The following is a 144,179-nucleotide window of genomic DNA, read 5'->3' as shown; positions in this document are numbered from 1 at the left end:
GAATTCATGACTAGCATTTCAACTACTGTGAGAACTGTGTTCGCTCAATTACAACAATCAAAAATAAACCAAAAATAAACAATTATATATAACATATACAAATCTGGCAACTAGTATGTCATAAAAGATTTTTTTCCAATTCGTAAAATGGGACATGTTGTTATAAAAATAATGACCACAATAATATGTTGTTATAGAAAGAATCTACAAAATATTCTCAAAGATTCTATACAAAATTTGAATGATCTAAAACGACAAACAAAAACAGAAATACTCACCTGGTATCTATAATATAAGGATGCATCATCTTCAGAGCATGTAAATCATTGGATATCGATTGACCAATCAATATAGCATCAGGCGGTAACAAGTTCTTCAAATCGTTCTGGACATCTTTCAACTTCTTCGTAACATTTTTCATCATTTTTTGATTAATACCTGACCACCTAGTTAAGTAATCGACGATCTGGTTGTCTGGTTTCACAAGAGTATCGTAGAAAACTTGTAAATTTTCATTGACTGCTGATATTCTTGTTAGTTCTAGGTCGCCTGGAAATCGAAATAAAAGAACGTTCTCAACTGGACAGTTACCCATCTCAAGTTCTTACCTGTGGAGGTCCTACACATCTCACAATCTATTGCAATAATTGGACTAAATGGTGTTATGTGTTTGTACTTGTCCTTGGTTAAAACATATCCTGCATACTTTCTTTCCATCAAACCTTTTATTGGGAGCGGTAGATTTTCTTCTATCATCTGCCATCCGGAGAGTAGCAGCTGTGTTCTAGGAAACTTATCACTAGAAGGTAGTTTACCGTTATTCGACGGGCTGGAAGATTCTTCAGGTTCTTCGATTGGAAAAAAGTTTCTGACGGTGTCAAACAGTTCTTCACTTTTAGTGACAGCAGATTCTAATGTTCCGAAATTAGTTTGGAATTTTTTCATTTGGGTACCTGTTGAAATGATTTAATATAAACGGAATGCATATTAGAGAACTACTGAATATTAAACACTGAGATGTAATAAAGCAGAACACTTTAAATAAACATTAAACGAACATTTCACCAGAAATAACTCTCAACTACAGCAACCTTATAGTAGATTGACAGTATCACAGAATCACTCCATGTGCATTGGTGTTAAGCTATATAATAAGCTTAGTGAGGACATTAAATCCTCGAATATCAATATCTTAGGCGACTCAAGATTTTTCTATTGCAAAAAGCATACTACTCTGTGGATGAGTTTCTCCTTGAATCTTAATTTGATTGTAGCTTATTAACTTTTTTTATGTATGTTTTATATTGACTTTTTTATCTTTTTTATGTTTGTTTGACTTGTTGAATCAGCCAGTATTTTATGATATGTTTTTTTTTGTCTAATGTGATTGTGAAGGAAAACTGATTCAATAAATATTTGATTGATTGATTGAAACCTTTTTTCTTTTTTTTTTCAGAAGCTTCCGTAAATAATCATTTTTTTGGTATGGTTCATTTCAGATAACACTCTGTAGATTTTCACGCAAAACAAACTAACTTCTCGGGGAATATAATGATTTTAAGAGTGATTATGTTGCAATGGATTTCTCTAATTTCATTATTTTCATGAAATATCTTCGGTCTTCTATATTCATTAGTTTTTGAAAAAAACCAACTAAAGATGAATGACAAAACCTAACTGTTTTGCTTTTACTGTAACAATAAATAGACAAAACTACATTTCCCCTACTATTTTTCACACTTATGTACTATTACTATCAGCTAGATGTGAGTTAAAAGTATATAAATAAGAAAGGCAAATATAAGCTAATCAACCACAATCTTTTCAGTCTTCTTAAATTAACCCAAAGAAGAATTGAAAAGTTGTAAATCCACATTGTGAGTGTTAACAAAATTCTACCTATAGACTCATTCTGGCCATAGTTAGTATGATGAAAAGGTACTTTGAAAATTTCTGTATTTCTTTTTCTCTTTGCATTCACATTCAAAGTTATAAGTTCAACAAGTTCCGGGGAATTCATGTTACCATTTTACTTCTGTAAAGGTCATACATATTGAATGTGTGATATATCAATATATTTTCAAATAAAATTTAACCCCACATCAGTGAAGTAATTGGGGATGTACAAAAGCTTCAACACATCACAAATGCACATGAACTCCTAACTTATAGATATTTTAGGAAAAAGTTTGTAGAGTATTGTTCTATCCCTTTCCGACTTGTTCTTATGTTTCATCTTTTCTCGGATGTGTTTTCATATTTGTATTCCTAAATGATGACATCACACGTTGATCCTTTACTCTTCGCTCGCTTCTCAAAAGTTACAACTGTTTTGACTCCACTCATTTTTTTCTGTTTTTTTTTATTCCAATGAATGTACTGCTCATTTACTTCAACATTAAAAATTTTTCTTTGACTTACAAGAATTGACATATTGAACATCCATACAATATTCAAGGTAGTTTGCTAACCCGTTGTGTGCAGACTAAGGATTTAGGTGTGTTTTGACAATTTCGTATCACACGAAATTGTCAAAACTTCACAAACATAAACGCCTTGAAGATATTATATTTCTTATATGTCAGATCCAAGCTTGAATACTGCTCAATTAGTTGGAGCCCCTACTACTTCTGTCATGATTACTCAATTGAAAAAGTTCAAAGAAAATTTTTGAAATTCTTGTACTTCAAAAACACTGGAATTTATCCAGCTAGGGGTTCTGACCACTATAGTTTTCTCAATTACTTCCAATTAATTTCTTTAGAAAAAAGGAGAAGATGTGCTTCAATAACCTTTTTGCATGAACTACTGCTCAGCCAAGTAGACTGCCATTTGCTCCTGTCAGAACTGAACTTTAGGGTGCCAAGAGCTCAGTCACGGCTGAATCTCACATTTTACTGCTCTGCAGCACGAACAAACATAATATTGCATTCTCCAATCAAATATATGTGTGAAAACTACAACTCAATATGCAACTTTTACGATATTAATACTTGCTCGGTGAATCATATAAAAAAAAGTTGCAATGGAAATTTTAAAGTGATATCAAAACGGTTTTTTTCTTTTTTTGTGTTGTGAGAGAGTCAATTATTATAACCACTCTTACCAAGTAGCGCAATGAATAGTTATACTATCAGTTTTTTTCTTTTGTTTTAGTTTTCTTTCTTTTGTTTTCTATTAGTTATATTATATTAGTTCTATTAGTTATATATCTGTGTTATGTTATATTCATACAGCATATCTATTATCAGTACTGATGTATTTAATTGTCCTTTAATTGGGTGTTACCCAATTAACATAACTAAGTACGAACAGAGCACACAAAAAAAAAGATCTGTTTAAAATCTGTTTTTCCGTTAACCAGCCGTCGCACCCCTACGAACGACAATCCTCAGAAGTCGAAACTTGTGCGAGCTAAGAATTAACGAGGTCTTACCTTTTAACGTGTGATTCCTAACACTGGTTGGACGATAGCAAGTGAAGATCGATCGTTCAGACTAAGGCTTGAACCACCGAACAACACGGTAGTCAATTCGAGTGAGTGAACAAAGCACCCACGCCGAACCGCTTGGCTACCGACCGACCATAACTTGAAAAACATATACATACATATACACATACATATATGCATTAATATGATAATCAACATGAACATAAATGTACTCATCAGATAATATATCTATACAAACATCAAATATTTTTTCAAATTGATCCGAAATTTTTTTTCATACAGTTTTTTTGAAGCATTCAATAGCTCATTTTAAAATTTGATACCTATATAATAAATTGAATTTTGCCCAATATTTGTTTTCATTTTCAATAATTTCTGTTTGCCTGAATAGCTTGTCAAATGATTGTGTTGGTCACGATTGATTTTGAAAGTCAAATTTGAATGCTTGAGCTTATTTTTGGCCAAATGAGTGAAGGAACATAATTTGAATTTATGTAAGGATCATAAATCTAATAGTTTTTTTGGTTTATACAAGTTGACCGTAGGCTCCTTGTAGTTTAACTTGTGTATACACCTCATAATTTTGTTCTGAAGTTTTTCAATTGGTTTCAATAAGGAATTTGTTGCCACTCCCCATACTGATATAAGATATGGAATTTTGGAATATACTTAGGAAAAATAAATCAATTTAAGGTATTTTAGGGGTAAATTTCTTATTTTGAATAAAATTCCAATTATGGGAGCTATTTTTTTCATTGTTTCAATATGTTCTCTCCATGATACATTTTCATCTAGTATAAGAAGAAATTTTGCACTAGGAGAGCATTTAATATTTTCATTATTATATGTAACTGGATCTTTTGAATCAGTGAATAGAAGTGGCAGATAGTTGATGAAAATACATATTAAAACTAATTAATACAGTTTATGGTATAATTTCTCACTATGAAGGGTTTTACAAAAACCGCGACACGTGTTTCGCTAAACAATAGCTTTCTCAGGCATAGACTAAAAGTTTAGCGAACCACATGTCGCAGCTTTTGTAAAACCCTTTATAGTGAAAATCATATAATAAACTGTACTAACTAGTTTTTTTTCCTTCTTTTGGATCAATTGATATAGACCTTTTTGATATGAACATACATGAAGATTTCTGAAAATTCAGTGTCATTTTATGGCATTGAAGCCATAAAGATATTTGATCAACGTTTTTTTGAAATATTAATTTTGATTTCTTGTACACAATTTCCATTGTGAATTAAAGTAGTGTCATCAGCAAACATTTGTAATGTACCAAATAAATTTACTGTAGCCAAAGAATTGAAATATATAAGAAACAAAATAGGTTCAAGTATTGATCCTTGCGGTACCCCACAATTATTTTTTTTAACTCATTATGTTGCCAATATAGACATATTGCTTTACAAAGCACATGTGTGAAAATATAGAAATTAAATGTAAAGGTTTTCTTTGGAAGAAGATTACTCCACAAGAATGTATAGAATCACTTTGTTCATTTTTTGTACTGAAGTAACAGTTATAATTGTTTGCACAATTATTTTTTCATAGTGTGGGTCCGTCAGTGACGAACCTCATGAAGGATGATCAAAGCCAATTGTTATTCCAAAAATCATCCGTGTTGTGAAGCTGATGATTGAAGAAAAATATCATGTGACATACCATAAGATAGAATTATTGGTATATTACACTACAGATGTCCTTAGAACTGGCAACTGAGCAACAATCTACTTGTTTGAGTATTCATCGATGGTTTCTTCACAATCTTTGTCATTCTATAGTACGATAAAGATGTTGAGAACTTACACTCAACGGTTTCAGGGGTAGTGAAGATCAAAGGGGAGTGTGCAAATTCACTGCCCTTAAAAATTTAAAAACTGTATCTTTTCAGTGTATTTCGTCTAATATTCCTCTGGATAAATACCTAATAATGAATACTGCAGTCTCGGTAAAGGGATAAAGATGACTCATCTAGGTAGCATAAAAACAACCCTGCTGAGATATATTTACTTGATAAATTTCCTATGCACAAATATTGAATTATGTGATAGCTTTTGTTATCTACAGCACCTATCAACTTGAAAAATATTGGATTTATAACTGTGGAAAAAAACAAAAATTAATTTATCATGATATAATATCACAGCATAAGTTTTTCCTGGTAAATATGATAAAATCAAACTTACAACACAACTGATATTCTATAAAACTCTTATCTTCAGACTTGTAACACTCTACTTGAAATTGGGTGGATCACAGAAAAATAGACTGACAGATAAGATATGAATTGAGTGGTATTTCAATGGCTATTTCCATTGAATCATCTAAGAATATTGTATTTCCTAATAAGTACTTATTAGAGATGGAAATATTTATATATGAAAAATCAGATACTTTATTAACGTTTACAAATGACTAATCAAAGTAATTTGTTGAATCAGTTTTCTATTACAGATGTACATCTGTATAAAGGCATGTCTCCTACAAGAGTCACCTATTGAGTTTTTACAAAAAGTAGGAAAACAATATTTTTTTCTACTAACTGTTTTCAAACTATTTGATATGATCATTAAAAAATTGTTGAGATGTAACACATTTTTCAATTCTTTTCTTAATTTCGCAGGTTATAGTAATTTTAATTTATCAAGGAGTCGAATAAACAGCTGGGAAAGTTTTTTTGAAGGTGATTGACAATGTTTCGTGATGAATTTCACTAGTTCGGACTTCCATTGTCTATTATATGAAATGATTTGAAATCCCTGAAACAAGTAAAAAAGAATAATTAAAAAAGAATAGTTGAAAATAACAATTATATTAAGCAACAATAAACCTGAAATGAAATGATAGTAAAATAACCTACAAGTAAAAATATAATAATTGAATAAATAAAAATTAAAGGAATGCAAAAAGAAAATAATAAAAATAAAAAAAATAAAAAAATAAAAAAAGTGTAGAGATTCCAAGTCACGTTAGTTCACGACGTTTCGATTGTTGGTATCTACAATCGTCTTCGGGTGATGACTGGACTGATTCCTCCGAGAGATGACTATTTTATAGGTCGTTGAAATACTTTCACTTTCTCTACTTTCCATTTTCCGCTTCACTGATTCCGTGAGAGATGACCTATTTGGCGGGAGTTGGTCATTTCTCGTTTGATGATGGGTTTCCATATGTTTCTTATATCTACGCTGGCCTGGCTGAATACGTTGTTGGACAACATGTATGCGGCTTCCTTAAATTTTCTCCTGAACCAATGTTCCTCTTTGTGCAAGATCTCAGCTTGGGACCACTCGATGTTGTGTTGATGGGTCCAAACATGGTCTGCTATTCCTGATTTGCTGGTTTCTCCTCGCTGTGTGTGCTTCTTGTGCTCGGCAATGCGAATATTCAATGGCCTCTTAGTTTCACCAATATAGGATTTTCCGCACTCACAGGGTATCCGGTAAATGCAATTCTTGGAATCGCAGTCCGCGTTTGGGGGCCTGGTTTTCGTGAGGCTGCTACGGATAGTGTTACCGGATCTGAAACAGGTTCTAATGTTGTACTTGGAACCAATTCTTCTTATCCTCTCCGATAATCCTCTGATGTAGGGGAGTGCAAGCACTGGTTGTGACGGCTTCTCTTCCTTGCGAGGCTCCTGCTGTCTTTTAGCCAAAGTCTTTTCTACCATCGCTTTGGAATATCCATTCCGCTGAAGATCACTTTTGATGATGTCTAGTTCCTTCTCGAGACCTTCCTTTGTATTACAAAGCCCAACTGCATCAATCGAAAGGAAGTTGTACCAGATTTTGAAAAAACACCAAGTCTATTTTTCGGACAAGGAAAGATCATGCCTAACACCGCACCACAGTAAGCCCCCTCACTTGTATGGTCTACCCAAAATCCACAAGAAGGACGTTCCGCTTAGACCGATCATCAGCTCCAGAGATTCGGCTACTCAAAACTTGTCTAGATTTTTACTTCCCTTAATACAACCATTACAAGGGAAAACATCGTCTTTTGTGAAGAATTCAAGACATTTTGTCGAACTACTAGGGTCAATTGAAGTCACACAGGAAGATCAACTAATTAGTTTCGACGTGGAAAGCCTTTACACCAACGTTCCGGTCGAAGAAGCACTCCAAATCATACAGAGAAAGCTATCCGAAGACGGGAACCTGAAAGAGAGAACAAATCTACCTATAGAAGTAATTATGGAATTACTAGGATGCTGTGTACGAAACTGTTATTTCCAACTGAAGGACGAATTCTTTACACAAGATGAGGGACTGCCAATGGGATCGCCACTTTCACCAGTCATAGCCAACATATATATGGAGTGGTTTGAAACTCTGGCCATTGAAGAAGCCCACAAGAAACCTCGAGTCTGGTTGAGATATGTTGACGACACCTTCATAATATGGAACCATGGGAATACTGAACTAGACGCCTTTCTGAAACACATCAACAGCGTGAGACCTTCCATCACTTTCACAATGGAGAAGGAAATCCACAATGAATTGCCATTCTTAGACGTTTTGGTGAAGAGAACCGACACTAAGTGGGAAACATCTGTATACCGAAAACCCACTCATACGGGACAGTATCTGAACCACGAATCCAACCACCATCAATCGACAAAAAGAGGAATCATCAAGACTCTATTAGACCGTGCTTTTGGGCTTTGTAATACAAAGGAAGGTCTCGAGAAGGAACTAGACATCATCAAAAGTGATCTTCAGCGGAATGGATATTCCAAAGCGATGGTAGAAAAGACTTTGGCTAAAAGACAGCAGGAGCCTCGCAAGGAAGAGAAGCCGTCACAACCAGTGCTTGCACTCCCCTACATCAGAGGATTATCGGAGAGGATAAGAAGAATTGGTTCCAAGTACAACATTAGAACCTGTTTCAGATCCGGTAACACTATCCGTAGCAGCCTCACGAAAACCAGGCCCCCAAACGCGGACTGCGATTCCAAGAATTGCATTTACCGGATACCCTGTGAGTGCGGAAAATCCTATATTGGTGAAACTAAGAGGCCATTGAATATTCGCATTGCCGAGCACAAGAAGCACACACAGCGAGGAGAAACCAGCAAATCAGGAATAGCAGACCATGTTTGGACCCATCAACACAACATCGAGTGGTCCCAAGCTGAGATCTTGCACAAAGAGGAACATTGGTTCAGGAGAAAATTTAAGGAAGCCGCATACATGTTGTCCAACAACGTATTCAGCCAGGCCAGCGTAGATATAAGAAACATATGGAAACCCATCATCAAACGAGAAATGACCAACTCCCGCCAAATAGGTCATCTCTCACGGAATCAGTGAAGCGGAAAATGGAAAGTAGAGAAAGTGAAAGTATTTCAACGACCTATAAAATAGTCATCTCTCGGAGGAATCAGTCCAGTCATCACCCGAAGACGATTGTAGATACCAACAATCGAAACGTCGTGAACTAACGTGACTTGGAATCTCTACACTTTTTTTATTTTTTTATTTTTTTTATTTTTATTATTTTCTTTTTGCATTCCTTTAATTTTTATTTATTCAATTATTATATTTTTACTTGTAGGTTATTTTACTATCATTTCATTTCAGGTTTATTGTTGCTTAATATAATTGTTATTTTCAACTATTCTTTTTTAATTATTCTTTTTTACTTGTTTCAGGGATTTCAAATCATTTCATATAATAGACAATGGAAGTCCGAACTAGTGAAATTCAGCTGGGAAAGAATGAAATTTTGTCATATATTTAGTTCAACTCGACAAGAGCTTTGCTGAATAGTGGAATAAGTTAGAAAGGCACTCCCATGATTTTTACTTATAATATTTGGACACTACCATACTTTGGAATAATGAAAACACTTGTGAGTTGCACAAAATAATCTCTACCGACTTGAAAAAAAAAATCAAAGATTGGTGTGATTCAAACATTTTGTCTTCTAACTTAACTGAAACAAATTTAATATCATTCAGATGCTCAATCAACGAACTTTTTTGGAGACAGATCACTGGAATCTAAAAATAACACTAAATTTCTAGGAGTCTTCATTGACCAGAATTTAAAATGTGTGGATCATGTTAAACAACTCACTAGAAAAGTCTCCTCTGGCTGTTGTGTGGTTAGAGTGATTTACAAAGAATTGGAGTTCAGCACTGCAAAGATGGCGTACTATGCACTCGTAGATTGTCACTTACGCTACGGAATATCATTTTGGGGAGCATGCAGTCCAACTTTATTCAAAAGTCAACTAATTTTACAGAAAAGGGCAATAAGGTATATAGGAAACCTTAAACCAAGAGACACCTGTAGAAACTTCTCCAAAAAACATAATATTCTAGGTAACTGCATTATTCATACTGGAATCTGTGTGTTTAATAAATAAGCATTTATTAAATTTTGCTGCATTCTCTTCCCATTGTAACACCCGAAACAGCAGACACTCTGAAACTCACTGTGCCAACTAAAAACATCACCAGAGACTCTATATTTTACAATGGTGGAAAAATGTAGAATCATTTGCCTATGGACATAAGATCTGCCAATATAAATGACTTCCAATTCAGGAAATGTCAAACAGTTTCTATCTGATTGGCCCTATTATACTTTGGATGAATATTTTTACGATAGCTTTTACCTGACTTACTCATATTTTTTATATTTATTCATTAAGGAGCTCCCAAGTTGTTACTTTTTATGTCTACTCTTTAATTCCGATTCCGTGTTAGGAATCACACGTTAAAAGGTAAGACCTCGTTAGTCCTTAGCTCGCACAAGTTTCTCAACTTCTGAGAGTTGACGTTCGTATGGGGGCGACAGCTGATTAACGGAAAAACTGATTTTTTTAAACAGATAAACTTAACTTTTACTCTTTTATATATACATATCTTTTATATCCTTCATTTTAACATAGTTGTACCTATGCACCATTTTTATTTTTATTTCATTTTAATTTAATGTATTGCATTTTTTTTAAGTATTCACTACCCAAGCTTTGTCTACAAGATTATGTCTTATGACAAGATGAAGTGCTTGTTTTGTCATTGTAATATTTGGAAAAATATTATCTACTACAAAATCGAGCTCTTTTCCCACCTCCAGTATAGTTCTTCACTAGAATCCATACTGGGTTGGACCTGTTGGATGATGATTAAAGTTATTCGATATTAGAAATTTTTTCGCTTCTTACACTACTGTTTTAGAATTGTGCAGTACTTTTTATATGTTTCTTCAGAAATGGTGCCATTTCTCTGAAATCTATAAATGGTTCTTTTTACTTTGACCAGATGTCTGTCCTCAAGGTCATCCATATTTTTTTTTCAGAATTGCTAGTCAATGTTTTCATTGAAAAGATTAGATTCATTTGGTATTTGACAACATTAATAAAGTAATTATAAGCTTTATTTGGATCATCCGTGGAATTAAGTAGACGCCAGCTATAATTATTTTGTCCATTTTTCAATGGTTTTCATCAGAGAAAATTCTCTTCTTGATTTTTACATTTTTACCTTCAATACTGTGAACCTTATGGTCAGATAATACAGATGTAATCACTTTACATAAATATTTATTATAAAAGTTAATGAAAATATTATCCAGTAATGTAGCTGATCTAGGTGTTATTTTAATTGGCTCATTTTTTTTTTGTATAGATTATAGGAGAATAGAAAATTGAGAATAGATTGTGTGCTTGTGCTGTCTGTATTGAAAATAATGATACTTAATTCTCCATAGGGTATAACTTCATATTTTCTATACTTGTTACGTATGAGATTGTTCATTTCAGCAAGTAGTTGTAAAAATATAGAGATATCTCCATTAGGAGGTCTGTATCACAGATTACAATGATTTTTAGTACCTTACAAATTATAGATGAGCATTCAATGACACTTTCACAACTTTGTTCGTTAATTTCAATTTCATTACAATTCAGATCACTTTTTGAAGAAATACAAGAATCTCCATCTATTTCACAATTTGAAAAACAATCTTTTGATAGCCGTTCAATTTTATAAAATGCAGAGATCAAATATTTCTTCCAATGGAATAGGGATATGGTGATGGGGTTACGGGATCTAGAAAATGATATTACGAAGCATTGACTAGCATGAAGGAACAATAATTTAACTCTGGACCAACGGTATAGAGAATCAATATGAGCCTGCATGGTAAGTTCAAGTCGAAAGTCTGCAAATATTAGTCAATTTGTGTTTACAAGATGACCTGTTATGTCACTGACAAACAGGTGTAATAACAGGAAGATACATTGAGAACCATGTGGAAAGCCCAAGCTAACACTGATTGTTGAACCAAATGAACTGAAATCTCTCAATCCATTTCAGTACATGGAACCCAAATCCAAGAGCTTCTAGTTCAATTATAAATATTCTATATATAAGTACACTATAACCTGTTTAGACTCCTCAAAAATCTCACTGATATCTCAGAGGGCTGCATCTTAAAAAATCTAACATTGAATAGAGCCCATTGAATAACTCAAATTCCTTTAATCTATGTTCATTGTTTCGAGTAACAAAATGTTTAAAAAATATTGAATTGATAGAAAATAAGCTTAACTTACCAGATAGAGGTACCATAGACAAATCCTTGACGATATCACTATTATACGATGCAGGAGTTATCATTTCCAACTTTTTATCAAATTTCGAGCTCAGAAACGGAAATAAACTCTCATGAGCAGTGAAATGGTACAGGGAGATATTTTCTATAATCAACAGATTTGTGTTTTCAAGCCTATTATACTTCTCTAAGGCACACCATCTTGCAGGGGAATAAGGGGAATGTACACCTATTTGTGAGTACATCAGCAAATGCTGCAGGTCAGAAAGAAATAATGGCACTCTATCATTTATATCCACTTTCAGACTGGAATTTTCTCCTAACTCTCGTAGCCTAAGTTGGGGAAGCTGGCGTATTTTCTGAGTCTTTTCACGAAGCATTTTCTTCAGTTCTATGAGTTCTAAGCCTTCTAATAACGGCCGGCCCGAGGGTCCCACACCTTGTGAGAGGGAAGGGGTTTCAGTTGGAGAATTTTCTTCAATCTCTTCACTGAAATCATAAAAACAGTTGAACCAGTCAAATTTTATTTTCTCCCGTATTACAGAAGAAGTTAGGCTACCACCTAAAGTGCCGAGGCAATGGGTAAAAATAGTTTTTATTTTGCATACATATAATAACAGTTTGTATAAATTTATAGTTACATGATATTGTGGTTATTTCATATCGAATCAACACAGCTATTAAAACCTACCGTCTCCCCAAAATATTTTTGCAAACGAAAACACTGTCTCTCAACTCGGTTTTTGCTAACCAGGTTATCACCATCAGAAGATGACTGAAACTTTTTTAGTCCATTACCAATAATGCTGGCTTGGTTAGCGAAATGTGTGTCGGAAGACAATATTTTTGTTTGTGTGGAAAAAGTGTGTTATAGATTACCATCCCAGATTCTGATGAAAATTTTGCACAAAAGTACATTTATTACAACTACTCGTCTTCTAAATGAGCTACAGCTTCAGGAGACGTTTCGTTACTTTCCATTTGAAAACTCTTTTATATAATGTGCATCGAGCAGAAGGTTAATTTTTTTTTACAAATTAAGAAAAAATTATTTTGACTTTACAACCTTTTTTCAATCAAGAAAATGTATCACCACTTGAAAGTTCAAACAATATATATTTTTTGTTTATTTTGAGTTGCATCTATGTTGTGTTTTAATCATGTGTATTCATTAATTTAAGACGTTTATATGTATATGAGTAAACTTTTTGTATTGAATATGTTATTTCTAAATATTATGTACCTATCAAAAAAGTCACAGAACACACCTATACAATTAATATTTATCAATAATTGAAAAAAATCTGTCTGGAAATATGTATTTGAAATGGTAAGTTGAAAAAATTGGTGTTTTTCAGAAAATTGAAATAACTACAACTCAAAAACTGGCTGGTGAAGTTAAATTTAAACAGGTGGTATTGTTGCAAGGTTTTCAATTGCTGTGCCATCAGCACCAACATTGTTTTTTGAAGCAAAGAGCAATTCAAACTAGTCACTTTGCTATGTTTGTTATATTTGTCAACATACTTGTTTTTTTACAGTTCAATTTCAATTATATCTGAAATGTTTAGTTCATTTTATTTCTATATTGTCTCTGTTGAAAAATATTGGAAACCATTTATTTGGCTGTTCTCACCTTTATAATCATGTTGTTAAAAACAATTCCATGATTGATGTCCAGGTATGGATTTAGCAGTCTGGTAATTATTTCTGTAGTAATATCTTTTTTTTTTTTTGGAGTATATTTTTTCATATATTCACCAACAGGGTAAATATAAATATTTGCATTAGCCCTAATATATAAAATCAAAATAAACTCTACAATTCAACAGACATTAAGATCTTATGCAAAAATTGTCCTTAGTAGTTGAACTTTTTATCTTATAAGCCTAGGTTGAAGGAGAAGAACGTGGTAATCTTTTGCATAGAATAGAACACTTGGTTGCGCCAACCCCGAGTAAGAACTCACCCTTCGAGGTCTCCAGTTTTTAAACGCTTTGGGCTAGGTTCTGTTTCAGGCTTCACAACAGGTATTACATTCTCCTCATTAGCAGTATGTTTATTTTTTTGTAATCGATCATATTCATTTAATTTTGCTATATCCAATAATGCTGCCATTTTTTTCTTCTTATTTTCGAGACGCAACTTCCTTTTCGATGTACCTGTCATACTTTCTCCATGAAATAATAACCAGTAACTGAAAGAAATGTCACATATACCTTATTTCTTATTAGGCTTACAACTTATGAGATTCTAGACTTCACCTAAATGTAATTAATTTTAAATGGTTTCTAAAAAATGTTATAGACACATTTATGAAAAATTTTAGATAGTCTCGTATCATGCCCAGTTTTGAAAAATTTGAACTGGAGAGAAATTGAGGTTAAAAACGAGACAAAAGAATTGGAAACATTTTTTTTAATGACAATATCAACTTACCTGGATCATTTGGTGAATGAAATATAGGCCAGGTAGTACAATCGTTAGAAATTATCGACTATAGTAATATCAATCATTAATATTTGAAAAACTATAGATAATTTCATTTTTATACATATATTTATAAATTATCCAAGTCAGGGTTGCCACTCGATATTTTATTTTCCTATTAAAATTTGGATAACCTATATTAAGGGATTTCTTAACTTTTGCTTGCTTATTTGAGAATGGCTCTGCGATCTCGAGCAATTTACCAGTTTTTCGAGATTCGAAAATACTTAGGTGGCAGCATTGCCTTGAGGAAGACAGCTGCACCCCAGGTCGAATCTTCTGTTCACTATGAATAGGAGGAGTCGGCCAAATGCAATGATTATGGACATACGGGATTGCTTACTTACATATATATCGCCACGTTAAACAAGCGCCGAGTAGATGTGACGTAACACTGGTGACACTTTTAGTAGCTGCCATAAGACTGAGTGTTATTTTAACATTTTTTGAGGCTTATTTTCGGACAGTATTACATTTTTGTTGAAGTGACAGTTTTCATGAAAATAATAAAGAACTGATGAAACCTCTTACTTTTATAAAGGGCAAAATAGCTCGCCCTATCATCCACAAAAGAAAAATTTTTACCTAATATTAATCTATTTTTATTAAGTATTCAGTCCTATATGAAAATAATATTTCAATAAGAGATTTACATGAAATTTGTTTATTTTAATTTAAATGTGCAGTATCGAATCAATCCAGTCACCAATGTTACGTCACGAGATCACGTGACGTGTCTAACAAAATCGCGAAAGTAAGCAATCCTGTATGTCCATAATCGTTAGGCCCTTACTACTCTGAGGTTGGGCGAAATGCGCCTGAATGAGAAGCAATGGCCATAGAAATTAGAGAGAGAGAGAGAGAGAGAAAGTTAGTTTGTGGTTTTACATAACCTTCAATTATTACAATTTTGTGTAACACCAATATCCAATGACTTTTATAAACCCTAAAGAAAAAGAACCCTCACATAATCAGGAAAATGAGAACTCGAACCAAAATGATAACCAACAACACAATTCAACCGAAGAAGACCTTAGTCAGTGGGGATATGATTTGTATCCAGATCGAAGGAAACCCCCAAAACCCGTATCTCTCGGAATTTCAGACTATTTAACAGGTAAAGGAACGGAGAACATTGACAAAATAAAGTGCGAACGAAATGTTTACAAATGCGTCAAGGAGAGTCCCTTAGTGAAACTGATGATGGGTGCATTAAGGGCATCTGGATGTGCAATCGATATTAGAAGACACATATCTTGTGAAGAGTGTGCTCCAACAGTCAGTGGGGGTTATGATCCTATTCTCAACCAGGTACTTTCATTCAGATTCATGCAAATCTGCAAATCTAATGTGGTAATGAGACTTGTTACACTAAAGAACAACAAAATGAATTTCTTTGAAACACAGGATCAAGTGAATCATTGTTTTCATCTCAAATCTTTTCTGAGTTTTGGTTGAGTTTGCATTAATATCAAAATATTAAGGCAATGAAATGGGTAATGCTCTGATTACTGTCAATGGAGTCTGATTCAACAGTTTGAAATAAGATTATCATTGAAAACATCACAAAATTGATATTAATTTTCAAATATTTTTTCATTTGAAATTATTGAATTCCTTTTGAACTACTATATACTTTTTTTGCTATAATTATGGACTCTGGACTGACCATTCCAGTCGTTTTTATACTCTTTGAGTCCTATACCAATTACCACTTTTCATTCCATCTCAATCAACGTAATCTTTGGAAAGTAGTGGGTGAATATGAAATTGAAGATTATTTGTCCAAATGCTTGGTGAAGTTGTTGATACTGTCGAAGTTCTTCTTGGTATTTCTTTAGTGTAAGTAATTATGGTTATTTTACCGATTCAGGTTGCAGACCAAAAAACATTGCTATTTCTATCTCTATTAGAAGTTCAGTTATCATTGATATTGCTGACAACGAAAACAATTTATATTCAAATGAAAAAGAAAATAATTGGACAAAGATGTGGAAATTGAATATTTTTTATGAATAAATATCTTGGCAATCAACATCATTGATAATTATAATCCACAAACTGTATAAAAAAGTTCACACTTTAGAATATCCATGTCGCCTGTTGAAGTAAAAACCATCATCATTATAAACTAGTTCTTCGAAAATAGTTTCTGCGTGAGGAAAACAAATTTGGATGTGTTGATGGGACTGATATAAAAATTCCATTTCTAATAGATTATTTTTATTATTATAGGGAAGTTAAACATTCTGCAATAATACAAGCCATATGTATTACAAAATTATTGTTCGCCGATGTTTTCTGTGGATGATCAGGTACATGATTTGAGTTTGGCAAACTTCTATACAGGTTTTCAAAATATTTTAAAATGTCAAAATGGGCTCATTTAACAATTTTTTTTAATTTCATTATTTGAAATTTTATCTTTCAAATAGTACATCTGCAAAAAATCTTAAATTTCACTCTTTATCTTCCCCTTCAAATTAATAGTTGAATGTGGTCAAGTTTGACGTCACATCAGTCGACTCAGCGACAAGAGAGTGCTGGCGACGATGGCAACGATTCATAATCTCCAACTATAATAATATGTATCGCGGGCAATCTCACATTTTCAATCGCTCTTGCTCAGTTGTTAATTGACATAAAAACTGGAAAATTTTGTGGGATACTTGAGAGATGATTTACTTTTATAATATATAATTTTTAATAAAAATCTAAATTAGCCTGAACGAGTCCATCGTCCAATCTGTTGTTTGATTCAAAGTTTTTAAAAAGATGAAAGGAATTTTTTATGTTTCATATACACTTCAATTTGATTTCATAACATTTCTGAATGTGATTCTGTTTAATAACAGCCACATTTATTTCTATTTTTTTTTCAAATAAGGACCTGTATTTTTCTTTGTGAAATTTTATAGCAATTCGTATCCTGCTTTCGGCCTTATATAAATGCTGTTGTATTATGAACTACTTTGTCCAAGACGATAAGATTTTACCTGAATACTCAATTCGTAAGATAATTTCACTTTTCCATTTGATTCACTTCATTTTTCTTTCTTCTTGCTTCGAGCCCAATTTTTTTATCTGTTGTCAGAAAATCCAATGTAAACTCAAATTGATGTTCTGAACCAGAGGCCTATTGCACGAATATTTATTCATAAATATTAAAATTACTTGTATTTGATTACTAACTCACATATATCGCTATAAAAGCATATTATTAAATTTTTTCAACATTCTTGAGAAAGCTTCAATCCTAACATTTTTTCAATTTCAGGTGGTCATATGTCAAAATACTGCTCGCAAAGAGGGTATAGTTCAAGCTGTCCTTACTCATGAACTGATTCATATGTTTGACTACTGTAGAAACAACCTGGACTTCAAGAATTTGGATCATTTGGCTTGCACAGAAATTCGGGCAGCGAATCTTGCCCACTGTAGTTTTTTATCCGCATGGTCGAGTGGAGATGCATCTCCTTTAAATATTAAAGAAGCTCACCAAATATGTGTCAAGAATAAAGCTTTGAGCTCTGTTGTTACATCTAGAAATGTTACACAACGGGAAGCAATGGAAGCTATAGAACGTGTATTTCCTAAATGTTATTCTGATTTAGAACCAATTGGAAGAAGGCTACGTAGAAACTCTCATGATATGTATAGAGCATTTGAGGATGGGTTTTATTATGGTTATGATAATCCCTAAATTATTGATAGCATATTTATATTAGTTGTTGTTCTCATGAAATTTTAATATAATTTTATTTTTATTTCTCTACTTATTAGATCCTGAGATGATCCAAGAAATATTGTGTTCACAAATCTTATGAGGTATTCCAATTGACAATTACTAGAAAATAATTCCAGCATAGTCCTGCTGCTGGATAAACGAGAAACATCTGCGAGACTAATCTTGGTGAGGTATCTTAAGTAAGTGTCTGTTGGTTATAATTCAATATCCAGCGTGGTATTAACAAGAGAAGTAGTTGCTTTTCGGCAGATATTTTCTAGATCCTTACGCAATAGATAGTTGGGAGAGATGAATATTGATTTTCCAGTACGTATGTATCTCTCCTCGATACAGCCTTTAGACACAGTTTGGTCTCAACTGACAATAAGTCTTGATGGCTACAGAAAGTCATAGAGATCTACAAATGGTTCGAAAAGGATGAATGATGGTGTTTTCGAGTTACAGTTGCAATTAATCGATCAGAGACTATTAGGAGCTAGAGAGACCAATCCGATGAATAAATTGCAGCAAGATTAATTTTTCACTAGACCTTTATTTTATCATGAAGATCAAACAAACATTTGAGCAAATCTAGCTATTCAAATCTTATTAAATATCTCGAGATCTATCTACTTTCTAAAATAATGGTATATGAAATATTTTTTTTTACCTATATCTGAATAAAAAGTACAAAAGGAATTATTGATCATCTGTTCATTCTGTCACAATAAGATCTCGTGTGCCCCTCTTTTACAAATGATCAACTTCCGCACCCTACGGCTCAATTCCAGATATCAAACGACATTTTACTGTGATCTTGTCAGAACAAATAACAGTTTGAAAGCACCAGTTTCAATACTTTGTAACAACTATAATTCTATATGTGCTATGTGCGATATTAATCACAGTTCTCAAAGTTTTATTATAAAATGTATTCTCACTAGAACCTTTTAACTGTGATCACTTTTTCTTTTCGCTTCTTGTGATATATTTCTATTTTTACTTATTTTTTTTTTAGTTGTAGCAATCTTTTTTTTTAACTAATTATACTGTTTTGCATATATTTTCGTCAACACCTTTGTACATTTCCTGTAATTGGGTGAATGCCTGTTGGAAATGAAGTGCTATCAATCGATCAATCAATAATATCTACAGAAAGTAGTGTGACTGAAATGTAGACATAATTTTGTTCGTTGAAAGTAAGACTATTTGAAAATTCTGACTAATGAACTCTCAATCGCCTAAAATCTATTGTGCTTCGACATAAAACCGCATAGCCGGCACCCGACTTACTTGACGCGCCAGATGCATTAACTGTACGTCACGTATTTTCAACTTCAATGAAATTGCTACTATAGAAATAATGTTTTCATTCAAATTGAAAAATACCAACCAGTTTCTATCAAAATTTCTGAATATCATGTATATAAATTGTTGGTATTCAAGGTGGAGTTTGAATTGGAGGATTTTCGTGAGGTTAAATGAATTGGTTTTTCATTACGATCTCTTGTATTAGTGAGTTTTATTTGAGTCTCGATGTTACTTTCATGGCTGTTAGTTTTATAAAGACCTCAAAATTTCATCAATGATTTTCCATTTTTTAACGGGAATTTTATTGTTCAACAATACCATGAGAGTAAACAGCATGATAAAACTACGAGTCCTACTGCTGGTTGCTCGATTGGTATTTCTCAAAAATAACAAAGTTTGAGTTTAAAAAGAATGAAAATTCATCTGAGAAAATTTTCAGGTTGAGTGATATTCCTAAAGATTATTTTCTGAAAATTCTCAGTTGAATAAGCTCTATTAGCGGAATAACGAGAAATTTCAGCAAGAACATTTGTTTGAAAGTACCTATAATGTTATAATATATGAACAGAATATTTCAATGACTAGAATCGTATTTGTCGCTAATAGCCAAACTACTTAACGCGTCTAGATGCATCACCAATATGTCGCGTATTTTTTTCTATTTCATTGAAATTTAGAATGAAGTTTTTATTCTGATTGAAAATGTCTCATAGTACGAAATAGTTTCGATTATAATGCCATTGAAATGATATATGAATATCAAAGTAGTAAATTCATAAGTCTTATTACCAGTAAAATTAATATAAATTATGGAAAAGAATCTATAATGTGTAATAGGGTTATTGATCGTTTATAATGAACTACCAACTACTTTAAAACTTTCTGAAAATAATTTCTTTAAAAACATCTGAATAAGAGAATACTTCTTTTTATTCAAATTATGGTATATATTTCGTGATTAGAAATAACTCGTCATCACATAATTAATTTTTATATTCAGTTAAGGTCCCTGTTATCAACATTTATGTTTCTTGAGGTCAACAAAGATTGATCAATACAGAAGCATAGATTGGCCACACTAGTTATTTTATTTTTCTTCAACTTATAATTGTATATCTTTGGCATTTTACTCAGAATAATGAATTAATTTATTCATTGGCAGACAAGCCACTATACAGTAAATATACAGTGCATTTCTTTAATGTCCCCCACCTTTTATTTATTGAACGGGTCAACTCAAAAAATTGAAATTTGGGATAATGACATTAATGCATTAATACTTGATTTTGAAGTGGGATTGAAAGATGAAACTTTCAAGATGGCGACTGGGCGCCATCTGGGAAAAAAATTAAATGGAAAGGGGGATCTTGTGACACATCTTTTTGAAGCTCCTGACGAATACTTCACAACCCTAGAATATAAAGTCAATATCTTTACCTACTACAAAATGGCGGAACATTTAACAATTTTCTGAAGACAAACAGAATAATATCGATATTTTTAAAAATATTCTTTTTTATCTGCCATATGGCAATTCCAACAACCCAATAAAGTTTGTTAAGTTATTTTTTGTTTATAATAACGTCAAAAAATATCACTACGACAATGAACATCATTTTTCAGTTACAATATTCTCATTTAGTTTTCGGTTTTACCGAAAGGGTTTTCAATGAACGTTTTCCGAATCGTCCTATCTGTAGAAAATATTTGAGGGAACTTGTATCCAAATTCACAACTACCGGTAGTGTACATCACAAAAAGCCCCCAGGTCATCCGTCCAATCCGGAAGAACAGCAAATAATTGGTGAGATGGTAGTAAATCCGGAATAGTCTACTTATTCTGTCGCGAATGTTTGAGGAGGTGTTTCCTTCTAATTTGTGGAGACTTTTGAAGAGGAATAGGTATCATCCGCACAAAATTTAAATGGTACACCAATTAACTGAATATGACCCTGATCGAAGAACAGAATTCTACGAAATCATGAGGGAAACCATTGCAATGCATCCTACCTATCTCCACATTATTTCTTTCAGTGACAAATGTACATTTTTTTAAACGGCAATGTTCACAGACAAAATTGCCATTATTGGAGTGACACCAACCCTCACGTTTTCCGGGAAACACATACCCAATATCCAGAAAAAATTAACGTTTGGGCAGGAGTATTGGGAAACCATACTGTATGACCTCTATTTATTCACCAAAATTTAACAGGGAACTTTATTTGAATATGCTGGAAACTACTGTTGACCCTCTCATCATTGAAGCGACTCCTAATGAATTCGAGATGGATATTGTATTCCAACAAGATGGAGCACCACCACATCACTTCAGACAAGTAAAAAACTATTTGGATACTACTTTTCCCGGTTGTTGGATTGGCCGTTGAGGTCCTACAGAATGGCCAGCCCGCTCGCCAGATTTGACACCTTTGGACTTTTTATGGGGCTATTTGAAGCAAAAGGAGTACGAAACTAAACCTGCTTCAATATTGGATATATGAAAGAGAATAATAAATATTTGTAGAGATATTGACGTTACTTTGTTCAAAAATGTTCGGCGTGAAATATCGGATAGGCTGTTCATATGTCATGAAGTTCAATGCAACCATTTCGAGCATCTTCTGAACTGACCTCAAGCTTATTACCTCATATTATGTAGTTGAATGTCAATATATTCAGGCAATTATTAAAAGTTCCGCCATTTTGTAGTAGTTGAAGATATGGACATTATATTCTAGGGTTGTGTAGCCTTTGTCAGGAGCTTCAAAAGATGTGTCACAAGACCCCCCCTCTGTCAATTTCACTTCAAAATAAAGTATTCATGCATTGATTTCATTATCCCAAATTTAAATTTTTTTAGTTGACCCGTTCAAAAAATAAAAGGGGAGAGGTTGACATTAAAGAAATGCACTGTATAGAGAGAGAGAATAATAAACTAAACAAAAAACTGGAACACCCAAAATACATGAATATCAATAAAGTAATCATAATAATCAGCAGATTCTTCTTAGTGGGGTAATATGTTTCACCTGAATTCTGAAATTGATTGATTAATCAAATCTATTGTTTGCCAGCCTGAGCATTCTATTAATTAATTAATTCAAGCCACAACCAGCACCATGGCGAAGAACCTTGAAAAATCCTGACACTATAATTCTCCTTGAATTCACATTCGAATTCTTCAGTTGCGTTGAACTTGGATAAATCATCATCATTTATGATTTTATGTAGAAGTCTTAAGTCAGTTATTGATCGCCGGTGCTCTGAAGTAGATAAATTCAAAAGCAGCAGAATATCAGAGTATTCATAAGCGGTCCTCTGATATCTAAGCTTAAATACACATGACCTCAGCAATGTGTGATCAACATGAATACCATCAAGTTAGGTTAGGTTGGATTATATATTACGACATCTGAATTCTAAGTTATAATTTCTGAGACGAGTGAGAATTATATGACGGATCTGATGAAATTTTCCAACCATAAATGTCATCTGCAGCCATTGCTGTCAACAGATCACCTTTCTTTTCTACCCCATTATTAGATATTCTAACCTATTACCTGTACAAAATGCTTTTTTATGCATACACCACCATATTTTTGATAAAGACGATAAAGTAAAACATTCCCAAGTTTTAGTAATAATACAACGAATTATATAAGTTCAGGTTAAAAATAATTATAAAAAACAGATTTAAAAAATATATTTTTGTAAAATGGACAACAATAATATTTAATTACAAAACAGCATTAACAAAATAAACAATAAAATTATTAATAAAATTGATCTAGAGATGAGAGCTCCACAAAAATATTTATGAGAATTCATATTCGATTGAAATATATTCTTAATAAAATTAATATTCAGTAATAGAATCAATTAAAGTCAGGACCCAAAAAGATTTTTTTTTATAATATAGATTCAATATTTGAAAGAAAAATGAAACCCCTCCCAAAAATAATTTCTAATCCTACCTGACACACATTTCAATTATAAATACCTAACTAAAAATAATTGTATATATTTTTTGTTGATCTCTCCAATGAAAATATCACAAGTGGTTAAACATGAGTTGGTGTAGAATATATTACCTGTCTCAGGATGGAATAAACATTGAACTAAATAATTATTTTCATCTAGATATGAAAATACATGTGATTAGAGGTATATATATTTCATTAGCTACTAGATAGATAAGTGAATCAATTCAATCTTCTGAATTTAAATTAATACTCCAGATCTCGATAAACATGTGAAAAGATAAACCCAATTTAAGATATTTTTTAAATGACAAAGTCTGTCAAATTCAAAACAAATTGACGTTGAAAGTGTTATGCACTGGCACTAATACAAAAATAAAATTAATATAGAGAATGTGTATGTTATACCAATGACATGAACTCTTGTTTCTGTTTAAATATGGTAGTTTCTTAGGACAGTTATCATCGATGGCATTGGAAACATAAAATCGTAATATATGGGTTAATAGGCGAATGAAGTAGGAAAAATATATCAATAGGTATATTACTTAATACCATCTGTGTCATGTTTCATACTGCAGCCTTGAAAACTATTAGTGACACTAACATGAATGAGATAGAAGTTGTATATATAGTACTAATATTTTTTGGAGAAGCCCTGGATACAACATACACTGGCAATTATGCCTAGGTATGTTGTAGTAAGAGAGCAAGTCTAACCCCATTTTGTGAAAAAAAATTGTTATATTTTTGTACATGCAATATTTGAAAAATTAAACTTGAAAATTTAAATTATACAAGGGTCACAAAAAGAATTAATTAACAGACATAAGAGACGAATGCAGAAACATAAAATTATTGTATTGCCATACATTCAAAGAAATTCAACTTACAATTGAAATGAAATGTTGGTCGGATTTCATTAAAATAATGCATGGTTGACTAAAAAGTGATAACTCGTATCTACCCATTTTCGGGAAATAGATGCAATCTTGGTAGTTATCGTTCATATGTCATTTTTAAATATGTTTAACAAAAACAAATCATTGCATAAAATAGCATCATTCATTCTCTTAATTTTAAAAACTGTATTTGTCTATCCTGTGAAATTGTTTATTGGATGTAATGAACGATATAATCTGAATATTACTGGAGTTTTTTCCCACCAAACCGACACATGTGAGGCAAAACTCAAAAGCCCTACAATCAATTGATGAATTAGTATTTGAATAACTTGTTCAATTCCTATTTTAAATTTTATTCCCGTTGAAAACACTTTTGTTTCATGGGATTATTGAAGGCCATTATTGTCATTATTATTATTAAGCTACTAGTCAAAACTTAAAATTAATGCTGCATTAAGATCAGTTATTTAAATAGTAGTTTTATCAACCCCTCTATTAATCTAGTCATTCTCGTGATAAAGAAACTTATAATTCTCTTATTTGAAAAAAATCTGTTTAAAATCTGTTGCACCCCTACGAACGACAACCCTCAGAAGTCGAAACTTGTGCGAGCTAAGGATTAACAAGGTCTTACCTTTTAACGTGTGATTCCTAACAACTTTGCTTTTTTTGTCAATTATTTGAAGAAAAAAATGTATTATTGAATATGACGACTATCTAAATTCAAAAAAGAATTACTAGGCTTCTCTAAACACCACTTCTGGTAACCCAAATATTACAAATAAGAAAGTATTGAATTGACACACAAAATAATTTTAACAAGTAAGTGCCCTTCACTGACCATATAATTTTCATTCATTAAAGCTACAGTTGAATTTTTTCTAACATCAAATATGGAATTGAAGCAACACTAATAGATTTAACCTCTATTCAAAATTGCTGCAAGCTCTCTCACATCGTTCACTTTTTCGTGCATGTAAGCTTTGGTTTCCCAAAGCATGCCAACAAGTTTCTCATCAGATTTTTCATCCATGGTAATATCCTCCGACAACTGTGGACAGAACCGGAAATATGGTACACCGATGGAAGAGCACCAAGCTCTAGCTCTATCTACTACTCTACCATCACTAGAAGTAGCCTGAAACACGTGTTTTCATGAATAATAAATTTGACGAATCAGTCAAATTATATGAGTAAGAAGCTTTTCCCAAAAAATACTGACTTGATCTGAAACCATCATTCACGAATAGGCACTCTTTTCGATCATTTTGGGTATATTCCAAACTTCTCAACGCCTGTTTCTTTTATTCGAAATATTTCTAAATGACACGAAATAATATGTAAGGTTTCTTTTTTTAATTATTCGCAGTAAATAACAGTCCATATAACAAATTATTGGTTTTTTATAACGTGTGAGGGTATATTTTTAAGGAGAGATTAATTTTTGGGAAAGAAACAAAATATGTGGGAAACTTCCAAAAAGAAAGGCAAGAAGCGATCAATTTCAAATATTAACTCTATACAAAGATGTGCAGATCATGCATAGTTTAAAAATGAAACAATTTCATGAAATGCAATATTTCACTAGCTTAATTCACCATTGCACGTTTTCCATTTAATCGCATGTTCATTTTGCTTCATTCTGGAAGTTTTCAGATACATTTCTCTCGATACCTTAATCTATCTATGAAGAAAACCTTGGCCTTGCTTTGAAATGTCTATTGAGTGATTTATACTACGTGATTACTAATGAGATCTTTGCCGTGGCATAGGCGATTTAGGACTGTCAACTTTTAGGAGCTGCAGCTAGTAAAGCCACATTGCATCACTTTTCTTGAAGTTGATCGATACTTTTCTTTGTCAAACTTTATCTTTTCCCGGCCACTGGCCAGTTATAACTTGATTCTGGCGAATTTATGGAGTCCCCAATTCTTCCTTCAGATCATTTAAGTGCTCTATAGGTGACATCTCGTCAAATATCTTTATCAAATGCTATGCCGAATATCAGGGAGAAACATACAAAGACAGTCATTGATGTTACAATCACAGCTGTCAACTTTCTATCGAATTGAAAGTAAAATTCTAATAACCAGCAGATCCATAATCTTCTTAAGAGCATTGTATTCACGGATGAGGTCTTGGTCCCAGTGCAATCTATCACAACCGTTCGGTATTTATTACTAGATGAAGCTCCATCAAAGACCAGGGTTTTTCGATGGTATGGCGAATTCAATCGTGGTCGTGGTTCACTCCAAGACGAATTTCGTGAAAATCGTCCAAAATCAGTTGTTGTTCCGAAAACCACTGATAATGTGCGCGAACTGATATTGCAAGATCGTCATGTGACCTATCGTGAGATTGAGACAATCTTAGGCATTAGTGGGACCAGCATACATTCAATATTGCTAAACATTTGACTGTCAAAAAAATTTGTTACGGTTGGATCCCAGACAATTTGTCAATCGCTCAAAAAAGGAATTTCACTAGTTCGGACTTCCATTGTCTACTATATAAAATTATTTGAAATCCCTGAAACAACTAATAAAGAAGAATTAAAAATGAATAGCTGAAAACAACAATTATATTAAGCAAAAAACCTGAAATGAAATAATAGTGAAATAAAATAGAACAATTGAACAAAAAATTAATAAAAATAAAGAAATAAAAAAGAAAATTAAAATAAAAAGTTGAGAGATTTCAAGCCACGTTAGTTCACGACGTTTCGATTGTTAGTAGATAGATATATATTTATTTTCTCCTTCATTGCCACTATTACATGGATTAGGTAAGTCAGAATACATAAAATGAAATGTAGAATGTAAAAGGTATATATACTAAACACATCTTCCATAGACATGGATTGTGAACGTCAACTAGGATATAAACCAAGGTAAGCTTATGGAAATTACATAAAATATGAATTGTGTACAATTAAATAGCATACAACAGATACAAACTTAGTATACTGGAAATAAAATCCATGTATATACTAATACACTATGTACACCGATACACTATTTGTGTGTTAGTATACACAGATGTGAGTTATGTATAACTGAAAATCGCAATTAAGGTACAGGTCCAGATAACATTACAATATACCAACTGACCTTACACAAAACTAGAATGTAATTATACCCACTAATTATGCTAACAAGGTTTATTTATTGGTTATGTACTACTATTTATAGTTTTTAAATAATTTTCAAATTCTTGTATATTGTAGAAGCAACCTTTGTTCATAATCTATCTCAGTTCTTTTTTGAAGATTATTACGGACGAACATTTGATATTTTGAGGAAGCAAGTTGAAATAAGAACATCCTCTGTAGATTCCAGTTTTTTTAAAGAATGCTTGATTAACCCTGCCCAGTCGCAAATTTTTAGAATTTCTAGTGGCATACTTTGAAATATCTCCGACTTTCTCAAAGTAATTGATGTTTGTTTTGACATACATTAAGATTTTCATGAGATATATACTAGTTAAAGTAGGGATTTTGTTCCGTATGAAAGTATCTCGGTATGATTCATCAATCGTCTTCGGGTGATTTTTATTTTCTTCTTCATTTCTTTATTTTTCTTAATTTTTTGTTCAATTGTTCTATTTTTACTTGTATTTTATTTCACTATTATTTCATTTCAGGTTTTTTTGCTTAATATAATTGTTATTTTCAGCTGTTCATTTTTAATTCTTCTTTTTTAGTTGTTTCAGGGATTTCAAATCATTTTATATAGTAGACAATGGAAGTCCAAACTAGTGAAATTCATCATGAAACATTGTCAATCACCTTCAAACAAAGCTCAAAAAAGGCTTATGTTGATTGGTCGAAGGAAATGCTCAAAAAATACGATCGCGGTGCTTCGAAACACGTCTATGACATCGAGACAGGTGATGAATCGTAGATTTACAAGTATGAGCCCGAAAGTAAACAGCAGTATGGGTGTTTCAAGCTGAGCCAAATCTAACAAAAGTTGTTTGCGCACAAACACTTCCAAGCAAATGGTCGCCTGTTTTTTCGGAAAAACTGGATATGTCTCAACTGTACCACCAGAACAACGCAGAACAGTCAATTCTGAGTGGTACACAACCATTTGTTTGCCAGTTGTCTTCCGAGAAATCAGGAAAACCAACCAAAGAAGATGTATTACTCTTCACCATGACAATGCAAGCTCTCAAACATCGGCTCAAATAACTGCATTTTTGAGCACTCAAAACATCGATTTGACGAGTCATCCGCCGTAGAGTCCTGACTTGGCACCGAATGACTTCTTTTTATTCCCACACGTAAAAAACAAACTGAGAGGTCTACATTTTTCGACACCTGAAGAAGCGGTTGCTGCATTCAGAATGCATGTTTTGGAGATACCTCAGAGTGGCAAAAATGCTTCAACAATTGGTTCTGAGGCATGCAAAAGTGTATAGATCTTTATGGGGAATATTCTGAAAAACAATGATTAATACTTGTTTTTGTTCTCTAATCCCGAAATATAAAAGGCAACCCTCGTACACCAAAGGTTCCAAAAGTTTCATCACAAGTAAATTGTCGTCTATTTAGTAATTTTCAATTTGACAAAGATGAATATCAAAAGAATTAACCCAGATATACCGATTGTCCTTAAATAAGGACACCTGTTACAGCCACCATTTTATTTTCATAGTTTCGGTTGTTTAAATGAGATGGCGCTTGGTATTGCTTCGCAGAAGATGTGATTGAAGGTTTATAAGTTATTAGAATTGCGCGTGTGTTGTTGTGCTGTGCGTTTCGTAGTTTTAAAAAGTATCGTCATAAAAAAATGGATTATCCCATTGACCTTCGACTAACGGGGTAAGTATTTTTCAATCCTATAAGTAGATTTTTGAAGTTTTATAGATAAAATCTTTAGAAAACAGATATATATATATATATATATATATATATATATATATATATATATATATATGTACTATACTTTTTATTTGAGGTTATGATTGTACAAGGAGGCTAGTATGCTTTTTCTAGCACTGTGCTTTTTTAAGGACAATCGGCATATCACCATGCAAATAATGAATTTTTGGTTTCGGCGGCTTGACGCTACACGAGTTACTAGAAAGCTTGGAGGAAGACGAAACATCCAGTAGAAATGACATACAAATTGCCCTTATGCCACCTACCAACTGTTGCAATGATTTAATAGATGAAGACTCGGGGGATGAGGAATTTATGACTGTAAGTAACTTACCTGGTACCCAACTAAGAGCGGAAGCTGAATTGGTTCAAAATGAGGAAAATGAAGAAGATGCAGATTTATGGGATGAAGAAGACAACATCTCGTTTAGCCTTTCACAAACATCTTCTAGTAAAAAATATGTATGGGAAAAAAAGGATCTGCAACCATCTGCAATAGAGTGGCAACCAATGCAAAAGGCAAATGCAAATTTTTATCCAACTCAACTATTTTATCAAATGTTTGATGAAGATATCATAAATATGTTTGTAACCTATAGCAATATGTATGCTGCAAAGAAAAATAAACCCGGAAATATAACACACTCTGAAATGAAAGCATTTTTTGGAGTATTGTTGCTAAGTGGATATGTGCCTCTTCCAAGGAGGCGTATGTTTTGGGAAAAAAGTGGCGATACAAGAAACGAAGTAGTAGCAAAGGCATTAGCTTGAGATAGGTTTGAGTTTATCATGTCAAATCTTCATTGCTGCGATAATGACAATTTGGATATAAATGACAGGTTCGCCAAAGTTAGGCCATTTTTTGATAGACTGAATCAAAATTTCCAAAGATTCGCACATTATTCTGAGGTTCACAATGTGGATGAATCCATGGTTCCCTATTTTGGGAAATATGGATGTAAGCAATTCATCAAGAATAAACCAATTCGCTATGGTTACAAGGTTTGGATGGATGCCACAAGTAGCGGCTACAGTGTGTGGATTGAGCCTTATCAAGGAGCCAAAACAAAGCTAAAAGAATGATACAAATCGTTTGGTTTAGGTCCATCAGTTATTCTAGAATATGCCGACATACTCAAGGTGCTTGGAAGTTTTCCCTACCATATATTTTTTGATAATTTTTTTACAACGGTCCCACTCTTGGATCAACTGCAAAAGGACAATGTAAGAGCTACAGGAACTATCCGGGAAAACAGGATGTCAAAGTGTCCAATATTATCAAAAAACGAAATAAAGAAAAAGAAGAGAGGAGAATATGATTTTAGATCTACTCAACAAAGTAGTTATTGTCAAATGGCATGATAACAATGCAGTAAATGTTGCTTCCAATACTTTATCGGTGGAGCCATTACACCAAGTATCACGGTTTTCCCAAAAAGATAAGAAAAGGATCACTGTAGATCAGCCACACCCGTTATATATTTACAATAAGTTCATGGGAGGAGTAGATCGTTGCGACCAGAATGTAAGCCTCTACAAAACGTCAGTAAGAGGTAAAAAATGGTATTTTTGCCTAATTGCGTATGGTCTAGACATTTGCGAACAGAACGCATGGCAACTCCATAGACTACAAGGAGGTTCACGTGACAATCTATTGACTAGACGACAAATTACTTTGACGCTCTTGGAAACCAATCGATGTGCGAAAAAAAGGGGAAGACCTTTCACGTTAGAGAACGTTGAATCAAGATTAGATCACCAAGATCACTTTCTTGTATCCCAACCCAAACAGACTCGATGTCGTGAATGTCACAAAAAAGTTCAGAAAAGATGTGAAAAATGTGACGTGGCTTTGCATATGGAGTGTTTTGTCAGCTATCATAGGTCTGAAAATTAGTTTGCTAATCAGTTACTTTAGAACTAGTATTTAGGTTTCTTATATAACACTACTACCTATATGCCGATTGTCCTTTTTTTAAGGACACCCTAAAAGACAGAGTGTAAATACTAAAAAATAAACGAAATGTGTTTTTTTGACTTAAGGAAGGTAAATTGTTAACATTAAAGCAGTAATGTTGAAAAAAACAAAAAAAATAATTCAGGCATATCTGGGTTAAATAATGTCTAACACTATAATCAGCTAGGAAAGTGCAAACTGTCATTTCTTGACACACTTTCAGTTTGAGTAATAAAGACAGTATAACCACGTTATAAATTATAAACAAACATACCTGATCGACAAGCAACGTGCCCAAAAAAGAGATTCCTATAACAAGTTTGGCACTGTCCCATATACTTTCTGGTCGAAAAACATCTATTTCCTTGATCTGTGTTACAGGAATGAGACCTGTTCCCAAACTAACAACAACACTCACAGGAGCAGCTTCGTCGAGCCTATATTTTGCTTTCAAGGCCAAAGTGTGTTCGTGAATTTCTGTAAGTGCATCCATTGTAGGGTTGTTAGCAATAAGACCACCATCTAAATATCTTCCAAACGCTCTTCAAAGAGAAAAAAACAATAAATTCATGCCCATTTTCGCTTCATATGGTTACTTATTGTGATATATTCACTAGTTTGTCTAATTTCAACAATAACTCGCATACAGGAGTATAAAAACCCCGAATGCGATTCGAGGACATATTGCTGGCATTCAGAAATAAATGTTCAAAAAAAGCGGTCGCCGTTTTATTTCCACAACCTGGGTATATTACACTTATGAAATTGTGGTCAATATTGCTCAGTTGGTATAGAAATCCAGAGAAAAGCGTCAAACTAATTTCGAGAGATACTATTCAACCAAAAAAATGAGATTCCAAAACTTTAACAAATTAGGAAAGTGACCATGGTAAATCACAATAATCCATTCACAAACACCAGAAGGAATTCCAAAAAACATTAGATATTTGTGACAAAGACAGAAACGAGTGTGGGTTGCCTTCTATTATGAATGTTTCCATTACAATAAGGGACTAGTGGCCTTGAAGAGGAAAACACTCTGTTAAAAGAATTTATAAAAAACAAAGATACAACTAATTCATAACTACTTGAAGATAAATTGAGTGATGTTACATACCAAAAATGTAAAAGGAATGAAGTTATCAAGAAGAGTAATAATATAATAAAAAAAAATAGTTCATTGCCAAAGACATGCGGTAATCATATACAGTTTCTAATAATATTCCAGCTAATTATCCAACTACTCAACATAATTTGTTAATTGAACAAAAGTATTGCAGATGAAAATTAATGGATATTTGATCTTACTTAAAAAAACTTCTTTACTACGAAATAAGAGGCAAAAAAGATGATCTGATCCAATCTTCATTATCTGAAAGAATGCAGAGGTACCCAAGGGATCTATCCTGAGGCCTCTTCTATATATACTATACAGGCTGATTCACGGTGGATGGCACATTAGACGTTTCTGGTGAACCAGACAACGGATCACTTTGAAAATTTAATGGAGGGCATATTCTGACATTCTCTAGCCAACTAAAATATTTTCGACAATGCGGTGTTGCCGCTTCTATTAGAAAGCAGTAGCAACTTTGATTTTTCAAATGGAACACTCTGTATATAATATTATTTTTGGAATCTCCAACAATTGCCCGACAACTTTTCTTGATATTTCCCTATACCTATCTGTTACCGTTTTCGAAATAAAAATTAATTTCAATTTTTTTCTTCGAAAATCATGATTTCTAAAAATGCCAATATCTTTTAGTTAAGAAGTACTATGATATCGAAATTTGGTTTGGAGTTAGGTGATACTTGGACACTTCCCACACGTCAGCCTAATCTCCGTTACTTCAATACAGGGTGGTAAAAAAATACAGTTTTTTCGTTTGCTTGAAAAAGTTGCTGAAATTTGATTATTTTAAATGGAACACCCTGTATATTATTGAAAATTCGGAAAGCTGCTGAAATTTGCTTTCTTTCTATGTATATCATACCTATACCTAACTAGTCAATTTTCGGACTTATGAACATTTATTTGTGAAAATGTCCCTTCAGAATGGTATTTCCATTCGGTATTTGGTAAGCAGGCCATGATTACTATTTGACAGTAGCGTTGTGACATTCTCCTAATAATATCGACATTTTCGTCACTTCAGAAGTTGCAAATACCTTCAAAACGATGGAACAAAACTATTCAAACGAAGTTCTTATGAATTTGTTTATTATTTTTGGACAGTGTGACAAAATTATCAGCAGAACATGTAGAAAGTTCAATGAAATGTATCCGAATCTACCGCCAATGAACCTCAAGAAATTTATACGAATTCAGAACAATTTCAATATGTTTGGATAAACTTTAAAAAAGCACCAAGAAACTTGAAATTGCAAATATTGATATGAATAATTATAAAAAAGTAAAACAATCATGTGGAATATTTCAAAATATGTTCGAATCGCTGGCCGTTCACTTCCAAGCACTTTAAAATGCGGGTGTTGACTGCTTTCGTGGTGGCAGATCTGATTTCATTGGGATCCAAATCTTCAAATGTTTGGGCAATCCTTTCTAACAATTCATCTCTCGAACGCACGGGTATTTTGTAAACTTTTTCTTTAAACATTCCCCACAAATAAAAATCTAATGGATTAAGATCGGGAGATCTCGCTGGCCAGTTCCATGGTCCCAAGCGCCTCATCCACCGATCGTCAAATAGTCTATCCAGTTCTGCGCTCACTTCTCTTGTGCAATGTGCAGGAGCTCCGTCTAGTTGGTACCAACAGTTTCGATAATCTTCGAGTGGCAGATTATCCACGAAACTGTCTACAGTATTCTCCAAAATATTCAGGTAGCTTCTGGATGTTAATGACTCCTCGTATATCACGTACCTCAATTTGTTGTCCATCAACATGCAGAAGACATTAAAACTAAATTTTTCTTGAAATCCGGCTTCTTTTGTAACGTGAGGATTTTCACTGGACCAATAATGACGATTTTTTCTATTGAAAATCCCTTCTCTCGAAAATTTCGATTCATCAGTCCAAATAATTTTATTTAAAAAAAGTGGATCTTCTTGAATGCGTGTCAACAACATTTCACAAAATTCTACTCTCTGTTGAGGATCTTGAGGCTTCATTGCTTGAATTTTGGTGAATTTATAATCATGCATTTTATGTCTTCCCAAGATTCTTTGAACCGATGAATATTTTATACCCAAATCTTCTTCAGCACTTCTTATCGATGACTCGGGAAATGCGTGAAAATATGCTAAGACATTAATCTGGTTGTCTTCGAAAGTTACGGGTTGAGGCAAGTTTCTTGGTGCTTTTAAAGTTGATCCAAATGCATTGAAATTGTTCTGAATTCGTATAAATTTCTTGAGGTTCATTGGCGGTAGATTCGGATACATTTCATTGAACTTTCTACATGTTCTGCTAATAATTTTGTCACACTGTCCAAAAATAATAAACAAATTCATAAGAACTTCGTTTGAATAGTTTTGTTCCATCGTTTTGAAGGTATTTGCAACTTCTGAAGTGACGAAAATGTCGATATTATTAGGAGAATGTCACAACGCTACTGTCAAATAGTAATCATGGCCTGCTTACCAAATACCGAATGGAAATACCATTCTGAAGGGACATTTTCACAAATAAATGTTCATAAGTCCGAAACTTGACTAGTTAGGTATAGGTATGATATACATAGAAAGAAAGCAAATTTCAGCAGCTTTCCGAATTTTCAATAATATACAGGGTGTTCCATTTAAAATAATCAAATTTCAGCAACTTTTTCAAGCAAACGAAAAAACTGTATTTTTTTACCACCCTGTATTGAAGTAACGGAGATTAGGCTGACGTGTGGGAAGTGTCCAAGTATCACCTAACTCCAAACCAAATTTCGATATCATAGTACTTCTTAACTAAAAGATATTGGCATTTTTAGAAGTCATGATTTTCGAAGAAAAAAATTGAAATTAATTTTTATTTCGAAAACGGTAACAGATAGGTATAGGGAAATATCAAGATAAGTTGTCGGGCAATTGTTGAAGATTCCAAAAATAATATTATATACAGAGTGTTCCATTTGAAAATTCAAAGTTGCTACTGCTTTCTAATAGAAGCGGCAACACCGCATTGTCGAAAATATTTTAGTTGGCTAGAGAATGTCCGAATATGCCCTCCATTAAATTTTTAAAGTGATCCGTTGTCTGGTTCACCAGAAACGTCTAATGTGCCATCCACCGTGAATCAGCCTGTATGTCAATGAACTTCCACATTATATGAGTGCTTTCAATACCATCACTTCAGTATGCCGATGACACCATGTTTTATGAGAGTCACCCTGACCATGAATACTCTAAATAACAAACCTAATACGCAATAAAAAAAAAATCATTTTTGCATCTATTAATTTGTGTCTTGACGCGAAAAAACTGACACACTCACTTTTTGAAAGCTGAAAGACTGTCAAAAGTCCCTCAAGTTTTTAGGTGTTATTCTGTATATAAAGCTCCATTGAAAAGACCAGATCGAAAATCTTTCTTGCAAGCTATCCTCTATTTTTTATCTGCTTCGAAGAACTACCGAACTTTTTCCTTTTTACATTTCTAGAGCAGTATACACAGGGGTATTTCAGTTTAATAGGTCTTATGGATAACTTTTTTGGGGACATTCAACTGATTAGGAGAGGATATATATCCTTCTAAAGACAGCCCTTAACATTTTGGGGAAAATAAAATAGACTGATAGCTTTATACATATTCTAATGCAACCCTGAATATAGGACCAAAAATTGCAACAACCTTATTATGCCAGATCATCGCCTGGCAATCATTCATAAAATTTTCGTTGGAAGAGAATAGATTTCTAATTTGAATTGAAGGGGTTATATTTTTAGGAGTGATTAATTTTTTGGGAAAGAAAGTTTTTGGCTTTCTACTACTCCATCTAATACAAAAAAAAGGGATGAGAGAATCTTCCAAAGAAAGGAAGGAAGTAATCAATTTGATCTACATGATCTACACATTCATGTATAGATTCAAATTGATTACTTCCTTCCTTTCTTTGGAAGATTCTCTCATCCCTTTTTTTTGTATCAGATGGAGTAGTAGAAAGCCAAACACTTTCTTTCCCAAAAGATTTCTAATGATATGATAAAATATTATGAAAACGTTGGTATACAATATGAGTTCACTATAAGGTATAGTCCACAATAAAACGGTATAGCAAAACGAATGAACAGAAAAATCATAAAGAAGGCAAGGTGCATAATATCTAGTTCAAGTCTTGGTAAAACATTATGGAATGAAGCGGTGCATTGTGCAGTTAATCTCATCACTCATAGACCTACAAAGTCTTTGGTAGATAAAGTTCCAATGGTTGTATTAGCAGGGGAGCCCACGATGCAAAATGGGGATTTTCTCGAGCGTCATTGAGACATATTAGGTTGCAAAGCTTAGATGATAAAAAGAAAAAAATGTTATATAATATATATCTTTTCATCGGTGGGGGAAGCGGCTATAGATTTTTAAATATGTAAAAAAAATACTGTTGCATGGACATACTCGAGCGCGTCAGATATTGATAGCATCAATGTCCTACGTATTTTTAATAACGTTGGTATGTTAATCTGATCGTTTGCATGATGTGGGTGGTTGTACATAAGTAAGGGTCAAAAGTGAAAAGAAAAAAAATTTAATCGAGCGTGTCAGATTTTCTAAGGGGGTGTTAAGTGCAACAAAAAAAGCCCTCATTCAATAATCTGACGCAAACTCGCGGCCATTATTATAATGTGCAAAAATATTCGCCATTTTGAAATACTCAAGCGCGTCAGATTAAGATATATATGGTTCATCTTTATGTTTTAGACGTGATGTCTCATAATCTGACGATTATCTAAAAGGATTCGCCTAATCTGACAAAAACAATATTTTTTTAAATTCATTGAATTTAATTATTTGAAAAGCTCAGGAAATAGCATGCAAATAAATAAGGGTATGTTTTTTAAGTGGAATACTTGTATTTATGAGAAAATAATTTTAAAAAAATGCTCAAAAATGTCCTCATAAGACGAAACTGCAGTAACGTTAGTTACATATAAAAGTGGTAAAAAACATAGAAAGTTTCATTTCTCATTTCCTACCACGTAGTAACTGCTACATCCATCAATTAATTGATTAATTAATCTTCATCTTCATCACGAACGAGTCTCTGTGATCAGCTGTGATGGCGTCATAGCAACAGAATTTAGAGTGGGGCGGAGTGAGAGAGTAATAGATAGAGAAAAAGTGAATAGAGAATAGAGGAATAGAAACTCGGAGCGGGAAATGTAGGTATCACACAGCTGCACGCATTAAACTTTATCGACGAATTTTTGTTATTTCGGCTTGCGGAAATCGTCAGATTATATATTTTTTATTATCCTTGAATTATTTCATTGAAAATAAAAAAAATTAGCAACGCTCGAGAATGTCGAAATAACGTTATTTTTTTACAACTTTGCTGCCCTCCCCTTTCTTTACGTCACTCTCAAATTGTCAGATTACTGGAATATCACTTTTTAGCAGGTTATCAACTCACCCTACCTTAATCTGACGCGCTCGAGAATGTCAGATGATCAATTTTTTTTACTAATCTGATCCTTTATCCCTCACAGGCGGCATTTTATATGGGGCTCATATTTGGTGGAGGTACTTAACCGGGCACAAGGTATCCCCCTGTATATTAATCTGCCGCGCTTTAGTAAATCCCGAAATCCTCGCTTGGGCTCCCCTATTATATAGTAAGGAAGAAAACCAGAACCTAAGAGTTTTCAGAATTTATATATACCACGGATCTTTTAGATATCCAGTCCAATTTTCAATAGAAAATTTGTTGTTTCATTCAATATTTCATTTAGGCAGTAAAATACATAATAATCTTCTAGATAAACTAAAAATAAATCAAAAAACAAAATTCAAATTGAGTCAAAAAACTTTCTGCTTTCTTTCTCTAACTGAAATTCTGATCTTCATACTACATTTTTTTTAATAACTATTATAATTCAATTATAAATCAATGAATATGGTTCTAATATGAAGACAAAGGCAATTTGTTGTTACATTCATTCAATAACAAACGAATCAAAAATTTCGAGCATAAATTTCAAAGAAATCAATAATATTCAAAATCATAACACCAGACACGCAACATTTTTGTAAGTCATACATTTTAAATGTAATTTTGGACAGAAATCGATTCATCATGAAGGAATTTTAATTAATAACACAATTCCTGAAAAAATAAAGAAGTTACAACTGCCCCAAAATTGAAAAATATTCAATTAATTGAGTTCAAGTATGGATTTTTTCTTAAAGCCAGAATTTCACTTTGGACTGTCTGGTAATATTAATTGTTTCATTTGTGTTTTCTTGTTCAATATTTCTTGATTTTGTTAAATTTTTATTATCAGTTCGTAATTCCTATTCATAAATATACAAAATTTCTGGGAATGATGAAGACAATACAATATTAAGAACACATCTTTTGAAAAGCCTATTCTCTCATCAGAAAAAAAAATGCTGACTCTCGATGCGTATTTCGCAGCATCATCATGTTCAATCTCCTGATGATGCCAACTTGATTAGCGAAACGCACGTCGAGACAACTTTTATGTTCTGGTGAGGGAAAAGGGTTTTCAATAGATTAATTTCACGCGACAGGTTCCAAATTCTATTTATCAACTTGAGAATGCATACCTAAAGTAGGTTGGAGCTGCTCCTGTGGCCCTCCCCACCTCCCAAACGAATTGTTCCTCAGGAGGGGGTGGCAACTCATAGGGAGAGTCATGAGTCACTCCCATAATATCGCTGGGACTGGTATATGATCTGAATAAATGCAGTTCAACGGGTTTTCGATCAGCCAGAACACCAGTGATCATAACACGGGGGTGTTTGATGTCAGACATGACAGTGTCTGTGCCGAACGTATCTTTCAAGATATTTTCCAGATTTTCACTGCTGTAGGGTCGACTACCATTAAAAGCATGTTCCTTCATGCAGAAGTAAAGGCAGAGACATTCCTTCATAGTTTTTCCCGAAGCGATGGCTACGACAAAAGCTGGTAAGAGTAATTGAATCGAAATACAAATGTTAAAACTAGTAACAGTACATGTAATGAATATAAATTGAAGTTTACGAGTGTTTAAACATACAGGACAGCTTGATCACTGCCACTGATAACTTTACTATTGTGTGCGTTACACCAAAATTACATAAAAAGTTTGAGGTTAAGAAGTGAAGTTATCACTAAATGCTTCATTTATAAGTCTCAGAGATGAATGTATTAGACTTTTTTCAATGATTAAACAATATACAAGGTACTGAGTAGAAGCATGGTATATCAAAGTTAAGTTTTTTCTTGATATATTGCTTTTCATGTCGAGATTTCATTAGAAATGTACTTTCATTGAATATATAGTTATAAAAGTATATACCAAGCAGTTTAGGGGTTTGATATAGGTTGCTATATGGGTTGATATACGTTGCATCCGGGTATTTCTGGATGATATAGAATGCTGTATGGGGTGATATAAGATGCTGTAGTAGTAGTAGTAGTAGACTTTATTTTAGGAATCCTAATATATAGTTATGCATATATGAATAATTTATATACGTATATAATTTTACAGTACATCATGTATTATAATTTGATATATTCCAATAACAACTTTTTGAATACTTTTAAGGAATTTACATGTTTTATTTCATCAGGTAACTTATTGAAACTATCTAGACAATGAATTCATTCCACTCTTATAGTTTGTTCGGGATCTATAAAATGTATTACATGTTTTTGTGTTATATGAATGAATGTCACTATTTCGAACTAAATATCTGCTAAGATAGGCTGGTTGTATCCCACTCGTCATTTTGAAAATAAATCATGCTCAAATAATACAGTCTTTTATGTACACTGTAGAGTATTCAACATAGATTCAATAGGAGTATACTGGTTGCATCTCAAAATGATTCTCATACCTCGATTTTGTAGTTTCTGCAACTGTCCCATTTGATTTTGGTTGAATAGATACATCAGTGTGGCACAGTAGTCAAAGTGTGGCCTTATTATGCAGTTGTAACATGTTAGTCTAGCAAAGGTTGATAAAGATTTTGAAATTCTAAGCATGCTTATTCAAATTTAATTGATGGTCTATAATGAATCCTAGGTACCTAATTTCATTTACAATTGTGAGTTGATTATTGAATATACTGATATTAATGTCGTTAATATCAATCTTTCATTGATTCGAATTTGTTGTAATAATCATTGCCTCAGATTCAATGATATTCAATTTGAGTTTATTCAGTTGTAGATATGATTCAATGTTCTTTTGATATTTTGTACAGCTTCTTTTAAATCACAGTTTTCCATATTTACAAGAGTATCATCAGCAAATAAATTAATATGGTGTGAACCAGGTTCATAGTTGATATCATTTATATAAATAATGAATAGCAGTGGTCCCAAAACACTGCCTTGTGGTACACCTATGTCATTTATAATTTGATCTGACATTACATCACAAATTTTAGTCCTTTGACTTCTTTGCTCAAGATAACTATCTAACCAGTTTTCCTATTGTTTCAAAGGCACGCTTGAATTCTAGAAATATAGCAACAATATATTCTTATCAATACTTTTTTTCCACTCTGTGACTGATAGTTGTAACGCTGTTTCGCATGAGTGATTCTTACGAAAACCAGACTGTATGGGGTGATAGAGGTTGCATCCAGAAATTTATGGGTGATATAGGTTGTTATGTAGGCTGATATAGGTTGCATCCAGAAATTTCCGGGTGATATGAATTCGAGTTAAATTAACTAATTTTCAAATGATCAACCTCATTAGAATTATGAAAAGGAGAAATAATCTCAATGACAGAGACTCTATCTCGATACTGTAAAGACTGTTACTGTAGATACCCAATGGTATAGAAACTATGTAAATTAAAACAAATGCCAAGCTTAGCCCTGTGTTCCTGTCGAATTGATATTTAGAAACAGAAGGCTTCATCTCCCAAATTCTTCTGCAGAAGAGGAATTCTTTATATAAAATTGGGTCATAGTTTTTATGGTATAACAATCGAACAACCAGGTACTTACTCATAAAATTAATATTTTTAGAAAGTGCTCAAGGGGGAATCACATGAAATAAAATATAGTATTTTAATTGAAAAAATCAAGCTTTTGAGTTTTGATTAACCAAGAATTAAAAAAAATCAATAAATCATTATTAGATGATAATATCAAATTTGATATACCTCGTTGCATCCATTTAGAACCATGTAATATTGATGAATACTCAAAAAAGCTCAATGCACTGATATCTGAATTTTATAAGAAAGAGTTTTTGAATTCACTCCTCAACCTCAAACTTCAAATGGAAGTTTGATGTTACCACACTGTTTATTCAACATCATACTACCCAAAGAAACACATATAATGAATATAATATGATCAACTGGTATTTATGAACTGATATTCGAATAAGATGTAATAATAGGTATAAAATTATCACTACATATTGAATTCAACAAATTTGAAAATTGTCTCAATTCAAATTGTTTTTAACGGCATACATGTTTTGGGGCCCCTATTCATTCAAATCTATTTTAACGACTTGTCATACTTGAGACAGATAATCCCTACATAACCCAGAAAGAGATTATGGAGAAAACTCGTATAGTGAAGAAAATATCAACCAAACATCCATTATATGACATCAGTCAATTTTTTAAAGCTAGGGATCTTTTAAAAATATCGGGTATCCGCCGGCCTAAATACTATTCGGCCGAATACCAGATTTGAAAAAATATTTATAGGTAGGTAATTGATTGCTTTATTCAATTGGTATCACTTAAGAAATACAATCAGTCACCACATAATAATTCTACAACTGCCTGGTTGGCCGAATGTATCTTTAAAACTATTTTGGAAAACAGTACTGATGTGTATAAAACTGTGTGTATTCATAATAAACGATAATAGTGATTATTATTACTGAAAAAAAATCTTTTGTTTCCAGTTAAAATATTTTCGCAATTTTTAACATTTGCAAATCTTATGGTACTTGAAGTAATAAAAATATTATTGGCTTCAAAATTATTACCCCATAAACTGTGAGATAGTATATGAAGACAACAGGGGAATATCGGGCTTAGTCACAAACAAATCATTTTTGAGTTATCCATGCCGTTTTGTAGCTAAACTGCGACTCTATCGTTTAGCTGTGAAGAACTGGATAAAAACGAGCTAGATTCCGAGATAGTAGCGTGGGAAAAAACGATGCTCAGGGGAAAAAGGTGGCGTAGTCCACCGGCACAGGGAAAGAATGGGCTGAGTCCGACCATGTGATATGTGTGCGCTTGCGCGTTGACTCCGCCATTGTTGTTTACAAGAGTCGTTCTGCGTTGTTCATGAAATTTGAACGCATTTGTAAGCTGTTATTATTATTATTTCAACTTAATTAACTGATTGAGAATGGAGTGTGACATTGATAAAAGTGTTAGAAAAGCAACAAAGAAGAGACAGTCGTTTGGTAGACTCACAGACGTAGCCAAGCGTCTAAGGCTGCAATCTCATATTACTGGAGATGATTGCAAGTGCAAGAGGCTGAATTGTTTTACCAATATTACAGACGAAGACAGGAAAGCAACAATTAAGTATTTTAATGCCCTGGGAACGTATGATGAACAAAGTTTGTACCTAACAGGGCTCATCACAGTTCTGCCTGTAGCTAGAAGGCGACCCCGTCAATCCGAGGCTGTTGCTGATTTCCATGAAGCAACCTACTGTTATAGGTGAGTAAAATAGTCCAGTTTTGTTATAAATCATAAATGTTAATGAGAGGAGATAAAGGCCATAATCCAGCAGAATTCCGTTGAAATAAAAAATTGGTGTTCATTTTTAGGGCTCGCGTCATGCGTGACGGAAAATATGAAGACGTCCCAGTCTGTCGCAAGGCATTTATTTCATTGCACGGAATAACAAAGAGGCGCATAGAGCACATCGTCATGTCACTGAAACTTGAGGGACGGGCTCCTACCCATGGTCGTGGAAAACACAAAAACAGACCGCACAAGTTGAGTGAAGCAAAGGTGGCTGCTGTAAAGAATCATATCGCTTCCTTCAAAGGACGAAATGCTCACTACAGCCTTCAGAAAACTTCTAAGAGGAGCTAAACGTGAAGAAGATGCATCTCATGTACATGGAGAAAAATCCAGGTTTGGCTGTATCATATGAATCGTACAGGTCAATCTTTGTGAAAAACTTTAATATCTCGTTCGGCTACCCACGCACAGATACGTGCAGTTTCTGTGACGAAACTAAGGCAAAAATTAGCGCATTAGAAGCAGATTTAACGAAAGGTCTAAAAGTGGAAAATGAGCTTAACACGCTGAAAATTGATTCACAAGTCCATTTAGCAAGAGCAAGCCGTTTTTATGAACTAAAAAAGAAGGCTAAATTCCTCAGCCGCACTACTTCTGATACTGAAGCTATTGCAATGGACTACCAGAAAAATTTACCACTTCCCAATGTCACCACTAGCGATGTTTATTATACGAGGCAGTTTTATTTTTATTCGTTTAATATACACCAGCTATAAGACAACGAAAGTGTTTTCTATAGGTATCCTGAAGGGAGGGGAAAAAGGGGGCTGATAACGTAGCATCCATGCTTCATGACTTTATACACAACTTCCTCAAGCCGTCGGTGAGAAAATTGCTTATTTTCTGTGACAGCTGCAGTGGACAAAACAAGAATTATACACTGTTCCGATTAATGCATTACATTGTGCACATGAAGAAACGGCTTGACTACATTGAGGTTACGTTTCCCATAAGGGGGCACTCTTATATGGAACCTGATAAGAACATGGGTCTGATTAACCAAAAATCTCCATGTGAGCTACCAAAGGATTGGCGTGAAGTATTTAGAAATGCCAGGACGAATCCCAAACCGTTCAAAGTTGTCAACTTTTGACAAGAAAAATTCCGGGCTTGGACCAACTTTCTAGAGCCTAGATACAAAAAAATGCCCCTTCGGTACCAGAGCTGTCAGGATCTTCCAGACTGAAAAGAAACATCCTCGCCTCGTGTTTTTAAAGCAAACATCTCCGGCCAGTTCAATAGTTCTGTCTTGCCATTGACTGGTGTGAAGGATGGACTAAAAGAAGGCGAATTTTATTCACCACCACGAACTTATTTTGGCAGGATTCCTATCAAAGCAGCCAAGTATAAAGATCTTCAAAAGCTCAAAAGGTTTTGCACGAATCCGGCTGCAGATAAATTCTATACTTCTCTGAAGAAAAATTAAATAAAGAGTTTCTGACATTATTATTTTTTATTGATATTAGCTTTCTAGAAACAATGAAAAAACGGGCTAGGTCCCATCTGCCATAGGACATGGCCTGTTTTTCCCCTGCTTCATCCTACCTTTGAATATAAAAATGGTTATTGCGACTCGCAGATGGCATCTAGGGCCTTCTTACGTTCAAAGCCATTCGTATAGATACCAACGATTAAGAAAATCTAAGAAAAAATGGTATGCCATTAATAGAGTATGGCCAGAAGGTTTTAAAAGTTTAAAATTTGATTTCTCACGAATTTCGTTTTTGTGACAAAGCCCGATATTCCCCTGTGGTCTTCATATCACAATGTCTAACATAGGCAAATTCCATGATTACAAAAACCTGTAACCCGAACATGGGATTCCATCAATGTAACATTTGATCTTCTCAAATAATCAGTCTAACTCCTTACCTAACGCTAAAATGCCTCCAGTGCTGGTACCTGCTAGCCAATCAAAACAATGGCTTATGGGTTTCCCAACTATTTTCTCTAATTCCAGCAGCATTTGAACCAAAACCAAACCCCTTATGCCACCTCCATCCAGACAAAGCAGCCGGCCATGTTTTGGAAATTTAGATCGATGTTTTTCGGATGCAGCTTCCATGCCAGCCACAGAAAGCATCATATTGAGTATATCCCGATTAGTTGGCCCAATTACCTGACCAATAAAAAAATATTGAGATTTCATAAATAATTTTAATGCTTCAAACCATTGAACTGAAAAGTTGCAAATTTTTTTTTAGGGTTTCAGTTTCAACTTGTACAAAATAAATATGAAACGAAAATTCACTGCATTATCATCTCGTATTATTTTTACTATGCTGTAAAATAAATAATTTTTAGTCCACACTTTGCTATTTCCAGACTTTCGGAAACATTTAGAAGTTTAGTGTCATGTACTGATCACAATAACTTCCAACAATGATCATTTATTCTGTACCCATTTTCTAAGGTGTGTTGAGCAACAGTGAACTTTTATGGTCTACGAAATCTGATATGCAATACATGCTCTTTGAAAGGATATTCAATAGATAGTCTGACATACTCTCAAACTTTTTAGTTTCAAATCATCTGAAGGAACAATTTGTTCAGGCCAGTCTCAACTCCCTACACTGTAAGTTAATGGGCTGACCCTTATCAGAAAACAACTACTCCCCTGGCTAATACCACGAAGGGCGTTGGATTATATCCCCGACAGGTGTCAGTTGTTCCTTTTTGTTCCTTTAGATGATTCGATTTATAGCCAGTCTCCAAGTATGCCCACTGACTATATGTGAAAAGTTTTCTATCCTTATACCAGGAATTGGTCAAAATTCAGATATGCGGTTGGTTATCTCGTTTACAGGCAGATGGGAGAGATGACAAACCTGTTGTTTGTTGTCCGTTTCAGCCTAGTTTGAAAAATGATACTCTGAAGGAATTCGATTTTCAATTATCGGAAATCATCGACTTTATGTTGATGACAGATACTACCTTGCACTGACGAGTGGCCAAACAGCCCGAAACCAGTCTGAAAGTGTGTTCCAATAATTGAAAATCTATTGTGGCAGTTGTTACTTTAGAAGTTTTCATTTATAGCCAGTCATCAAGTATACCCACTGACTATATGCAAAAAATCTTGCCTATACTATCATTCCAATATATCATCATCATCATCATCGTTTATTTACACAAAAGAAAAACAGTAACCATAATAAGGCTATACATTTTGCAAATAAACATTGGGAAACCCACAGAAGCAACAGGTGTTGCTTGTGCGTGGTGTAAATAAATTTTTATAACTTCAGATACTAAAATTAATAATGAGTATAAGGTTAACAAAAGGGTGAAATAAATATATACAGAACATTCAAAAACTTTGTAGACGTGTAAGTAGATATAAAATTAATCATATGTGGTATAAATAAAATAGATTAAAATAACCATTATAACAATCATAAGAACATCCGAGACTTTTATATATAAAATGAATCACATGTATAAGAAAAATCATTCGGATCACAAAACAATTGGACACGTGTAAGGATGAAATAGATCACATGGGAGGTGTAAATAAAATTTCTTACAAGTTGGAAATTGTCTTGCAGTTTTAAGAGTTACTTTCACGTTGAACTTTTTAAAAATACGATATAATTCATTAATGTATTTTGGTTCATACGGTTTGGTGTTGGGATAAAACTCCAGTAATATTGAGTAACTTACACGAGAAAATTTCCGACCAAGAAATCATTGATGGGTCTAAAAGTGAATGTATATACTGCTAGATATAGAGGATATAGTTAGGTATAAGCCTATTCCATCTCCTGAAGATGCCAACTTGATTAGTGAAAAATGCGTCGAGAAGATTATTGCAGTTCAGGTATTTGGGAGCAAAAAGTGAAAATGAAAGGGAAAATATATGCTTTCTATTATGAAACTCTTGATTACTTTCATCACAAACCTTGGGTGGTGGAATACCCTCATAAGTTCCATTAAATCTGCATCCATCAGTACATCCTTCCATATCCCGTGGACATCTTTTCGTGCCAACTGCAGATAGATAGTAAAGCAGGTTTGGTTCTTGATCTGTTAAAATAATATCGTAATAGTAATAGTTCCAATCAAAAACGGAAATTTTGTGTTCAATCATTATATTCTCCTACCTGGCAAAATCATGTGTCTTGCTGATTCACCACTGTTGTTGATGATATCTAAATCAACCCCAAATACCACGAGTGCTTGAATTATTGACACATTATTGGCTTTGACCGCTAAATGGATAGGCCTATTTCCATCTTTGTCGCCCAAATTTGGATTTGCCTCTTTACTTAGAAGGGCAACAACACAATCCAACCTGAATTAAAATAAACATAATGAAATTCTATGGAATGTTAACTTCTGAGAGAATAACAGAAAAGGGTTATGATACTTTTTTAAATGAAAGTATCTTAAAGTAATGCTAACGTTGATGTGTCTTTACCTATTAGAAACAGTCTGTCTCATACACAGAAGATGTAAACATCCCATTATTTCCAATTATAATACTCATTCAACTCCTTATAGTGTAGGAAAAAGTAAGTACTTATCTGCCTATTTGTTATACATACTTGAATTTAGCACTACTGAGGAGCTGAAGGTAAAATTTAAAAGAGGATATCAAACATTTTGGCTGAAGGCAAAAATACACGAAAAATATCCTGGACTGGGGAATTGGGAGAAAGCTTTTGATTTTAGCGTCGTTACAAACCTTTTATTAACAAAATAGGAACAGATTGAATATCACAGAAAGGAAAGACTTGTGGTTATTCCTAACAAAACTGAAGCCAAATATCCATGATTTGCTATCAATCCATCAACAACTACATCCCTCTCATTAAAATTATGACTATTTTGTGATTGTCAGTGTAGTGTAGAAGTTACGTTAATAATGTTCAATTTCAATTATATTACGACTGAGTAATAGTGTATTAATTACATATTTGAATAAATAACACAAAAAAATATGCAACTATTTTTTATTTTTATTTTTACCACACCGAATGGGGAGTTTTCTAAATAAAATTAGTGAGAATTGATTGGTGCCTTGTGCTGTGAGTAGATGTCAAAAAATTAAAGTTGGATGAAATCACTTTTTTAATTGACCAACTCCACTACTTTGACATCCACTCAATTATTCAAGTAACTAATCAATTCTCATTTTTTATTCGAAAACTGTTAATTCGTGGTTGGAACGAAGGTGTACGGCAAATTTTCATAGTTAGATCTAATCTTCACATTTTTTGTCGAGTTTTAAGAATATGGTAGAAATGTAACTGCAGGGAGTCAACCGAAACCAGCAAAATTTTGAATGAGGTCTATAATAAAAAAAAGTTTGGGAACCTCTGCTCCAAACAATATCTTGGGGATACATTTATCCGAATTTATTAGTGTTACAAAGTGATTTCATTCAATTGAACAAAGAAACATGTAATGTTTCTTGGGATTAATAAATTTATTATCATTATTTGACAATTTGATAGGTAATATATATAATTTAGGTTTGGTAACAATATTGCTTATTGGTATCAATGTCATTACTATAAACCTATTCAAGTAACAAGTAACACAATATTGTGAGACTTTCACTGAACAGTTTACAAAATCGCAACACGTGTTTCATTATAGAATGGCTTCGTCAGGCGTGTTCATAATTTCTTAATTCTACTTAATCAGTGCTTTATATCATATGACCTTCTACCTACTTGATGACTGAGTATAGGTATAAACTTATTGATAATTTGAGCATTATGAAATAAACTATCTACTCAATGACTAATAATTTTACCAGAGTTCAGGTATTGACTAATTGAAAATTTAAACCAATTTAAAACAATTAAAGTTTGACCAATTCATTATAATATAATAATAATAATATCCTTTATTCGCCATAAAAATAGTATTATAAGGTTTTGTCAAATATCATAAGAATACCATAAAAACACTAAATGAATTAATAAAAAATAAACAAATAAGGAAAAGAGATGTGAACATTTTCAATATAAATATCACTGTCTACGTGGATTGCAAATTCAAAATATTAGTTGGTGTTGAAGTCAAATGATAAGAATTCGTCAATACTACAAAAAGCGTTTTCCAAGCAGATATTCTTCATATAATTTGTAAACGATGTTGTATTTAAGTTTTTTATTTCTTCTGGTAGTTTATTTGATAAAATAGGACTATAATAATTTTTCGAAAAACGGCAGTGATTTAGTCTTGTGAATTCAATTTTGATCTGTTGTGATTGTCTGGTGTTATGTGAATGAAAATCGTTTTGATTTAGATATAAGTGAGGATTTTTTTCTACATAATTTATACACGAATAGACGTAAAGAGAAGGTAATGTAAACATTTTATTAATAATTAATGTTGTGTCAACGTCTTCTTGATAACCCAGTTTGAAGATAACTCGCAAAACTTTTCTTTACAGTCCAAACACTCTTTTTGCATGAGGCGAGTGCCCCCAAAGTACTAGACCATAAGACATATGGGACATGATAAGCAGTGATAATAGCTTCAATAGATGAGATGCCCATTAAACATCTTATAATATAAATGCTAGTTGCCACAACGAACATTTATATTACAATGTTTGCAAATAAAATCTATATGTTTTTGCCAAGAGAGCTTTTGACCCATTTGGAATCCAAGAAATTTAATTGATTCATTTTGGTCTATAGACAGTTGTTTGTGTGTAAAAAAGTAATGTTGCCTTTTAATAGTTTTCAATTTTAATTTATTATTTGTCAGCCATCTATTAGCATTCGACTTTGCTACTTTCATTTCTTTAACTATAGCCTCGTAGTTTGTATTTTGGAGCGTTAATGATGTGTCGTCAGCAAATTGAGTAATCTCAGAGTCATCTTCAGTCTTGAAATCAATCACATAAATCAAGTATAGAATTGGTCCCAAAACCAAACCTTGGTAGACTCCGTTTTCTATTTCTTTGGTATCAGATGTCTTATTATTCAAAAAAACCTATTGTCTATGTTCCGATAGATATGATCTAACAAGGTTAATTGAGTTTTCCTCAAATTTGAACCACTCCAATTTTTTAGGCAGGATTTCATGTGACACACAATCGAATGCCGCCTGAAGATCGCAGAACACTGTTCCTGTGTGGACACATTTCTGTGCTACCACCATTTCTACCAGCTGCATTACAGCGTCTGTGGTTGATTTTCCGTTCCGGAAACTGTATTGGTAATCTGGAATGATGTTATTATGTACCTCAAGGTGTTCTACTAACTGCGATTTTAGAGCAGCTTCAAATATTTTGCCGATTACGGGAAGTATTGAGATTGATCTCAGTTTACACAATTCTTCGGCATTTTTTTCTTTTGGTATTGGGATCACTTTAGTAATTTTAAGGCAATCAGGAAAAGTTCCGGATTTTATTGCTTCGTTTATCAACTTTGTTAAGGGTGTGATTATGATATATTTGATTATTTTTATTAAAAAGATATTTAGCTCATAATAGTCAGCACTGGTTTTATTTTTCATTTTATTTATTATATTTCTAGTTTCGTTAAAGGTTACTTCCCTTAATTTAAAGTTTGGGAAACAGTTAAAATTTCCTGGCAATGGAGAAGTTACATGTGATTGGGTTTGTACTATACTGTCATATACATCGTCTGCTGTGTTGATAAAGAATTCGTTTATGTCATTTTCGTTTAGTTTGATTTCTGAGTTTTTTTTGTTTTGTCCCTCTCTTCATTTATTATATCCCAACACGTTTTGTTAATATTATTCGAATCCTTTATTTCCCTGTTATTAAACTCTCTTTGAACGGACTTTAAACTAATTACCAATTTCCACATTAGAATTCAACTCTATTTGGTCATTCAGTAAATTTCCCGAATTCTTTAATCAATCCGAACGGTCGAGTTTCAAACCCTTTTCTTCCAAATGTAATATGTCACAGTTGTGGTTGAATTCATGCCCCTCTGCCAGAAGATGGTTTGCAAATGAAGAAACTTTTGTATAGCGAAATACGAGTTGTGGTTTTGTGAATTGTTCAATGAAAATCTCACAATAAAGTCTTACTTGAATACACTATGGATTACATCACATAGTACAAACCTGTTTCTCTCCACCATAACATGTAAGGCAGTTTTTTTTTCAAAATTCAAAGCATTTATGTGACAATTGACGTCGATGAGTGCTTCAATAACCTGTCTGGAATTGGCCCAGTGCAAAGGGGTACCCCCGTTCTTTATGTCTTTCAAGTAAAGCGTATTTGGATTGTTTTGGAGAAAGTTTCCAACATAGCCTGGATCAATGGAATCATATCTTTCGTCGTGGTTCTCGCCTTTGGTTGCAGTTATGTTGACATCTGCGCCGGCAAGTAGAAGAGCCTTGACGCAATCAGGCTTATCAGCTAGACAGGACATGTGGAGTGGCGTGTGTCCATTTTTGTTGCGACCATTCAGGCACCTTGGCGCGGAACCTTGAGCTAAAATCTAAGAAAATTTTGAAATGACAAATTCAATGAATACAAAAACTATGATATTCTAGCTGTGATACAGACATTGAAAAACAAGAAGACTGAGGATATATATGGAATAAGTGTCTATGTTGTTAAAAAGTGTGGTCATTTATTGTTGGACGTTCTTGAAAATATCATTACTACCTCTCTAAATGTTCAAGTTGGCAATAATCTCCTCAATCTATAAAAAAGGATCACCAGAACTACCTCAAAACTTCAGACAAATATCAATCTTGCCTTGCTTTTCAAAATATTTGAAACCATTATTTATGATCAACTAGTTAATTACTTCGATAAGAACTGAATCCTGAGTTCTCAGCAGTATGGTTTTATAAAAAATATGTCCACTTTGGATGCTATCAAGTCATCAACTCGTGCCATAAAAACCAGTTTTGAAAGAAACGAGAAATTTTTGGGAATCTTCACAGACCTAAATGCAGCTTTTGATTGTGTTGATCATGACGTACTACTGAGGAAAATGGAGTACTACGGAATAAGAGGAGTGGCACTCAAACTAATCAAATCTTACTTGTCCAATCGATTTCAAGTAGTTTGTATTGAAAATCAGAGAAGCACTCCTCAGTCAATAAATAAAGGAGTTCCTCAGAGATCAATATTGGGCCCCCTTATCTTTATTATTTATATTAACGATTTTTCATATATTGGGACAATTATGTATGCTGATGACACCACATTTGGCATCAGTATCAATAAAGGGGAATGTCCGGCTACAATCCTTGGGGAACTTATGGAACAAGCAAAAACCTGGTTCTTGACGAACAAGCTCATACTCAATGAAAAAAAAAACACAAGTCTTATTTTCGAATCCAGAATATCCTACAATGTAGAAAACGATCTAGACATGCTGCACACTAAATTTCTGGGTGTAGATGTAGATGTCAGGCTACTATGGAACATACATATACAGTACGATGCAAATGTATGGAATAAATTCGATATTCACAAAAGGAGCGTCTTTCGGAAGAAATCCAAAAACAGGTCAACTTTAATTTTTGACGGCCCATCTCATGATATTCATATGAAAGACGTTTCGTCACCAGTGTTGGCGTGATGACGTAATCGACAATTTTTTTAAATGCAAACAGGGGTCATGTGGCACCCCATTCAAAAGGTCTACTAGTCGTCTATTCAACGGTATAATGGTTTCAATATGTATTAATACAGGGTCAACCGAAATTATGTATTCAGAAGACTGGAATTACAAATAATAGTAATTCGTTGAACCAAATAATGCTATGCACCGCCACTGAGAGTAAAGTATCGTACTGTCTTCTATTGTTTTTGTTGATTAGAAAAAAGAAATGGTGATAAAAGTCCTACACTCTACTTGAGATTAGTCAATGTCATTGAAGTGAAGTATCATTGAAGCGGTTGACATTATTTCTAGAAAAATATTTAAATCACTTATAATCTGGCAATGAAAGTAACAGAAACCCAAAGAATCGAAATTTTAATTATGATTGGCTGTGGAGATAAAGTAAGGACTCAGTCAGAAGTTCGTGATTTATTCAATGCGAAATACCCCAACCGAAAACCCGTTTCTCAATCAACAATAAGTAAAATTGAGAAAAAGTTTCGAGAAACGGGCCATGTTAAAGATCTCCCTAAAAGTGGTAGAAAATCAATTTCAAAAGTCCAAAAACTTGATGTGGTACTTGCGTTCCAAGAAAACCCCCATACCAGCACGAGGCAAGTCGCACTGGATAATAATTTACACCAATCGACTGTTGTTAGAGTGTTGAAAAAAGAAAAGTGGCATCCGTATAAAGTTCAGCTGGTCCAAGAACTGTTAGAAGATGACTTTGACAGAAGAGTCGAATTTTGCGAAATCATGATGGAGCGCTCGCACAGAGATCGGAGTTTCATACAAAATATAATATTTTCAGATGAAGCTACTTTTATGCTCAACGGTCACGTAAACCGTCAGACTTATCGATACTGGGCAAGAGAAAATCCACATTGGATGGAGGAGCATAGCACACAATATCCACAAAAAGTGAATGTTTTGGCCGGAATTTTGAACAACCAGATAATAGGACCATACTTTTTTGAGGAAAGCGTAACTGGTGCTCGGTATCTACACTTTCTTCAAGATTATCTGATGCCACAACTGAATCAGCTATTTCCAAATAGAAATGATTTGTGGTTCCAGCAGGATGGGGCACCCCCACAACACTACGCCGTTGATGTACGAACCTACCTGGATACTGTTTTCCGAGGAAAGTGGATAGGAAGAAGAGGGCCGATCGAATGGCCACCAAGGTCTCCGGATTTGACCCCGTTAGACTTTTTTTATGGGGATACTTGAAGAGTGAAGTTTACCAAAATCGACCAAATGATTTAGAAGAGTTGAAGGAACGCATCAGAGCGGAGATTGCACAAATAACCCCCGAAGTTCTCGGAAACGTTAGAAATGAATTCAGTGCCCGGCTTTCACATTGCATCATAGCTGAAGGTCATCAATTTGAACATTTATTATAATTTTATTGTACTTCAATAAATAACATGTTTTGGTTCATCTTGTATAAATGAATATTGGCATGGTTATACCGTTGAATAGATGATTAGTAGACCTTTTGAATGAGGTGCCACATGACCCCTGTTTGCATTTGAAAAAATTGTCGATTACGTCATCACGCCAACACCGGTGACGAAACGTCTTTCATATGAATATCATGAGATGGGCAGTCAAAAATTAAAGTTGACCTGTTTTTGGATTTCTTCCGAAAGACGCTCATTTTGTAAATATCGAATTTATTCCATACATTTGCATCGTACTGTATATACAATTTGCAATAGACTAAATAGTTACAGTATTTGCTATAAGAAAAGTTAACTTATTAACCAATCCGCTACAATAACTACTTATTATGCATTGTTCGAATTCATTATTAGACATGGCTTGTCTGTCTGGAGCTCGGCAGCATACCATGAGTATCTTCAAACGAATTTTGAAGGAATATCTGACTAAAAATCCCCTATATTCACTTGACGAATTTTACATTGTCTGTAAAGTGTAACGTACGAGTTGTATATGCATACTTTCTTCTATTTTTGTAACAGCCACAAATGAACACTTTTTTCGTTGTTCCATGTGGTATTTTAATATCTCGTTTCCTCAAAAATGAAGCCACTTTTTCCGTTGGTTGTCCAAAATACAACCAACGGAAAAAGTGGCTTCATATTTGAGGAAACGTGGCTTCATATTTGAGGAAACGTTGCTTCATATTTGAGGAAACGTGGCTTCATTTTTGAGGAAACGAGATATTAAAATTGCATATAGAACAAGTAATACGTTGGGAAAGTTAGTTAAAAATAATAAAGACAATACATCCAAATTCGAGAAATCAAGAGTATATAAATTAAAGTGGGGAAACGTGTCCTAAGGTATATATTGGTGAAACTGGCAGAACATTTAGGAATCGAATCCAGGAACATCATACGAGCTATGTAAATAAGAAAACAAATTCAACATATTCAAATCATCTTCTAGAAAAAAATCATATCTCTAATGAAGAGTTCGAAATTTTGCAAATAGAAAATAAAGGTTTGAAACTGAATCATTTGGAAGTAATGGAAATTAGTAAACTTAAAAATTCAAACATTCTAATAAATGACCAACTAGATTTGAATAGATCACCATTATTGAACCTGTTTTCTTAAAATCCGAGAAAGAATTAGTATTGATGTAGATATGAGGTAATATGTTTTAGATAATCATAATTCAACAGGTACTTTAGGTAGAGGTTCAAGTAATTTTTTTGGAGGTAGTCTCAATTATGGCTACCTGTAGTATATAAATTTTAATGTAAGAAACTTATGGAAATCAATTGAGTGATTACCAACAGACTGGCTTCGAAGTATTACTTTTTGTCAATGCAGTACAGATCTAACAAAGATAGTAGTGGCGTGGAGTACACATCTGAGACTGAGACAAGATCTGTTTCAACAACTAAATTGGATCAGTAAGTTAGAACTCATGAATAAAGCCACAAACGATGAAGAAGCTTTCAGTGCATAAAAACTCTAATAAAAATTGAATAATACTGACGACTGTGTCAAGGAGATATACAGATGCATTAAGAAAACGAATATTTCAAATTAAATTTTGAAACAGTCGAGTAGCAAACAGCACTGTGGTCTTAGTTAGATCTGTTTTGCATTAACGAGGAGTGATACTCGGAAATCAATCTGTAGGTGATCACTCTACTGATTTTAGCTAGGTCCTGCTGCTGGACGAACGATCAGCATCTGCGAAACTTTCAATATAATCCAATGTCCGTAGCGATATTAGCCAAAGAAGTATTCGTTTTCTGTGTACTGTACTGTGTACTGTATACTTACAGCAATTATATCTTTGGTTGTAGTTGCAGCATAATGGAAAACCGAGTTAGACTCATGGTCGAGATGCTCCAAAGAACAGTTTGCTGAAACCAGAATATGCACCATTTTCAAATTCTGTGTTGTGATTGCCACTTGCAAAGGAGACATTCCTGTCTCTGTATCAGAACTATTGAGAAAACAGTTGATCCTTGCATCAGTAAACGAGTCATATGAGCCAAAATATGCTGCCAGATGTGCCAAGGTCCAAGTAGGATGTTCTGACAGAACATCGCAGATTTTTTGTAAACCATGGACGTTACACATCTAAAAGAGAAGTGAATGTTGGCACCGATTGATATACAACCAATGGAAAAATCATGATTACCTCTTTTGATACTTCTATAAAGAGTGGTAGCTTGTCTTTAAGAGTTACAAACTTAGCTTCAGCTTCATCCAAACTATCTGTTCGAAATAAGCTGAAATGAAATTAGATAGTTTTATGTTGGAATTTTCATACTGGAATATAATGTAATTTTTGCAACATTTTCAAAAAATACTGCAGTTGTTGCAGGCCCATTTCGAAACATCTTTCCTATATATTATTATTATTATTCAAATAGGGGTACATCCTAATATATAACAAAAATAATAACAATAAACATCAATTTACATAAAAAAACAATAATGAAAAAAAATCTACTAATACTTGTTAATAAAGACTACATACAATAATTAAAAATACACAAAAATCCTTTTAAATAAGACTGGTAGAGAACTTTACATTTTCAGGTAGATTGTTATACTTAATAAATCCTTTAAAAATTAGTGTTTTAGTGTTGAACAATTTTGTTTGATTATTTACATACAAATAACATCTTATTCTAGTATTGTACTGGTTTATTCAATCATTATAAATCACAAATTTGTCAAAATATGAAGGTGAAAGGTTATGTGACATTTTGTAAATATATATCAATGTTAACTATGTAAGCCTACTTTCTTTAGATAACCATTCTAGAGTATTCAACATTAAAGATATCGGAGTACTCCTATCACATCTCAAAATAATCCTCATTACGCAATTCTGTAGTTTCTGTAGTGTTCTCATCTTATTTGAATCAGCTGTGTATAAAAGAGTGGGATAATATTCGAAATGTGGTTTATAGAAAAGTTGTACTTTGACATTTCAGTAAAGTATAGATAAAAAAACTTTTCTGTTGCTCAGAAATGATTCTTATTTGAAATTTACCAAAAGTGGATATGTATTTGGAAATAGTAAAAGTAAAATATCTATTGAATTAATTGTATACATGTAAATACAGTTATGACTTTTTTTAGATAACTTAAAGAATATACCTTAAAATCACATTTACAGTCCGTTATATGAAATGTAATTTTTTATACTGTCTAAAAGTTGATTGATCTAAACATTCATAAATTTTTAGTTTCTATATAATTAAATTTCAAGTTAGTAGAGTAATAAAAAATTGAAAATTACTACTTTTCCTAACTATTAGCAAAATTGTGAATTTATTTTTATTTCATCAAAAGTAAAATAAGAATATGGAATACAAAATCAAAGTATTCAAATCATTCAAATCAGGCTCCTTATTTCAACTTTTTAGCTCGAACAAGACAAAAAAAAATCGTTTTTAACATTCAAAAACACTTTATTGTGAGATTTTGACTAAACAGTTTTACAAAAACCCAACACGTGTTTCGCCATACAATGGCTTCTTTGGGCGTGAGTACAGACACGTCCAAAGAAGCCACTGAATGGCGAAACACGTGTTTAGTTTTTGTAAAACTGTTTAGTGAAAGTCTCACAATAAAGTGCTTTTTGAATGTTAGTTATGAATGTTCATCAAGTATCGGCCAATTCCATCATATATTTCACCATATAAAATCGTTTTTATAGCAAGCATAGTTCTGAAACAGCACTCCAATGTATTTGACATTCTTTTTCGGGGAAGAAGTTTGGAAGAAAATGAAGTAGTTGATGTAATAATTTTGGATGTCGGGAGGGCATTTGAAAGTGTGGACAGAAGTAGATTAATGTTGTGATACCCTCATTTATTTTTCATCTCCAACACATAAAATTCTAACTAAATTTCACAATAAATTGTATTTATGAATGGTGCTCACTGCGAATGAAATTCAGATGAAATACAGCCAAAAAAGAACTGTTAAACCTTATAATTGAACGAGTGAAAAAATCAAATATTTGGTTGACAATGTTCTGATCTTCAAAATGCATGCCAACTACATATTCAAATCTATTTATTTCAAAGTAAACTTTCGATTTACATGTTGCAGGTAGTTTAATACATTTACAAAAATGGAAATATTCAATACTATTATACTTCCACATTTCAACTACCACTCTAGCATTATACACTTTCTGAATAAAAAAAATCGATAGTTTGAATACTAGTATGGAGGAGTTGAAGAATATTTTTTACACCAATCACTTTTATACCTGAAAACAACAAGATGTGAGCATATAAATACTTAATGGACAATAACTTATACACCTTATTTTATGTTACTACATATTTCTGCTTATTGTGAGTCATACATTAGTATAGGTAGCAAGATATTGAAGCATGGGTCTTGAAAGCAATGGAAGAAATGCAATAAGCTCATGAGGCTGCCGTGTTTTTCGGAGAAACACTTCTAAGAGAAGCATGTACTTTAGCTCTTTTGATGATATTAAAAACTACTGAATACTGTTTAGTTGATTTGACTGCAACTTTGGTTAACTATATCTATTGTTTGAAAAACAAAATAGGCAAAAAAAATAGGCAACTACATGAGAACTTTTGCATATGTTTCTAATTAAGATCAAGAATTAATAGCAGTTGAAAATTCTACCTGAAATTTTGACTTAATGTTTCTGTTGTTGGGCGATGCAATACTATTTCGTAGTTCATTTTGGCTCCCTTTTGCAAGTTTGGTGGCGGAAGGTAAAGCACCAGTCCATCTTCACGGGCGTAAATGTCTCTGGAACTATAAGATTGCGGTTTTCCTTCTACCACTTTATTCGATGGAGGATCTGAGTTCAGGAAACTCAAAAGAACTACAAAGAGTTATTGTTTTAAAAGTTTATAATCATAAAGTTGAATATTTTCACCATTTAATCCAGGGACAAACATTTTTGAAGGGATAAATTCTGAATTGATTTACGCAATTTTTTTCAATTTAAAAAAATTATTCGATAAAATGTACTGGGAATCCCAAATATAATCTGTCAAAACTACTTCGATGAAAGATTTTGACAATAAAATTTTGTTTTAGCACTCAGCAAGAGCACAGATTATTTTGAAAATTGTTTTCATATTCTTCTGTTTTCAGAAACGGGACCACAGAGTAGGCGACATCTGAATTTGATAATTCGAACATCAAACTTTGGGAAAATATCGACTATTGAGAATTGAGATCTTATCACACAAAAATGCCTTTTTATTTTTTTTCATGTAGTCGAAATGAAAACGAATTGTTTATTTGTTCACAAACCTTTCATTATATAGATGAATACTTTTTCACAGAAAATGACAAATGCTTTTTGGCCATTCTGAATATAGTAATGAAAAATCATAAATAAGAGCTAATTTGAACAGATTTTTATAAAACATGATAAGTACATAATAATAACAGATCACGGGTTTTTCCCGATTGTACGTAATAGACACGACCTATTACAATATTGATGACATACGCAACACTGGAACAAACTTTTCCAACTCGAATATATAGGCCATTATCTTGTCAATTGTCAAATTGTCATTGTGACTTGTGTCATTTTTTTGTAAATTCCTTCATTATCGGCGAGTGTAAGAAGAAGATCCGATTTTTGGTTATTGCATGTAAAGGTTATTATGTGTATGATCCAATAGAAGTGAATCTGAAAGCACATTTACATTATGTTACATTTTGAGGGACCGAATATGGATGATTATGAACAAGTAAAGTATTCACTCGACTGAATTATGATATTGTCATTTTGCTAATATTGTATAAGGAAATTAATAACACATGTTGCTTTCAAGTCATTCATAGTTTTTTACATACCTACATGTTTTGCTGGTACCAAACCCATATCTGCATGACTTGAATTTATACACGCATTTACACCAAAACTTGAACATTTGTTGAATTCACAAACAACTTTCATTATAATGGCACACAATGACAGGTCTCCCTTATCAGAACCACTAGATTTTGTCAATAAAATTTTTATATTTCAGACCTATGAATATGGATACGATGACTACGGAGGACATACTGGTGATCCCAGTTTGGATGAATACAATAGGCAACATTTTAAGATACCTGATAGCGTAAAAAATTTTCTGGTATACTTTCGTAATAATGTAAACGAGGGTTTAGTTTTTGAACTTCAAGCACTATATGAAATCAGTTGGCCAAAACTGACTGAGGAATATTTTGAGAAACGATCATGGCCAGAGGAATCTGAAGTAGCTGCCATTGTGGACAGTGATCCTGTGAGTATTGAAATATATCTATCAGAGCAAGCAGTATTAGCAGTAGAGCGGTATTCTACCATTTCAGGAACTCACATTAATTATAAACTCGTTCAATGACAGTCTTTTTACAATCACATTCTAACAAAACGTCGAATTTCTTAAAAATTGTATCTTTTCCAGCAACCTACTTCATCACTTCAACAAGGTAGTTTTTCCTTAGTTCTGTTGGTTGGGTTACAAAATTCAATTAGAAATGAATGTGATTTCGTCAAATCCATATGATTACAAAAATAAGACGAATGCTACCTATTTTTTTATCCTACATTATATGCCTTCCACAATTGATTCCCTGTTTGTAGTTTTTGTACGGTTTCATTGAAAAGAAAGCTGAATTCAAAAGAACTCATTTGCAGCAATAAATAAAGACATATGCTTTTCTAGAGTAAAATTTCTTGTCTTTTGACTATTCATGATATTTTCACCAAATAATAAAAATCTTAATGAATATATTTGAAGAATGTTTTGTGAAAATATTAGAAATGAATGAATCAAGGTCCTCAGCATACGATCATGAAAAGAGTTTTTATTAGTAGAAGAAAGTTCCTGAAATAATCTACTTTTGATTTTAAATTTGTGAGTGACCTTGTCTATGAAAGTAGACCACAGCACCAAGTTTCCACTTCAAATTCATGATCAGAGTACAATGAATAAGTATACTGAAATATTTTTTTAATCCAGTGAGCTATAAGGTGGATGACACACCGACTTACCTTCAGTTCCCATTTCAGACACATCTTTCAATTTTTCTTTCATTTTGCTTCCTTTGTCAAAGAACTCTTCTTTTAGTTTTTCTCTTACTTCTTCACTTTTTGATATCAGTTGTTTTTTGTAATAGTCCATTTTTAAATCTATAACAATACTCTGTCTCAAATGACTCTTTGATATACCTTTTGCCTGGTGATTTGTGAATGAACTCAATGAATAAATAATATTGATGTTTATAGGTCAAGTATTATTGATTTTTATTTAGTATCAATGGTAATTTGAACACAAAACATTTCCATTAAAAATTAATAGATGGTTTGCTCATAAAAGAAGAAAAGAAAAATTACTGGGAATAATAAATAATATTTTTGTTGAAGGTATTCATGATTTTGTATAAAGAACTTTACTTCCGGCACATCTATGCGAGAATTCAGGGTGGACCAACTTTAGAACAACGTTTCAACTCTTTTTACAATTACTGTGATCTCTTCAACTACATTCTCAGCGCTGAAGAACCAGTACCATTAGAACTACCAGACTTGTGGCTGTGGGAACTTATTGATGAATTTGTCTATCAATTTCAATCCTTCGCTCAATATAGGGCACGTCTACAAAATAAGAAGCCCCAGGAGCTTGAAACGCTGAATTCCAACAACAAGGTATGGAATGTGCTTTGTGTATTGAATGTTTTACATTCTCTTGTGGATAAGAGCAATATTAAGCAACAACTGGAAGTATATGCAAGCGGTGGAAATCCTGATTCAGTATCTGGTGAATTTGGTAGCCATTCATTATATAAGATGTTGGGATATTTTTCACTAGTGGGGTTGCTGAGACTCCATTCATTGTTGGGTGACTACTACCAAGCTATAAAGGTGAGGATAAATTAGACACATATTAAATCAATTCTTTCACATATCTGATCAACAAAAAATTAAAAATATTCAGTCTAGACATGGTTTTATTCAAATAACTTTCAAGAGCAATAATAAAACATCAAATATCTCCAATACAGACAATGGTTTCATATCTATACTATAGGTTGTTAAGATTAGCATAAATTTCAGGGTTCTCAACTGAAAGGACTTCATTTATGAAGAAGATGGTTCAGCCTGTCAAATGTAGGAAGAGCTTTCTGAATTCCGTTATGGTCTCGCCCACTAGATGTGCGTTCGTTAGAAGACTAAGAGAGAGAGAGAGAATTCTCTTCCTAGATTTGACAAGCTGTATAAAAGAAGTTTTTTTTTAATATATTTCTTTACACGTTTTGATGAATGTTCCACCATATCTCCCTTAGAAAATTTTCAATAAATGTTTGATAAACAATTTTTTTCAGGTTCTTGAGAATATCGAGGTTCACAAGAAATCCCAGTATGCTCACATTCCAGCATGCCAAATATCCACTTCTTATTACGTTGGATTTGCTTACATGATGATGAGAAGATACTCTGATGCTATTCGAACTTTCTCTTCTATTTTGTTATATGTTCAGCGAACCAAACAGCTGTTTGCTTCAAAGACATACCAACACGATCAGATCAACAAACAGACAGACCAGATGTACCATCTACTGGCAATCTGTTTGGTACTCCATCCTCAATGCATTGATGAGTCTATTCAACAGACTCTGAGGGAGAAGAGCTACCATGAAAAGATGTACAAGATGCAATATGGTGATCTGCAAGAATTTGAGAATTGTTTCGTTTACGCCTGTCCCAAATTTTTATCTCCTTATCCTCCACCAATTGATTCTGTACCAGGAGATTATTCCAAAGAGGCAATTCAACATCAGGTGGCCATGTTCAAGGTAAGAAATTAAAAATTGTATTTTTTGCGATGGGTCGGTAGACAATTGAGCATCATATTGACACTTGTGTGTTTTCAGGATGAAGTGGCTCAACAAAAAACATTGCCAACTATTAGGAGTTACTTGAAGCTCTACACAACCCTACCGTTGAGTAAATTGGCAACTTTTATGTCCCAGAACAACAGGATGAGCGACGGAAAGAGAGATTTAGATAAGGAGATGCAGAATTTGATAATTCACCTGTTGTGTTTCAAACACAAAATGAAGAATGTAGTTTGGTCCAAGGGGGCTTCTGGATTGGAAGGAAAATTCCAAAGTGGATCAGAGGTGTGTTAACTTTTGCCGGAATTTAAATTTTCTTGAGTGTTATTACTTCAACTTGTTTCTGACAAGATTTTGAAATTTTTTCAATATGTTGATTTATCTCTGTTTTTAAAATTCCCATAACTGTTGATAAGCCATTTGAGATATGGGACCTTTCAAGTCCACAAATTCTGTGTCAATTCCTAATATGATTTTCAGATACCAGAGGGTTGTTCTGAAATACAATTGAGAAGTATATTGATAGTGAAATAATTTTCAAGTTGAAATAATTTTTATTCATGATTGACTTGAAAATGCTAAATCTGATTAAAAAAGATGAAGGTCAGAAACACAGTGTCGTCTTCCGAGTCTTTTGAACATGAGTTGAACTTAGAACTACAATCAAAGAAGTTCTACAAAAAGGCAGCTAGGACCGGCCTTTTGGGGGAAGAGGGTTTCCCCATTTTCGAAGTAATGTGAAATATGTTAATAACAAAACTATATTATATTGTTTTGCAATAAAAATATTTAATCATCAGTTGAAGATGAACCAAATGGTCCAAAGCAAGCCGTGAGAAGGGAAAGTAATAATGAAATTGACAAACTCAATTTCAACAATTTGTTGGAAACCACACACACATCATCATACAAATATTACACTTACCTTTTATTCTGTTGATGAGTATTTTCCTTTTGTTTACTTACTCATGCTAGTGGGCACTGCCCTCAAAAATGATGCAATGTTTTAAAATCTGTTTTTTCGTTAAACAGCTGTCGCCCCCATACGAACGACAACTCTCAGAAGTTGAGAAACTTGTGCGAGCTAAGGACTAACGAGGTCTTACCTTTTAACGTGTGTTTCCTAACAGGGTTGCAGAATCATCCCAGCTTCAACCAAATAAATTCTCTTGAGAACAATATCTGGTCGAGGCGGGAATCGAACCCACGGCCTTCCGATCGTGAGTCGGGCGCCCTACCACCGCGGCCAATTCCATAATGTATTCAAGTATATACAACAATTACTCTTTTGAAACAATTGTTTTTGGTGGCTCCCAAGAGAGTGGAGGCTCTGAGTTATATAAGTTGATGTCCTAGTTTGTAACAATCAATTATTTGTTTTTTTTTTGTTGCAGCTTGACTTCTATATCGACAACGACATGATTCACATTGCAGACACAAAAGTAGCCCACCGATATGGAGATTTCTTCATTAGAAAGGTCTTGAAATTTGAAGATCTCAATAGAAAACTGCATCAACTAAAACTGTAAAGCAGTACAATCAATTGAATTAATTTTTTAAATAAAATTAGTTCCAAAAATTCCAGTGTATATTCATTTTTTTGGCAGATCCCGTATCAATGTGGAATAACAGAAAATTTCCTCATTTTCTCATGGAAGTGTGAAAACAAAATTAAGGGAGTTGAAGAAAATGATCTTGATCACAGAATTTCTAAATGGTTTAGAATAGATTTTTACAGCGATATTGGGATAACCGCATAGGTGAAAACTGCATGTACCTCCTTTCATATTTTTAACCATTTTTTTGGCAGTAATTTTTTCAAAATCAAGTAAAAAGATGGTCATGACGTCACTAACATTTAATATAAACCTGGCAATACTGTAAAACTTATCCGTATCAAATAATTTGATTTTCTTCTTCTTCATCCTGTATTCTTGTTGTTCTGCCTGTGCCTGCGACAGTTTAGGTGGATTTGATGGTTAGATCCGAAATTATGAAGCGTTTTCTATTACAACTTTATATTCGAAATTTTGTTAAAGAGATATTTGATATAGAAGTACTAATTGAATAGTTATGTCATATATTCATGGAATATATGGAATCAATGAAGTCTTGGAGCGCCAATTAATTTTTATTGTTGTTTTTATTTTTATCCTTGTATTAAAATTACTACAGTATTCATTCATGTACTTCTTGAAGCTCTACAAAAATCATATATATTTCGGAGTGTGGTTTGAAATGGATGGTAAGTCCCGGTGGTAGTGAAGTCACAGTCATTTTTGAAACTTCCAAATAGAAAAATTTTGACAGATCAAAAACTCACAACGGACTTTTCTATTGGTTGTAGCAGAATCACCCTGTATTTCGAATAGATAATTCTGATTCATCTGCTTCAACTAATTCAATTTGAAGTCATTATTGAATGAGTCGTCTATCTAAAGGGCGCTTTATCAGCCATTGTCGATTTGAAAATCCTATTTGTTTCAATAGCGTATCACCCGAATTTCATATGCCTACACATCATAAGGCTTTTCATATCTACTGTGAAGAAAAGGTCTCATAACCAATATGAATGATTTGGGCTGTTTTGGAGACCTGTGTAATAAATAATTTTATATGAAGTAAATTGATGGATGTAGCTGTTACTATATGGTAGGAGATCATAATGTTTTTCTACCATTTTTTTTGTAAATCATAATGTTCAGGTACTCAATTAAGTTATTGCCTACAACCTACAATAGATATATAAGGGCTAACATTATTATTTATTTTCAGTTTATTGTAATTGCTTGAAAATATCCTTTTGGGACGAAACTGCACTGACATTGGTTACCTACAAATAAAAGTGGTAAAAAAACAGAAAATTTTATTTCTCATTTTTCATACTAATTAAGTGTTTGCGAAGTTAGATATCGAAAATAGTGTCATAAACAATAATTCATGGGAATATTAACATTTCTTTTTTTTTCTGGGTCGACATAAATTACCTCTTGAATAATTTCATTCCATTCATTTCATGAATTTTGATAGTACACTGCCTATTTTGGATTTGGTTTATATGATATTCTCTTTTTTTCGGAAATTGTATGAATCCATTATAGTTGGGTTATTACTGGATGGTCTAATGGTTATTTGGTTGCTTAGGTTGCAGTGCCAGAAGTTAAAGAACTTTGAACCTTTTAGAATACTTTTATTTGTCTTACTGTCACCTTTGCATTGAAATGTTATAATTGTATTGAAATATACATATCATAGATAAGTATTGTTTCCCAAATCTGAATTTTCAAGATATGGGTATGAGAGTGAGAAGTTGGCTTTTCTGAAATTTTTATTATTTTGATGGTGTTGCAAACAGTTAATATTTGATTTAATATGACAGGACTTGACTTTTTTTAAATTTTCTTTTTTATGGTTATGTAGCAATTTTATTAAAATTGGAATTGTTTTTGAACAGATGACAATCATCAGGTTTTAATTATATAGTATTTTCAGAGTTAACGAACTGGCTTTTGACTGAAGGTTGTGAAATAATTCAACTCCTGTTCAGTACCTACTTGCTGGTTTTATTATCCAGGTTTGAAATGTAAATTTGATATATCTCTGAAAACAATTTGAGCTAACGAGTAATTTGGAACTTGGTATTTTATGTTCAACCACAGAACTCATGATGGGAAATCGAAAAGGTTCTATTTTTGAAGAAAAGTTCACCATAGTCTATTCTGAAAGTAATGAGAACTAATCAATCTGAGGAGGGATCGTTTATTGACAATTTGGCAACCCAAGTCATACAGTTTTAAAATTATCGCCAAATTATTGGATCATTATTGTAATTGCATTGGTTTGTACCAAACTTTATAGCTTTGATAGTTCTCAGTTGGTCTCGTGTGAATGGATTGTTTTTTTATGTCATTCTTAAAAAGGCACTAAAAAACTACAGTACTAGAAATCACTCATTAAAACGTGAAATCTTGTAAATTCTTGCACAAGTATCAACCATATGTAGGGAGACATTTAGTTGACAGGAAAAGCCTATTGTATCTTAACAAAATTTTATGTGAAATATTTGGACATATATTTGTATTACCTGTATTGCTAGGTAGGTGAGCTCAAAAGGAGCTGGTCTATTTGACCCTCTGCTGCAACCTGTGAAAGTTTATTGCGACTCACATTTATTTAAATTGTGAAAAATAAGTGCAGCATCGTATCACTAATTTGGTGGGTTATTTTTCAGGTCAGCTGGTGATAGTGGGTCTTTCAAACTGTGAAAACCTGATTTTGTCCACGAAGGGGCACGCAAAGAGTATGTGCTCTGCTGTTTCGTTGTCAACCAAACAGAGAAGGCACACACTGTCTTTTGAACAGTCCAAATGTTGGTGAACTGTAATTAGACCTGTTAGACAATATAATATAATTAATATAATAATAATATATAACAATTATCTGATTTCCTTAAGCAATAATAGAGTATTGGCACCTAAGTGATTGAATACTTGTATTGTGCAACTCTGTTATATATGCAGATTTCAAATTAGGTAAAATGTTTGGTAACATATTTCGAAGACAGTTAAAATGGGCCACAATTTTGATGAATTTTTCCAGGAGTCTGAAATTCTTCTTGCAGTCCAGGTATTCAGTGTTTGGCAAAATCTAGAGCAATCTCATTGACAGGTTGTGGTCTGATGAAATTGCTTGCAGCGCCCTCCCTTGACAGGAAGTCAGCAGCTTCATTAACCAATTATTTATGAATATTTGATTTTTTTGTTATATGTTAGGCATTGTCATGACATTGTTTAATTTGATTGAAATCCTTAATACAGATTTATTCCTTGGGATGAATAAGGAAAAAGTTCGAGTTAACTTCTAGGCCAGTATGGCTAGGAATCCAGACTAGAGACAATTTGTTGAGTCTTTCTTTCGAGTAGTCTTTTTTGGCAGTTCACTTTCAATTTGGATCCGGTGAGAGTCAAGTACTTCTAAAGCTGTTTGGTTCTCCAAGGATAATTTCTTCATCCAGATTGGAACATAATTTTTTTTTCACTTTTTTCTCCTATGCATATATTTATTATTACTCAAAATGTGAGCACACAAATATAGTTAACTTGAATACTTATGCACTTGGTTCAGTGAAATATTATTTAGAAGATTTGATATGTGATGGAATCGGTCAATACTTGATGAAAATCCATAACCTATTCAAAAAACACTTCATTGTAAGATTTTAACAAAAAGTTTTACCAAAATGCAACACATGTTTTGCTATACAATAGCTTCTTTAAGATATTGTATAGCAAAACACGTGTTGCTTTTTTTTTTTAACTGTTTAGTGAAAATCTAACAATGAAGTGCTTCTTGAAAAGAAGATTTGAATATTTTCGTGTTTTCAGGAGTTATTGAGTAGGTTTGGATGAAGGAAGAAAAGTTTAAATCAACAATTTTTAGGTATTTATTATTAAAAAAATCACAGATCTTAATAAATTCACTAATACCTAACTTTTGTTGAAGTTTTAACTTTAAACAATGATGTATGCCTAGGTTTGAATCTAGCTGTATCTTTGACTTTGAATTTGGTATCCCCATCGCTGGTTTGTCGAAATTGTTGCCAAGGGTGTGCGTCTTCAGATTCATCTACAGTCACTTGTTCTTTCCATACTTTATACCTTGCACGGAAAATGCTAAAAAGCTTCTCATGAACTTTCGACAGTTTCTGAAAATCAAAATTATGAAAACTATGGGTATCAAATGATCACATACATAATGAAAATTCTTGTTCCATTGCTCCTACCATTCAATTATAATAATAGTATTACAGACAGTAAGACTGTTTGGGAAAAGCGAGCAATTTTATTTACATTGTAAATAATTAGGGTCAAGGGCGCTTATTTTCATCTTTAGTTAAGTTGCGACCAAAAAAGTATGAAACCATTTCAAAAGATTTTAGCTGAGACCAGTTTTGACTCAATTTATTAACAGTGACAAAGGCCTTGAAGAAATCAGTGTAGAATATATCCAACTGATATTTACCTTCACTTTTGATGCCAACATTTCGTCGAAGATTTTAACCTTCCTCAGGAGTATGATAATGCAGTAATGCTCAATTCGAATTATCAGAACATTTTTGCTAAAAATTATGAGCTACTCGATAATAGTGGTTATAATGTTCATCAGCTAATTTGAAAAAAAACTAACTCCTCTTCATGAAAGTAGGCACTAAACGGATCTATTCTCAAACTTTTGGTTTGTCGACCTTGGATGTTCTGTGTCGGCGTGGTACACAATCTATCTGACACTGAAGGGGGACATTTAACTTTCCCCTTCAGTGTCCAGAAATGTGTTTCGATCATCAAGTGATCATCTTCAAGAGGAAGATCAAACTGAAGTAAACAGTTTAGTTTGATCTTCCTCTTGAAGATGGTCACTTGGTGATCGAAACACATGTCGAGGTGTTAAAATAACGATTTGGTGTTGGGAAGAAACTCCAGTAATATTCATTACTACAGCAAAGGTTCCAAACAGCACGATACACTCATAACGGTATGCCGACGCACATCTCTCTGTCCGCTCTGTCCTGACTTGTGACGTCACTGCGAAGCACGGAGCCGGACAACGCACAATTCATTAGAAAGAGAATGAGATTCGGTCGAATATCTCCAGGCATTTTCGCATGAAAATGGAATTATTAGTCTTGATGCATAAATACATACATGTTGATTTTTCCAGAAGTAGGTATATTTGTTTCCTGAGTCTACTGAATACTAAAATTATGAGTCATTTTCTCACCCTATTGATGAAACCGAAGGTGATACATACTGTGATGATATTTCCCACTTTTGACAATATTTTTGACAAATTCAATCGGCTAGGTAATAAAATACATATTTTTTGAAGTACTTTTGTTTTCAAAAAAGATAAATTGCACATGGGTCAAATTTTCCATATTCTAATTATTCGAAGTAACAAGACATATGACAACGAGCTACAAAATGGGATAGAAGCTATTTTGGTAATTCATTGAGTTTTCTTTCGTTGATTTACGAACTTATTAATTTTTTTTTCCATCCTGTTTTTCAAATTATGAAAACTTATTTGTTTGTTAATCTCCCGCAATCTTATATAGGTCCTTGTTCTGCACAAACAATGTAATGCATCGTATGGTATTCGGTTTTCTATCTTTTCTATGGTTCTTTGCGTTAAAGTTTTGAAGATACCTTTTTCTCTGGATAATGTATTTCCATGCATTTTCTGTTCGGTTCCATTATTTGTGCTGCTTGAAGGTATGAGTTATTGGGTCTTAGAAGACCTCCCCTTGATATGAATTGCAACCAATCCAAATCTTTGGAAGAAGCTGGAAAAAATTCCGTTCCCAAATTATATTTTTTCTTGAATTTATGAGCCACATAACCCGCTATATAAGATAATGAGTCATTGTTTATTTTTTCTTTCAATCCGAGTAACTCCAACGCCTCTTGCGACATATCTGGTCCATCAGTGTGACATTTTTCATAAAATGGAAGGAATGAGGAATCAAATTTTCTTCATCTTGAAATTCCCGGGAGTTTTCCAGACATTCCGCTCCCGTTGATATATTCCCAAACACATCAGCAGTAATGCAGTTTAACTCTTCAAACTCAGGATGTTCTGAAGTTTGTTCTAGAGGTTGGATTAAACATTGCTCTCCGGTTTCTTTGGTATTCCTGTTCTTAGTGAAAACTGATGCTGAGTGTTTTCCCAAAATGAACCAACGCATTCTATAGTTGCTGAAAACCATTGAATACCTAATAAATTATGTGTCATCACTGCTTTAATTAATACACACCATTTTTCAAATTGATGTTGTCCTTCCTCCTACATGCTGAAATCCATTGTTTAGACAGTTCTTTGCTCTTTGGGAATCGAAAATACTTAATATTGGTCCCTTTTGTCACTCTGTTGTAATTATTACAACCAAAAACCGCACAACCAGGCATTCTTAGTTATATACCTACCTACTAGTATTTTTGTTTAATTATTGAAGCTTCGAATACGACACTAAATTGACAAAAGCTAATTAAAAATGTTTGAAAACCACTCTTGACAATAATTTCGTAATAATTCTTGAACTTCACAGCACAACAGAGAACTTGTGAGAAATTCAAATTGAATTTAGGCAAGTCTACGAAGTTACAACCCCAATATGCTTCGCACTCACGTCATCTGCGCGAACTGGACGCGTTTGGAACTAACGAGTAGCATACCGTTATGAGTGTATCGTGCCAAACAGTACATCACAAGTAACTTACCAACAATTGAAGAAAAAAAAACTCCTAAATCTACAATGTTAGAGTTCTGTGTTAATCAATATAGACAACTATTGTTATATCTCTAATAACTCAGATAAAACTTTTTTAATTATTTTATTTTTATATGATGCTTCAATAAAAAATTGGCCTATATTTTTTTTTTGTCAAAAATCTGATCAAGAAAACGAAAACATTTTCTTATAAAAAATGTACAACTTAATTTTTAGTATTTTGGCAAATGGGTTGAAGTAAACAGAAAATATGACAAAATCAGTTAACAAGAACAATTGTGGAAACAAAATATGTATTAACATTACAAAATTTTATTGAAATTAACTTTTCTTACTTTCTTTGTAGCATAAGAATGTCTTTATCAGTTTTTGAAAGAAAAACTAACTCAAAACACTAACACAATATGGAGTTAGAAGTTCAATTTTACGATCTGTTGTTATGAGAAAATGTATGTCGTCATATGTTTTTTTTTTCAGAAGTGCGGAGCCTGGTGCTATTGCCCCACTCGCCCCTGCCGGCCTTGAATGAGCTTTCCTGAACCAATTCTATTTCACATTCAATTTCACTCCATAAATTATGGAAGGCATTTTTCCATAAAGCTCTGAGATTCATTAACAGAGAGGCTATAGATATATTCAGATTTTTCAACAGTCTGGATATCTTTGTAATATAACGGGTTTAAATTTTTTTCAATAACACTAGGAAAGTAGATATTTAGACTACGAATTGTAATTGTGTATATTTCCCTTTTGTTATGGTACTTACCTCTGAATAAATTAATGTATTAAAATTGAAAGGGTGAAACCATATACTTGGATTTCACTAGAAGCCTAAGGAAGATTGTTTTTTTATTCAATGATGAATCGGTTGAATAATTAAGTACAAAAGCAACTGTCAAAAGAAAAATATTGAAAATAATGTTACTTGATTCTCTTACATATCATAAGAGATGCTGTTTGGTCTTCAACCAAAATCGGAAGGATAACTGAAATTACTTATATTGAAGAAACGCCAAGAATAATTTTACCGGTATGAACAATTTAGAAAAATAATCTTCAATTTCACGTTCCTCCACGATCTGGAACACTAATTCTACAATCAGAGTAAATAGCAAATAAACGCGCTCTATTATTTAATCAATAATTTTATAACAAGCAGTTTAGAAGAGAGATTCAAGATGGGACGATGAATTAGAACAGTGAGTTAATTACAAGAAAAAAAAGCTTGAGATATAACGATGATACATGGGTAAAAGTATATATATATATATATATATATATATATATATATATATATATATTACAATGTAGGTTTTCACGGATGGTAGAATATGATGTGTTGTGTTGACTTGGGTTATACAGTTTACCGAAAACCCACACACACCAACCGCTACCTACAAGCAGCATCACACCACCACCCTACTCAGCTACAATCCGTAGCCAACACGTTAATATCCCGCAGTTTCCGCCTAACAGAACCAACAAACAGGACAACAGAATTGGGGGAGACAACAAAGGCTCTGCGACAAAATGGTTACGGACCAAAGATCATTCAAAAGGCCATCGACAGACAAAGAAGAACCAATAAAACATCCACTAGATCGACACAAGACTCTCCACACGACAGACAATCTGTGACACTACCTTATATCAAAGGTGTGACCGACAAAATCGGGAGAATACTAAGACGTAAAAACATTCGGACAACCTACAAACCACACAAAACGATATCCAGTTGGCTGCCCAGACCGAAAGAGAGAATTTCCCTAGAAAACCAAGGAGTATATAGCATCACATGCGAGGACTGTAGACAACAATATATCGGTCAGACCAACAGACGTATATCTGCCAGAACCCAGGAGCACAAAAACTCGATGAGAACAAAACAAACCTCCTCTGCCCTCTTTCAACACCATCTACAAACAGGTCACAAGATTAATTTTGAGTCCACAAAACAGATAGCACAGGTGCAAAACCCAAGAATACGACAAATCAGGGAAGCTATCGAAATCGAAAAGCAAGGCCTCATCAACAAAAGGGATGACTCACTAAACATCCCAAGGATTTGGAAAACAATAATTAAAAACAACCACCAAAGACAACCACAAATTGATAATGAACCATCGCAGGTAGGAGAACCGCCAGAAGCCATTAACAACCCTCAGGTAGAAAAACAGGTAGGAGAACTACCAAGAGCCATCAACAACCCTCAGGTAGAAAAACAGGTAACAAATCCATACAACTTACGCAAGCGAAACCATATAAAACCACCACAAGAAGAACCTGACATCAGTTACACCTCTCGAAGCGAAGCAGTAACTCGTCTTGATAATGCCATCTGAGATGATGGCGAAACGTCGACTATCGAATAGTACACAACGGATGAACACCCGGAAAAACAACACATCATATATATATATATATATATATATATATATATATATATATATATATATATATAATATATATATATATATATATATATATATATATATATTGGAAGAAGAAGTGGTTGCTTTGAGAATAGTTTTCGAATTGAAAGAGGAGAGATTGAATTTTAGGAAAGAAAGGTTAACCCCATACAAAGATGTGTAGACCATGGAATACATTTTTCTCTATTAAGATGAGGGAAGTGGAGTGCCAAAACCTTTATTTTCCACATCATTTTCCTTTCAGCTTTGCTGGTATATTATTGCTATACCCATGTGATGATAAGGAAAGAATTGTACAGTTGCATACCATTTGCGATGCCAGTTCAAAAATATATGCTTCTGCTTTTCCAAACTTTTATTCAACTGTCACATTTTGTATGTATGTAGGCATGTTAGTTCGGATCAAATCTTGCAACTGAATTTTTAAGCAGTTATCCTCATTGATTGAACTAAGATGTATACACATTTACTTTGGATGACAATATATGTTTAGCTAAGCGATCCCATTCTACAAAAAATAACATGACGTCACTCTAAATCCAATATGGCGAACCACCCAAGATGGCGGAATGGATTTTTTGTGTACCCGCCGCAATATGCGTATAAAATGATTTGGGTTGATGGAAATAAATCGAGAAATAACATGACATATATGATATTGTATTGTATTGACTCGGCAACAGTTGAGATAGTCTGTTGATGCTTAACAAATGTTGCAAGGACCGACCATGCAACAATGATGCTTTAAATGAAATATGGATCTCGGCATAGGTAATTCTGAGAAAAAATTATGCTTTTATATCATATAAATTGTGTACTAAGATAAATTGTTTTTGGTGTAATTTGAGGTTTATTTTCTTAAGAGTCGGTAAATTGAAACTTACTTTAGAAAATGTACTAACTATAAGTTCATTTACCTACATAATTTTGAAATTGTACATTTTAGTTCAATTCATTTCATTTGTTCACGCCTTTCACGAGGAGGAGAAACAGAAAATTGAATAGATTGCATAACTGTTATTATCATTCTTATCTACTATTAATGTTAAAAAGAATAACAAACCTTGTTGTTTGAAAGATCTTTACATTCCTTCCTGAATGTTTCCAGTCTTTCCATAAATTTTCTGTTTGGTTCAATTTGTTCTGTATGGCATAATTCCATCACATACAGAACATAACTAATATTGAGGTGAAAACATGCTTTGTGTAACATTGCTCCCAGAATTTCGGCATTCAACCTGAAAATGGCAGAAATTAAACAAAAACATACAATCACTTAAACAGCATAATGAAATTTAATTTTGAATTCATGTACAAGGGTTACCTCTTACATTTTTACAAATGATGATTCGATGAAGTAACAGAAGTTGACAGTGTAGTTAGTTGATAGTATTTGAAAAAAGCAAGTATCCCTTGGCATATCACAGGTATGAAAAAAAAAACTGTGCCAGAAAAAAACTAGTGAATTAGTGAAAGAAAAAGTTAAAAAAAAACTCAATTTGAGAATTGCAAAATGCATGATGAAAGACCCATGTATTTGTACGATCTGGAAATTGAGCAAAAACCCACTATTTGGGCATTTCGGAATCCACAAAAATTGTTTGCTCATGAAGCATTTTCAAGAAAATGTTTATTTGAATTCATTGGATAAATTAGCATCGAAGAACAGTTAACAGTGAGTGATAAACAAAAATTTGTTTGCCAAAAGTCTTTGACTCATTGACTCTTTCATAATGACAACAATAATATTAATGTGCATCAGAACTAAATAACATATCTTCAACCGAATAATGCGAATAATAGAAACTGCAAATGAAACGAGAATAACCTACATTAGAAGGTTACTGACTAAAAAAACTGAAATCAGTTGAAATCTTATGAAACAATATCACAAAGTAATTTATCGACGTTTTATTTTTGGGGTTTTTCACCTTCAACAATCTGAAAAATATAAAAATTGTAATGAAGAACTTCACACAGAAGAAAGAACAAAACATTGCATTTATAAGACACCTTGTTCTTGTGGTATAAAAACGTTATTTTGGTGAAACTTCAAGACCATTGAAAGTGCGTGACAATGAATATCGGGTTTAAATCACAAATAGACAATCAGCAGAATCAAAATTGTCAGAACACATTCTGAAATCAGATGGTGAAAATTGAGCTGAATTGAACAAGACAAGAATGGTTACCAATAAACCCACTCTATTCAGAAATTTTTGCGACATATTTCAAATATGTTTAATTATGTAATTACAATATGTTAACCTTGCATACAGTGACAATAAGTTTATGGTTCGTGAGAAAAATTGAGCTTTTTGGGCATTTATATTCATCATGATTATTCAAAGATAGTGTGCTATGAACAATAAAGCCCAGATATTTTATTTCTGGAACAATAATAATGAAATATATAAAAAAAGATGAAGTGCTGAAGAATTATTCACATTCCACCATTCTGCAATTTTTGTATCTACAAAATATTCCAAATATGTTTAATGAACCTTTTTCGTGAAGTACGAAAAATCACTCACTAGCAGCGCTAGTAGTTCGGTAGGGACAAACACTGCCTTATCCTCATATAAACATATGGTAAGGTACAATTAAAAAAGAATGTTTTTAACAGAAGATGTTCCTGGACCAAAACAAAAATTTGCAACTGTAAAGGATAACAATGTTGTAACATTAAAACGTTGACTTGCATGTCGTAATTTAAAAGTAACTGGAAAAGAAGTGAATTAATATATAGGTTAGTATACAGACTCTAGTAAAAGAGTAGCGGTAGATTCAAACTGTAATAAAATAAATCTAAAATAATTATGAATTTCAGACTTATTTTCGAGTGAAATATGAATCAAATATAGATGGTAATGAAATAAATTAAATTAAATGTTATAAGTGAATATAATTTAATAAACGATTGAGGTTATATCTCATTCTATTCAATGGTAATTAACTATGAAAAATTTACTATTCATTTCATGTTTAGAGCATACATATGAATATTTATTTATTTTTTGCACTGTTAAATCCACTCTCCTCGAAGCATGTGTCCATTTCTTACATCTAACCTCATTATTATGAGGTTTTATAAATGGTATAAAATACAAGTTTTCTTTCGGATATCGATTATCCGACGTACAATTCGAAAAACAGCAATGCTTTGTTGGCATTATACTAGCAAATTTCTATTTTTAAATAATAAATTAATATTACGTAAATAACACTGTTTTACATGTGAATAGTTTATGTTTGTTCCTACTACTAGTGCTGCCTCTCGTGACACGTTTGCTGTACTATTCTCAGGAAAAAGGCTCATTATACAATTACATTATGTGAACCTTGCATACAGTGACAATAAGTTTACGGTTCTTGAGAAAAATAGAGAACATTTTATATTCAATCATGATTGTTCAAAGATAGTGTACTACCAACAACAAAACCCAGATATTTGATTTCTGGAACAATAATAATGAAATATATAATCAAGATGAAGTGCTGTTTTTAACGTTTTCACACTTTAATGTGATAATTTGAAAATGTCCGTATAGGACGAAACTGCAGTAACGATAGTTACGAATAAAAGTGGTAAAAAAAAGTTTAATTTCACTTTTCTTGATTAAAATAAAATATTAACTATATATACATACATTTGCAAAGGTTACATGACAAGAACTAATACAACGAAAAAAAATGTTTTTCAGACACAGTACAATCCCAATTTCCACACATTCTAAATTACAGGACACCGTCAAAATATTCTTGTAGGTCATAATAGGCTTTATCACTTAATAGTTTTGTACATTTCTTTCTGAATATGATAAAAGGAGTCTTTTTGATTTCATTGGGAAGTTTGTTGTATATCCTGATTCAATTTTATATCAACATGTTTGGAACCAAACATATTTTTGGAATTGGTAGATTCAGTTCATTTGACGGCTTTGTGTGGCATGTGGCTGTAGCTGTAGATTCATAGTTCCCCCTATTTTTATGTATAATCGACACGGTTTCCAATATAAATATTGAAATAACTGAAAGGACTCTATGTTCTCGATAAAAGGGTTTACATGAATCCCGCCATTTCGCTTTACATAAGTACCTGATAGCCCTTTTCTGCAAGACAAATGAGTTGTTTATTGCAAACACCCCATACCTTAGATGAGAGTCTATTAAGGCATAGTACACTACTTTCGCTGCAGCAAACTCCAGTTCCTTTGAGATGTTTCTCAGTGTGAAACATCCTGATGCCAATTTTTTGTTGATGTGTGCAATATGCTGAATTCTTTTCAGAAGATATCTCATAAGAACATTGTCATTATTGTTTCTGTTATATTCTACATTTTCATATGTTTTTAACGGCGCGTCTTTGTATCCCAAAGCTCTGAATTTGATATTGTTGAATCTACCTTGTATGTTTCTTTTTACTAGGCTTGATTATTCCAATTCAATATTTTGTCTCTTGGGAATAAATTATTATTATCATCAGGATTTAAAATTTTCAATTAAATAAACTAACAAAAATTGCAAAGTGGAGTTATTTTATATTGTGTTATTGTCTAGGGCCTAAGGGGATATCAGGTATATTACACTTGAATACTAATATATTTGTTTTGCTGGTATTTAATGAAAAAATTATTTGAGTCAAACCAATTCGTCACTTTTTCTATATCTTGGCACATATTGTTATGCAATTTGTTTTTGTCCTTGTCATGCCACACTAATGTGGTGTTGTCAGCAAATAAGGTAAAGTTTCCTGTAATCGATATGTTAGTTAAATCATTAATATATAATAGAAACATTATAGGACCTAAAACAGAGCCTTGAGGTATCTTGCATATAGGTGAATAATTTCAAGAGGCAACCCACTGACATTTAGTTCACTCAATTGGTGGTGTCTGATAAACATTCAAAGCCACCCAATTCTGAAGAAATATGTTAAATATAGATAAATAGTGAAGCTAGACTGAATTCACTCACTTGCTCTAACAGCAACTATATAACATATTTCAATATGTACATACCTGTAACATTTCAACTTCATCTCTTCCACAAGCTCCATACATTCTTTCTTTGTTTTGCAGCCTAGTGCCAAAATTCCATAGGTTATTAAGTCAGGTTTGAAATTACTTCTGGCCATGAGATTCACAACTGCCTAAAATATTTCAACAACTGAATGTAAAATAATAGTGTTAATTTATGCTCTCATTATAAAGAGAAACGCATAATGAGTATAACCAGTACAACCAGTGCCTTATTATACTGTACAAAACCATTTGTGATCGAATAGATAGAAAGATAAATATGTTTGTCCAAGAAAATACAATCTTATTGACAAAGCCTGTTGAAAAATCTGGTATGTATAGCATTCAAATAATAAAAGAAAAGAAACAATTCAAAAACATAAATACCTAGAAACACAATTTGAGCAAAACTAAGTTCACATATCTAATAGATAAAATATAACAATGGAAAATGATATTTAACAATGTTTGTCCAAAAAATTGTTTGTATAATCCCTTTCAAAAAATGTAAGAAACAATTATATACAATTTGAACATAAGTTCACATGTCATGGCAATAAAATAAGATATATCACACTATAAAATATAATTTGAAGTATAGGTGTCAATATAAACAATAACAAAAAAATCACATATATTAAATCGCAGCAAAGTTCCATTGTAAAATTCATCAATGTAGTACGCTTCTGTTGCAACGGCATCTTTAACAAGATTCCTGAACTTTTTATATCTTTTTTCCATTTTAATTTCGTAAGGTATGTGATTATACAGCTTTTCACTTTCATAAATTAAAGAATACTTTGTCTGACTTGTTTTTGGAACAAAACTTGCCAGGTTATGTAATTTATATGTTCCGGAGTTCCAACCATATTGTTTTTTGTAAATCAGGCAGACCGTTTCCAGAATGAAAATACAAGTAACAGTGAGAATTTTTTCTCTCAAAAATAATGGTCTGCATGACTCAAGCACTCCCATCTTGCATAAGTATCTAACCGCTCGTTTCTTGCAAATCAAACACTGAATGAAAAAGTTGTTGCCCAGAAGGCAACACCATATCTCAGGTGGGACTCAATCAGGAAATGACATACCATTTTTGTTGTGGATGAACTCAGTTCATTTGAAACTATTCGAAGTGTATAACATCGTGATGCCAATTTTTTTTATCCAAGCTGAAATATGTTGATCAAATTTTAATTTGTTATCCATGAAGATTCTCAGGAATTTGGATTGGTTTTCATTCTCAAGAATTTGTCCATTCAAATATAAATTGTTGATATTACAGCTAAAAGTGAGTAGGTTTGTTATTTTAATATAAAAACACAAGTAGTTTGTGTCATACCATTTTTCATATTAGAAGTATTTTTTCCATGCCAAAGGAGCGTGGAGTCATCCGCAAAGATCGTAAAAATTCCTTGAATTGAGAGAGTAACAAGGTCATTTACATATATAAGGAAGAGAATCGGGCCCAGTACTGATCCTTGTGGAACGCCCCATAAGATATACTCAGTATGTGATAGTTTTTCGTTTGATCTCCCTAACTGTTTTCTATCACTTATGTAAGACCTGAACCAGTCAGTACACTCCTCTAAAACCATAGCAGTCCAACTTTTGCAAAAAAAAGTTCATGATATGGAGAAATATTTTTTAGCAAATTATGAAATAACAAAAATTAATTGGCGGTTCGCTTTATATTTGACGCTAAAAAGTTAATTGCAGGATATTGTGTTTTGATCAAGTTAAAAATGAGTTATTTCTCATTGGGAAGATCGCTGTTATCTCAGCAACTAAAACGTGGCATAAACATGAGATAACTGATGATCAAATTGCAATTAATGGTTATAAACTCTATAGATTGGACAGAAATACTAGAGGGAGATGATCATGTATTTATATTGAGAAAAATATCCATAGTATGAAAATCAATCACATTGGTGATGTTCCCGAACATCTTCGGATCAATTTCAAGTCGAAAAAAAGTTCTATTCCTTCGGAGTAATTTATAGACCTCCTTCAGAAGACGTTGGCATGTTCATTAATGAGTTTGAAAATATTTCAAGTTCAATCTATTCAACAAAAGTTAGTGTTATCTGAACTGAAGATCTTAATATGAACTTCCTTGATTATGAAAGTCTGAATGTCTGCAAGTTTCTGTCTACACTGGAATATTTCGATATGAAGCAAATTATAGAAACTGCCAAAAGGGTAACTGATCAAACAGAAACTTTACTTGATGTTATCATCATAAATGAACAGGAAGTGTTGGAAAAGGGTGTCCATGAAAATGGTGGTATATTTGATCACCTAATGGTATTCTGTATATCACATATTGACCAGAGAAATAATTGTTCAAAAATGTGTATACTGTCATTTCGAATATTTTAATGAAACCTACTTTGAGAGGTACTTTTTTTATTACCATTTTTCAGAATATTTGATTTTGATATCGTTGACGAAAAATTTTCATTGCATGTCAATTGTTTGATCTATTTACTTGACAGACATGAACCAATTACAACTTCTAGGGTTAGTAAAAAAAATCTACATGGTTAACTGGGGTCATACAGAAAATTATTTCACTGAGAGATAAAGCGTTGATGAATTAGTCTAGTTGAAAAACTCCAGACATCACCAGAAGATGGCGAATGAAACTTTGTCAGAACGTTGTGAATATTATCCATATGAGGATAAAAAACACAGAACACAGTGAAACCCATGAGAATTTGAATACATATGTATAATAAGTGAAACTTATTACATAATGTGTAATAAGTGAAACTTATTACATATATGTATTCATACCCTTATGATTTTTATAGAAAAAATAAACATCATGATTGAAACGAGGTAGAGAAAGAAATGTCTACATAGGAAATTGTGAAAACTGAAATACTTGAAAGTCATTTGGAAAGTGATTGTGAAATATAACGATCTATAATGAACATAGCTCGAGGCTGCCTCATTTAAATAATCTGATTATTGACCTGAAAATTCTCATCAATTTACTGTCTTAGTTGATTGTCTTCATTAATTTATTGAGGCCTTATGTGGACGTCTGATAGATGGACTTTATTAACCATACTGCAAAACTAAAAAGTAACATATTTGTTTTTTTTTTCAAATTACCTTTCCACTTTCATAATCAAATCTTATACTCCTTTTTTTCAAGAGCATGTTATAAAAATCAATATCAGGACGAACATCAGACTTTCTCATGGAAGTCATCAAATCTTCTTCAGCTGCTATTGTACCAGGTATCGAATCTAGCAACAGAGTGAAAGTTTTGATGTCAGGCTGACATGCATAATCTTTCATAGACTGCAAAAATCCTTTACAACCACCAACAAGTAACAAACGTTCCTCAGGCTTTGTAACTTCTGAAAGAGATATTATGTTGCCCAAATGTGGTACTTTAGCCATAAGATTAGGTCTAGAAGGGATTGATTCAATATATTCTATAATATTTCCACAGTTCTTTTTGTCATCTTCGTGTTGATCTGTGATAATACCACTTGGATCGGTTTGATCAACTTGTTGTTCTAAGATGGTACTGGATTCTATTTCAGGTACTTGACAAGGATCTATATGTTCAATTGGTTGATCAACTTCATTTTCAGTGCTCTCAGTGGCAGATAAAAGCTTTGTTGTATCAGAGTTTTCTAATGAAGTTTGTTTATTTTCATCAACCAATTTTTTGATGACATCATTGGCAACTTCGGTATCCCCTAAACCACAATCCCTAATAGTTCTTAGCATCAAATTGAATGTGAACACACTAGGTTGGATATTTTTATCAACAAGCTTTCTCCATACAAGTAAAGCATGTCTGAAACCAGCTTCCTTATCAGTGATACAAGCGTTCAGTAGAAAGCAGATTGTATCGTCTTTAACAGGTATACCTTTTACTATCATTTCATCAACAAGTGAAAATGCACTAGGTAAATCCCCACAACGACCAAAAGCTTTAATCATTGCGTTGTAGTTCGTATCATTAGGTTCATAGCCCTTCTCCAACATGAGTTCTCGTAAATTAGTTGCTCTGGTCAAACCATCCGTTGTTGGCCAAGGACTGTTTGCACATGCATTGAAAAGTGCTGTGTAGGTACCACCCGTTGCCTGAAAACAAAATAAAAAATCAATAGGAAACCTTCTGGTTACGATAATCTAAATTTTTTAGTACGAACTATATTACACTCTATAATGAAACCAATAACGCTTCTTGTGAATCTCTCATTGTGTAATAATATATTTATTGAAAATCTAAAAATAATATATATATATATATATATATATATATATATATATATATATATATATATATATATATATTATATACAGTGTCACCATTAGAGTGCGCACCATATCGGAATTTTTTTTTCGAAAAGTTTCAATGAAGTTTGACTGCGGCACTTGCTTGTGCTTTAAATTTAACTTAAAATGATGCGGCCAATTGGGACCCACTGACGTTCAAGTAATTGTAACTTTGCACCAGTCATGTTAAAATTTTTATAGCACATTTTTAATTTCTCTCTAAAAATGTCCGTATAAGTAAAAATGTATCAGAAAAGTTAAACTCCATGATGAGTTTGTTATGTATACATGAATTGATGACAATTAACCGAACTTGTTTTTTAAAATAAAGGGTATATCTGTCAAAAATAAGCAAAACGTTAACTTTATTCTAGTTGCATAAAATTTTTAAAGTTGCCAAAGTTAAACTTTATTGAAACTTTTCGAAAAGAAAGTTTATATATATATATATATATATATATATATATATATATATATATATATATATATATATATAAATCAATCAAAATGAAAATCAAAATATAAATAGATAAGCACTATTTTGATCATTCCCATATCGATTTCAATTTAAAAGCCACCGGTAGACAGCTGTTTCAGCCTATTGGGCATCGTCAGTACCGGGCAGGCGATCTGCGTCAACGCAAGCGAGACATAAGTGGAACCACCTATTGGTGTGACACCCAAGTCAACTTATATATATATATATATATATATATATATATATATATAAGTAAGTAAAGTACAACAAATTTTGACAATTGTTAATTTTCATCTTATCATCTAGAGTTCCTGAAGAAGAGTCAATAAAGTCTCGAAAGCTTGAACAGAAAAAAGAGTTCTCATTTTTCTCTGTCTCCGACTGCACACCCGTCTCAATCCCCGTGCTACTTCTTAACTTAGCCAGTCGTGCTAACCTTCAACCTCTATATATATATATATATATATATAGTTTTTCATTCATTTCTTTAAACTGTATACAGAGTTCAAATCTTAAACTACTAGAACAAGTACTTTTTTCAATCACCAGAACTGCAACACTCTTCTCGACGTGCGTTCAAGTTGGCCTCTTCAGGAGATGAAAAGTTGAGAATATGCAGTCATCCCGAGAACATTCTCGGCAAAAACACGGTTCAGATATACTGTGAGGAGAACCAGGGTGCACTAGGGGCACAGACAACATGCTGCACAAGCGGACACTGACGAACCCAAAAGTGACATTGATTTAGAAATGCAATGAGGAATTGTAGAAACTGGCAAAAAGGAATAGACGGACTATATACTGGATGGGGAAATACATTTTCCGTATTTCTATAGATAAGTATAATTTCATAAGGCTATTTTGAAAAATTATGGAATATGCTTGAATGAATCTATGTATTTACTGCCTATTTAGAAGGCGACAAATTCTCTAAAAAATAAACATGGTTATAAAAGTAGTAAAAGTATGATGACACCAATCAATTAATTTTAATACAATATAATAATAATTGTTATTCAAACTGGTGAATGCCCTGTTGGGATTTTCTTTGATCTCAGCAGATCATTTGAGTGTGTTGATGACAAATTACAACCATAAGGAATAGAGAATACTTCAAGAAAATGGATTGATACCTTCCTAAGAAATCGTCGACAATACATCAGTATTTAAAATAGCAAGAATAACATGGAAATGCAGATGATGGTTCAGTGACTGTGTTGAAAAAATGATACCGCGTTACAAATATCTTGTGATGATGCTTCTGAAAGGATGAATACCTAGTTTTCAGCAAATTTCTCGTTACATCAACTTGGATATAACTTATTTCTTAGGATTTCATAATGATCAAAACACATGTCAAAAACCTTTTTATACTTTTCTCAAAAGTTTTAGTCATCTCCTGATGACTACTCAAACAAACGTGAGAAACAGTATCTTGTTCTGGCATGAGAAAAGTGTTTCTAACACTCAAATTCATTTTACGCCAGAGGTTCCAAATCTACCTAATGCAATCAATAATTATAAAGGAGAAAAAAAAAATATTATTATTATCATTACCTTCAAACCCCTTTTCTTCATGCTGTTAAATAACATAAATGCTTTTTTTGTATATCCCACCCTACCACAAGCTCCAAGAAGAAGGTTGTAGATATAACTGTCAGGTTTAACTCTGTCTTCTTTGATCATCCGCACTTCTACTAGGTCTATCGCCTCCTTGATTTTTCTTTTCTTTATCAAATCCTTTATCAAGTCAGCATATTGCTTTGTCCTAAGTTGTTGTGATGGTGAGGGTTGTACAGTCAAATATTTTTCTTCCTCCAGGTCACCTTCATCTACGATTTCTTGTTCTAACTGACTACCAAAAGTGTCTGGATCTGTTTTCAATTTCACCAGAAATTCTTTTTCAGAAATACCTTCCTGAATATTTTTAATTTTCGGTGATTGTTGGGTTGTGGAGAGAACATGTTCTTTAATGTTGTTTGAACAACTTACAGGCGAAGCACGTTGAAAAACACATGAGTGAGAGGTACGTAAATACTTTTTTATGACTACATTTCTGAATAACTGTTTTCGTGCGACATTTATAATTAATTTGGATCTGAACATATCTTATTGTAGAAAAACTTTTCAAAATGTACACATAACCTATAAAAAACTGTATCCTAACCTGGAAAAATTATAGGGACTTTCGATTTCAATTTCTGAGATTGGTACATGACAGGATACTTTGGTTAGAACACTTATCTCATGGTTATATCTTATACAGTAGCGTCCCTATTTTATTCATTCAGGTTTTATTTTTCTTCAAATTGAAGTGACTTTAAGGTCTTACATAAAGGAGGTAAGGATGAAAGGGGTGCATTCTAGAGAACTAACTCACTACATACTGAGAAAAATCGACAATACTCTAGAAATATACGGTTTCATTAGTTTTATCCTGGAAAAGATTAATTATATATAATTTCTCGAAAATGCAATCACAAGTAACCTCTGAGCCTCTCTTCTTTAGTTTATGAGAAGTCGTAGTAGTAGTAGTAGTAACTTTATTCATCATTAAGAAAATCTACAGTTCCTTAAAGTTGGACACATAAATGTTTAACAGATTAGTCAAATATGAATTTATATACTAGTATAACATCCTAATATTGAATATCAAAATAATTACGAAGAAGCCATTGTATGGTAAAACTGTTAAGTAAAAATCTCACAATATACTGTTTTTTGAATACGTTAAACTAATGAGTTTAACACACTTGTGCGAGATGTAGAAAAAACGCAAGGAGAGTAACTTCGGCAATGAAACGTCACACAAGATAACGAGTTGGCAATTTCAAGTTTCTGCGTTGTGCGTTTACCTTTAAACTATCAGATAACGCTACTTTACGACTTTCGACAGATATTTCCGACTGGTGTAAAACTAACATCACAAAAAGAAACGAACCGCACACTTTCCCTTTTCATTATGAGTTTTCATTTATGCATCATAAACACATTATTTTTCTTTTTTGAATCATTGACGGACGACAAATGAAAAATTCAGGAAATAAAAAATGATGAAAATTGAGAAAATTTGTTTATGCAGTCCCACCAACCTCAATACTACCAAAAATTAATATAAGGACACATGTGTCGAATTTACTTGAAATTTTCGTGAAAGCTGAACAATTCATTCCGTACCTTTGTCATAGTCAGGACAGTAGAAATCAACCAGTAAGTCCACTACCACTACTTTCATTTATAAATTCACAAAGTTCTCGGTGACCTCGAAACGAAGTGCGAAGCCAATTTCGTTCTTTTACCATAGACGTGCGCTCATATAAAAACAAAATTCAAGGATATTATAGAAGATTTTGTGGTAAGTTATTTCTAACTAACTACAAAAACTAAAAACAACAATAACAATAGCGAATAAACTAAATATGCAGCACTGAACGCATTGGATGATAATCTCATCCTGAGAGCGGTTGAAGGTTGAATTTTCGACCGTTTATTATAACTAATCCGATGCCCGTGGGACCATCGAACCCTTCGATACTACAGCACTGAACGCGTTGGATGATTATCTCATCCTAAGAGAGGTTGAATTTCCTTCCGTTCATTATAACTAATCCGATGTCCGTGGTACCGTCGAATCCTTCGATACTATAGCACTGAACGCGGTTGAAGGTCCCCGACAACTCGGGCGGATATCGTGGTGAGATAGCCTACTGGTTGTATTATTCTACTGTGGTCTAGATTTCATGATAGTTGGCATAGTCCAAAGTATTAATTCAATAGCTGTGACTGTAACTCAAACCGTCATAAGCTTCGCACCAGTATTTCTACATTAATAAAAGTACCATCGATCATTTATCCGCACTGGGTTGATTTTAGTGGTCATTTTATTTTGCAACTGTATGTAATTTATAAGCCAACGTTCTTTTCATCATTTCTTTAACTGTTAAAGTTGTAATGCTTATTATAAGTATCTCATTGAAGCACTAATAGATCGAATCGAATCATGACGCCATCCACTTTTCCAGCGGAAAATATCTCAGGTATGCCGGATTAATCAAGTAAACTTTGTAGGTAAAAACAATTTTGGGTGTTTTATTGAAAAAATATATAATTATCAATGCCAGTATTTCATATTTTGGTTACTCACCGTATACATACTACTTGATGAGTATCAATGTATGGAATGTTGTCCTTTTGCGTGATTTTGGTAAACAGAGAGAGAGAGAGAGAGAGAAAATATTTTAAAATGAACCAAATTGTGCTCACCCTGAAATTTTCAGCAATAATTTCACTCTGAGGGGTGCCCGATATAGTCACAAATGGAGACAAGCCCAGTAATATCGCGGTCTGTATATTAAAAATCGAATACAAAGAAAATGCTTTCATCAACACAAGCACTATAGGAAAATAATTAAGGCGCTCTATGAGCGGTGCCTGTGCGAAAGTAGCGATATATGTTGGATTTGAATATCGGGAGATAAAATTCATTTGAAAAAATGTTCTAAAAAGGAAATCTGTTTAAAATATGTTTTTCCGTTAATCAGCTGTCGCCCCCATACGAACGACAACTCTCAGAAGTTGAGAAACTTGTGCGAGCTAAGGACTAACGAGGTCTTACCTTTCAACGTGTGATTCCTAAGAAAGTGTTTTCCATATAAACTCAGGTCTTCAAATGAAAAAGTTTTTAAATAGTGAAATTCGGGGCCACAAAACGTTGAGTAGTCACAGTCCGTCGCGTATTTCTGATATGTACCGCTTTTGGTCGAATCAAATGTGCAAAGTAACTTGAACACCTTCCGTGAAAGTATCTATAAAAGAGAGGCAAATCTCCAACTGTTCTTCGATGTTACAGACTGCCAGGGTTGTAAGATATGTTAGTCGTCAGTAAAGCTATATACTGGATTCTTGTTTTTTTCCAATTAGTCGTTAATGTACAGCGATGATGGTAAAAGTATTCAAGGGATATCTATCGACGATCTCTTACAGAAAAAGTTCTTTCAGGAAGCTAGAGAGCCATACATAAAAATGATCCGACAAGCCATAGCATCGAATGTTGGCCAGCAGTAGCGTCAAATTGAATTCAAAAGAGCGGTAAAGATGGAACACAACTTATAAAATATCTTTTGAGATTTGATATACAGAAAGTGCTGACGACTGGTATTTTCGATAGAAACCCTAGGATACACCTTGAAAATGAGAGCTTCTATGGAAAATAATATCAATATATGTTATGTTATGTTTGAAATATGTTTTTTCATTAACCATCTATCGCACCGCTACGAAGGATAACCCTAACACGGGTTGGATAGCATGATAGCAAATAAAAATCGAGCGTTCAGCCTGGGGCTTGAACCATCGACTCACACATCGGCCGATTGACTGAGTGAACAAAGCACCCACGTCGAACCGCCCGGCTACCGTTGTGTAGTGTTTCCTATCTGTTGTCATTCAATATTTCAGGTATACACTGAATGAAAAAGTAATTTCTGTGTAATTCAATGTTCTTAAAGAAATATTGTTTTTGTATAGAACTCCATTCAAGTTATTTTTGATCGTTTCGTACAAAAAAACAACACGAAATAAGTGGCTTAAACTTGCAAGACAAAATTCAACAGAAATATTACCTAGTACTCAGCTTTATGTTTGTGAAGATCACTTTCAGGTAAGTCTTTGCTTACATTTGTAGACTATGAACCAGTATTTTCTTGGTGGAAGATTAAATTCAGTAATAAATAAACTTTTTTGCGGTTAGGTATCTTTTACCCTTGTTATATCACCTTTTTAGTGTGCACAGATTTCTTTCGCGTTTAAATTGTACGTACATCTTTCCATCATTGCCATACGGTGCCCTGGAGGACCTAATTAAATAAATTATTGTGTGTGTTGTGAGTACGTAGTTTTACTCTCTCAGCATCAACAAGTCAATTCTAGGCACATTACCGCTGTTTGCCTTCATAAATCCTGGTTTCTTGGCGCACGTTATTTCACTTTTGATTCAACAACACAACAAAAGAAAACAGTCACTGTAAAAAATATTAAGTCGTTAAGAAACCCAGAAAGAACTACCGTTGAGTATTACTGTCCAATTATGATGCCATATTCGTTTGTTCACTTCAACGTGTCGTAATTCACTGTGATTAGCGTTCGAAAAATCGTGGCGATTTGACTTGCCGTATTTTGTAGTTTCATTTTACCAAAATATTATCAAGTTCGCTTATATTCATGCAATAAATGTGTGTTTTCTATTCCATTACTAGAATTGTGATTGAATTTAAGTGATTTTTACTTACTGATTATTTCAAAATGAGTGGCTCACTTGCAAACGAACAATTTTGTTCAAAGTCTCAAAAATACCACTTAATAACATTTAAACTTCAATACGGATTTACAATTATTCAACGGACTTAGGTATTTCGTTCATCAACTTCGTCGTTATTTATACGGTTATTTTCAATAAAGTTTCATTTTTGATGGTCAAAAATTATTGCTGAGACGCCTCTGACTGCTTAGATATTTTCATCGGTTAGTGCAGTGAATACTGAAATGTATTAATATCTATTTGAAGGCACGGGAAATTTATGCTAGTCTGCAGTATTTGTGAGTATCTCAATATTTCTGAACCCGCTTTGTTTCTAATCCATCTACATTTTTCGTACTGATCACCTAGAAGACATTTTGGAGTTAGGTTCTGAGTCAAAGGGTTAATTGTAACAACTGTAACGCAGAACTATCGGGATCGAACTAAAGGTGCGTTCGGTTTATAATATTTATGAACTCGTAAAATACTAGTACACTTCTCTCTCTATCTCTCTCTAATATTGGCTTAGATTCCGTTCCGACACAATAAGCCATGTCTACTCCAGAGAGTAGAGAAGTTTTGCTGAATGCTTTTTTAATGCTTCATGAATTTTCGTAAATGTATGGTCTTTCAACGACAGACATACACTACAGACACAGCTACAGATAAAACTACCTATCACTTCACAGATAAACTTATATTGCTTGATCCGCTTGATCGTGTTATGACCGTTCTTTCGCTGACGAGAGCAATCACATCCATTTACACATCCACCCATCTCGGCAAGGAAACGGAAACTCCTGTACATACAGTGGCGTAGTTAATTCTATATGAGTCATATTAGGAAGGCAAGTCAATCTGAATACTTATTTAATTTTCACATATTAGTAATAATTCCATGGTTAGTGGAGAGTGGAACTGAAACTTCCAGTGTAGAATAAATGCAAATCAATCACGATAACCAAATACCTACCTGTTTAAGTGTTGTGTACAGTGCAGGGCCGTCGCCATGGGGGGGGATGGCGACGGCTCTGCTTTTTCGACTTGGGAAAAAGTTGGGAAGTGGAAATAGAAAAAAAATAATAGTGAAAAAAATTAATGAAAATTAGAAAAATAAAAATGAGAGAAAAGAAAGGGAGAGTCAATAAGAAAAGGGAAAGAACCAGGACAAGGTTGGGATTTCCCAACATAACTTGAAAATCCCTCACTTTGAAATTCTGAGTTGTTTGAAAAGTTCAAAAAAGTTTAATTTCTCCCAAGTAAGAGAACAGTCCTGAACAGTCCTGTCACACATTCTGAAGTGACAATTTTGCAAAATTCTCCACTTTTCGCTGTTTATTCGACTTGGAAAAGTTGGGAAATTTCGGGCCGTGAAGATAGAAAAAATAATAGTAGAAAACAATAAGCACAATATTATTTAAGTGTTGTTTCCTTTCAGCTGTATTCAATATTCTTATACATGATGGAAGACAAGATCATCACAATATGAATGATAGATCAGAAAGGGGATATTCCTCCTCTCGTCATAAAAAAGTTAGTTTCAAAAGTTTTCTATACTTAATTGGACAGATTGGTAAAACAAAGAGAACTGTCAAATTGTCGATGATAGTGAAACCATAGCAATGGTACCTGTATAAATGGAATTCATACACTGGATGTTGAGACTGAATGTACAAATAAAATTTCAATTTTGTCTACAGAGGGTGACTGTTATCTTTGGCATTGCCAACTCGGTCACATAAATATGAAAGATCTGAATACAATAAAAAATGGAAAGGTTGAAGGTATTCAGCTCGTCTAACAATAAAATTGTGAGAATTGTATTCCGTACTCGAAAGAAAGAAGAAGAGAGAAAGAGGGAAATGTATTCATTCATAGAGCAACTACATGGTATCGAACATATCAATCTATACCTAATAAAATGAGTATGCAAAGTGGACGTAATATAAAAAAGCAAAAGGTAATATTTACTTTGAACTGTTAATGCAGATTTGATAATGAATATGTGAACACGATGGCGTATTTATGAGTCTTTGAAATTCTCTGTACCCATTGAGAAATGGCACGTTGAATTGTCAAGGTTTTTTCTTATATGAATATTTTGCCATACCTTGCACACATTGACGTCATGGTTTTTCTTCAATCTGATTTTCCATCCATCATTATTTTTATACCACTTTTACGCTTCATATATTTTCATCTACGTTGTTATCTTTCAATTGAATCTATTCGATTCTCATTCTATCCTTCTCTGAATCGGTTGCGTCGCACATGTCTCTTTCCCACTCACCAACGTAACGACGTCTCCAGAGAATATGTCACAAAACTCTTATAGTTGCTCTACTAAACATGTAAGTATACATTATATACACATAAACAAACACATATGTATAAATAAAAATGTGGAAATGTGAAAACATTAAAATATAGAAATGGAAAATTGAAATATTAAGAATAAGATTATTTACACACAGATATCCAAAAAACTCAATCATCGAAATATGCTTGTAATGTATAATACGCTTTAGTAAATAAGAAATATTTCAATGATTTTTTGAATTCGAAACTAGTATAGGCCTTCATTAGATCAGAATCACGTGGCTTCATGTTGAACAATCCTTTTTTGTAAAACAAATATCCTATTTATTTCGGTAGCATTTCCATATAAAATGATGTGAAATGATAATGCAGAATAAACTAATGAATGAGTTTTCGTCGTGGCTTGGCGAAAACACTGTTTGAAAAGGAGTTGAAAAACTTAGAAATTGGATAGGTAGGGTTGTACTTAAAATCGACTTACAGTAGTAGTATCGTTGCTTTCATTTCTTTGTGAAGTCTTTCTTCTGGTTTCTTGGTTTTTCTTCTTGATTCTAGGTTGCCAATAGGATTTCCAGCGATGCTTGTCTGTAGTCCTTGGCCTTCTTGAAGTCGAAGTTGGCGATTCTTGTCCTCTTCCGGCAGGTTGCCAAAGTCTCAGCTTTCCAGGTGGTTTTTGCCAATGAATCGTTGATACGAACCAAAATCACTTCGATAGAAACTTCGTTTGACAAAATCAGAACGACTGCGCTAGTTTTCGTCTGCGTTTGGCAAAAACACTTTGTTGAAAAACTTAGAAATTGGATAGGTTGGGTTGTACTTAAAATTGACTCACAGTACTAGTATCGTTGCTGTCATTTCTTTGTGAAGTCCTTCTTCTGGTTTCTAATGATAAAGTTGGATACTGATAGTCTCATAAAGTTCATACCTGAATTGCAAAATTGCGAAGTAGGATTTGGAGAGTTTTTTTTGACAAAAAGGCAAACAATGTCAATTTCCATTAAACCATACTATCACTGGAGCAAATCAAGTGTTATAACTAATAATATCTATTCAAATCAATTGACGACTGCATTCGAAAAGTTTTGCATATTCTCTGGAATCTAAAAGAGATGTTGAAGATACTTACGAATATTTCAAAAATATGGTAGCAAATGAAACTGGAAATTTATCGAACAGATAACTCGTCCCTACACTCCAGAATGGGATAGCAGAACAGATGAACCGTACGATTTGTGAAAAATACAAGGTATATGCTCCGGGACATCGGCTCCGGATGCATATCTTCACCGGCAGCACGAGGTTGCATATCTTGATGAGGATCTAGAAGTGATTTCGAATTGGGGTAAAAGTAACCTGGTTCAATTCAATGCCACAAAAACCTAGGCATCGGTTTTCTCCAAGAAGATAAATGTCTCCGAACCGGATATTAAAATGTCAGAACAGACAATTCCGCTTTCTGCTTCGATAGGTTTGTTGAGGGTTGAGGCAATTTTTTTCTCCACTCGGAATAATATTGAATTGAAAATTTCATGTGTTAGTCAACTTCAACCTTTGAGCCAAGCAGTACATTTAATCACGAGCAGCTCGTTACACGTTACAGTGTGAAAACAATTTTTAAATTATGGTCTGTATTTTTAAATTTCTCCAAATTTCTCAGAAAAGGTCAGTTTTAAGTATGGGAAATATAATAACCCACCTTTATTTTGTCTATAGTATCTAATAATATAAAAAATATAGGGTGTTCCATTAGAGAAAATATAACTTTGGTGTGTAACTTTTTTGAGAGTCACCCAGTATATTTCAAAATAGTTTTTTAATGACCTTTTTCGAGTAATAAAAATTATAATGGAGAACTTTATACTTTATATTACACTTGTATAAAGTTCTCCATTATAATTTTTATATTTTTTCAGATTGTGGAAGGTAACAATTATCCGAAAAAGGTCGATGAAAAAACTGATTTTTTCCTCCACAAAAAATGACTTTCGTTGCATATTTCAAAATAATTTTGGAATATGCTACTCATGGACGCACATATACCTGTGCTGGAAGTTTTTCCTTAACTCTCTTCATTTCTCGTAGGAATACCGAGGAAAATGTGGTGGGCCACCCTGTATATATGGAATATTAGTATGAGGAGGGAGTATACAACTGGAACGTATTTTCATAATGCAAAAACGTATCTTGGAAACATTGTTGAATAGGAATTACACGAACACTTTTCGTGGTGCCTTCAAGAGTAACAAATTGCTTATTGTATATGTTATACATATATACAGTGTCTCACTTCTCATGGAAACACCCCCGTATCTTTCGTAATATTCAAGGTAGAACGATGAAACTCTCAGGACTGATGTAAATGCTCAAAATGCACCTACCACCTGAATGGGGTTGGCCAAAGTGATATACACTGTCCGCCACTCGCGATGGAACACCTCATTTTTACGGTAAAACATATTAGGGGCAAACTAGGCTCAAAATTCCTTCAGATTCGTGATCAGGACTACCAACTTACTACGAATAGGTATATATATATATATATATATATATATTTATATATATATATATATATATATATATATATATATATATATATATATATATATATATATATATATATATACATATATATATATATATATATATAATCTGTTTTTCCGTTAACCAGCTGTCGCACCCCTACGACAATCCTCAGAAGTCGAAACTTGTGCGAGCTAAGGATTAACGAGGTCTTACCTTTTAACGTGTGTTTCCTAACACGGGTTGGACGATAGCAAGTGAAGATCGATCGTTCAGGCTAGGACTTGAACCACCGACCAACACGGCAGTCAATTCGAGTGAGTGAACAAAGCACCTACGCCGAACCGCTTGGCTACCGACCCGACCATAGTTCATAGATTGAAAAATACAGAGCATGGGCCGCATTACGCATCAATTAAATTTTACAACCATTTACCCTTGCTTATCAAAGAAGATAAGACAAACTTTTAAATAATATGTTTTCGATCTGTTGTGTGACATTGAGCCATATTCATTACAAGAATTCATGGACAAATACCCTTTTTCAGTTTGTATTAAATGTAAGCTTCCTAGTAACTTCAATATTACATTATACCCAGTTTTTAATCTATATCTATATCTATATCTATATCTATATCTATATCTATATCTATATCTATATCTATATCTATATCTATATCTATATCTATATCTATATCTATATCTATATCTATATCTATATCTATATCTATTCAATATTCATATTGTATTTACCTATACCATGTGATTTTATTTATATTAATATCAAGAGACAATTGTGTTGTTGAAGTAATCATGTTTCTGACTTGAGTTTTATCAATTGTATAATTTGAAAGCTTCAATAAATCTATCTATAAATAAATTGATGGATGTAGCCGTTACTACGTGGAAGATCACAATGATAAAATAGAATTGAAACTTTCTATGTTTTTACCACTTTTATAAGGACATTTTCAAACTTATACAGTTCAATGTATAAGTTTGAAAACGTCTTTATAAGACAAATCTGCAGTAACGTTAGTTACAAATAAAAGTGGTAAAAAAACATAAAAAGCTTCAATTCTCTTTTCTAATCTATCTATCTATTAATTCGAAACGTAGAAGACGACATTTCATTCTTGAAAAACTGATTATGATTCGAAAGAATTTACAAATTTGATATGCGATAGTTGGTGTTAGATGACACGAATATTGGTAAAAGTTTTATTTGTTTACAGGAAACTTTTTGAAACTCACTCTGTATGTTTACGAATCACAATTACAATGAGAAAATATTTGAAAGAACTTCAGATTGCCTAGAAACGAAGCATCAGCTTGAAGAGTGAGGAGCGATCAAAATTGGCCATCTATCATACAAAGTGGAATATAGTGAAAGAATTACAATACTAGATGACAGGTAATAATTTATTTTTACATATAGACAACCATTATAAATTGTAATATTTTGTGTTTTGTTGTGTGTGTTATCTTAAACAAGTGATGCATTTATTTCCAAGGTTGATGTTATTTGTTTTGGCCTAATTATTCCATTGATATACATGGACCTATTTTTATCATTAAATATTCAGCCAATAATACTGTTTATCTAAGAAATATTTGAGAATGGTACGTATCAGCTGTTATGGGTTATCTTCATTGTACACAGACATTGTATTTACCGTCAACTTGCAGAAATTGACTGCTTCTGTTGACTGTCATTGACTGATTTTTTTGCATAAATGATACCTGCTCAATAAGTAAGCAAACACTTGTTACGAGATAAAATTACCTTACTTAACTACATGAAAAGAAAAATATATTTAATCCATTACGAAAAAAAAGTATCACACATATACAGTGTGTCAATTTTAAAACGTATTATATCTCACGATCGAAAGCTGATATCGAAAAATGCTTGAAACCGTTTCTAGGATAGTAAGGGGGAACTGAAGGGACATGAAAGAGAACTCACCCCCATCAACCCCCTAGGCCCCACCCACCAAAACACAAAAAATTGTACAGGGTGAAGCAATAAATGTGAAACTTGGGCTTAAATGGAATATTTAATGAGGTTTTTGTTGAACTGCCAAATTTATTAAAAATGTCAATTGAGTAAACGTTCAAAGTGGGCTCCGTAGTTTTGTAAACAATAATACAGCCTATTTTCAAATTTTGCACGAACTTTTGCAAATGTTGTTCCAGTAATGGCGCGACATGCTTGCTTAATTCTTTCTCGCAATTCCCCAAGTGACGCAGGTTGAGTTTTATAAACAACTGACTTGAGGTGACCCCACAGAAAAAAGTCAGGTGGCGCTAAGTCTGGTGACCTCGGTGGCCACTCAATGGGACCTCTCCTTCCAATCCATTTCTTCGGATAATTAGTATCCAACCAGTGCCTAACTGGAGCTGCATAGTGAGGAGGTGCTCCATCTTGTTGGAAGTGCAGCAAATCTTCGTCTATAGCTAGGTTGCCTTGCTCGTCCCTTTGGTTCTCTAATTCATGCACAATTGAAGGTTCGATGGTGTTTTCCAGCATATCGGGATAAATGTCGCCATTTAAATTGCCTGGTATGAACAAGGGACCAATTATAGCATCCCCTAATATTCCTGCCCAAACATTCAGTTTTTCAGGATATTGAGTGTGACCTTCTCTGAGTGTGACTCCAGTACCGACAGTTTTGTTTATTTACATTACCATTTAGCATAAAAGTACATTCATCACTGAAACAAATATTTTTTAACATTCTCGGTTCAACGTGAATTGTTTCAGTCATGAGTTCACAAAACTCAATTCGTCGGTCTGGATCATCATCGCCTAGTTCTTGAAGAATTTGTGTTTTCTACGGGTGAAACTTATGTAATTTCAACATCTTTCTAACCGACTCATGTTGAAAGTCCTGTCACTGCAGGACCTCAATTTGGGTTGCTTCATTCAGTAATCTTGAGGCCTTTTTTTATTTTGCACTGATCCCGTTTTCATGAAATATTTGAGCTGTTTTTAAATATAGTCCAGTCATTATAGTAAGTTCACCTCGGAATTCGAGATACCCAGCTGTAAGTCTGTAAATACTTGTATATTGACACCCTAAAAGTTGTCTCAAAACCTACATATGGTAGGGTGTAAGCAACTATTAAATTTCAAGGTCAAAGGTCACAAAAATCGGTTTTTTGCGCTTTTTTTGGAAATATCTCATTTCCTATGGGTTTTTTGCTATTTGTATTCATTATCAATATTGTAGAATACAAAATTCTCTACAAATTTTGTTTGAAACATTTTTTTATACGGTGAACCGTTTTCGAGATAGAGGGCGGAGAGCACGCGGTCACAGCATCACTTCAGGTCAACCGGTGCCTCCGGTCGAAAACGCGCCATATATAGTTGATTGATGAACTATCGATAAATCAATGATTATAAATATTTGTCAATTTTTATTAACTATTATATTATATTTTATAATTTTTTTCCTAACTTATCCACTTTTTATTCATTATTAATTTATTTAACAACACCTATCTGCCCATGTAATTGCAGAATTGTTAATGAAAATATAGGAATTATATTTGAATTTTAACCTAATTAATATTTATAACTTCTTACATGATGAAAAAAAAAAACAAATAAATTATGCATTAATCTTTTTATTAAAAAATATCATTGAATACATTTATTTTTATTGAAAGTAAAGAAATGGAATAAAGGGTACAAAAACTACAATTTATAATTTTAATCATCTTCTTTCTCTTCATCGTCGTCTTCTGGCTGCTGGTAAATTTCAAACTAGTCTTTGTCTCAAGTTCTTCCATGATTTCGGGGTCAAAGGTTCCATCTTCGTTAATGTCGCTCTGATATGGTAGAGCATTGAGACAAGCTTGCCCATTACATTGGCCACAAGCTAAAGAGCATTGCAAGCCCGCTTTCCTGCATCCGCATCGCGAACCACAACCACTCTTGCAGTTGCAGAAAATTGTATTTAGCAAATCTTCTGGAGCAGGTGGTAAAATTGTCATGATAGGCTCCAGAAAATCGTTTCGCATTGCCCAACCCCATACCTGGAGTTCCAAATCATGTCCTAACCAAGTTTGAACTTGATAATATACACGGTTGAAATGTTGATGAGCAGCTGCACTTGTTGGTGGAATATTTGAAAGCTGCACAGGTTCATTAAGTTTTGTAGACTTGACGTAATGCATATAACGAAGATGATCGAGACTTTTCACAGATTTCGGAGCATTATAGACTGCCAATAAGGTTTGAGTTCCACTCTCTAATAATCTCTGGGCCGAACAATTTTCTTCCTCAAATGCTGCAGCTAGTTCATCCAAATTTGTCAGTTTATCAAAAACTTTTGAAAATGATTTTTTTCCCTTTTTAAAAAGTGCAGAAGTTGTGTCACAGCCACTTAATGCGTGCAGAAATAAAATATGTTTTTTAGAATGAGGATAATTATCAAAACTTTTAGTCGAGTATATCTCCGTTTTTACATTACCTTTCCCAACTTTTGTTGCTGTGACCGCGCGCTCTCCGCCCTCTATCTCGAAAACGGTTCACCGTATAAAAAACTTTTTTGAACAAAATTTGTAGAGAATTTTGTATTCTACAATATTGATAATAAATACAAATAGCAAAAAACCCATAGGAAATGAGATATTTCCAAAAAAAGCGCAAAAAACCGATTTTTGTGACCTTTGACCTGGAAATTTAATAGTTGCTTACACCCTACCATACGTAGGTTTTGAGACAACTTTTAGGGTGTCAATATACAAGTATTTACAGACTTACAGCTGGGTATCTCGAATTCCGAGATTCTTACCTAATTTAAGCTTAAATGACTGGATTAATAACACTGGTTCTGGGAGGCAAATGACAGTATAGAATGACAGTACAGATCGTAGAAATGATGAAAACTAATGTCATTTAAAAGTCCCAAACAAACCAAAAAAGAGATCTTTCCAACTTGTTTTACAAAAACGACAAATTAAGTTTTTATTCAACATAAATAGGATCGACGGGTACTTATCATTTAAAATGATAGTCAATAGTCAAAGGTGTGTTCATATTGAATCAGATCAAATTATAAAAAAAAAATTCCTAGAATTTTGAACGGAAATATACAAAAATCATAGCTGAATACTTCAAAAGGCAGTTTCATTTGAATGAATAATATTATTTTGGTTGAAAGTTTACTCCATGGAAGTTTCAACTGTTGGAAATAGAAACATGGTGTAAGGAACACTCACTGTCGATCAATCCCAAGGAGACTGAGATGGTCCTTTTCACAAGGAAAATAAGTTTATTGGGCTTAAAACTTCCAGAAATCTTCAAAAGCAAACTAAACTTCTCTGAAGAGGTGATATACCTTGGACTATTCTCGATAGGAAGCTAACATGGAAGTCTCACCTACAGAGTAGAGCAAAAAGAGCATATGTGGCTTATGAGCAATGTCGGAGGACAGTGGGACGCGCATGGGGTCTTTCACCTCGTGTGGTCACCTGGATCTACACTGCAATAATAAGATCTATGTTAACGTACAGAGCCATTGTATGGGGACCGAAAGTTCTACAAGCATCGGCTATCCAAAAGTTATGTCAAATACAGGGAATGGCTTGTTTAAACATCACAGGAGCCATGAGAACAACACCAACCGCGGCAATGGAATGTTTTACGGGTCTGACCCTTCTGGACCTGTACGTTAAGGAGGTTGCATTAATGACCATGGTACGATTGCGCATGGCTGGTGTAAACTTCGAAGTAGGTATGGGTCAATTGAGGCTGGGCCTATGGCGGGAAGCGCTTACTGCGCAACCTCTGATGCAGGCACCCAGTGATGCAATTGAACCCAGGTTTGTGTTCAATAAACCCTACAAAATACAAATTGAATAGAACACAGAGTCAGATGCTACAAATGCAATACGCATATACATATACAGACGGCTCAAAAACCAAAGAAGGCTTAGAATGTGGAGTGTACTCCTTGTCACTTAGCCTAATGATTAACTGGGGAATGGGAAGAAATACCAGCGTGGTCCAAACAGAACTAGCTGGTATCTCAATCGCCACAAAAGAATTAACCAAGAAAGGAATTTCTGGCTGGTAAAAATTTGCACTGACAGCAGACAAGCCCTATTAACCTTGAACAGACAACGTATAACCTCAGGGCTAGTACTAGAGTGTCACCAAGATTCAGCCAAAGCCTCGGTAGATAATAACATTATACTTAGGTGGGTTAAAGGGCACGACAGAAGTAAAGGTAATCGTGTTGCCGACTCTTTAGCCAAGGAAGCGGGTGGACTAAGAATTTTAGGAAATAGTCAGAAATATGGATGGTTAACATTTTTTGAATTATAGTAGTTAGGGCATAATAAATATCAGGAAGTATTCTGTTTGTCTTCTTGGGGCCAACAAAAAATATTTCATAAGTTTTTTCAGTATTTTTGGTTTTTAGTCTTAGTTTTTCTCCTATTGATGACATTTTTCAAATCAGAAAATAATTTTCAGGCACTTTCAAAAAATTGCAAACTATTTCCTTTTCCAAAAAAAATCTTTTTTATAATACTTTCTAGAATTTCTTTAGATATATTTGACTTTTTGAAGTGAAAATATGAAGTTTTTTATTTTCACCTCTTTTTGTGCACAAAAAAGTTGTCCAATATTTTTTTGAGATATTTATTGAACAAATTCTGAACTATTCATTTAAAAAAAAACATGAACTCATTTATAACACCCGTTGAGGCAAAAAATTCGATTCTGAGGGAAATTTGGGATATTTTCAACCGTCGAAAAAGAAAATATGATTTTTCCAATTTTTAACCAACGTTTCCTGAACTATAGCAACTAAGTAATTGTTTCGTTCATCTTTTCAATGAAAACAAAAAAGGGTCTATACGTTTTTCCATATTTGCAGTTTTCAGATGCGAATTGTCTCCCGCCGACGAAATTTTTCCAGACCATTCATCATAATCCGAATTACCACAGTTATAAAAGATAAATGAGATTGGTTGCATAACAAATCTCGATTATAGTGAATCGCAATTGTTTATCAAAAAGTTGAAAAAAAGGCGAGTCTTTCATTTGTCACTGTCAAAACCATCAGAGAAAATTATTTAAAATTTCACTAAGCTAGAATTGAAGTTGGTTGAATCTCTGTTTACAATACAATTACGGCATCGTTTAAAAAAAAAACTATTATTTTATGAATTCGCCAATCCTTTGAGGATAGCAATTTCTAGCAAACGACTTTATATTGCTTATGCATCTTGGTGTCTTTGTATTGTTTAAAATACGATACCGACTTCAACTAATAATTGAAACTAATGACTTTGGCGACCAATTAATGTTTAGAATTTATGATGACCCCCAAGAACATCGAATTCTTTGTTGGCTGAATAATAACGTTACTCGTAAAATAGTATTTAAACTTTGGGTTTGAAATACAAAGGGGGGATTTAGAAGATAATTCGAGGAGAATTCACTACGCATTCGACTGACATTCCGAATTGGATTTAAGACTAGCATTAAGATTCAAGTAACTACTCAATTGAAAAGTAAAATTTATTAGTACAGTCAAAGTATTGCGGGAAAGTGTTAGTAACCGTTTCTCTGGAGTTATAGTAATAGAAGATGTTTGCTTTGTTTAAAAAACTACGTAAGTTATAATAATAATGATAATAATGTCCAAATTCGTGAAAAGAGTATTTCTTTGGTTCGAAAAGACTGATGTACTGTTCGATTTATCATCATTGACTTGTTTGTTGATCCATTTTTATTGTATGTGGCATTCATTAGGTTGTTTCAAAAGTTTTATCCGTTTATATGAGACGACTTTAAATTGTAATATTCCCGTGAATACCCATTCAATTTGATCGAAATAAGCGTCATTTGAATTACTGCACTTTTGTCAACGTAGCATAAGTCTATCCATGATAACAATTACACATATTTTAATTCCTAGACTCGTTTTGCTAACACCGTAGCTTCTTTGGTAGAAGTGAATATTACACACTAGGTTACACCAATAATCGGTATAGTCGAAGTAAACGATATTGTGCACTCTTAAAGTTGGAGGCACTAATAAAGGCCAAAAAAACCACGTGGATTGTAAACTTGGCGGTTCGTATTGGATCATTTTTACTAACCGAGTTTTATGATTGGCTGAAGAGGTATAAAATTAAATTTGAAGTCATGTTATGGTGACGAATAGAAATCGGGAATGCAGGGATAGTTATCGCCGTCGTACCATCAATGTTCAGTTCAGGAACTGATCGCGATTTGAGTGTTGAAATTTGATAATGGTGCAGTTATAATTACTTAAAATGTTTGTCTGTTTAAAATGTGGCGTCCTTGGATAAGTACTAATAGTATTAACGAGTGTAACAACAACGCAGACTTTTTCCAGTGTAGTGATTCCAACATCCATGGTGAACAGTGCGAAAAAGAGATACCAGTGAATAAGATTCGGATGCATTTGAATATTGAAACATAAAGAGTATGTTTCAATGTATACAGTGCGGTCCATATGTATGGAATAAATTAATTTTTAGCGTTATTATGTACTATGTGAAAAAAACCTGAAACAGGTCAATTTTTATTCTTGAATTGACGATTTACAGTATGAAAATATTATCCCCCTCCAGCACCCCTTCTGAATTACAAGCACCTCCTCGAAAATTTCAAATAGCAAAGGGAGTCGTGTGGCACCTTGTTGGAAAGGGATTTTAGTCCTCTGTTCAGCAATATGAAGTTTTTAAGTTTGGTGCAATCATAACTGAGAAAGTTAATTTTTACAATTGAATTAAATGTTCAAAATGACCACCATTATTCACTTCTTGACAATAACCTGATCTATTAAACAGACCATCCCTGTAACACGCTCCTTACTAACCTTGAATCCTGGAAAACATCTTTGAAGATACTAAAATATTAGAAAAAAAGCCAAATAAACAATTGATATGAATTTAGTAGGCTACTGTCATTTAGGTCGCAGTCTAGAGTTAGCAAAATTGAAAAAAAGTTTCGTGAAACTGGACATGTAAAAAAATATTGGAAAACCAGGTAGAAATGTTCAATTTACTGGTGAAAAAAAGTTAGATGTACTTCTAGAGATTGAGGAAAATCCGCATAGGACAACTCGAGAACTTGCCGCCGACAATGATGTAAGTAAATCATCTATTTTGAGAATTTTGCATAAAGAAAAATACCACCCTTACAAAGTTCAGTTGATTCAGGAGTTGAATAAAGATGATCCTGATAGAAGGCAAGAATTCTGTGAATTGATGATGGACAGAATGAACGCAGATTTGAAGTTCATTAACAAAATAGTGTTTTCTGATGAAGCCACGTTTCATTTGAACGGAACAGTTAACAGACAGAACTGTAGATATTGGAGCAGAGAAAATCCTCACTGGATGTGTGCGACTCACACTCAATATCCTGAAAAAGTTGACGTTTGGGCTGGTATCATCAACAATAAATTATTGAGTCTTATTTTTTTGAGGGCACTGTTAATGGTGGGGTTTATCTCGATTTTTTGATGATAATCATTCAAATGAGATCGATCGAATTATTTACTACCAACAAGACGGAGCTCCACCGCATTTTGCAGGTACAGTTAGAAATTATTTAAACGAGGTTTTTCCCAATAGGTAGATTGGAAGACGTGGAACGATCGAATGACCGGCTAGATCCCCGATTTGACTCCTCTCGATTACTTCTTATGGGGTTATTTAAAATCTAAAGTAAATTTTAATGGACCAAACAATATTGCTGATTTAAAAGTTAGGATAATGGAAGAAATTAACAAAATAACCCCCGAGGTCATACAAAATGTTGTACGAGAATTCCAAAATTGCCTCGGTTATTGTCAAGAAGTTAATGGTGGTCATTTTTTACATTTAATGTAAGTACATTGGAAAATATATTCTAAATATTATGTGGCATTATTATGTTCATTCTACGTAAAGTTTCGTGATACCTAGAGGCATTATCAAAATTTTACATCCTAAAAATCAATTTTCTCAGTTATGATTGCACCAAACTTAAGAAACTTTATATTGCTGAACAGAAGACTGAAATCCCTTTTCAACAAGGTACCACACCCCTCTGCTATTCAAAATTTTCGAGGGGGTGCTTATAATTCAAAAGGGGTGCTGGAGGGGGATAATATTTTCATACTGTAAATTGTCAATTCAAGAATAAAAATCGACCTGTTTCAGGTTTTTTTCACATATAACATAATAACGCTAAAAATGAATTTATTCCATACATATGGACCGCACTGTATAAGAATCTACATCTCAAGTTTGATTTCAAGGTAAACACACTATTACAAGCAACATCAGATTTGACCAAAGTTTCTTTCTCAACTGTACGTAAAATAGTCAAAAACAAACCTTATCATCGCAAGACGCAATGTGATACAGGATTCTGAATCTGTATCTGTAGGCCACTTAGGCCACATGTGACCCAATGTACATCCTCCCGAGGAGTTGTCCTCCTAGGTCATCGTCCATCCTGTCCTTTCCAGGAAGGTGGACAGGTCGCTGGGAGACATCTCCTTTATATCGGCAGGTGTAGGCCAAGACTCGCCGAACACACACTCTCTTATTGATGATAACTCCGAACACTCGCACAGGACATGCCTGACAGTCTCATCTTCCTGTTCACACATCCTGCATAGAGGTGTGTCTACTAGCCCCATATTATGGAGGTGTTTTCTTAGTTGACAGTGGCCAGACACAAATCCTACTGTGGGGCGTAGATTTTTTTCTGGTCATCGCCAGATATTTCTTCGGCGCCAGCTTGCCAGGGTCGCCCAAGGTGATCCTGGCAAGATTACATCCTTTGATTTCATCCCATCTCTTTAAGGATTGAGTGTAACATTTGACTAGTTCCGCAGTTGTCGAAGTCATCAGGCCGTGGGTGCCACTGGGTCCTAAAATTCTTAGTCGAGCCGCTTCCTTGGCTGAAGAGTCGGCAATGCGATTACCTTTACTCTTGTCGTGCCCTTTGTCCCACGTCAGGATAATGATATTATCTATCGGTTCTTTGGCTAAATCTTGGTGGCACTTTAGTACTAGCCCTGAGGTAACACGCTGTCTGTTCAAGGCTAATAGTGCTTGTCTGCTATCAGTGCAGATTGTTATGTTTTTGCCAGAAATTCCTTTCTTGGTTATTTCTTTTGTGGCGATTGAGAAACCAGACAGTTCTGTTTGGACCACGCTGGTATTCCTTCCCATTCCCCTCTCAATCCTTAGGCTTAGTGACCTGGAGTACACTCCACATCCTGAGCCTTCTTTGGTTTTTGAGTCGTCTGTATAAATCCGTATTGCATTTGTAGCATCTGACTCTGTGTTCTGCTTTATTTGTATTTTTTGGGTTTATTAAACACAAACTTGGATTCAATTGCTTCACTTGTTGCCTGCAACAGAGGTTGCGCAATTGACCCATTCCTACTTCGAGGTTTACACCAGCCGTGCGCAATCGTACCATGGTCATTAACGCAACTCCTTAACGTACAGATCCAGAGGGGTCAGACCCGTGAATAATTCCATTGCCGCGGTTGGTGTTGTTCTCATGGCTCCTGTGATGTTTAAACAAGCCAGTCGCTATATTTGATATAATTTTTGGATGGCCGTTGCTTGTACAACTTTCGGTCCCCATGCAATGGCTCCATACGTTAACATAGGTCTTATTATTGCAGTGTAGATCCAGGTGACCACACGGGGTGAAAGACCCCGTGCGCGTCCCACTGTCCTCTGACATTGCTCATATGCTCTTTTTGCTCTACTCTGTAAATGAGAGTTCCATGTTAGCTTCTTGTCGAGGATAGGTAGTTCACCTCTTCAGAGAAGTTCAGTTTGCTTTTGAAGATTTCGGGAGGTTTTAAGCCCGTTAAACTTCTTTTCCTGGTGAAAAGGACCATCTCAGTCTTCTTGGGATTGATCGACAGTGAGTGTTCCTTACACCATGTTTCTATTAATTTGAGCCCATCCTGCGCTCTATCGCACAGTGTGTTTACAAATTTGCCGGTCTGCAAGATAACTATGTCATCTGCGTATGCAATTGTGTAGAATCCATTTTTGTTAAGGTGATTAATTAGGGTATCCAGAACTATGTTCCTCCCTGTGGACATCCCCTCATGGCCAGTCCTTTCACTGTGATGTCTTCTACATTAATACTTATTACTTTGCTAGAGAGCATCTGGAGTATCCATTCTCCTACTACCAGGGGTATATTTCTGGAGTGTAGTTGCTGGGTAATTGTTGGAAAGGTTGTTTTATCAAACGCTCACTCGATATCTATGAATATACCCAGGGTGGATTCTTTGTTGTCCAGTGATCTCTCGATTCTGCCAAACACATGGTGAAGGGCCGAATCAGTAGACCTTCCCGGGGTATATGCATGCTGATTTGGATGAAGTGGGTTGTTAACAAGTACTTTATCTCTTATAAACCGCTCACATAGCCTCTACATGGTTTTTAAGAAAAACAATGTTAGGCTAATTAGTCGGAATGCTTTTGGTAGGGTGTAGTCCATCCTACCTGGTTTGGGTATAAATACTACTCTTACTTCTCTCCACTTACTGGAAATATATCTCAGAGCTAGAGAGGCTCTGAATATTCCAACCAGGTACGGCATAAGAGTGTCCAGTCCCCACTGAAGTAGGGCTGGTCTTATACCGTCAGGTCCTGGTGACTTGAAGGGGGAAAAGCCCGATATAGCCCCTCTTATTTTGTCCTCATCAATTACTGCACTAGCATATTGCCAGTCGTATTGTGAGGATGTTGTTGATACCTCCATCCAGTTCGTCGTTTCAGGAAAGACAGAACCTGGGAAGTGAGTTTCCATAAGAATCTCAGCACTCTCCTGGAGGTTGGCGGCTTTGTCGCCATTTTCCCTCGTCAGGATGCCGATACTCTTATGATGGTCTTTTGAGAGTGCCTTCTGTAACCTTGAAGTCAGTGGGAAGTCTTCGACTGCCTCACAATAAGCTCTACAGGTTTCTCTTTGCTTTCATCTGCAGACTTTTTTGAACTCTCTCAGGCTGGCTTGATATATACCCCAGTCCTCTTTGAGTCTTCTTCGTTTTGCCTTGTTAAAGGTCGTTCTCGCTGTCTTTCTGAGGTGTTATAATTCAGGGCACCACCATGTGTTGGTTGTGCTATGTGTTTGAACCATTCTCATCGGACAGGATTCCTTATAGACAATGTCTATTTTGTTGTGGATAGATACCGTATACCTTTCCAGTTCTTCATTGTTGCCAGGAGTCAGGACTTCTGTTTCCCGCAGAGCTCCTCTTAAGAGTCGATTGTAGAGAGCTTCATCCGTCCTCTTCGGGTCACGGGATTTTACAGTGGTCCTGAGATCCTGGTTTACCGTATAGGTCAGCCACCGATGGTCTGACATAGAAATATAGTCCGAGACTTGCCAGTCTTGGATTTCGTTTGATATTTTGGCTGTCGTAAGCGTGATATCTATTAATGTTTGGCTACGGGCGTTAATAAATGTTGGCTCCGTGCCTCTGTTCAAGATTGTTATATCTTTCTGTATTATATATTCATATAGTGACTTACCTCGGGCGTTAATATCCTTGCTGCCCCAGCTCAAGTGGTGAGAGTTTGAGTCGCAACCCAATATGAGCTCCACTCTCTGGTTGAGGCATTTCCCGACATTTTTAGTTTTTTTGTGCTTGTCATTTTTCCAAGGCATCCGGTAGTTTACTATTTTTCAGGATAACCACTTTCAGGTTTTATTATTCAAGCATTTGTCATCCTCCACCTTCTGAAAACCTTATATCGCTTTCACTTGAGCCGGTCCTGCGCGAATATCATCTTATCTGTAGTCGTCTAACCAGAAACATTATTTGTTGATTGACCTTATGTCATTTCATTGCCCATAGAGAATGTGGAAGATATTGATCTTTCTATGTTTAATTTACGTCAATTATGCTTCAGACACGCCGGTTATTGGGATTCTTTCCCAGGAGATGTACATTGTGGCTAAATATTTTCCTGGGGAGCATTATGAGAGTTTCATTGCCGCATCTTATGTGAAGTTTTTGGAAAGTGCTGGGGCAAAAGTTGTACCTGTATGGTAAGTTTTTTTAGAGTTTTCTGCTTTAGACTGCATTAACTCTTACCACCGCTATTTTACTTTGACTCAGCTTGAAAATATCTGTTAAATCGAATGTATTCTCCAATTTTGTTTATAGACATGTAATATTCGGTAATTTTATAATATAGACGCATATGAGTGGCTTGTACACAAAAGTGCGATGGGATGCGATGCAAATTCGCAACGCACAAAGTTGCGACAAGAATTGCTGCGTCCCATCTCAATAATATCAGTCTTCTCAAAAATGATAGAAAAAACGATTAAACATCGGATTTATTCTTATTTTGAAAAACACTTTTTTGACAAATCGCAATTTGGATTCCGCAAAGAACGTTCCAGAATACATGCTGTTTTGAATGTCATGAGAGATGTGGTCAAGGGATTTGAACAGGGCACTTATACGTCTACCACGATTTGTGACCTCTCCAAGGCTTTCTACTGTGTCTTTCATGATATACTACTGGATAAATTGAACTTTCATGGTTTCAGAGGGGTATCCTTGTCTCTTATCGAGACATATTTATCTAATCATTATCAAGCAGTAAACTGTAACAATAACTCAATATCTCAATATGAACTTGTGAAGCATGGGGATCAATAATGGGGCCGCTGCTATTCGTTTTATATATATATATATATATATATATATATATATATATATATATATATATATATATATATATATATATATATATATATATATATATATATATATATATATATATATATATATATATATATATATATATATATATATATATATATATATATATATATATATATATATATGTTAATGTAGTCAAACTGCTGGAAAATAATTCCATAAAAATCGAAATATGAATAGATAAGTACTCTCTGATCATTCCCATATTGATTTCAATTTAAGAGCCACCGGTAGACAGCTGTTTCAGCCTATTGGGCATCGTCAGTACCGGGCAGGCGGTCCTCGATTGAAGACAAAATGTGAAAAATCAGAAAAGTACTTGATAAAAATAGCTGCGTAAACGCAAGCGAAACATAAGTGGACTTGGGTGTCACACCAATAGGTGGTTCCACTTATGTTTCGCTTGCGTTTACGCAGCTATTTTTATCAAGTACTTTTCTGGTTTTTCACATTTTGTTTTTTCTTTTTCACTCTTCCATTAGCTATGGTGTAGTTCTCTGGGGAAATTCTATCGGAGCTGCAAATATTCAAAAAAGAACTATACGAATCATCAGTCACTCTAATTATAGAGAACATTGCCAACATCTTTTCGTAAAATTTAAGATAATGCCATAAGCTACATTATACATATTTGCAGTTTTCGTTGAAATTCACAATAATTCGAGTTCCTTGACCAGACAGTCAAACATAATTATAACACACGGAATGCCAATTTAGTTCGAACAGAGACCGATTTCGTTTTACAAAATCTCAAAAAAATAGCCTGGACTATAATTTGTATAATCAATCGTCTTCCTCGTCTGAGATACTGTTTTTACTCAGTCAATGAAATGTAGAACATATTTCAACCACCTGATTTTGACAATAGTTCATGTGTTATTTCTTCTTCTTTTTTCATCTGTAGTTTGGTCAATTTCATTTCGAAATATTATTTTCTTATACGTATGTATCTCTCCTCGATAGAGTTTTCAGACACTTTTTGATCTGTGTTCAAATAATATGATATTTTTTCGAATTTCTTGGATAGATTTAAATGTGGTAGGCAATAAACTTGGATTCCATCGACTAATAATGTTGTTTGTATAATTTAACTAATTTAAAAATAGTAAGCATTATCAACTGAACTTGAGTTGAAATAAAAATAGTTTTTGATTCTCTTATAACTTCTGCAAGTACCGTTATGATATAACAAAGTATAGGGAGGTTTCATGAAAGTTTCAAAAATCAACAGAACTGTTATTCTATTGATTAGTAAGAATTCTTCTAAATTTACTAAATGTTTTTTAGGATTGGGCAATCGGATGAGTATTATCAACGAGTTGTGAATTATACTAACGGGTAAGTTACTGTTAGTGACTGTTAGAGTTTCTGAATTCCATTATTTAAAAAAGTGGTATGATATTTGAAATCCAAAAGAATGTGAGTGAATGGCAATTCTGAAGTATCAGGGTTTGCCTCTAGCGTGGTAACTCTAGAGGCTAAATCGGCTCTTGAAATAAATAATGAAGTCCCTCAGGGGTCGATATTGGGCCCACTTCTCTTTGTTTTATATACTTCTCAGTTTCCACACTACCTTCTTGATACTTCCATGCATTGTTACGCCGAAGATAGACATTATTTAGAATTCGATGAAAATTCACTCAATACTGCGCTCGATCAGATGAGTCATGATCTGTCTCTCTGTAAACTCATCTAAATCTTATGTTATGCTCTTCGGTAGACCAGCTGCAAAGAATCCTTGTAGCGAAATCATTATTATTTCCATCAATGGGGTTCAATTACCCCAATTAGATTCCTAGTATACTCGAATAAAAATCTTTTGAACAAAAAAATTCACTTTGCGACGTACTAGTACCATCTCATGCCGATTATGCATATACTGTTTATGGTCCAGGACTCTTGAAATGTGACTCTGAAACAGTGTTGCCAGGTTCTATAACTTTTATCCTCTTCTCTTCGAATTGGCTAAACTTCTTTCAAAGCTTGACTGTATAACTTTTTTGATAATAAAGAATGTATCAGACCGCTATCGTAATCATTGTTGACGGCTATTTGCTTCATTATATTCAGTTTTTTATTGAATTGCGCTTCTGACAAGGGTACATTTTTCAGTCTGTGGATCATACTGTTGAAAGCTCTCACCTTATGTTGATTTGGGTGAGTGGACGAATTATGAATGTTAATATCTGTATGTGCCGGTTTACGATAAATTGAAAAATCATGTTTAATGTTAACTTTTGTGATTGTCAAGTCCAAAAAATGTATAGATTCGTCCTGTTCCATCTCCATTGTGAATGCGATAGAAGGGTGGAGAGAATTGATGAACTTCAAAAAATTTGTCAACTGTCTGTTCGTTCCCGTGAAACATACCAGGATATCATCCACATATCTATACCAATACACGAAACTTCTCACCAGTGGGTTACTGTGTATTCTTCTCTCTAAATCGTCCATGGGTTTTCCATTATGAGACCTTTGCAGGATGAGTGAAACGTTTCATTGAATTGGAAGTAATTCTGTGACAAAGACACCTTAAGCAAGTCTTATATTTAATTTTTCACTACCGCATTGATAGAGTTTTTGTCCAATAGAATCTCCACCTGGGTAATCGTTATCGTGTGAGTCATGTCCGATGTTTTATGTAGGTCAAACTGGAAGGACGTTCAAAGCCCGCACAAAGGAGCACAAATATAGTTTTCAGAATGGAAAAATAAATTCCACATATGCCAGTCATTTAATCTCAGAGGGAGATGAGTTCAACCATGAATGCAAACCCCTCCATTTACAGAAGAAAGGTTTGAAACTTAACCTGCTGGAGAGTATGGAAATGAACAAATTCTAAAACTCCCAACATTGTATGAACGATCAAACTGAATTGAATAATTCGTCATTATTGAATCTGTTCATTCGCAGGTAAAAATAGTTAGGTATATTTACAGGTATACTTTCGAAAAATGCATTGATATTGTTAATGAATTCATACCTGACCTTCACTAAGTACTAAGTTAGAGTATAAAATGGTCTAATTTAGAAGTAACTCTCAGTTTATGCTCGAAGGAGCTATTGTATAGCGAAACACGTGTCGCGGTTGTTGTAAAACCCTTATAGGGAAAATCATACAATAAACTGTATTGATTAGTTTTTTTTTAAATAAATATTTCGTTAACGGACGAAACAAATTTTTCACGAGATACTATTATGAACTTTCACAATGAACATTTTTGGGCTGACAAAAATCCCTACGTTAACAGAGCAACCATTTTCACTGAACGTTTGGGTAGGAATGATTGGTGACTCCCTAATTGGCTCATTTTTTTTACCAACAAGATTAACACGTGAATCCTACACGGACTTTCTGCGAGATCATTTACCCATTTCGTTAAAGCAAGTATCTGTACGTGAAAGAGGCAACATGTGGTTTACGCAAGACGGGGCTCCAGCTCATTAGCATTTCGACATTACCTACCCTAATCGCTGAATTGGACATGCAGGACTTCAACATAGGCAAGCTTGCAGTCCTGATCTGAATCCTTTAGATTCCTATTCATGGTTTCATCTGAAGGCTCTTGTTTATAAAACTCCTGTACTAGATGTGAATGACTTGAAGAATAAATTAATCGACAATTGAAATGTTATTAGGAATACTCCAGGTATTTTTGAACATGTCAGGACAATCAATGATAAATCGATTGCAATCGTGTATTTAATCAGAAGGTGGAAATTTCGCTTATGTACTTTTGGTTTTTATTTTATGTTGTCTATGGATAGTTTTCAGAAGTGATTTTTTTGTAGCAGTTTGTGGTCGTTTGACCAATACCATTGTAGATTCCAGCAAGCCACGAGGTGATCACGCGCTGATCATTGTTTATATGCGCTGAATTTGTGATTGGAATATACAGGATGTAACTGAATTAGTGTAAAACATTTGAGGAGGTGATTCCTCATCGAAAAAAAGATAGGATCTTTTGTATAAAGAAACTTCATTGGAGCATCCCTTGTAAAGATATCGGCCCGTAAAGGGGGTACATAAAATTTGTATAACAATTTTTTCATAAGCACTGAAAAAGTTTGAATTGGTTTACCCCATGGTTGTAAGGGGTGGAAAACGCTACCCCTAAAATTTATTTCCAATGTAACTTTTTGTCCTATTATTTGTTTACCATTTGAAAATTTATTTTCGATAGCCTGTTTCATTCTGAACAAAAAATGTCTCTTGGGTTTTTTGCCCAAAATAAACCAGTTCGCAGCAAAAAATTATTTTACGAACAACTACAGAGATACATCGTCATAAATGCCAACTGGATTTATTGTTATTTTGTAGTTAGTACCTGCATTAAACGATTGATGGGTAATAAACGAAAATGATTTATTAATAACAAAACACACAACATGTAGAAATCATAGTAAATGTTCAATACGTTTACCTTCAGACATTAGGCATGCGTCTAGACGTCGGCGCATTGAATCAGGTATTCGCTCAAATATTCCTGGAGTCTCTCTGATTACCCTGCACGCATCGATGATGCGGTTTCTCAAGTCCTCTATATCGCGAACAGGAGTACGATAAATCAAATGCTGTAAATGGTCCCAAATAGAGAAATCAAGAGGATTGAGATCGGGGGATCGAGCGGGCTAGTTCTGTGGTCCTCCTCGACCTATCCACTGATTTGCATATTTTTTAGTTAAATGCTGACGTGCTTCTTGACTAAAATGGCCGGGAGCCCCATCACGTATAACAAAAATATCTCTTCTGACGCCCAAAGGAACTTCCTCCAGCAGTACTGGATGCACTTCTCTTATAAATTTAACGTAAGTCTCAACATTTAATCGAGGAGTTAGAAAATGAGGCCCAATTAAATCATCCCCAATAACTCCGAGACACACGTTAAAAAAAAACTGTTCTTGATGGTCAGTTTCAACAATAGCGTGAGGGCTTTCATCAGCCCATATGTGGTAATTATGAAAATTAATAATCTTGTCCCAAAAAAAAACTACATTCGTCTGTGAATTCTATCGTCTTCAGAAAGTTACAATTTCTTCTAATCATTTCCAGAATCCAATTGCAAAATTCAAAACGGTTCGGAAAGTCTCGCGGTAACAGTGCCTGTACTCGTTGCAGATGGTAAGGGTATAAGAGTTGTTCCTTTAAAATTCGAAATACCGTTATATGATCAACATTTAGCTGGAAAGCAATTTTTCTAGTACTGGTGGTAGGTTGTTCTTCAATCAAATTAAGTACTGCTTCCTCAAGCTGTGGTGTTCGTACTTCTCGATGGCGACCACAATCCTGCGTACTTTTGTCGAATGAACCATATTCTCGTAATCGTTGATGAAGTCGAGCAAATATTCTATGTGAAGGATGCTGCCATTGAGGATACATTTCAGCATATTATCTTCTAGAAGCTTCTAACCCATTTCCCTGCGAAAGGCCGTAAACGTAATGCATATCAGCCATTTCCTCATTTGTGTATGCCATTTCAATAACAAGTGAATTATTAAAGCAACAAATTAAGAACAGAACAACAAAACACAATTAGTATTAATTCAATTTCAAAAATTCACAAACTGTCAGCGTCATATCAATTTAATTGTCACTATCGCTAATAGCGACCTATTAGAAAGATTAGTTTCGTATTTTCGCATTTATGACGATGTATCTCTGTAGTTGTTCGTAAAATAATTTTTTGCTGCGAACTGATTTATTTTGGGCAAAAAACCCAAGAGACATTTTTTGTTTAGAATGAAACAGGCTATCAATAATAAATTGTTAAATGGTGAACAAATGATAAGACAAAAAGTTACATTGGAAATAAACTTTAGGGGTTGCGTTTTCCACCCCTTACAACTATGGGGTAAACCAAATAAATTACTGGCTAAGTGTCTTTTTGGTATTACAAAACGTCAGGTTAATTTCAATATCGTAACTTCTTCAGTGCTTGTGAAAAAAATTGTTATACAAATTTCTTGTACCCCCTTTAAGGGGCTGTATCTTAACAAGGGATGCTCCAATGAAATTTCTTCATATAAGGATCCTATCTTTTTTTCGATGAGGACTCACCTCCTTAAATGTTTTACACATATTTAGTTACACTCTGTATTTTAGTTATTATTGCTGATCAGCATGCAAATATGCATTATGAATGTTGAAATCATAGCATACTCGCATGGTAGGATTAAAAATATGAAACAGTATTGCTACCAAACTTCACTAACTTTTTGGTAATATTTGAATGAAATATAAAAGAAAAGTCTGTGAATGATTCTAGAAACTTTTTTCAAAATTTTCAAATAGTATTCATTGATATTTTCTCCTTTCCATGAAAGGTTTCCGTTCTTTATGTATTAATGGAGAAGTAGAAAGCCACAAAAGTTTTTTTACCAAAAATGATTCTGTCCCAAAATGATGTAATACGTTTGAAAAATATTTCTGATCTTGAGAATAGGAAGGTTCAAATGCACATTTTAATTCATTTCAGAATATTGTTTCCTGGCGGTGGAACGTACTTCAACGAAACTGGCGGTTACGGGCAATCCGCAAAAACAATTTACCACTTAGCTATGAAGAACAATGACCGGAATATCTACTATCCCCTTTGGGGAATCTGTATGGGATTTCAAGTGCTGATATTTGCACAAAAAGGTATAGATCTTAGAACCGACTGTTCTTTGAAAAAGGTAGCCCTGCCTTTGGACTTTACAGAAGGTAAGTTCATGATAAAACAAATGTTGATTCAGGGCTATTGACTGTGCTATGAATCGCACGTTGAAAGTCAAGGCCCTGTTAATCGTTATCTCACATAATTTTCTACTTCTGATAGTTGTCGTTCGTAAAGGTTGACAGTTGGTTAACGGAAAAACAGATTTTAACAGATTTTTGACAGACCCTTTAGTAGTAGTGTTCGCTAAGGATATAATTATCACAAAAATCTGACTCTTAAGTGTGTTAGTTTTTTAAATTCCATACTAGTATTACACGCCTGTTGAAGCTACTGTCTAGTGAAATTCGCTTTACGACTTCGTGGAAATATCACAGTGAAGTGTTATTGGAAACTTTTGTCATGATGTTTCACCAAGTAATGACTTCTGTAAAATATTGTTTTCAATCTATTAAAAGTCATAACTGATCTTGCAAAGGAGGGAGCTGCAAGCAGCTTCACTGGACCAGAGCCAGTCATTGGTATTAATTTAGCCTTTGCCAAACAATGATTGAACACCTGGATGGCAAGAAGATTTATGGACTTCTGGCAGAATCTTCCGGGATTGGCTCACTCTAAAGCGTTTATTCACCCTTCGAAGGAGAAGGGGAGAATTGAATTAATTTCTCCCGTTTAAATATTTCTCTTGTTTTCATATTTCGATCCACGTGGATCGAAATATGAAAATGGGAGCTCATGATAGAAAAATAGCAGAAAAAGTGAGAAAAGCCATAAGCAACATAAGCAGGATAATGCCCAACGTTGGGGGTCCTCGAGAAGGTAGCAGAAGAATTCTATGCTCAGTCGCCCAGTCAATCATCCTATATGGCGTAACGATCTGGAAAAGAGCCATGGAAAAAAAGGTATACAGGAATATATTACTAAGTGTTCATCGGAAAGCAGCTATAAAAATAGCGTATGCATATAAAACAACATCAACTAAAGCTCTGCTGATGATTACAAGAACCCCCCAATAGATCCCCTAGATCGACAGAAGACTCTCCACACGACAGACAATCTGTGACACTACCTTATATCAAAGGTGTGACCGACAAAATCGAGAGAATACTAAGACGTAAAAACATTCGGACAACCTACAAACCGCACAAAACGATATCCAGTTGGCTGCCCAGACCGAAAGAGAGAATTTCCCTAGAAAACCAAGGAGTATATAGCATCACATGCGAGGACTGTGGACAACAATATATCGGTCAGACCAACAGACGTATATCTGCGAGAACCCAGGAGCACAAAAACTCGATAAGAACAAAACAAACCTCCTCTGCCCTCTTTCATCACCATCTACAAACAGGTCACAAGATTAATTTTGAGTCCACAAAACAGATAGCACAGGTGCAAAACCCAAGAATTCGACAAATCAGGGAAGCTATTGAAATCGAAAAGCAAGGCCTCATCAACAAAAGGGATGACTCACTGAACATCCCAAGGATTTGGAAAACAATAATTAAAAACAACCACCAAAGACAACCACAAATTAATAATGAACCATCGCAGGTAGGAGAACCGCCAGAAGCCATTAACAACCCTCAGGTAGAAAAACAGGTAGGAGAACTACCAAAAGCCATTAACAACCCTCAGGTAGAAAAACAGGTAAGAAATCCATACAACTTACGCAAGCTAAACCATATAAAAACACCACAAGAAGAACCTAACATCAGTTACACCTCTCGAAGCGAAGCAGTAACTCGTCTTGATAATGCCATCTGAGATGATGGCGAAACGTCGACTATCGAATAGTACACAACGGATGAACACCCGGAAAAACAACACATCATATTCTACCATCCGTGAAAACCTACATTACCTACAACCTATATATATAGGGGAAAATTGCAGTATACACACACGTTATAGTTCACTTGAACTATAACGTGTGTGTATAATGCATATACTTTTCCCATAACCCGAGTTCAAATCCCGCTGCTGTAAGCTTCTTTTACGTAAATTATGTGATTACTCGTCTATATTAGAATTATTTTTCGGAGGATAGTGGTAAAATATACTCATAAATAGATTGAAAATATTTGTATTCCCGCTGTTTCAAATTCCCAATATAATGGAATAAGACCGTTTTCCTCCCACATCGACGACAGAAAATCATTAAATAATTTTAATAATGTAAATATGAATGTACTTAATATAACGAAAATGAAATAATTTGTAGGAAATGTTGTCATCAATTTTCAAATCATTTAATTGAGTTCTGATTGCCTGAATGAGTTCATTATCCAAAGCCATAATCTCAAACAAATATATTGTACCATTCCTTTCTACGGTCAGTCGTAGAAAAAGTATAGTACGCACCTCGAGGATAAGGCCAATTACGTCCACTCGCGAATTATCGCACTCGGCTAACGCCTCGTGCTTACAATTTTTCGCTCGTGGGTAATTGACTTCTTATCCTACTTGGTAGGTTATATATGTACTAATAAGTTATTATAATATGTAAAACTGTCTCAAGACTTCAGTAGAACTGAATAGATGGGAAGATATAACACACCAAAAGAATTGTCTTATTCAATAAAATGGTGTTAGTACCTCACTCGCTTCTTACATTTCTTCGTAGTAGGGTTGTAGTTTCTCAATGTGAATCAATACATCAATTTCAAGTTTTAGTATGCCTATACGCTATTTTTATGTAATAATACACCATTTCATATTCGAGTGAATACTGAAACCAAGAATATACGTAATCTTCCCAGAATTTCCTTTCAAGGAAATTCTGGGAACTTAATGAGTGACGACGAAGAAAAAAGTATTATTCAGACACATCCCCTAATCACAACTTCGGGAATTTATATATTACTTCGTTGTGAAAACATTAATAGGGCCAATTGAAGGCTCTACTTCGATAATTGGACGAAGCAAAATATATCCGACAAAAAACCGTCCTGGAAGTAACGAAGTAAAAAACAAATTGGTCGGATGTTCGAATTTGCATTTTTTTCTTCCATATTTTCCGTATGAGTTTTATTTGCTTCATGCGTCATTATGTATCTTCAAACAGTATACAAACAATTTTGTCTTGAAAAATACCTGGAGGTGCGAGTATAAAGATTTGTTGATGAAGTTGAAGTCTATCAGATGACAAGTGAATTATTTTTTGAAACGGAATTTATTCCAACATTAAAATTTTGGTGATTGCAATCACGGAAATATTTCGAGAAATCAACTGTGTCTGTTCGAACCATCTTACTGATTTTTCTGATTGATTCGGCCGTTAATTGATGAAGATCCATAGTAATTTCATAAACTACACCTCACGATTTGATTTCCACAAACTTTATTTAAAAAATATATCACGACATGTTTCGCTAACATAGTGGCTTCTTCAACAATGTTTGAATACTACAGGTTACTTCTTACGCTAATATTCATATACCACAGGTAACTACAATTAAGACTACCTTCTGAGCTTTTCCATTGAAACGGTTGGCCTTTGGTGTTGATGTCATGACCATATACCCATGATTCGTCGCCAGTTATGACCCCTTCAAGCAAATCTGGACCGGCATTGACGTCATTCTACAATTCCTGTGCGATACTCATGTGACGGTTTTTTGATCAGAATTTAGCAGTTTTATAAAGAGCTTCGCTCCCACACGTCTCATGCCTAAAATTCCGATGAAATTGCATGGCATGAGCAACCCGACGATTCTTCATAACAATTCATTTAACTTTTCCTACATTTTCATCGGCTGTTGATGTGCTAAGGAATCCACGGCAAGCGTCATCATGAACATTTTCTCGATTTTCTGTGAAAAGCTTATAGGTACCATATGTAAACATTTTTCTGACTCAGAGAACAATCACCGTATGCCACTGTTAATATTTCAAGTGTTTTTGAGCACTCAATGCCAAAACTTACGGATTACTGCTATGAAAAGTGTACAGGTAAGGTTTTTCTCTGGCCTTGATCCAACTTTTTGTATCATACTTCACCGACAGGCGTCAGTATATTATATTCAATGGCTTCAAGTCTGTGAAATATGCCGTTTCCTCGGGTGTTCCACAATGAAGCCTCCTAGGTCCACTTCTTTTTAACGCCTTTCGTAAACCACATAGTTGAGATCATTGACATAAACTGTTTGATATTCGCGGGTGACCTGAAATTATATTTTGAGATCAATGGAGGACTGTCTTCAACTCTCTTTCAATCTGAAATGTATTGAGCAATGATGTTTTCGCAACAATCAAAAGCACTGTAGGTATGAAAAATGAATTTTCAATAGAATTGTGTTGTTAACCTAACTCATAATGAAAATTTGTCAACACCAACTTATTCATATACCGAGAGCTTTGTTCGAATTTCTAGTTCAATACGAAATGAAATGTAAAATTACAAAACATAATTTGACATGCAAAATGAAAACAAGTGACTAACGTACAGTTGAGTCAACGAAAGAATACATGTGCGTCTTCATTAAAATACGTGATAATATACACATTCATACATCATGTGAAATACACATCATTTCCTTTGAACAGTGGAAAAGGAATACGAAACAGTTAACTTTTGCTTTTGTTTTAATGAGAGCTTGCACCCTTTACTTAGTCGTCGACATATCCTCAGATTTTGAGAAAAATTGACTCTGTTGTTCGACAATTTGCATTATTTATAAGTTGTTGAAAAAATCTAGGGTTTCGATCCCTCTATACTATTCGTAATTATATGTCTGTGTCTGACATTCCATTTACCGAAATATACAAATTTGCCAGATAAGGGACTTGGCAAATGGAGGACACCCTACATTTTGTTTTATGAGAGAGGACATTGTTAGATCAAGATCTTCAGATGATGCGGTGCTGCAGGTTTTTCCGAGTTTTCCTGTAGCTGAAAAAGTAAATTCGCCACTGAAATCAATGAAGTCGCCCCGGAGTGCCAATTAATTTTTTTATTGTTGTTTTTATTTTATTTTTATTGTTGTTTTAGTAAAATGTTCAATTAGTTATTAAGTTATAACAAAATTATTGACGAAGTATCTACCCATTTCATGAAGCTAATTCGAAGTCACAATAAGTTGTAACTTTTTAGTGAATTCCAGAAATAAATTCTTTATTGAAAGGTTATGTTGTTAGGTGCAGTGGCCAACCGTTTTATTTTTATTAATATGTCGACTTATGTTGTATACACAAATTGATGGCGCAGGTATATTCTTTCGTTGTTCCAACTGTGTGACATATCAATTAAAAACTGATATAACTTTTTCTCTTCAGGATACGAGAGCAGCGACCTATTTTCGAAAGCACCAAGAGAAATACTCAGAATCCTTGGAACGAAAAATGTGACCTACAATCAGCATCAATACTGCTTAACGGAAGAGGTTTTGAATAATAACGGGGTCTTGACAGACTGGAACATCCTATCAACGAATCGGGACGCCTCTAATGTGGAATTCATATCGACGATGGAGAATAGAAAATATCCATTTTATGGGGTTCAGTACCATCCGGAAAAGAATATTTTCGAATTTAAAGATGGCGTTGGAATCCCTCACACGATAGAGGCAGTGCAAGTTTCCCAATTTTTCGCAAACTTTTTCGTGAATAAGTGCAGGAAAAACAATAACACTTTTCCTGATGAACAAACAGAGATGAACAGTCTTATTTACAATTATAATCCTGTGTATACGGCTCCAAGAAAATCTTCTTATCAGCAGATATATGTTTTTACCAAAGATGATTATGAAAAATCTCCTTTAGTCTGATATTGTGATATTTGATGTGGCGTTTTCAGAGTAGATCAAAGAATCGAACAGATTTTAAACAGTAGAAATTTTTCTCCCAATATTATATAGGTATTAAATTCTGTTTGTGGTGATTCAATAAAACAAAAGTACCTCTACTGTAAACTATTATTGAACAAAATCAAGAATATATCGCCTACATTGGTTTAAAAACTGAAGATTCTGCATTTTACCGTCGGTTCAGTCTGGGTTTCGCAATGGATTCAGTTGCACTACAGCATTGCCGCACGTTGAAGATGATATTGTCAGAGCTTCAGATGAAGGACATTGTACAGCTCTAGTTCTTCTTGACTTCAGCAGGGCCTTTGACACTATAAACCACGATTTTTCGGTATCAATTTTACATTACGTTGATCTGTCAACTTCAGCTATCACCTTGCTCTCTCCCTATCTCTTCAACGCGGAGTGCCACAAGGCTCTATACTTGGGCCGATCCTGTTTGCTCTTTACTCCTCCAGTCTTATCAAAAATTCGAATCACTGCAAGGTGCACTTTTATGCGGATGAGACCCAAATTTATTATAGTTTCCCCCCTCTAGATGTAAATGATTCTCGCATGATACTTAATAAAGACTTGGATAATTTTTATAGTCCAAACGATCTGATATTTTAGAGTACCTAAACATATCAATCAATGGCGTGAATATCGAGTTGGTGGAAGAAGCGAAAAATCTTCTGACCACACTCTCAGATTCGAAAAGAACTTGAATAACTCAATACGACGTGCATATTCTTCTTCAAAATTGATATATGGAGTTAGGCAGTATCTTCCACTAAAATTGAAATTAGTATCATGTGAAGCACTAGTTTTATCACATTTCAACTATGCTAATACTGTCTATGGACTACATTTGAGTGAGCAGTATAAACGTAAAATTCAAGAAGTACAAAACTCGTGCCTGAGACTTATTTATGGAATAAGACGTTCAGAGAATTTCTCATGAGCTCAAAGATGCCTATTGGTTAAATATGAATAACAGAAGAATTTTGCATGCCGCCAACCTATTTCATAAAATTATTCTTACCAGAAAGCCTGCTTATCTTCACAGAAAAATTTCTTTTCGAACGGATGTTCATAACGTCAATATCAGGTTCAGGGAACACTTACTCCACCTTCTTTTAAAACTGAATTTTTCCGCAGGTGTTTCAGTTATCAAATATGCCATGTGATGAATGACCTTCCCCTCGAACTACGTACAGCTGGGTTCCAAAAATTCAATTATAATCTGTTTAGCCATTTATTCAATACACGTCAGTGATATGATTTCAGAACTTCACATCTTTTTGCTCCTACTTCTGTAAACTTACTTGCCGTAGTGTGGACAAATTTGTATATTTTTCCTTTGTTTTTGTATTATTTGAAAAAAAATTCAATAGAGAGGTATTTTTTAGGCCCTTTATTTTCAAACATTTTCTGTTGGTGTATTTCCTAAATTTTGTTTTTCTTTTACATATTTTTTGAAAATAATAAAGACGATTATTATTATTAATATTGAAAATCTTGGAATAGCCCAGGTATGTAACTGTTTTACCTCATATTATGTTATATATATATATATATATATATATATATATATATATATATATATATATATATATATATATATATATATATATATTCATGATGCACTGTTTGGAACCTTTGGTGTAGTAATGAATATTACTGGAGTTTTTTCCCAACACCAAATCGTTATTTTTAACACCTCGACACATGTTTCGATCACCAAGTGATCATCTTCAAAGAGAAAGATCAGAACTAAGAACTAATCCTATTTATGCTATAAAGGTAACCCATACAGGTAAACCATCCAGGCGTACCAACCATACAAGTATACCAACCTAAATTAATTTCACAATTTTGCCTTATCTATTATTTTACAATATATGTTTATATAAAACAATTTTCAGCTATTTAAAAATTAATTTCACAAAATTGCCTATCCAAATTCATTTTTGCAATGTGTCCTTATGTAGTAATCAGTAAAACCAACAACATTATTTTATTTTATTTCAACAAGCTATATAGTATGCGCTTCCGTCATCGTTTCATTCATAATATCATTGTGTTTACTTATTTCTACACTCTAATAGGCATCTAGTTGCCTGTTGTTCTTAACTTGTCTAACTAATCTTAATGAACTGAAGTCTATGGAATGGTTTTGTTGCAAAATATGATGGGCGACTGCTGATTTTTCAGGTCTTCCATATTTTAAGTGTGCTATGTGTTCCTTATATCTTACTTCAATAGATCTTTTTGTCTGTCCATAATATTTTGCATCGCAGTCCTTACATTCAATTTCGTAAATTCCAGACTTTTCCGAATCCTCGACTTTGTCTTTTAGACTTCCCAAAAGGCTCTGTAGTGTATGACAAGTTTTAAAAACCATCTCAATACCTAGTTCCTTGAAAATCTTTCCAAAGTTCCTCGTATATTCGTGGTATGGAACTGAGAGTATTTATCTTGGTTTTTGACCTTTCTGAAAGTCGAGATTTCGTTCATCCTTAACCTAAACTTCTCTTTCCTTATTATGTCATCTACAATACCCCTCGAGAAACCGTTAGTGGCTGCTATTTCCTGTATTGTACGTCTTTTTTTTGTGAACCCATCATGTGTTAGAGGGAAAGTCAAAAAACGATGCACTGAAAAATTCAACCCAGCACGTTTGTGCTGTCCACAGTGATGTGAACTGTCAGGAATATACCTAACGTGCTTGTTTCTTTTCTAAATATATCGTATCCTAACCCTCCATATTGGCTCCTCATTACCAAAACGTCAAGAAATGATAGTTGTCTCTTATTTTCTAACTCATACGTGAATTTTATTGATGGACATCTATTATTTAAAATGGAAAAAAGTCGTCAATATTCGATTTTTTGGTATCGAATATCGCGAAAATATCATCCACATACCTTAGCCAAATCCTAGGAAAATATTTCGACTTTTCTTTGGTTTCCATTTCGAATCTGCTCATTGACAGGTCTGCCAGGTACGGGGACAAGGGGTTTCCCATGGCCGTTCCTTCCTGTTGATCATAAAAGCAACCTTCTATCTGGAACCGATTTTTTTTCATTCACAAATTAGTGAGAGAAACGAATTCATCGATTTCGTTATTATTGAAATTATTTTTCTTTAGTAATTCCCTGAGGTATTGCAAGGTCTGTGGAATTGGGACGCTAGGAAATAAGGAACTAACATCAAAAGAAACCAAAAACTCACCTTCTTGCAGAACCACGTGTTTTTTATGTTTATTATGCCCTTTTTTATATATAGTCAGTCAGACACGTTCAAAAAATAAACTTACTCTATTTTACGAATCGCCAAGCTTTCGTCTCTGAATAGAGACTTCGTCCTGACGAACGCTAAAATGAAATACAATATAAAAGAAAAGAAAAAGAAAACAAAAGAACTGAAGTAAATGGACAATACTTACAAGTTATCAGAGTTTTACAATTATTGATAATTAATTATTAAATGATTTTTTTTACAACATTGGAGCATTGATAGTAATAGTCTAATAAATTTGAGATATCTAATATTAGTAATGTCACGTTCAAAGCTTACTGTAATGACAAGAGTAACAACTATTTCAAATTGAGAGTATTACCGAGATTTATTTAATTACACGTTGTATAAAATTCGTTATGAAATAGAAATCCTTTCAATGATAATATCACTTTCGTAATTCATTACAGTGAATTTTGAACACGACATAACTAATATCAGATATCTGAAAATTATGGCACTGTAACCATCAGTGCTCCAATTTTATAAAAAAAAATAATTTAATAATAAATGTTCAATCGTAAAACTCGATTAATGCAGTCAAGCTGCTGGAAAACAATTCAACGAAAATCTAAAAATGAATAGATGAGTACTTTTTTGACCATTGCCATAATTATTTTGATTTATATATACAGGGTGAGTCAACAAGATTTCCTCGGTCCATTGCTATCAGAGAAAACAAGTTTTCGAATTGCTGCCTGTATATTGCTTCATTATTATTATTATTATTTTGATGAGTATATTTGCTCAATGTATATGTGATTTGTTAACGAGGTTGAATAGAAAAGCAATTCAAGTCGAACTTCGCCTGTCATCGATGTTCTTATATTTGTTATGCCCATCATATTCGTATAATTCTGCATTTTAGCATTTTGATTTGTATTCGCCAATTTAGGTTTCCAATTCAGAATGTGACAATTGCAGGTTAATCCATCTCTTCGTGGCACATAAAGGAAAATGCTATAAAATTGATCGAACTTAGGATAGTTTGCTCATATATGTCACCTACATTTTCATTGACATTTATGCAGATGTAGAACAAACTTGAGAATCCTCTCAGGGGTGGCAAATCTTTAAATTTGGATTTCCCATTAGGAAACTTCCCATCAATCAGTTCATTGTTCTCGCACTTCATGGTTTCCTTATCAATACTTGTATTCGCAGATCAATTGCTCGAAATTCAGAAAGCCTAGTTTATAACAACACAATATCTCACCCAAATATTTTTTATTGTAGACAGGCACGGCACGATTTCAGCCACGTTTCAACGATGTTTTCCTCGTGCTGATACTGAAATCCTGACGAATTCAATCCAGGAAGTTGACGGTTTCCAAATTTAGAAGGACTTTGCTGGATATCTAGGATGCCGGCCAGACGCACCTACGATTAGACTTGGGGACTGAAACAAGACATGTTATCTCGGCTGTAGTAATTGATGAATTAACCAATTATAATACAAGCATTTTTGGTTTGTTGCAAAAGTATTAATAAGCAACCGCAATCAACAGACTAAATAGGGTGTGAGACTTGTTTCGTCCAGAATGTATGAGTATGAGTAATGTATGAGTTGTATATGCATACTTTCTTCTATTTTTGTAACAGCCACAAATGAACGTACTCTAAGTGATGATATATATTTTTACATTCCACTTGTAATTTTGATGTCATTTTAAGTATTTTCTCATTTATTTATATGTGTGTTTGTAAATTGTAGTTTTGAATTTGACGTTGCTGATGTTTCATAGAAAACCCATGGCAATAATATATATTATCATTATTATAAAAACGAGAACAACGGAAACCACACTATCAGCAGCAGTGAATATAATATAATATAATATGATACAATACAGTATAATGAAATATGATATGATATTATATGATATAACATGATATGACATGACATGAAGGTGTTTCCTTAGTTGACAGTGGCCAGTCAGAAATCCTTCTGTTAAGCGTAGGTTTTTCATGATCATAGCCAGATATTTCTTCGGCGCCAGCTTCTCAGGGTCGCCCAGGGTGATCATGACAAGACTGCATCCTTTGATGGCATCCCATCTCTTAAGGGATTGAGCATGGGTGTGATGTTTGGGTAGTTCCGCAATTGTCGAAGATATCAGGCCGTAGGTGTCACTGGGTCCTAAAATTCTTATTCTAGCCGCTTCCTTGGCTAAAGAGTCGGCAATGCGATTACTTTTAATCCTGTCGTGCCCTTTAACCCACTTCAGGGTAATGTTACTATCTACTGGGGCTTTAGCTAAATCTATGTGACACCTGAGGTAACACGTTGTCTGTTCAAGGCTAATAGAGCTCGTCTACAATTAGTGCAGATTGTTACGTTCTTGCCAGAAATTCCTTTCCTTGTTATTTCTTTTGTGGTGATTGAGATACCAGCAAGTTGTGTTTGAACCACTCTGGTATTTTTTCCCATTCCCCACCTAATTCTTAGTCTTAGTGCACTGAAGTAAACTTCACATCCTGAGCCTTCTTTGGTTCTTCTTTGGTTCTGTTTTATTTGTATCTTGATGGGTTTATTGAACACACACTTGGGTTCAATGGGGAATGTTCCTCCTGACGAAAATCAAGTAGTTTTCATTGAAGAGCTCTAAAACAACGCATTTCAACTTTTTTCTTTAAATAATTATCCAAATACTCAAAAAAGAGGAATGAAATAATGTATTCAACATTTAAAGGGATTCGTTTCTATTTCACAATTTGGCAACATCGGTTATAGCTAATAAAGGACAATGAATCTGTTACCTGCATGAGACAAACAAAGATGACATATTTCAGAGGCGCGCGCGCTGTTCTGTTTATTTATGTTCCGAGTTCCGAAACATTCTGTGACATATGATATTTTGTGAACGTAACCTATCTTCCTCTATATAAATAAATAACAAAACAACTGTTGTTTAATGTGGCTTTTGGAGGTGGTATTGAACTACAATTTATATTTTGCCTCAATTGTTGATTTATAAAGACAATTTTCTTTTGATATGGCGCTGTTGCCGATATGTTCAAACTTGCATTTGCTGTAATAACCCAAATTGAGGAACATTCCCCATTGCATCACTGGCTGTCTGCAGCAAGAGGTTGCGCAGTGAGCGCTTCTCGCCATAGGCTCAGACTCAATTGACTCATTCCTACTTCCAGGTTTACACAAGCCGTGCGCAATCGTAATATGGCCATTCACGTAACCTCCTTAACGTACAGGTCCAGAGGAGCCGGACCAGTAATTAATTCCATTGCTTCGGTTGGTGTTGTTCTCATGGCTCCTGTCATGTTTAAACAAGCCAATCGCTGTATTTGATACAATTTTTGGATGGCCGTTGCTTGTAGAACTTTCGGTCCCCATGCAATGGCTCCGTACGTTAACATAGGTCTTATTATTGCAGTGTAGATCTAGGTGACCATACAGGGTGAAAGAACTGTCTTCCGACATTGCACATAAGCCACATATGCTCTTATTGCTCTACTCTGTAGGTGAGAGTTCCATGTTAGCTTCCTGTCGAGAGTAGCACCAAGGTATTTCGCCTCTTCAGAAACGTTTAGTCTGCTTTCGAAGATTTCGGGAGGTTTTAGGCCCGATAACCTTCTTTTCGTGATAAAAAGTACTATCTCAGTCTTCTTGGGATAGATCAACAGTTAGTGTTCCTTACACTATGTTTCTATTTTCAACAGTTGAAACTTCCATGGAGTAAACTTTCAACCAAAATACTATTATTCATCCAATTAAAATGTCTCTTAAAGTATTTACCTATGGTTTTTCTATATTTTCATTTCTATTAATTCGAGCCCATCCTGCGCTTTATCGCACAGTGTGTTCTCAAATTTGCCGGTCTGCAAGATAACTGTGTCATTTGCATATGCAATTGTGTAGAATCAGGGTATCATAAAAGGATAATCTGATATTTTTGGCACATCAATATTCGGTTGTTTCCAAAGTTTTGCCCATTTTTATGAATAAACGTTGAACTGTGATATCTCAGTGAATACTCATTTAAGTCAATCGAAATGAGCGCCATTGCATTCGATGAAGTCGAAGAAAGCATTTTTTGCCTTGTTTTGATTGGCGAGGGTTACACCGGTGGTAAAGTTATCGTTTTGGTTGTGCAAAAGCAAAGAAGAACAGACTTTGAAACGTGACAATTTCTGTCGATCATTCAAATCATAGGGCACCTACTTTTCGAGCTTTCCGCCCTTTCCAATACTTTTTCAACCATCAAAACTCACATGGTAGCTGACATCCAGTTCTTCCGCCATCCCAGGCAACGTTTGTGATGAGTCAGTCTTCATTAGGGTCCTCAAAGCCTTGTGTCCTGGATTACTGTGGGTCGGGCACTTAGGAGCTCATCTTCGAAGGTAGAATCCGGAAAGAAATTTTTCAAATGAACATCGAACAGTGCGTTTATTAACACTGTCATTGCCAAATGCCCGCTTATGTTTTCGGTCTGTTTCGGTAGCGCTTTGGTTCAATTTGAATTCGTAGAAAAACGGACAAAGCTGTTGAAATAACCTAACAGTATCAGAATGGGGAATGTTCCATCTGACGAAAGTTAGGTAGTTTTCATAAAAGAGCTCTAAAACAACGCATTTCAAATTTATCATTTCAACCTTTTTCTTTAAGAAATTATTTAAATACTTGAAAAAGAAGAATGAAATAATGCATTCAACATTTAAAGGGATTCGTTTCTATTTCACCATTTGGCAACATCGGTTATAGCTAATAAAGGACAATGAATCTGTTACCTGTATGAGACAAAGAAAGATGACATATTTCAGAGGCGTGCTGTGCTGTTTACTTTTGTTCCGAGTTCCGAGACATTCTGTGACATATGACATTTTGTGCACCTAACCTATCTCCTCTATATAAATATATAACAAAACAACTGTTGTTTCTGTGGCTTGTGGAGGTGGTATTGAACTATAATTTATTTTTTGCCTCAATTGTTTATTTATAAAGATAATTTTCTTTTTTTGAAGTAGAATATCTAGGTACGTATAAATTATTTCAACATGATATAGGCGCTGTTGCCAATATGTGAATTAGAAACAAATCCCTTTAAAAATTAAAACCCAACATTTAAAACATCAATTTGAATACTTTTCGAAGTGAATTTGAAAAACTCATGAATTAAACTCAAATTGATGAATATTCCCCATTGTCTTGAACTTGTTTTACATTTCATTTCGTTATTTTGGTTTTGATATACTTAATTTGAAAAATATTTTTTTCACATCTACATTGGAAGAGGTTGTGAATATAAAAAAATTTGAATTGTTTTGGATAATTTGTTTCCATTATATTTTCATTTACAATTATTTTTACTAAAGAAAATCTTTTATAAACCCAATTTTTTTGTTACAATATTTAGTATCAGAAATTGTGGGTGCTATTAATTTTAATTTCTATTTATATTGAAACTGTTGTGAAAAGTAATTGATGAACCATTCTGAAAAGTGGTTTTGTGGTACCAACTTTTGAAATATGGTTTTGCAGTCGATATCTTAGTGCCTAAGGAAAACAGGAAATTGTCTCTTTCCAATTCTATTGTTAGTTTCAATTTTAGGTGAATGCTTTGAAAATAAAAAAAATCAGTTTTAATATCCTTTGGTATCGAGTTGAAATGTACCTCCTGAATAATAATAATAATATTACTTTATTTTATCATTTGAATGCACAAAGGTTACATGCACAAATGATTAAAAACGTCAATATTTCAGTTACATCATTACATTGAGCAAGGACATGTCAACAATACAAATTTACATATACATGTATATATTGAAAAAATCAATTATATAGTTTGAAAATAAAAAATTATTATCATAAAAAGAAATTGTTTATGAAATAACAACACTTACTAAGTAGAATCTTTTTCAGTCTTTAAAAATGTGAACATTGGGGGATGATTTTATATGATCATCAAGAATATTATAGAGCTTACAACCAATACAATAAAAATTTCTTTCATACAGAGATGTGCGATGAAAATCAGGTTGCAAGAGATTTCTATGACGGGTTTTATAGCAATGATTGTTATCTATTGCAAACTTATTTTTATTCTTATAGATATAAGTGCAAGCTTCCAGTATATATAAATTGTAAACTGTTAATACACCAAGAGTTGTAAAGTAATGACAACAACTGGTTGTCATATCAATACTTTCCATAATTCGAATTGCGTATTTTTGAAAAATGATCCGATTCATACCGGCACTATTTCCCCAATTGAGAAAAAACTCTTTTAAAACCAAAAAAGTTAGAAATACCTACTTAGTGCTATCTACAGGTGAATTAACGTTGCAAAAAACAAATAAGTTGTGATGATGTACATTGCTCAACAATTGCTAAGAATCACCAGTACCTACTTTCTAAAAGTTTACAAATTTCAAGAACAGACCAACCGGGCCAGGCACCAAAACAAATGTTATTGATTTATGTGTAAAACTGATAACGTAGTGTAGCATCAACATTCTGTGGATTTTATTCTTTCACCAAAAACTCACACATAAAATTAGTTCCATCCCAAATAATTGTTGACCAGTGTACCTCAAAAAGTAAAAAAGGTTTTTGCATTTTTTGTTTCAAAATGAATGCCCTGATAAGAACTATTGTCTTGACTCAGTTTTAAAATTGTGGCATTTCTGGGTGAAATTGAAATTAAATGTATGTTTAGTTTATTTATTGAGTACCTTCAAAGTGTTATTTTTCAATTTGCCGAACAAAAATGGTATTGTCAGAGAGGCAGCGTATCGAAGTCTTGATATTGTTGGGATGTGGGGATAGAATGCGGAGTCAAAGTGAGGTGTGTACTTTATTTAATGCAAAATATCCGGAAAATCACATTTCCCAGGCTACTGTGAGTAAGATCTTACGCAAATCTGAAGAACATGGTACGATGAAGGACTTGCCCAGAAGTGGCCGGCCACATGTTTTAGACGAAGATCAAAAATTGGACATTGCCGTATCTCTGCAGGAAGATCCACATTTGTCAACGGTTTCATTAGCCCAAAACAATCCTGCGTCTAGACGTACGATTGGGAGGTTTTTGAAACAGAAAAATACCACCCATATAAGGTATGTCTTGTCCAAGAGCTCTTGGAAGATGACTATGACAGGCGTTTACAATTTTGTCAGGAAATAATGAGGCGATGTGACGAGAATAATGGGTTTCTACTCAACATACTCTTTTCGGACGAAGGTACTTTTTATTTATATGGAGTTATTAACAGGCACAACTATCGATTCTGGAGTCAGGAAAATCCACACTGGATATGCGAAGCTCGTACGCAGCGTCCTCAGAAAGTAAATGTATGGGCAGGCATCATCAACAACAACAACAGAATATTAAGGCCATACTTTTTGAGAGAAACCTTATAGCTGCACGCTACTTAGACTTTTTACGCTTTGAATTAGTCCCTGCTTTAGCTGTTATGTTTCCCAATGAAGCAGATCCAGATATCCCCAATGAAACACTTTGGTTCCAACAGAACGGCGCTCCCCCACATTTTGATATTGATGTCAGAGAATATCTCGATGACATATTTGTAGGACGCTGGATTGGACGACGTGGTACAACTGGATGGCCGCCAAGATCCCCAGACTTAACGTCATTAGATTATTTTCATTAGGGATATATAAAAGACAAGGTTTATCAAAATAGGACGGCTGATATTGAAGATCAAAAATGTAGAATTAGAGTGGAATCACATAACATACCGGCTGAGGCCATTCGGAATTCCTTAGACGGGTTTTACATCGCCTAGGAGCCTGCCAAGTAGAGGGTGGAGACCAATTTCAGCATCTGTTACGTTAATTCACCCGTAGATAGATAGCACTAAGTTAGGTATTTGTAACTTTTCAAAACATTTCGTTGTAACCACAAAAAAAATAAATGGTATGGTCAGAATCGCTCATACATAGGTTTGCATTTGAAAAAAAAAGTTGGGGAGGGTTGTAGCTAAGGGGTTGAAAAAAAATATTTCATTTTATTGCAAAAAAATGCGTACAACGTGAAATCAATTGACGTGTTTCAGCGTTTTCTTCCTAAAATACTGGTTGAAAAGATATTAATTTTATTCCGGACTTTTGCGCACCCCTGTATACTAGCTGAACAATTTGCGTCCCACTCCACAATCGATTTTCTGGGAAAGGCACCACCCACTACTTCCACACTAGAATCACCAATGCCGGAAATTACTTTTCGACAGCGTCTAGTCAGGCGAATTTGGAAACAGCTTAACAGCTTAATATCAACAAGGCGTCTGGTCCTGATGAAGTGACCTTCATCGTACTCAAAAAGTGCGCGAATGAACTCGCACCAGTATTTTGCTGACTTCTCAACCTGTTCTACCATCAACACTGATGTTCCCCAGGGATCTATATTATCCCCCAACTCTTTTTTATTGTATATTAACGACTTGTTGGAAAAACTCAAGAATCTGCTACTTTGCTGACATCACACTTGTCTCGTCATTTCATTTCGATTTCAGTATATCGACTGCAGATGCACATCTTCACTGGCAGCAGGGGTTTGCACATCTTAATGAAGATCTAGAAGTGATTTCGAATTGGGGTGAAAGTAATCGGTTCAATTCGCTGCCACAGAAACCTAGGCATCGATTTTCTATAAAAAGATAAATGTCTCCAAACCGTATATAATAATGTCAGGAGTCATACCAGCAGCTCCAGTAGATATGAAAACATTCTGCGACGTTGACGGAATCTACGAAATATCGTCACCTTGTATAATATCCCTAGAAAATTGTAGAACTCTTATCTATGGAAAATATTTCCAAGCCGAATGAACGACGCACGAAGAATTCATCTTCGAGCTACCAGCTTTCAATATAACGAAAATTGAAAGTACCCAGGCAGAAAAAGTGTTCCATCTGAAACAACTAGACGCAGAGAATGTCAAACGAATAAATGACATTACTAACAACTGGCAATCAGCTGATTTGCAAACTCTATATCCAAGGAACCACCAAGCAAACGGAGGACATCAAGCAGAAGACGACCAGAAAATAGAAGATCCCCTATTTTCTTCTCTGGGAAGGGAGGAGTTATGTAGACAATAATTCCATTATCTACTTTCTAGTACATTCCTTTGTATACTTAGGATAACGATATCATAATGTTGTTTATATGATTGTACCACTATAAAAGTACTCATGTTCTGTTCCAACTAGATTAGTTTTACTCAAGATTTTGACTAGTAAAGATCATTGTAACTGCTAATTTTCATTTTTGTAAATGAATTATTTTCAAAAACAAAGTTCTTCGTTGAAGAAACATAATTCAGGACAGACAATTCTGTTTTCTGCTTCGATCAGTTTGTTTGTTGGGGGATAAAATGGACACCAATATGTCTTGGCACAATCATGTCGCTGGAATTGCGAAGGCCACTTCTCAAAACCTTGGAACATTCCGAACAAGAAAACTGTACACACTTCAGCAACTTTTAATGCTTTACAAAGCTGAGATCAGACCTTCTATTAAGTATTGTTCTCATGTTCTCTCATTAGCAAAAATATTTGAACAGGTGGTAAAAAAAAGACTGTTGGATTTCTTTCACAAACATAATGTCATCACTGATAGGCAATATGGTTTTGTGCAGAACTCAAACACTGAGGATGCTGTAGTGGATTTCCTGGAGGAGACAGTCGGGGCCTTGGACAAATCGATGAAATGCGTTGCAGTGTTCCTCGACCTTGCCAAGGCCTTCGACACAGTTTCTCACGAAATTTTACTCAATAAGCTGCACCATTACGGTATACGTGGTCTGTCGGCTGACCTTATGACTGATTACCTAACAAGTAGAGTACAACAGGTAAAAATTGAACATAAAAATGGTTATTGCGACTCGCAGATGGCATCTAGGGCCTTCTTACGTTCAAAGCCATTCGTATAGATACCAACGATTAAGGAATTCTAAGAAAAGACGGTATATCATTAATAGAGTATGGCCAGAAGGTTTTAAAAGTTTAAAATTTGATTTCTTACGAATTTCGTTTTTGTGACAAAGCCCGATATTCCCCTGTGGTCTTCATATATTATTATCTATATTCAAGCTTATTTCAAAATAAATTCTGTATGGTGTCACAACTTCATGAACTCCCCCACCCCTGTATCCATTTCCGTATGACCTAACCAATATTTCGACTTGATGATCCCACCCGTTTATCTGTCAGCATAGATCCATACTAGAATGAGCCAAATCGTAAATGAAATAATATTGAAAGCATGAGATTCTGTCCTAAAATCGTCTATCACACGAAATCAACGACCCTCTAAAACACATTGTGGAATCTCAGTATCCGACAACCACGCCATCAGCAGTTCACGTTGCTCTCAAAAACTTAAGGACAAAGACTACCACGTCAACGACTTGCATTCTCCATACCTCTTATTTTTTCCTACATCACTATGAAGTAGTAGCATCTCCTTGAACTACTACCAGTAGGTACTTCTACTACTTGTGTTGATGTTCAAAACCGTCCAAGCTTTCGGAAATAATTGGAAATAAGTAACGTTTCAAAAGTAAAAATCGGTGTACCACAGGGGACAGTATTAGGACCGATACTGTTCCTTGTGTACATGAATGATATTACAAGAATTAATGGATTTAAAGGACACTATTTTTGTTATGCAGATGATACAGCTCTGATCTTCACAGGAGAAACTTGGGAGGAAGTAAAAGAAACTACTGAGACTGACTTGCAAAAAATACACGACTGGCTAAACTTCACATCACAAACTGTCATAAGATCGATTGCACATGTTCCATAGTAAAAAAAGTGGAAAAAATCAAATATTTAGGAGTAGTCTTAGATCAATGCACGCGCTGGTCAGATCACATCACAAATGTTAATAACCGTTTAAGAGTCTTGATGCATAGTTTTTATATCCTGAGAGACGTACTTATCAGAAGAAATCCCCTTTTACTTTATAATTCCCTAGCTGAATCTGTAATGACCTACTGTACTACAGCATGGGGTGGGGCCTTCAATACTACACTTGATTCTCTACAAAAAACACAAAATATTCTTCTAAGAATTATTCTGAAAAAAAATAAACGCTATTCCACTGACATGCTATACCAAGAATCACAGGTCTTGAATATAAAACTGTTATTTACTCACCAGTGTTTAAAAAGAATGTACATCAGACACGAAAAATCTAACCAGAGAAAAACTGGAATAACCAGATCCACTAGTAATTTGCATCTCAGTATACAACTTTTCAGAAAATCTTTAACGCAAAGATCTTTCTTTTTCATCGGCCCTAAATTCTTCAACTGCATTCCGATTGAATTGAAATGTATTCGAAAACTAGAACAATTCAAAAAAGAAACAAAGAAACATATTCTACAATTTTCAAACAAATTTTATAATATAATGAATAATAATTTAAGATGAACCTTACCTTTGAAAACTATCTGTTCTCCTCTGTAACTGACCCTGCTTGAAACGGTTTGGAATCCTCACCATTTGCAACTTATATTATATAATTATTTGTTATTTTTTAAAAAAAGAAAAAAATTCATTGAATCTATCATGTTAATTTTTCTACTAAATTTTTTCTCTACTCACTGCTTAGTTATGATCATAAAATGTACACTTTTTTAGAAAGTCTATAGATCTAGTACATGGCAGAACAGATAAACATATCTAGGCCAAGTTACTGGATCTGAGACTTTTGAAAAACACGATATGTTACATGTAAATATATAAACTGTACTTCAATATATCAATATCAATATCAATGTATCGAGCTCTGCCTTTAATCTTACCCCGAAGCTGCTGGATTTCATCCAGAAAAGAGCCATCCGTCTGATTGGATATATGATATATGATTTCATGGTGCAAAATGTGTGAATAGAGACTTCTGAATGATTTTAGGTCACACAAATACTTCAGAAGGACAAGAGTACACGACTACGCCGTATTTATATTTTCTCTCGTAATTCATGTTTGTTTAGTATCGTTTCAACCAGCCATACTCGGTGGAGGTGAAAACCGACATTTACCCCTGACTCTTCATTGCTGTTCTAAATTCGGCCAAAGTTGCGTAATTTGAAGGCTAGTCTACTCTATACCGGGTGTCCCACATTTTATGTGACAGGCAATATCTGGTTTGTTGAAGGAGATACACAAAAATGTTTCATACAAAAGTTTAAGGAGTTCATGAGAGCTATATTTTGATATAATTTTTAAATATACAGGGTGTTTGGTGTAGGTGCTACAGACCAAAATTCCATTTTTTAAAATAGAACGCCCTGTATATCATTACATATTCAGATGCTACGTTCAATTCTGATATCATTTCATGTTTGGTTTTTGAAATTCGGTTACGGCGTTGTTGAGTTATTGCTTAAAATGTAAAGTCTTGAGAACGACTATTATTTTTAAAAATATCTCATACAATTATTCTCTCTGCATCAGATCACATGAAAATTAGTCAAAATTTTGGGTGTTCGAAGTAATGGTTTCAATTTTGAGTTGTGGAATTCAGTCAGGAATTATTTTGAATATGAAACAATTGCGAAATTGAAAGAGGTGTAATCGAAAACAAATCTTTAATTAATAACAATGTAAATAATATAACTTGATAAATCATTTCATAAGAATGGTAGGTACCTAGAAATAAGTCATAAAAATTGTTCAAAGTGATGCCCATTAGATATTATACAGGCTTCGAAACGTCGAATCACTTCTCTCGTACAAGTCGCTCTTATAATATCAGGCGTAATATCACTGCACGCTAGTCGAATTTTCATTTTCAGATCATCCACATTCAAAGGGGGAGTAGTGAAAACAATATCTTTTAAATAACCCCATAGGAAAAAATCAAGCAGTGATAAATCTGGGGAACGAGCCGGCCACCGAATTGGACCCTTATTACCAATCCATCTATTTGGGTACGTTCTATCCAGATATTCAGTAACAACCTGTGAATTGTGAGGAGGAGCACCATCTTGTTGTCACCAAATTCCTTGTCGTTCTGCTATGGGAATATCTCCCATCAACTGGATCAAATCATTTTCTAGAAAATGTAAATATCGCAATCCATTGAGATTTTCATTGAAAAAGTAAGGTCCTATGATGCGGCCATTGAACAATCCACACCATACATTAATACCCCAAGTAGTTTGAAAATTACTTTCGCGGACCCAGTGGGGATTTTCTTGAGACCAATAGTGACTGTTATGTCGATTCACAACTCCATTATTGTGGAATCGCGATTCATCGCTCCACAAAATTTGACTGAATATGTTAGGACTTTCATGTAATATTACCTGAATACAAGCAATGAATTCAAGTCGTCGTTCAAAGTCCGTGGGTTTCAAACCTTGTACCAACTGAATTTTGAATGGGTGGTATTTATTTTCTTTCAGAATTCTCTGTACTCACACCGACTTCTTCTGCAAGAGTACGGATAGAAACATGTGGATGAATAATAATATAAGCCAACACATTGATCTCTAAATCTTCAGTTCTAACAGATCTCGTATGATGACGATGCTTTATAGTAGAAGGAAATGACCCAGTTCGCAATTTTTCTACAACTCTCGAAAAAGTCATTCGTGACGGAATGGGTCTGTCTGGAAAATGTTCTTGGTATAGACGTTGTGCTTGACGGCAGTTTTTCTGACATTCCCCAAAAATTAATAACATATCAATGCAATCGCTTGGACTAAACGCGAAAGGCATACTGGAGTTTTCGCACAAAGAACACAGTTACTGTTTTGCAAAGAATCACTGAATCGAACTGACAAGTAGATACAATTCAACAACATTTGTTACTATGGCATCAACAAGCATAAGCTACTTGATGAAATTGTGCAATATAAAGCAATTCACCCTCAAGTTAGTCACGTTCTCAAGAATTTCAATATTATATTCAACTGATATCGATATCGTATCGTAGAGGTGAGAATAATGGTTTGTATTCAGTAGTAGTTTAGTTCAATTTAATAAAAGATATAGACTGGATTCGTGTACGAGTAAATAAGTTTTTTTGAAACTTCATATTTAAGGAAAAGTGCAATAACTCAACAACGCCGTAACCGAATTTCAAAAACCAAACATGAAATGATATCAGAATTTAACGTAGCATCTGAATATGTAATGATATACAGGGCGTTCTATTTTAAAAAATGGAATTTTGGTCTGTAGCACCTACACCAAACACCCTGTATATTTGAAAATTATATTAAAATATAGCTCTCATGAACTCCTAAAACTTTTGTATGAAACATTTTTGTGTATCTCCTTCAACAAACCAGATATTGCCTGTCACATAAAATGTGGGACACCCGGTAGAAATAATAACATTGTCAAGAGCTCTGAGAATATTCGGAAAACAAAAATTGAAATATCATAGTTCTGCAATTAATTTCCTCGTCTTTCACTCGAATCGGAGTTTACAGGGTCGCAGAGTGCTCAGGAATACTTAATTTTGGGAGTTATTTCAGGACCTATCAATCTCCTTTTTTTAAGGATAAGTACTATAGAAATCGATGGAGAAAAAATCTATTTGGTAAAACGTTCTCAGGAAGTTCATTCCACATGAACGCAGTTCTCCAAATGGAAGAGTTCTTGAACAGTGATTTTAGAGGTTTACTGAGTTGAACCTCAAAATGATGAGCAGCCACAGTCAGTCGCGAATTTCTTATGTACAAGCCGTTTTTTTAGCTGATACCACTATTGCTATCTCGGAAATGGTAGGTCGTACAAGGACGGTTAAATGAAACAAAAGTTACCTTTTTAGGGATTCAACACAATGGTATTTTCAGATCCATAGAATCATCAACGGTTTGTGAGATATTTGCAACGGACTACAACGGAGATATTTGCAACGGACTACCGCCTCCATTTTCAGTAATATCAAAAAATTATGACGGAACTTTTTGCTTTATTTCATGTGCTTCATAATCTGGGTGAACTAATTTTTCAATGCAACGTTTCTTTCATTGAATTCCATCATCAATATATGTTTTTTAAATACGGACCTGCATATGGTTTTATACATTTTCGTAGTCATTATAACTACAAATTCGTTGATATACCACAACATCTGATATTATTATATTTGGTTGGGAGATAATTACCTTTTGGAGAAAACCGATGCATTGGTTGTCGATGTTCTGGAATCCAAATGTGCTGTCGTCAGCAAAGCACTATATTGGATTCCTTTTTCTTCAATGAGTCGTTGCTATACAATAAAAAGAGGGTTGGAGACAATATGGATCCCTGAGGAACACCAGCGTTGATGCTAAAAGTATTCTAGAGATATCCATCGATGGCGACTTACAGGGAACATTCTTTCATGAAGTTGGAGAGCCTTAGGTACACAAAAATAATACAACAAGCCTGTGTTATCATGTACCACACTATGAATTCTAATTACAAGCTTTATTTACATACTAATTTACAATGATGTACAGGATTAACCTTATATTTTACAGTTTTTCATTTTCATGCACAATGTGTCTAGTTTCACCAAACAAAGCTCTGTTCTTCCGTCGGTGTCAACTGTCATTTCATAGTACATGTTTTAGCGAAACCACTAACAACCGGAAAGTACTATGCACATATACTACACCTCTCTCTTTTAAGCTAAACTTAGCCTAATTATTTACAATATACTTTTGTACAATATTTAAATTTAGTAGTTAGTCCAATACAAAATCTGACAATTTTTGTGGTTGTATTGTACTTCGCTTAGGTCTCTTATCTACTATCTTGGATTTGCATTCTAATTCAGGAGGAGTCCTGTTACTGTTTGTGTCTTTTATCAAGAACTTTCTGTTTCTTTCTATTACACTACCATAATTGAGTTTGACCAAATGAGTTCTTGGTTTCTCTAATTTATTCAGAATTCTACCTGGGACCCATTCTGATTTATCTTGCTTTTCCCCTTCCTTCAATTCTGGTAAACTTCTAACATGATTATCAAAATTTAATTTTTGGATATACTGACTATTTTTAAAACTATTTATGATTGAGTAATCTTTTTTGTCAAAGATATTAACTTCGGGGAGTAAGCTTTTTTATTTTTCTGTTAGATAATAATGTAGCGGGTGATGGAATGTCATTGTCGATAGGTGTATTTCGATATTCAAGAAGGCAAAGGTATGGATCCTTTTTCTGTATCTGTATCTGTAGAGTAGGGAGTGTAAGCCCACGCACTTAGGCCACATGTGACCCATTGTACATCCTCCCGAGGAGTTGTCCTCCTAGGTCATCGTCCATCCTGTCCTTTCCAGGAGAGATCACTTGGAGATATCTCCTTTATATCGGCAGGTGTAGGCCAAGACTCGCCGAACACACACTCTCTTATTGACGATAACTCCGGACACTCGCACAGGACATGCCTGACAGTCTCATCTTCCTGTTCACACATCCTGCATAGAGGTGTGTCCACTAGCCCCATATTATGTAGGTGTTTCCTTAGCTGACAGTGGCTAGTCAGAAATCCTACTGTAAGGCGTAGCTTTTTCCTGGTCATCGCCAGATATTTCTTCGGCGCCAGCTTCCCAGGGTCGCCCAAGGTGATCCTGGCAAGGTTACATCCTTTGATTTCATCCCATCTCTTTGAAGATTGAGCATGGGTGTAACATTTGACTCGTTCCGCAATTGTCGAAGTCATCAGGCCGTGGGTGCCACTGGGTCCTAAAATTCTTAGTCCAGCCGCTTCCTTGGCTAAAAAGTCGGCAATGCGATCACCTTTACTCCTGTCGTGCCCTTTAACCCACCTCAGGATAATGTTATTATCTACCGAGGCTTTGGCTAAATCTTGGTGGCATTCTAGTGCTAGCCCTGAAGTAACACGCTGTCTGTTCAAGGCTAATAGTGCTTGTCTGCTATCAGTGCAGATTGTTATGTTTTTGCCAGAAATTCTTATCTTGGTTATTTCTTTTGTGGCGATTGAGATACCAGCCAGTTCTGTTTGGACCACGCTGGTATTTCTTCCCATTCCCCACTTAATCTTTAGGCTTAGTGATCTGGAGTACACTCCACATCCTGAGCTTTCTTTGGTTTTTGAGCCATCTGTATAAATCCGTATTGCATTTGTAGCATCTGACTCTGTGTTCTGCTTAATTTGTATTTTGTAGGGTTTATTAAAGACAAACCTGGGTTCAATTGCATCACTTGTTGCCTGCAGCAGAGGTCGCGCAGTAAGTGCTTCCCGCCATAGGCCCAGCCTCAATTGACCCATTCCTACTTCGAGGTTTACACCAGCCGTGCGCAATCGTACCATGGCCATAACCGCAACCTCCTTAACGTACAGATCCAGAGGGGTCAGACCCATGGATCCTTGTTATGATATTCTGCTTTTTTCATGATATTTTTGAATGTTTGGATACAAAGTTCAACCATGCCATTCGACTGGGCATTAGTTGGACTGGAAGTTACATGATTAATTTGCCATGATTCCACAAAAGCTTTGAATGCTTCTGAACTGTAATTAGTTCCATTATCAGATTCAATAATTTTTGGAATGCCATGTCGTGCAAAAAACGATTTCAATAGGTCAATAGTATGCTTACTGTCTAATTTTTCTAGATGTCCTGTTTCAATAAATTTAGAGTAATAATCAATTACAATTGAGTAGTTTTTTCCTTTCATTTGACAAACATCTGTGCCAACTGTTTCCCAAGGAGATCCAGTAACTTCTGTTTGAATTAGTGGTTCATTTGAGTTTGATTTTTTAAAATTTAAGCAAGTATCACAATTGTTCACAAAGTTTTCAATGTCTTTGTTTATGTTGGGCCAATATAAACATTGTCTTGCTCTTAACTGGCACTTTGTGATACCAAGATGATTAAAATGTATAATATTTAGCATTTCATTCCTCAGTTTGTTGGGTACGATAATTTTATTGTTTTTGAATAATACATCATTCAGACTTATTATTTCATGTCTATTACCCCAAAATGGTTGTAACTCATCTGACAATTGATTTTTGTCACTTGGCCAACCTTGTTTTACTTGTTTCATTGAATTATTTACATTTTTGTCATTTTTGGTTACTTTCTGAAATTCTTTAGATTTTTTATCAGACACAGGTATGATTTTTTCGATTAAATCAATTTGGGCTTCTGTTTCATTTAAATAAGACTTGTCTTTATCAGTTAATTGCGACTCAAACAATCAGCAATGAATAACTGTGAGCCTGGTTTATAAGTAATTTCTAAGTCATACAACTGTAACTTAATCCACATTCGTTTTAGTCTTAAGGGTGTATAAATTAATGGTTTTTTATGAATTGAAACTAGTGGTTTGTGGTCACTTTCCACAAACACTTTTTTGCCATAGATATACTGATGGAAACGAGTACACCCAAACAGAACTGCAAGAAGCTCTTTTTCTATCTGAGCGTAATTCTTCTCTGTTTATGTCAGTACCCTGGAGGCATAAATCACCGATAAATTGTCTTGCAGCAGAACTGTACCTAAACCATTTTTTGAGGAGTCGACTGACAATATGACGTCAACACAGGAGTTGACGATAACACTTGTTTTAATCAATTTAGGGCTTCAGTATGATTTTCTTCCCACAGAAAAACTGCGTTTCCATTCGAAAACTGTCTCAAGTCATTCGTTAATTCAGATAAATTAGGTACAAATTTCGAGACATAAGTGATCATGCCCAATATCTGCTCAAGTTCCTTTTTGTTCTTAGGCAATGGCATTTCATTCATACTTTTTATTTTATCATTGTCAACTTTTACCCCCATACTGCTTATAAAATGACCTACAAACTTCATTTCAGTTACATCAAATGTACATTTACTTCTATTGAATTTAATTTCCTCTTGTCGTGCTCTGTTCAGAACAGCTACTAAATTTTCATC

At 34.0% G+C, this 144,179-nt stretch overlaps 6 protein-coding genes and 1 long non-coding RNA gene across 13 annotated transcripts in view; 3 read left to right on the top strand and 4 right to left on the bottom strand.

The window, feature by feature from the left end:
* Rexo5 (RNA exonuclease 5) overlaps positions 1 to 14,644 on the bottom strand; it is an 18,911-nt gene extending 4,267 nt beyond the window's left edge. Inside the window, exons 1-5 of one of the 2 annotated variants that reach the window (XM_023162976.2) lie at positions 14,476 to 14,644; positions 14,006 to 14,233; positions 12,038 to 12,525; positions 609 to 953; positions 279 to 549 (exon numbers count right to left, since the gene is read on the bottom strand). In XM_023162976.2, coding sequence (XP_023018744.2) covers positions 279 to 549; positions 609 to 953; positions 12,038 to 12,525; positions 14,006 to 14,205 — 1,304 coding nt within the window. In that variant the 5' untranslated portion in view covers positions 14,206 to 14,233; positions 14,476 to 14,644. Of the gene's footprint in view, positions 1 to 278; positions 550 to 608; positions 954 to 12,037; positions 12,526 to 14,005; positions 14,234 to 14,300; positions 14,451 to 14,475 lie in introns of those variants that run through there. The other variant, XM_023162975.2, reaches the window with a different exon arrangement.
* Positions 14,645 to 15,285: 641 nt separating this feature from the next.
* Positions 15,286 to 18,293, top strand: LOC111507627 (mitochondrial inner membrane protease ATP23 homolog). Its single transcript, XM_023162974.2, has 2 exons — positions 15,286 to 15,837; positions 17,804 to 18,293. The coding sequence occupies exons 1-2, from the start codon at positions 15,457 to 15,459 to the stop codon at positions 18,227 to 18,229; spliced, it is 807 nt and encodes a 268-aa protein (XP_023018742.1). The 5' UTR covers positions 15,286 to 15,456; the 3' UTR covers positions 18,230 to 18,293.
* A 4,962-nt stretch (positions 18,294 to 23,255) lies between these two features.
* Positions 23,256 to 60,232, bottom strand: iPLA2-VIA (calcium-independent phospholipase A2 VIA). Of its 3 annotated transcripts, none has more exons than XM_023162968.2 (11): positions 60,110 to 60,232; positions 58,909 to 59,113; positions 56,420 to 56,510; positions 56,056 to 56,358; positions 51,285 to 51,664; positions 47,327 to 47,517; positions 47,125 to 47,249; positions 45,096 to 45,342; positions 39,031 to 39,379; positions 31,569 to 31,836; positions 23,256 to 25,590 (listed from the first exon to the last, which is right to left on the bottom strand). In XM_023162968.2, the coding sequence occupies exons 1-11, from the start codon at positions 60,180 to 60,182 to the stop codon at positions 25,372 to 25,374; spliced, it is 2,451 nt and encodes an 816-aa protein (XP_023018736.2). In that variant the 5' UTR covers positions 60,183 to 60,232; the 3' UTR covers positions 23,256 to 25,371. The 3 variants fall into 3 exon arrangements, with proteins under 3 accessions (XP_023018736.2, XP_023018737.2, XP_023018738.2); XM_023162969.2 differs by having other exon boundaries at positions 60,106 to 60,220; XM_023162970.2 differs by lacking the exon at positions 60,110 to 60,232 and adding an exon at positions 59,168 to 59,360.
* Positions 59,839 to 64,714, top strand: eIF3l (eukaryotic translation initiation factor 3 subunit l). The gene is made up of 6 exons (XM_074173583.1): positions 59,839 to 59,999; positions 60,282 to 60,539; positions 61,664 to 62,161; positions 62,623 to 63,093; positions 63,172 to 63,420; positions 64,530 to 64,714. The coding sequence occupies exons 1-6, from the start codon at positions 59,958 to 59,960 to the stop codon at positions 64,662 to 64,664; spliced, it is 1,653 nt and encodes a 550-aa protein (XP_074029684.1). The 5' UTR covers positions 59,839 to 59,957; the 3' UTR covers positions 64,665 to 64,714.
* A 3,848-nt stretch (positions 64,715 to 68,562) lies between these two features.
* Positions 68,563 to 85,856, bottom strand: LOC111507623 (pentatricopeptide repeat-containing protein 1, mitochondrial). The gene is made up of 5 exons (XM_074173582.1): positions 85,219 to 85,856; positions 81,999 to 82,988; positions 78,876 to 79,006; positions 74,918 to 75,092; positions 68,563 to 68,839 (listed from the first exon to the last, which is right to left on the bottom strand). The coding sequence occupies exons 1-5, from the start codon at positions 85,765 to 85,767 to the stop codon at positions 68,615 to 68,617; spliced, it is 2,070 nt and encodes a 689-aa protein (XP_074029683.1). The 5' UTR covers positions 85,768 to 85,856; the 3' UTR covers positions 68,563 to 68,614.
* A 4,285-nt stretch (positions 85,857 to 90,141) lies between these two features.
* Positions 90,142 to 122,127, top strand: LOC111514295 (gamma-glutamyl hydrolase). 4 transcript variants are annotated; one of them, XM_074173577.1, is made up of 6 exons: positions 90,142 to 90,255; positions 96,031 to 96,209; positions 108,743 to 108,881; positions 110,854 to 110,904; positions 116,043 to 116,269; positions 121,500 to 122,127. In XM_074173577.1, the coding sequence occupies exons 2-6, from the start codon at positions 96,203 to 96,205 to the stop codon at positions 121,988 to 121,990; spliced, it is 915 nt and encodes a 304-aa protein (XP_074029678.1). In that variant the 5' UTR covers positions 90,142 to 90,255; positions 96,031 to 96,202; the 3' UTR covers positions 121,991 to 122,127. The 4 variants fall into 4 exon arrangements, with proteins under 4 accessions (XP_074029678.1, XP_074029677.1, XP_074029679.1 ...); XM_074173578.1 differs by lacking the exon at positions 90,142 to 90,255 and adding an exon at positions 90,291 to 90,405; XM_074173576.1 differs by lacking the exon at positions 96,031 to 96,209 and having other exon boundaries at positions 90,222 to 90,255.
* Positions 122,128 to 126,429: 4,302 nt separating this feature from the next.
* On the bottom strand, positions 126,430 to 137,333 carry LOC141481658 (uncharacterized). The gene is made up of 3 exons (XR_012465086.1): positions 136,743 to 137,333; positions 136,460 to 136,648; positions 126,430 to 126,710 (listed from the first exon to the last, which is right to left on the bottom strand). It is a non-coding gene; the product is annotated as an uncharacterized lncRNA (long non-coding RNA).
* Between the last annotated feature and the right edge of the window lie 6,846 nt (positions 137,334 to 144,179).

The sequence above is a fragment of the Leptinotarsa decemlineata genome, unplaced genomic scaffold (assembly GCF_025532065.1).
Source record: "Leptinotarsa decemlineata unplaced genomic scaffold, Ldec_3_MD MMD2_tig00000251_RagTag_RagTag, whole genome shotgun sequence".
In the NCBI taxonomy this organism is placed as follows: Eukaryota; Metazoa; Arthropoda; class Insecta; order Coleoptera; family Chrysomelidae; genus Leptinotarsa; species Leptinotarsa decemlineata.
The sequence above is the reverse complement of the archived record's forward strand: the minus strand, read 5'-3'. Positions and strand labels throughout refer to the sequence as shown.

What these genes read in the sequence shown, in the direction of transcription:
- LOC111507623 (XM_074173582.1), bottom strand. Translation starts at nt 85,767, where the DNA reads ATGTTCAGATCCAAATTAATTATAAATGTCGCACGAAAACAGTTATTC. An exon ending in TTGATTATGAAAGTGGAAAG is followed by an intron (nt 79,007 to 81,998) that starts GTAATTTGAAAA and finishes GAAATATTTTAG; the next exon opens with GCAGTTGTGAATCTCATGGC. An exon ending in ATGAAGTTGAAATGTTACAG is followed by an intron (nt 75,093 to 78,875) that starts GTATGTACATAT and finishes TGCCATTTTCAG; the next exon opens with GTTGAATGCCGAAATTCTGG.
- LOC111514295 (XM_074173575.1), top strand. Translation starts at nt 108,691, where the DNA reads ATGTGGAAGATATTGATCTTTCTATGTTTAATTTACGTCAATTATGCT. An exon ending in GCAAAAGTTGTACCTGTATG is followed by an intron (nt 108,882 to 110,853) that starts GTAAGTTTTTTT and finishes AATGTTTTTTAG; the next exon opens with GATTGGGCAATCGGATGAGT. An exon ending in GTTGTGAATTATACTAACGG is followed by an intron (nt 110,905 to 116,042) that starts GTAAGTTACTGT and finishes AATTCATTTCAG; the next exon opens with AATATTGTTTCCTGGCGGTG.
- iPLA2-VIA (XM_023162969.2), bottom strand. Translation starts at nt 60,208, where the DNA reads ATGAAAGTTGTTTGTGAATTCAACAAATGTTCAAGTTTTGGTGTAAAT. An exon ending in CAACCAAAGATATAATTGCT is followed by an intron (nt 51,665 to 56,055) that starts GTAAGTATACAG and finishes AAATTTTCTTAG; the next exon opens with ATTTTAGCTCAAGGTTCCGC. An exon ending in AGGGTATTCCACCACCCAAG is followed by an intron (nt 45,343 to 47,124) that starts GTTTGTGATGAA and finishes TTTATTGGTCAG; the next exon opens with GTAATTGGGCCAACTAATCG.
- LOC111507627 (XM_023162974.2), top strand. Translation starts at nt 15,457, where the DNA reads ATGACTTTTATAAACCCTAAAGAAAAAGAACCCTCACATAATCAGGAA. An exon ending in ATGATCCTATTCTCAACCAG is followed by an intron (nt 15,838 to 17,803) that starts GTACTTTCATTC and finishes TTTCAATTTCAG; the next exon opens with GTGGTCATATGTCAAAATAC.
- eIF3l (XM_074173583.1), top strand. Translation starts at nt 59,958, where the DNA reads ATGTTACATTTTGAGGGACCGAATATGGATGATTATGAACAA. An exon ending in ATATGGATGATTATGAACAA is followed by an intron (nt 60,000 to 60,281) that starts GTAAAGTATTCA and finishes TTTATATTTCAG; the next exon opens with ACCTATGAATATGGATACGA. An exon ending in CCATTGTGGACAGTGATCCT is followed by an intron (nt 60,540 to 61,663) that starts GTGAGTATTGAA and finishes TTTTTGTTGAAG; the next exon opens with GTATTCATGATTTTGTATAA.